The sequence below is a fragment of the Larimichthys crocea genome, chromosome VI (assembly GCF_000972845.2).
Source record: "Larimichthys crocea isolate SSNF chromosome VI, L_crocea_2.0, whole genome shotgun sequence".
In the NCBI taxonomy this organism is placed as follows: domain Eukaryota; kingdom Metazoa; phylum Chordata; class Actinopteri; family Sciaenidae; genus Larimichthys; species Larimichthys crocea.
Window position 1 is genome coordinate 3,740,802 of NC_040016.1, and position 124,899 is coordinate 3,865,700.

Below are 124,899 nucleotides of genomic sequence, written 5' to 3' on the forward strand. Positions count from 1 at the left end.
TCTCCAACAGAAACAGGAATAGGGGAATGTTTTTTTTCCCCCTCTTCACATGAATAAAATGCGGGAATCTTCCTGTCGTTCCAGCAGATCTGGGAGTCACAATTTACAGCGGACGCCGCAAACTGTTTCCGACATGCTCAGTGAGCTGTAGCATAGATCGGTGCGCGTGCACCCACACACACACATGCTCCTGCTGCCTGCACTCCCTCCTCGCCTCCTTGTTTCAACGTGCCCTCTTTCTGTTTCTCTCTCCTCTGGGCTGCCACCACCCACCCTCACTTAACCCTGGCTGGCCCTGTCCTGCAGCTCCCCTACCCCTCCGGCACTCCACAATGATGGATTAAAAACTTTCTGGCGAGCTAAGCCGTATTGTGTAAAAGCCGTAAAAGTTCTAGACTTGTGCAAGGAGAGGGAAGGAGCAAGGGAGATGAGGAGAACTTGTTGGGTGTGTTTTTGGGTGGGCAAACGGCTGGGTGGGTGTTGGAGGTGTCACCTTCGCTGACACAGCTGTCCGTGAGGAGAACCGGAGGGCGAGGATGGAGGAATGAAAGGAGGGAGGGAGAGAGGGGGAAGCTGAAGGAAGCTCAGCTGAGGAAGACTAAACAGGGTGTCTGTTGGAGGAGCAGGAAGTGAAGGAGACGATCCATCAGTCATCACACCTCTATTTTCTCTCTCTTTCTCTCTCTCTCTGTAGGCCGGCTCGACCACAGCAAGTGGCAACATCCCACTGGTCCTCTATGATGTGTGGAGAAGCCGAGGCATTTCAGGGTGAGTCTTCATTTCAAAGAGAAGCCATCATGATTAAAAACGCACAGCCTCTTCACACAAACCCTTTTCTTTATTATCCCAGCCCATTTAAATCTTAAATCTTATTTTACATGATTTGATTTAACTCTGCCTGATCCCTCACGTAATCAGGTTTGATGATAGAGTCGCTACTCCGGGGGGGCACGAATTTACAGCCGCAACTGAAAAATTAGATGCGTAAAAGCTTTTTCCCCGACGACTAGCAGCACCGTCCTATTGATTAAGGCGTTCCGGGGGCCAAGTGGAAGGGTTTATTTGAGTGTTTTGATGTGTTTATAATGCGTGTCGGACAATAGGCCAGGTCTAATGGGGTCGCAGAGGGCTGCCAGCACTAAAACAAACCCTGAGCCACAGTGAATAATAAGGCCTGCTTGTGTACAAGCCGACATCATTTAGTCAAGATGCACCTCGGCCTAATGCTCAGAGCAGATTTGGTTTGGGACTGGGCCAAACACCAGTGGGACATCTCTCCCCATCACACAAACACACACCATCGTGTTATTGTTTGTTTGTGTACGCCGCAGTGCTGGAATCTAATTAGAGAGAAATTACATTTCGGCTTTGTGTTTTTAATATGAGCCAAGGGTGATTCCCCCACAAACTGCTTTCAAACATCAGTAATAGGCCAGCCTTCAGTTTTAATACAGATCATGTTTGAGACTACTGATAGTTGATAGGTGATAGTTGGCGGTCCCCCATGGAAAAGCCTAAATCCCACTCTCCCAGCTGCAACAGTAACCAAGTGGTAATGTACAGGGGAGCGCTTTGATGCCAGCCCCCTACCTCTGCACCACACGGCAACCTTTGATGTCGCTCTCTCCTTCTCTATCTCCTTCAGCTATCCTCTGGGGCCAGCTGTAAAACTCACTCATATTGTGCGGCCCAGACAACACGCACCCTAAGCTCTCTAACATGATGAACTCATGAATAATCCTTTTCTCCCCTGATATTGATGTAACCAGAGAAGGTGGAGAATGAGAAGAAAGTGAGCAGCTAAATGAAATGCAAAGACAAAGGCGAGTGTGTAGAAAGTAAAAGGGGGGGGCCTGGTAGCTCTGCAGGGCCAAAGGCCTGGTGGTTGCGCTGGTGCATGCCTGATACAAATTGCAGGGGCTTTAAAGCTGTAATTATGGTAATAGGCCCAATTGCAGTGTAGTGAAGCTCTAAAGTGCTTCCATGTGTGTGCCATGCCCCAGAGACCCCGGGTTAGCAGAGAGCTGTGGAGCTCACACCGGGCCTCCCCCTGTAACCTGCAAACTGCACCAGGAAACATGTCAAAACAAAGACTAATAAGCAACACGTCCTCCAGGCTGTGTCTGCTTTGTGCCTTATGTAAACCAAAGTGGAAGAAAAGTCAATACAAGTGTGCACCACATACACACAACAAAGCAGAGACTTTTTGCGGTAAACCTTAATTGTACTTTTATGGCATCAGGAGTCTTTGTTCTTCACTGTAAAGGAATCAAGTCGAAAAGTCTGAGCAGTTTTCACCCACCCAATGCCAATGATATGAACTCAAATGCATTATAGTGTATATTAGTGCGGTTTTAGCTATAGTCATGTGGGGTAGTCGGCATCTATAAATGGCTCTGCACACTGACGACGGTGAAGAGCAACTTTCTCCTGCCAGACGAGACTTGGCAAGATTTCAAATGGAGTATTTTTGCTTTATAAAGCATTTCTGGGAAGATTTAATCCATTCATGTCCTGTCACCATACAAGGCAATGAAGCATATTCTCCTACACTTTGAATAAACAATGTATTAATGAACAATTGCATGTTAAGAAAACCGAGTTGGATGTTAAATTAAAGTGGCACGCTATAGTTTCCAAACCATTATCCGTTCTGTGTTAATCAGTTTCCAGCCTCATGACGTATAGTACAGATTTCATACTAAAGATAAACGTTTGCTCAATTTATCTATATTTTGTTATAATCAACAAATCCCATAGAGACCAAAACCAACAGTGAGTTCTTACTGAAGATAAAAGTCTTTAAAACTATATTCTGATTATTATTATTTTTATTTTTTAAAAAGCCTACATAATCTCTGAAAATAGCTGGGCACTGTAGTTTTTAGTGAATGTTACTTAAACATAAGTAAACAGTGCATTTGATGAGGACTATTTTTAGCATGGATTTGGTGTGCTAATGACTATTTACAGCAGCGGGTGTGGGAACGAATCAAAACAAACTACAGCGCCCATGTTCATCATAATAAAGGAACATGTCCGCCTGTGTGACTGTGTGCCTCACTGATACGTTGGAAGACTACCCAGACTTAGTTTGATCACTATATACGGACTTATAAAGGGATTCAGTAGCCCTGCCCCCACATACATTTAAAGATTTCCACCATTCTTTTCTTTAACGGCACAAACACTTGCTGCAGCCAAGACATTTTCTCTGACTTCTTCCGTCACGGCTTGAAACTATATTTAGTCCAATTCCTTTAGGAGAGATGATTGGCTGACAATAGAGGTATGACTGCTCTCAGTGGCTCGCCAGGCTGTGATGTCAGAGTGAGTCAGGGCACCTTGGGGATCCAGGGCGGGGGGGGGGTATCTAAGCTCTGGCTCTGTTCTGACATCTCTGAGCCCACAGGTGGGCCTGATCCCAGACAGGAAATGTAATGGTAGTCCAGAGCTGAGACAAAACAAGGGTGTTGAGTTTAAAATTAGTTAATTCCTCACACTGCTGGCAGTCAGGCCCATCACATGAGGAGATAGAGAGGAATATGTGTGTGTGTGTGTGTGTGTATATAAGGACCTGTTGTGTGCCGTTTGCCTTTTCATTAGCTGTCCAGCTGTTTTTGTCCTTTAGTTTAATTCCTGTCTGTCTTTGGATTTTGATTGAACTTTGGGACATGTGTAATATTGTTGTGTAAGTAATGCTAAGTACTTTCCTGGAGCAGGCATGTGGTTTATGTTTCAGCAGATGGTGATAGAAAGCTGTGTTGAGACGGAAAGAGCACACTGAAGGGCAGGGCAACGACCTCTGACGAATGTCTCCACGTTTATTTGGAGCATTTACACCAGTCCGTGCTTACACAAACACACTTGGGTTCTCTCTCTCCCTCTTACGCACACACATACACTCTCTTTGTGTTTCACACACTCACCAAGTCCATCCACGCACAGCTAACCCTTCACCGGCCATCTTTTAAAAAACACCCGATCCGGCCCGGGGCATTCTGAAGCGTGGAGCTGCGTGAATGGTTGGGATGGCTGGGAGATCGCTGACATGCTTGGCACCTTGTACAGCTTTGCAGTTGACAAAAGTGACGTACATGCAGTGAGTCTGCCTGTGACCCGAATCTTAAATTTCCAGAGCTGCACTTAAGTGTCCAGAAATAGTGGCTTAATGTAGGCCACTAAAAGGGCAATAAACTACAGCTCATTGATTACCGAAGAAGGAAAGAAAAGGCAATAAGCATTTTCTACTCAAGGGTTCACATACTTCACACATAACTTTGCTATTAGTCATCAGGATGGTCTGTTTTTCGGTGCACTTTCAAGACATCTCTTCCATGTTGGCTTAAGAGTTTGAAGGTGAAAGTTCTTGATTATGAAAATGGTTCACTCAAAGTCCACTTACTTTCTGGAGTTGGGAGAAAATCGAAGGATCATAAGCTGAGTTACAGTAGTACTCCAAAAAACCTGGGGATATTTCCCATGGTGCAGCTCAGCTGCATAAGACACTCCTCCACCTTCTTCGAACTCTACACACAACAGTAATGCAGCTGTTATGAATTTATAGTCCCCGAAGCGAAGCCAAGATATCCCCATGAAAGGAAGCCGAACGTGCTCACATGAAATTAGAATTGATAAGCAGCAAACTGGATCACACTCTGGTCCATTTGGCTCCACAAGTGGCTTTTATCTCATGACACAGCAAATAATAAGAAGCTGGTGGAGATCTGAAGTGTATAGAAAATATTTGTACGTCTTACCTTTCAGATCCTGCCGTTTCTTCTTTGTTGTAAGGCTTCTGTCAGGTTTTTGTGGCCAGTTTCCAATGAAAACTCTAAAAAAACAATACCAACCTGCCCACGAGTTACCAGGTCTTGAAAACAGTTTTTTTGTGACTGTTGTAGCTGTACAGGCTTTCTAATGGAAGACATTTTGATGCGTCACAGCAGGAAAAGCGTAAATAAAAAAACATTAATGATGGCTGAATTTAGCTGCTTCAGTTTCAGGGTCCTGGGATTGTTCATGCTGACTTCACTGTTATGACACTTGAATATCAGTGACACCTGTGCTCTTCCTACTATGACAAGTCAAAATGTCCGCTGTGAGTACAAGGCAGACTCAGGAAGCTTCTCTGCAGTATCTGCTGCAGCACAGCTGATGGAAACCAAACAGAGCTGTGTGATGTTTCCGAAAGTTTTTCTAAAAAATTAAAATGGACAGAAACATAAGTACTAACACACACTCCCACACAGATGATGAATGCAGACAGACATTTTGTGTGCGCAGACATTTTTACGCACTTTCTCCTCACACACACACACACAATACTCTTCATCCATTACATCTGGCTCGGATGAGGCCAGACCATGTGAGCGTGGGGGCGTATTGGAAGACCAAAGGTGTTGGTAGGCAAATACACAGAGAGAGAGAGAGACAGAGAGACAGAGAGAGAAGAGACAAATGGGGAAAATAAAAGGAGAGAGAGGCAAGAAAAGGGCAGATGAAGAGACGGGACGAAGTGAACACGTGTCTGAGAAGTGGATGACGCAGCAAGAAAAGGAGACGGAGGAGAAATCCCCGAACAACTGAGCCAGCTGAGGGGGCCGTCGCTGGACAGAGAGACAGAGAGAAATGGATGGATGGACAGCAGGGGGACATGTGTGGATGTCATCCGGCCATCAGTCACGCACAGAGAGAGAAAGAAGGGAGGGGGTGAGAGCTCCAGGGAGGCCTTAGGGTGGGGGCTTGAAGCTTAATCCCAAAAACAGCTGTGTGTAGCGGAGAGGGTTGGATAGTGGAGAGGTGGGGAGGTGGTTCTTGGGAGACGGGTGCTCTCTCATGGCTCATCACATCCTCTGACCCCCGCAACGTCAACAGCTTCTTGTTGGGCCTCAGTTGCTGTAAACTTGGACCCCTCTCATTCTCTGGAAAGTGGCTTCACCAACACGGCCTCATGTTTGACCCACTCTCATGGACCCTCTACACCTGAACACGATCCCTCCCGCTTCCATGAGCCGTAAATCACTCTGCTGTCAATCAGTGGAGCGACACATGATAGCCTGAGCTGAGCTGGCCTGTTCCTTCATGGAGATAATTAAAGCTGCAGCTTGCAACCTGTGGAGAAATTAGTATTAATGTCCAAGTACAAAAACATTTTTTTGCATGTTTATTCCAGCTCCAGAAATTCCTTCATCCCTTCTTTGTTTTTGTCTTTCACTGGCCTTTGTGTAGCAGTGACCCAGTCAAACAAACAAGTCATAAACAAGCTATAAGCCACAAGAGGTGATGCTATCTTTTTGAGTGAACCTGTTTATGAACAGTGTGTATGTAACAGGTAAATGATGAAAACAAACAGATAAATTTAAATGTTTGTGTCATTTGAATAAAACACACGTTTTGATGAACTTGTAATTTATCACCCACATTTGCACTATTCAGATGATATAATATTTAACACGTGCACTGACCGGGGTGTAGCACCTGAGCCAAATACAAATATACTACTATAACCCTGATTCCAAAAACCTTTGGACACTATAAAACATAAAACCAAAATGAAAAGATGAGCAAATCTTTGTCACCCATAGATATTTAATAAAAAAAAACAAATATTTATGGGGCGACGTTTAGCTCAGTCGGTAGAGCAGCGCCCCATGTACAAAGGCTCAGGTTGTGGAAGCCCAGCATTCGAATTCAACCTGTGGCTCTTTCCCGCATGTCATTCCCCATCTCTCTCTCCCCACATTCCTGACACTTCAGCTGTCTCTATCAAATAAAGCTTGAAAGGGTCAAAAAAATATCTTTAACAAAAACGTTATTTATACAAATTACTGAATTTCATGCCTGCAACACATTCCTAAAACAGTTTAACAGAGTATTACGTCACCTTTTCTTTTAGTAATCCTCAGTGTGAGAACTGTGGACCCTAACTGCTGTGAGTTTTGAAAGCGAAATTCTTGTTCGTATATATATTTACAAAAACAATAAAGTTTATCAGTTAAATATCATTAAATATCTCAGTACTGTACTCAGTGAATACTGTTTGAAAAAGATTTGCAAATCATTGTTTTCATTGTTTACGCAGAAACAAACTCTTGAATTTTGTAATATCTTACGTTATCATATATTTGCTAATAATGTGATAATGAGCATAAGCCTGCATGTCACATAGTCTGTGCTTTATTTATTCCTCATTTATTCTCTCTCTGCAGTCTGTTTGCGGGCAGCATACCAAGGGTGACCTTCATCAGTATGGGTGGTTTCATCTTCCTGGGAGCCTATGAGAAGGTCCGCCGGACTTTGCTATAGCAGCACGTCCTCTGTGACTGTCCTTTATGAATGTCCTGAGCCCGGACCTGCAGGGGAACCAGCAGGGACAAGCATCTCTGGAAGTAGCACCCTCGTCCCCTGGAGGCCCTCCTGCACCTCCATGCTGCTGGGCCCCACGAGAAGCAAGGAACACCTGGTGCTTGGGGGGGGAAGAGTCGTCCGTGGGCCCGATCACATTACCCAGGGTGCTGCATTCCTGCTCATCAGTGCCCTGCGTATTGAGTTTAACAGTCTGAGGTCACACTTTTGTAACAGCACCAACAGCTTGGTGAATTGGAAGCCACACAGTGTCACACGAGACTAGCAACGGAGCATCTTTACTGTTTAATGTGTGTGTGAGTGTGAATCAATAAGTTGTTGTATTAAAGTCTCTTTTTTTTAATGCTTTGAGTGAAGTTTGGTCATTCTTTTGGGTCCCTGTCAGCTTCATTGACGTGGTTTCATCATCATTTTAGTGTTTTATCCATATTTTTCTCTCTGCTAAGCCCGGCCACCTGTGTTAAAGAGCCGCTGGGGAGGGAAATAGTAATATCTCTCCATTGTTAAGTCCCACTGGAGCACAGCTGAGGTCATCCACCTGCAAGAGATTTTTTACTTAAGATGCTTTCAACAACAGAACACTTTATTAAATTAACAAGATTTGAGTTTTATTAGGAGCCTCAGGTCTCATGCACAAGCTTTTGTACTACATTTTGCTGTTTATCTCCCATGTGTTTATTCTGAAATATTTTTATTAGGTGACTGGAAAAGGTTATCTCGTAAGGTTTAATAAACCTGTGGTGTTGAATTGTTTCACAAAACCTTCATTCATTGTACGTACAGTTATCTTGACTGGATGGCTGATTGATTTGAGATTTGAGATTGACAACTTTTGTCTAAGAGTAATTATTTAATACTTTCATCTCCTGTGAGTTCAACTTCCCTTCACAGCCACGGAGTTTGGTTTTCAGTCTTTATGATAAGTTAAGATAACAGGCTGCTGGCTGTAGCTACATACTGCACAGATGTGAAAGTGCTATTGATTTTCTTATCTAATCTGGGCAAGAAGTGAATAAGCTTATTTAACAAAATATACAAATAGTCCTAAAGAAACTTACTGTTACTATAATGTAACATGGAAAAACATGTTGATTGATGTTTGTCAGATTATAATAAAATCAATACATTCCATTGTAGAATAAGTAGTATAACCTGCATGCACTTTATTCAGTTACTTGTAATGTAGTTAGGTCAGTTTGTTAAACTGGGTATATTCTGAAAGTTTTAGACAAATTACTTCAATCAGTTGACTTGGAAAGAAGTGTGCAGGAGGAGTGAGCAGCATATTTTCCCTCTTACTCCTAACAGTTTGTAGCCATGCAGGTGGTTTGGATTTTATTTGCCAAGTTTCTGACATATCAGCTGCTGAGGCCTAAAACTCAAATGATCTGCGTGACTAGATCAAGTCAGGGTAAGTGGAGGAAAATATGTTTTTGTTGTGAGTCGTCCAAACTGGCTATTTGAATATGACTACTTTTGACAACAACTACAGAACTACAGGTGCAACTGCAACTGGTCTTACACAGAGGATGCAGTGTGAACTGTCAAATGATGATTCTGTGAAAAGGAAAGCTGAATAATAACTGTATAACTCTATGTGATGCAGCAAAGATTGGAACTACATGTATTATTATGAACTGAACTTAGTGACTTTCTCAGGGTTTCGTTTCACAGTTGATGTCTTCTTGTATGAGTACTGATGTTTTTCACATTCCCTTTTTTCAAAATAAGAGCACACCAGATATATTATTACATACGATAACTTATTAAAGGACACAAAACTAACAACTAACTGCTCTATGTCAGATTGAGAGAAGATTATTTAAATAACATATGTGTGAGTACAGAGAGCCATCACCATCTGTGTTTTCCCTTCTTGTGCTCAGTGAATCAGCTCAGTGTTGTCCTTGCAGTCACTGCAGAGGTAAACGTGAAGACAGGGGCAGAGGGAGACGGATGGCCTCACAGGTGGGAGTGTTTGTCATGCTGCTTGTCACTAGGCTGTTGGACAACAATGGGCGGCGTGTGATTGGGGGAGGCCACGGCCGAGGGCATGTCAATCATCCAGTGACAAACATCCATCTGGTATGCACATTCTGGCCAGCCACTGACCCTCAGTCAGCTCCGACTCCATAGCAAATATTTTAAACAGCCCGCAGAAGGAAAAAAATATGCCTGCTGTCTTTGGAGCTTCAGGGAGCCAGGACACATTCCTGGTTGGAAGATTAGCTTTGTGTGTGTGTGTGTGTTTGAGGTCCAGGCACAAGCTACTTCAGTGCTTTTAAGATCAAGGTCTCTGGATTTCATGTCTTTGTACATGCTCCGTTTGAATTGATGGCTTCTCCATAACCACTGTGACATGTGAGCGGCTCTAAACGCTAACTCAGCTGTTTATCGTTCTGTTGTCACCAAAATCTCATTTCATTCAGTTTAAACAGGAGGGGGGGAAAAAAACGGGACGGAACTCATGCAATAATAGCAAAATGGGATTTTATTAGACACTTCAATGCCATGTTAGACACTTCACTGTTTCAGCTTTGACATTGGTACAACGGTTTCAGACAGTTTGTTTCAATAAATTACTCAGAACATGAACTGCATCCTCACTCCCTCTTGTCCCTTTTACCTGCTCCACTGGGATTGGTTTTCCCATCGGGGAGCTCTGATTGGTCTTGGTGGTAAAATCATCTCTGATAGGTGCTATCAGGTGTAACCAGAGGAGCGTGTCCTCCAGTTTACCTTGATAAGGCCACTGGTAACAGAACACAGTTCAGACAAGAGCATGGTGGCGAAACGCATGCATACATTTAACAATGTAACTACTGCTTTGCCTGATTTCTGAGCCAGTGTATCCGGTCCTGACTGCAATAAACTCTCCACGTTCGGTTAGAGCACATTTCACAAGCTTCCCAACAGTTCACAGCATGAGACCGCACCTTTAGTTACCTCGAAACATTCAGCTGTAGCGATGAACAGAAAGTTATTGTTACACTGTGGTGATGTGACGGAGGCAGATTACTGGCCATTTGCCTGCGAATGCACAACGGTGGATGTTGAGGCACATTACAGCAGTAACACGATGACATGACACGACATCATTCTCCCTGATTCTCCGTCTTAAATTCAGAGCATGAGAATGATATAATTCAGCCAAGTGCACTCAGCGATAGATTTCATCATGAATATGACCAAGAACAGTGTCCCAGCGTCCACACTGAGAAATCATTACTGGCTTTTACAGCTCACAAAAACAGCCGTCAGCCAACCACATTTGGTTGTGAACTGGTGCCAAAGTCACTTTCTCAGACAAATAAAGAAACCGATCAAAGTCCAGAGAAGAAGATTTTTCTCCCAGCTAAGTCAGAGCAGCTTTGCAGTAACTTGTAGCATTGTGAAACAGGTGGAAGAGCCTTAGTGGTACAGTATGTGTGTACTGTCGACTTAACCGTGTCGAAACAAGCGGAATGTCTCCCCACGCCGAGGAGGTTCCTGCATTCCTGCCTGCAGATATCATGTATGCAAATCTGCTCGTTTGTGAAGTGAATATCAAAAGTGCTTAAACCGACCGCCTGCCAACATACCAGCTTGAACCATCTGACGTACCAAAATAATTTACATCGAAGCTCTTCCTTCATACGATAACAATGAACGTGAACTGTGTTTCCGTAAGGCCATGGTTTGTCAAAAAAAAAAACATTCAAGTGCAATCAAGTGTTTTGTTTTTGTTTGCTATAAAGAGTGAACCAGTTATCTCTCACAAAAAGTCTCTGGATATATGCTATTACAAGTTGAGTTTTCTTTGATCATGCAATAAGGCACCGCAGCTGAATGTTGGTAAAAGCTGAAAAAGGCTGTTTTTTTCTGAAGAAAAATAAAAATACCATCACTCCTTTCTTTGTCATGCACATAAATTCAAATACTCTTTTGAAAAAGTTATATAATATATAATATAAGAAAACTCTTATGTACAGTCAAATGTCCAAAAGGTATATTTCTCTTTTTGCCCCTGCACATACATATACTGTACAAGATTCCCTACATTTACATGCTTTAAATGCAAGTCACATTTTTTGGAGCTAGAATTTATTTTATTGGTCACCTCCCAAACGAAGGTTTTTAACTATGTACAGCTGATACGCTCAGATGGGACGTCACCCACACAAGCTCCACCTTCACACTCTGGATGCCCCCTGCCTTCACCACCCGCCCTCCCCCCACCCACCCCTCCTGGTGCTCCCTTGCAGTCCAGATCCAGGAGGCTCAGGATCAATCGCCTCGATATGAGGTAGCAGTTTATTTCCCAGTGCAAAAAAAAAAGAGAAAAGGTTCACGCATTTTGGGCTGGATGGAGCGCCTGCTAGTCGCTGGCTCTCCTTAGGGGGGCGCTCTCATTCTGAGAGGCTCTGAGGGTGTGTCCGTTGGACAGCAGAGTCTGCCTGAGTTCAGGCTCACAGTCACTCTCGAGGTGGCCGTGGCTCGTCACGCCGGCCAGCTTCACCGGCTTGTGGAAGGAGTCTTCCTGTGATGGAGAGAACGCCGGCGTCTGTCCCGCCCTGCCCGCTGACGAACAAAGAAGGAAGAGGAGAAACAAAGTCAATAAGGGCACATGTACGTAGACAGATACGCATTCAGCTTTAGGATACAGAGGCAGTGGAATGTATGCACAGGGCTGCGTTGACATGTGGAGGTGAGAATTGGTATTTGGAGGCCAATTCCACTGGTATCATTCGCTAAAGAAGCTGAATCCCTGAACAGGCCTAGACGTGCAAGTGCAGGAGTTTGGCAGCGGTGTGAACGCAGTGCTTCTTTACACTGTTTTCAGAGAGATCTCCCGAGGGGCTCTGGGTGTGCAACTATGATACACTGTCAAATGCTGGTAGGAGCCAATCCATCAACAATCGCATTCAAAAGAATTCGCCTTGGTAAAGGGTTCCAAATTTTCTGATCAACTGATACAAATGATATTCCTAGAGAAACAGAGACAGTTTGAGGTGTTTGGTCTATGACTTAAGGTTGATTGCAGATCCTGAGGGCTCATATTTAAACTCTAATCTTACCTTTTCTATCGTGTTGGTTCGGTTGTAACGTATTGTGGTTTTTTGGAAATCCTTGAATGTCCTTTCGGATTCCGTTGGGTGTCCCGTTGCACAGCGGGGACGAGTGTGACCCCGCATCATGCTGTTCCCCTGGGTGAACGTGAGAGTAGGGCGGGGGAGCAGAGTGTTGTTGGTACTCCATGCCTCCACCAGGGCCGTACCCGTGCGTCAGATAGTCAGGATCTTTGGAGTAGCTGCTGCTGCTCTCCATGCAATCCGTACACACGACTGCACTGTCGAAACCTGCAGGCAGGGCAGAGGGAAAATAAATAATTTGGAGACAGAAAATCAACAGCTGTGTGTCAACACTGTGGTTAGGGTGTCTGCTGTAATTATTTCTGATGCTGAGCAGGACTTCACAGACAGCAGCGCCCCTTTTATCATTACGCAACGCACCACCTTCGCTCATGGGAAGTGGGAGAAGCTGCTGGGGAGTGCAAACATTTAGCAGGCCGAGCAGAGAGGGAGCTGTCAGGTACCTGTGGCATCTACGACGTGTCCGTTGGGCTGATGTCCACCGCCGGCCTCCACGCGGATGCACACGTCCTGCCGCTCAGACAGAGTGCCCTGGGAGGAGAGGTAGCTGGGCACGTCTGGAGGAACTATCGTCTCATCTGGAAGAGAGAAAAGGGTTGAACACAAGACATTAGAACCTGGGCTGTGGATACTGTGACACTGGAGTTCAAACAACCTGTAGATGAATCCAACTATTTTAAATTGATTCATTGTTTGTGTGTTTTTAGAAGCAGAAATCACTGCTTCTGCCTCGTGAAACATCTTCGATTTTTAGATGTTGTTTATTTTTTAAGATAAAATGCAAACAATCTTTGGTTTTAGCTTCTACAATATGAATATCTGGTATATGTCTAAATATTTGGACTGTTAATTGGACAAAACAAGCAATTTGCCAGCTTATGAAGTAAACAATTCATTAATAAATCAAGAACAAAAACAACATTAATTATTATTATTATTATTATTTTAATTTAAATAACAATTAGTTCCAGCCTTCTGATTATTGATTAATCCTTTCATTCATTGCATTTGCTGGTTCCAGCTTATCGAACATGAATCTTTTTGTGTCTTCTATTATCTTAGATTATTCTTTGTGTTGTTAGTTGGACAAAAAACACCTAAACATGTCACCACTGGCCCTCAAACTTGTTTTATTTTTCACTTGTTTTGGTCATTTCTGAACGATTAATCTAAAAATAGCCAGCAGATTAACTGATGACAAAAATAATGATTGCAGCTCACTATGTTTTTGGGAGACAGAGCTTCTGTAGATTGCCTACAACGATCCGTTTTCCTGTTTTTACGCATGATGACACAAACAAGAGATCCAATTTCACCTGTGTTAGTGACGCTGCACTCCTCGCTCTTCTTCCTCGTCTGGTAGATGATGCACACCCACACCAGCGACGTCACCACGATGCTTGTCACCACGGCGATGACTATGATCCCTATCGTGACGGTGCTCGGCCCCACCTGCGGTATGCAGGGGCTGCGGCGTCGGGTCACCACAAGCTGGCTGTGAGCGCGCTCTGTTCCCAGGGTGTTGGACATGAGGCAGGTGTAGCGTCCGGCATCCTCCAGCGAGGCCGAGCCGATGACCAGAAGCTGGTTCCCCGGGGTGAAGTGGTGTCTGTCGGAGGGTCGCAGCGGCTGGTCGTTGCGCAGCCAGGTGATGCGGGGCGGCGGGCTGCCGAGGGCCTTGCACTGCAGGGCAACGGTGTCCCCGACCACCACGCTGCGGTCTTCCAGGTCCTGGGCCAGGTGGGGTGTTTCTGTGGAGGAGAGGAGTAACTCATTAAAAGCTTGGAGACTCCAGGATTCCTGAGGTCAGCGTTTTCTATGATTCTATTGTTATTCTATGACATCAAAGTTTTGGGTTTCTGTTCTCGGGTTTCTGCTTGAGCTCGGTTTGTTCACAGTATTGATTACAGACTGAGTCAGCTGGAGAGACTGAGCACAAAGTGTGATGTTCCGAGTTAGATGAGACTGTGCCATCATGAGATAAGCTTTCAGTGGTTGGATATCTAACAATCATACATCTGAGGTCACATCTGTAAGCTGACAAATTCATACATTTTAATGGCGGCACACAAACAAAAAGATTTCTGTCGGGGCAGAGTCCTCTTCAGAACAATGTTTTCACTGTTTGCCCGGCAACTTCACATTCTGCTGAACGGAGCACACTGAAGAGTGTGTGTGTGTGTGTGTGTGTGTGTGTGTGTGTGTGTTAAGGTAGGCCTCTCCTCTCAGACTGAGCACTTCCCCTCACAGTGGGACATACACAGATTAAGAGATCTCACTTAACCCACTTCAGTCTCTCCTCTCTCTTCTATCAATACTTTCTCCCTCTCCATCAATCTCCTCATCTCCACCACCCCTCCCCCCCATCTCTTTCTTTTCTTCCACACACCCACACACACCGACTCCTCCATTCCAGTTCTTCTTTGGCTCCCATTTTTCTACCCCGCCACTCTTTTTTTCCAGACAGGGGCCCCTCGACTGCGGACACCCAGCCCCCCTCTCCCTCGCCTTCCCCTCCATCTCTCAAACCCAAACATCACAGATTCAGTCCAGAGGCACGGCCGCTTGCTTCAATATTTTACATTGTTGAGTGGATTAGCTCGCTCGTCTAACAAGTCTGTCACAAGTCGCACAACATGCAAACACCTCCTAAACCAGTCTATGTTAAATATAGAGGCTGCTGCTTCTGAGGTCTTCAGAGGAAGTTTAAGGCTTGTAAGTATTGTGTGTTAGCAAGGAACCCCCCCCTCAACTGTTTTTTTTTAAAGCTCTGTTCAACAAGGGACTGCTTTGCTCAGTTCAAAGACAAAGGACAAAGATGATCTATGTCCTGAAATGGTTATAGGAGAGCAGCTCCGTTTTGTTTGATTTCACAGTGTAAAACAGCCAATAAACTGGGAGCACTGAGGCCTGCAGTGAAGCAGCCATGACTGTCCCTCCCACCGAAACGAGTTGAAGGGGTGGGGGGTGGGGGGTGGGAATGCCTAACAAACACCCCTCTGTGAGACCCCCCTCGCTTCCCCACCATCCCCCCTTTAACCCCCAACTGTGACCTTTGGCCCTTGACCTGCAGCAAGGCCACAGCTGCAGAGAAAAGAAAAATATAAAGCCTCTCATTCTGCAGCCTGCGACTGACCAATTCCCGACTGAGCGCCGAGCTATTTACAAGTGCTCATTTTTGGGCATGTGGGAAAATGATCAACGCTGAGCATGGGTCAAAAATGGTCTCTTACCCAGCACTGTGAGGGTGGCGTTGGCGGAGACGGTGCCCGCTGTGTTTTTGGCAGTGCAGCTGTACACGCCCATGTCCTCCGGCTTGACGTCCATGATGAAGAACACGTCGTCATCGGGCATGACGTGCATACGACGCTCCCGTGCAGCGGGGAAATCCGTGCCGCCGTCCTTCTGCCAGGCGATCTGCGGCGCCGGGTGGCCCTCTGCGGCGCACTCAAGCCTCGCGGTGTGGCCTGTCCTGATGGTGCTGTCCCTGGGAGTCTTTACGAAGGATGGGAGAACTGTGGACAGAGGAGTTTACGTCAGTGCAATCTGTACGAAACAACTTCAGCTACTATGTATTCACAAGGCGACTGTTTCTCTTTATTCTTAAAGCAGTTCGCTACCTGCACTGTTACACATTTAATCCCTCTACCCACACACTCACAGCTGGTCCCACCATTCAAACCCTAGCCCACGACTTGGCGATGCAAATAATTCTGTTATTACACCACAAAGTAAAGAAGCGGCTCGAGGTCTGATGCAGATTTGGGCAGAGAACCAAAGTCTAGATAAATACTATCCATTTGCAGAAAAGCACAGAGATAGAGCGCACACAAGATGGTCCCTGTTAGCGCTGACATGCAGCTAAATCAATTTGTTACGAATACCATCCTCGGAGAGATGGAGGCCCGAGCTAGAGAGAGAAGACTTTATTTAAGTGAAAGAGAAGAAATCAGCATAACCACTAATCGCAATCGTTCGTCTGTCAAAACGGGACAACTGAAACTCAGATAAGTTGAACTTTAACAGCCGTTTTATTTGGGGGAAATGATGTAGTCTCGCACATACCAACAGAGATATTTTTCTCTGTCTGTCTTAACACCACAATCATCCATGCTATAATCCATTTTTACATGACTTTAACCTACCGTTGACGATGAGGCGGGCCTTGCTGGAGTAGGTAGAGCCAAAGTGGTTGGTGATGATGCACTGGTAGCGGCCCTCGTGGGCGAAGGTGACATGGCGCAGGTGCAGGATAGTGGTGTACTCCATCACCCCTCCTCCAGCCGTGGGAGCGTCGGATGTTGTGCCTTGGTGGTGAGCGCGGACGTGGGCGTAGTTCTCCGTCTCTGCGTGGCGGAGCAGCTCCTGGTCCTTACGCCACGCGAAGGTCATGGGGGAGGAGCTGCTGCTCGCGGCCGTACAGGTGAGATGCACGTCGCTGCCGAGGACCGTCACCGTAGTTTCTGGCTGCACGGTGATTTGGGGCTTTGGAAGGTCGTCTGGAGGTGGACAGCGACGGAAGTGGATGGGAGGAGACAGACGAGAAAGACAAAGTGTCAAACATCACAAACGTCTCAGTAGGCGTCGGCTAGCTGTGCGTAAATGGATGTTAAAGAGGCAAATAAAACACATAAGAAGCCATTAGCATGTCTGTGTGCCATTACAGAGCTAAACAAAAACACTACATAAACAAATATGTGCAACTATGTAAATAACAGAACTGAGCAGCTGTCAATGTGGCTCTTGCTCAACACGCCCGCCCACATAAACACAGATCAAGAACACACGTTAACTCACCACAAACAAAGCTGCTGGATGGAGCCTGGAAGATGCTAGTCCCCTTAAGGCTCTCTGGGTGGGCACAGGTGGCATTGACGGCGGCCTGCAAACCACGTGTCACCAGCCAGTCGGGCAGCCATTGCAGCTGGCAGTCACACAGGAAGCTGTCGCTCTGAATGAGCCTGTGGAGGAGAGCAGAGAGGTAAGTAACGTGTGTGTGTGTGTGTGTGTGTGTGTGTGTGTGTGTGTGTATATATATATATGTGTATATATGTGTATTATTGTATATATGTGTGTATCTATATATATATATATATATGTGTGTGTGTGTGTGTGTGTGTGTGTTGTGGTGTGTGTGTATATATATATATATATTATATGTGTGTATATATATATATATCTATATATATAGTGTGTATATATATATATATATAACACATCTGTTGCATCTGTAACTGAAGATGTGTGTTTCTTTGTGTGCGGACGCCAAAAGCACCGAGGGATTCGAGGCGTGTGCGGATGTGATTCCGCTGCTCAGCGTGTGTGGATCATCAGCGTGACTCACAGTGTTTTGAGGTTCTTCATTTTGCTGAAGGCATCGGGCTGGATGGAACGAATAGCGTTGTCTCCCAAGTTCCTGTTGGGACATTACACATTGTCTCATCGGCTGTACACACCATACGCACGCACACGCACACACACACAGGTTTTCATAAGGAAGTAACTGACTTTTAACCAAGGTGGAAATATACATGTCTGACTATGCGTGCCGTTTTTTCCGTCTCTCCCTGCGCTCATTTGACTAACGCCTGTGAAAGAGCTTATAGGAATTCCAGTTCTTCTGCAGAGCTTGCCATATGCTCAATAACTTTGTTCCTGCGCAGAGGCAGGAAAAAAAGGCCAAAGTTGAGATTGTGCTAGGCTAACGAGAGAGAAGCAGCTGGGCGCTCGCAAAAGCCTCTGTCTTCTCCTTTTACAAAGACGCTATTAAATTGCTAGCAGCCTGCTCTCTGCCAGCTACTTTTGGCAATACCCCCCACCCCCCATCCCTACCCAACCCTTTCTTCGTCACACACTCTCTCTCTCTCTCTCTCTCTCTGGCTGAGAGGAGGAGGGGCGGCCAAGCACTGTGGGATACTCACAGGTGTTCCAGGGTCTCCAGGCCAGAGAAGGCTTTCTTGGCCACCGACTTGATCTTGTTTCCAAACAGAGTCCTGCCGTTTCCAAACATGAAGGGTGTCGATAGATGAAGCGAGAGAGAGAGAGAGAGAGAGAGAGAGAGAGAGAGAGAGAGAGGGGAAGAGGGGGAAAAGGGGGTGAGGAAGGCGGGGTGAAAAGAGAGAGCAAGAGAGGGAGAGAAGCACAATTAGCAAGGCTGAATCTGATAAGAGTGAGGGGGATTGAGGTATTGGAAATCTGAACTGTGCGGAGATTAGCCCAAGGAAGGGTGAGGAGATTGGATGGGGTGTAGTGTGTGTGTGTGTGTGTGTGTGTGTGTGTTGTGTGTGGTAGTGGGGGGGGGGGGGCACCTGGGTTCTTCAAAGACCACTTTTATCTTTATTAGAATTTAATAGCAATGACCGGGTGGGGCTGTGTGTGTGTGTGTGTGTGTGTGTGTGTGTGTGTGTTGGCACTTTTCCCCTGCAGAGCTTGTAAGGACATACGTGCAACCATGTGAGTGTGTGTCTGTGCCTGTCAAGCCTGGTTTGAGCCAAGAAGTGAGTTGCTGTTCCCTCTGATTTGGGGTCCTAATCCCTCCTTCCACCCCTCTACCCGCTACCACCTCCCTCCATGCCTCCCTCGTTCCTCTCCTGTTGTAGCCTTCACAGGAAGAGGAGACACGGCTGGCTGCTTCACAATGAAGACCCCAGTGTTCCGACTCATCCACATGTACACAAAAACAAACGGCTGTCTTGTCACAAGGACGATGAGAGGGCTACTTTGTTATTTTTGCAACTTTTATTTTGAAGGAATTCAGAATAAAATCCAATCATGGTTGCCCTTGGCGTGGATCTATAAGATCCACTTCCCTCCCATGTGGAGGCATTCACAAGCTTCTTTAGAGAAACTCAGTGTGTGTGGTGGACACTTTGATGTCTCACCCCTTCTTTCTCTGTTCTGCATCTCTTTTTCCCATGATTCACTTTGCCAAGCGTTGGGATGCAAGCGGGCCGCTTCCGCCAACGCCGTGACAAAAGGGGCAGGGTCAGAGGGCGGGGCGTGCGAGGCGTTTGATGTTGATGACTGAATGCGGCCCTCAATTTCACCCTCTCTCAGTCCCAAACAACGAGGACTGGGAAAGAGGGGATGAGAAGGAGAAGGAGGCATGGAGGAGAAACAGAAATAAGCCTATTGGGGAGCGAACCCCTGCCAGCTCAAAGAAAAGCCCTTTTCTCTCTCTCCTTCTCCCGTTCTTTCTCTTTCAGCGGCGCTCACACTGGGAACCATCTTGGCTGGACATCATCTTTTCATCCTGCAGGTTGATGATTGCCACTCAGTGCCAGAAACTCCACATCCGCTGTAATTTCTCAACTCGCCAAACTTTTGACATTGAACTTTTTTTACTAGCTGCCTTTATGAAAACACTGATGAGGAATTATGAAAAACAAATTTAATACATTTTTTTTTTAATTATTCGCTGTATCTCCTATTCGAGCCATTAGCAGACAACACAGTTTGGCCATGAAGCTACAGTGAAACAATGAAATCATGAAGATGAAAGCCAGACTGAACTGGAGACAATCTGAGTTTCCACGGGTTGACAGGAGTAAAAGAAAAAAAAAAGGGAAGAGGGGACCTATTAGTCATTGCAACGACTTCCCTACCAAGTGAAGTGTGGGGTCCTGAGAGGACGGACATCTCAAACACTGCGGCCATTAATCGGCCTAGCTAAACTTAGCTGGCAATGAAGGGTGAATTGGGACTCGGAGGGAAACTTTTGGATGCAAGAAAGAAAAGCGGAATTCTGTTCAGTCTTGTTTTTGAAGAACAGCAAGAGTGGGATGAAAAGGAGGGGTGGAGGGAATTAAAAGAAAGAACGAGAGGAGACACTCACAGCTTGTTGAGGCTGTCCAATCCAGAGAAGGCCCCATTGGTGTCCTCTATTGTGCCCGAGATGTCGTTATGGTCCAGCTCCCTGTGGAGAATGAGAGAAAAGAGGGGGATAAGAGAGATGGAAGGAGGGGAGGCAAGGAGAACAGGGACAGGGTCTGCCAGCGCTGAAGCGTTTCACAGGCCTGGCAGAGGATGGTCTGGAAGTCACGGGTTACCCCCTTCGCCCACACTCCCTTTGCCCACACTCCCCCCTCCTTACATCGCCCCCCCCTCTGCACCTGGCCTTAAGAGCCCCTCGGCTGCTCTGCTCTGCCAACCAAGCGCATTCTTTCCTTAGAGGGGTGGAGAAGGAGCGTGCATGTGAGTATCTGTGCATGTGCCTCGGTGTGTCGACGCAGACCCAGCGCAGGGAAACACATGTATAATTCATGACAGCATGGAGGGATTGGCGGGAACACAATGCCTTGCGAGAAGCCAAACAGTTGGGTCTGTTCGTCCGATGGCGGCAGGTATGGAAGAGCCAAAACTAAAGCCATGAGTCTTAATGAGGTTAGGAGGCGCGCTTAGCCATGGCTGGGTAAAGACAAAATGGATTCAATGAAAAGAAAGAAAAGAGAAAGGGAAAAATGCTTCTTTTACAGCTTTCCGGGGGGTTCCAAACACTTGTTGAATGCACTTTATTTCCCTCCAGCAAGGTCTAAAGAACTACCTCTGAAGGTGAAGTCATAGCTGCAGCGGAACCACCACTCCACCCCTCCGCACGGTAATCGAAAAGAAAAACAAGTGAGTTGGAGGACTTCTCTGAACCATTAAAAGACTTTCTTTCAAACTTGAGAAAGGCCTTTGAGGTTGATGGTCAGCCACACCCTCCACCATCTCCACAATAGGACCCACCGCTCCTCCTCCTCCTCCTGCCTTTGCTTTCCAAGCATCTCATATCCCCTTCTGGTTCTTTTCTGTCTCTATTGGCCGCTGTCTTAGTCGGACTAGACAGGGACTGCCAATTTCCTACTCTTTCTGGCTGGCTGGATGTGAATGGCCGTCGCCTTGTTAAAGCAAGGCCAGTGGCGGGGGCTGTAGAGAAGGGAGACCGGGCACGGAGAAAAGGGAGGTAGGGGGAGGCCCGATGAGCCAACGACCCCCGTGGCCGAATTAGAGGGCAGGCTGGCTTGTTTGGAGCTTTCACACCCCGTTGCAGGCTCCAGCCCCATGCCAGCACGACCAGCAGCGCAGGCCCAATTAAAGCTCCCCCGGCTCCTTTTCAGAGCCCAGCCTATGCCTGTCCTCCCCTCCACTGATTAGATTAGGCCTGCCTCAAAGACACAGCGCCCAGGAGCGATACAAAAGAAGGAGAGGAAAGATCATGCAAAATCAAGACAGAGATAGTGCGTGTATTGGGGGATAACATAAGGAGATGACAGAACACACTTAGGATAACAGAGGGAAAGAAATGGACATTAAGTGTGCATTAAAACGGTAAAGCCAAAAGAAACAAAGTGAGCAATTAAAAGACTAGAAAGGAAAACATGAGAGAGTGGCTGAGATAGGGTGGTCAGCTCCCTATCCCTCTCTCCATTTCCCTCTGAAGGTAGTTATCTAGCACCCAGTGTGCCAGCAGAGAGAGGCCTTATGTGCCTTGGCTTGTCACCCAGCTGTGAGAGAGAGCTTGTCTAGTGCGCTCTGGCACAAATCTGCTCTCTGGCTCTCTCAGCGGGATGAAGGCACAGCCAAGAGGACCTTGGTTAGGAACCAAGACCCCCAAGTCTTTCTCCTGAATTTATCCCCCGACTTTCTCCCTTTCATCCTCTACTTTTCTTTCTTTGGGCCTGTTTGGACCTTTTTGTGCAAAAGGTGGATAAGCGAGGAAAGAAAAGCCCCGTCTTTATTCGTGGCGTCTAAAAGTGAGGAAGGGTCTCGAGTGAGGCAACGTTGAACACTTTCAGATCCAAGTTTGTTGGGAACCAAAACAAAAGAACCCAAAACAAAAAGGAGCAAAGTGAGAAAAGACACAAAAAATAAAGAGTTGCCACAGAAACCTCAGTGTAAGTGATGCATGAACACCTTGTAAAAGTAAAAAACAAACCTCATGAATAGATATGAATGCAAATCGAGATCAAACCTAAAAATAAACAGCTCCCGTTTTCTGGAGTCAAATGAAGGGAGCCGAAATATCAAATATCACAGAGGCAAAACCAATATTAAACATCTCAGCTTTCACTGCTCCCATGTGGCACATCTTAGCTTATTGCCAGCAGGGGCTAAACCATAATGAGGGGGTTGTTTGTGGGGGTCATTTGGGGATTGGTAATGGCAGTTGAGGGGGCTGTACTTACAGGACGCGTACGGCCTTGAGGCCTCTGAAGGCTCCCTCGGTGATGTGGCTGATGGAGTTGTGGCCCAGACGTAGAGTGTGGAGATCCCCCAGCACAGCCAGGCTGCCTTCATCCAGACGAGTCAAGTTGTTGTACGACAGATTCCTGGAGAGAGAGACAGAGCGCGAGGCAGACAGAAAAAAGGGGACGGAGAGAAAGAGGGGGAAAAAACAGGGGGAGGAGAGAGAAATGTTCTGTGTGAGGTCTGGAAGGAGATGACAGGTTGGCAGAATGCTGAGGCAGCTCGCGACATCATTATACTTAAATTTCATGGCTGATTCAATGTCTGTTTGCCACTCTGTGATGCATTTTTCCATTGTGCCTTTTTCCTTACCACAAGATGTTAACAGTATATGGGCTTAGCAGACATTAGAGCTCAACTGAGGTCCTAACCGTTTGACGGGGGAAAAAAAGACACTCTTGGTTGGAACTTTACATGTCTACAACCTCCATTTATAAGCCTACTTGAGCATGTGGTAAACCCCAGAGGGATATACTGTCACTCTTGTGTACTGCAGCCCTCAAAGTGCTCAAATTTTCACATCAAACCTTTTTTCTTACATGGCTAAAGGAAATCCAAATGGAATAAGAACAGGACATGGATTTCCAAATAATACACCGCTAATAACAAGATGACACCAGACCTGAGAAACGGGTTAAAAATAAGACTTGAAACCTGTAAGAATGTTTTTCATATTAAGCATGTAATACTTCCTGATAAATCCTGATTGTAAATCTAATAATGGTATCTTTCAAACAGTGGTCAAAGGCAGTATTGTGCGTTATAGTGCCCTCTCTGTGGCCCTCACTGTCTGTTTCTGTGGCCAGGCCTCAGGTTTGCTTGACCAGTCATGTGTGCAGAGATTCTCCCTGATGACCAGCTTAGCCGGGCCCATTGGGAATGCAATAACAGGCTCCTCATAAAGACGAGTCACTCTTTTCTATCAGTCACAGGGGTCATCATAACTTTAGATAATAAAAAAAAAAAAAAGAATCATATAACCGCTGGCTGAGGCAGCGCTGGGAGGATGATTCAGGGAACCCTGGGAGCAATCTGTCATTCACAGACGTGCACGCAGGAAACAACGCTGAGATACACAGAGCAAACGAACGTGAACACCATTTACCTCTTTATCCCTTACACATAAATAAACATAGGCGCCACAGATACCCTAGGCCACCTCGCAGTTAGCAACGCCTCAGCTGAGCAAAGCACTTTACAGAAGCAGTACGGCGGTCATGTCAACAGAACAGGAAAGACTCCAATAATAACTCCTCGTTGGGTAGACAAAGGCCGTGAAGGTGATCCTTTAGTGTCCTTTAGTGTAATTACCACAACACAACTGGTAGAGGATTACACGCCGGTTTGCCAAAACCCCCACGCTTCAGAACTGAGTACAAAAACTCTTGTCGAAGGGCTTGAGTGCTGTTGAGCACAGCTCTAATTATGGGATAAACAGGCTTATTCTGAGAATAGCGTGGCATATTGGGTGTTAAAGCACAATGTCATTTAACCCTTCGGAAGGTAGATGATGATATGGATGGGGGTGGGGAGTGTCGGATTGTGAGGATCCCCAGAGACAGAGCAAAGTTTCACTCTGCAGTCGTTGTTTTTTTTTTTTTACTTCGCCTACTGTCTACAGAAAGGACATCTGGCACAAGCGTTGTGTATTTAATGCTAGTACTCACAGTTCTCTCAGCTTTTGGCAGAACTTCCATCCATCAGCGTTGATGCGGGCTATAGAGTTGTTACTGAGAAATAAATGCTGAAGGGCAGTCAGGCCGTACAAGGAGCCACTGTTCACCTCTGTCAGGCTGTTGTAGTCCAGGTGACTGCAAGACACACAAACGGGCAAAATAAGCATAATCAGTACAGGACGTAGGAAATTGGGGATCTGGACACAATGGTTTGCAGGCAACAGAATGGCAGGGGCTTGGTGGTAATTTTTGGGCCCTGAAATAACTAAATGTGCAGCAGCGTTTCAGAAAGATTGCAGTACAATTTGTGACCATTAATATGTTATTTTGCATGTAATTGGTGTAATGTGTAAAAATTGCAGGCCAGTGGGAAAGGGTGTGATTGGTGAGAACTGGTGCAAGTAAGATTCTTATCATATAGGGCTAGTTTTAAGCTTCATGTGCTGCAACCAACCTCTATAAATCAGGTGAGAGGTTTGAGATATTAAGTTTTGTTCAGGATGCTTTACATACAGTTTAATAAAAAAATGTGTCTGTAAATTTATGTTCAGTCTTTTTACATACAGGACTTTCATCTTGGCCAGGTCCCAGAAGGCCCCGTCAGTCAGTTTGCTGATGCTGTTTCTTTGCAGCTTGAGGACCTCCAGGCTGGACAGACCCTGGAAGGTCAGACCCTCCACCTGACGAATACGGTTCCTATTCAGCTCACTACAAGGTGAACGGATAAAGAAAAAGAAATTAGCGACATGGGAGAAAATACAGCGAGGCACTTAAACATACTTTAAACTTAAAAGTCAAAATATTCCCTATGTTTTAAAGCAGGAAAAAAATTTTTTTCCCTCCTCTGACTGAAGAATCTTTTGCCCTCATTCTACATCAGCATCCATCACACTGAAGTCAAAAGCAAAGAATCCTGTAGCCTGCACACTTCAGTTACAGTTGGAGTATTTAGTAGTTAACAAACCCCCAGCTTAACAGGCATTCCTTAGTGGTATCCTTTCCACCTGTGGCATGTGGCCAGAGCTGTATACCCCCAGGCTTTAGCTTACAAACAAGGGTCAAATTATGACCCTATGAATTAACAGTGATGCTAAAAGAGAACATGGTAGAAGATTTTAAACACCACGGTCTTTACTTTGCACATGAGGCCTGAGACGTCTCTCCACACGTAACAGTGAATCTGTACATCTGGTATGTGCGTGTGTCGAGGCTGTAAAAGCCCTCAGGTTGGCAAAGATAAACATCCACACAGGTTCTTTTGTGTCTGATGTGCATCACCCCCTACAGTGTGCAGATACAGTGTCACCGGGACCACCTGTCCAACAAAAGCACCTGGGGAAACTACTGGAGCCACAATGGGGGAGACTCCCATTACGTGACAGTCCCTTCGCTTTCCAGAATGGAGGTGTTGAGCTACAAATAGGTCGACCTCGCTGTTACGCTGGAGGGAAGTTTGACAAAGATAATGGAGCCCGGCATGGGGAATGAACTAACCACTTTGGGGATATGGAAGGAGGCAATAAATATGGCTCCGGTGTTTACCTAGTCAGACCTTATCCACCCCTAGAGGTATAGCTCACATTAAGAGCGTTCCAAATGTTAAACACACACAGACCTCGATCAACAGACACTACAAACTCCTCCTCATTCAAACGCCTAGTTCTTTTCAATCCTGTAATGTCTCCAAAGGCTTCAACTGGGAAACTCAAGATTCTTGACATTTGTGTTTAGGCTGAAAATGGATATTGTTTTTGCAGGTTGACGTGTCCTGACAGATCAAAACACAACCTTGTCAGCATGTTAACTATGTTGTTTAAACTGATGAAATCCAGCGGCACTCACAGCTGGGTGAGCCTCGGGAGTTGGAAGGCTTTCACGGGGATCTGGCTGATGCGATTTCGGCTCAGTCTCAGGACCTGTAGAGTTGAGCCCAGATGGTCCAGAGCACCGAGTTCCAACGCGCTGATCTTGTTGTTGCTCAGGTACCTAAAGACAGAAACAGCACAACGTGTGAAAAGACGTGTTACAAACCTCAAACATGCGTTCATGAATCATGTACACTGTTTTTCATTTTATTTAACTACTAATATTGAGTGCTGCAAAATTCCCACCACAGGGATCACTGAAGTTTCATCATGTTTAATCTTATTTAAGCACCACATTGGTGTGTTGTGTCACTGTAATAATGTAAAATGACTGGCGATTGTACTTACAGGTCTTTGATTTGGAGGCCTGCAGGAAAGCAGTGCCCTCTGAGCTCAGTGATGTCATTATTGCTCAGGTCCAGGGTTTCCACAGAAACCAGCTCTCTGGTCCGCCTGCCGTCTATACTGCGGATCTTATTATGATGTCTGGAAAAAAGAAAAAAAAAAGAAATTACATAAAATGCCACATAAAAGGGCATTAGGTGTGGCTGAAGATCATACTCACAGACCTATAACTCTACCATACAAAGTGTCCACATCACTATTTCTAAAAATATGACCCTGCTTCACTTCAGTGTCCTTTTCCCATCACTAAAGGAAGACACTCCAAATCCCCCCGGCTTCTCTAAACCCACTCTCAGGCACAAAGAGAGCAGAGTACACAGAACAAAGTGGTCTTCATCCACCACAAAATGTGTACTTTAGGAGCTTCCACACAGAGGCTGGTCTTCTTTAAACAATTCCAAGGACACCTGTGCTTCTCAACAGAGCTTAAATGCAAAATCTATGAGACAGATGGGGCCTTGGTGATCAACTAGGGCCACTTAGAGAGGGATTTGTTTTTTTTCTACTTCAGTGTGTGTTGGAATGGAGAGATGGCTGTGTCAAGAAGCTCTGGACACTATCAAGGTCCTAATCCATCAAAGACAAAAGGAGTGAGGGCTACTGACTAGATAACACAGACAGGACATATTTTTTTGTTTTTATGTTGGCCCTGTTAGCGGCCCTCCTGTCCTCCTCAACATCAGTGTTGGGCAATTCCACATGGAGAAGAAAAGAAAGAAAAACGAGGAAGAAAAAGTCTTTAGCCTACTATGTGGTGAACAGGACTGTGGAAACACTGATAACCTGGGTGATAGACTGTGTCAGTAGAGCACAAAGACGGCCAAATGTACCTGTGTTTTACTGCAAATACACAGAAGGAAGCCTATATGATATGTGTGTGTGTGTGTGTCTGTGTCCTTACATGAGAGTGTGCTAGGAGATGGCCAGTGCTATCTGAGCATACATGAAAGACTTTGCTGGGTGACACATTTGACACATGCCTGGGTGCTAACTAGGGACAGGAATTTCATTTAGTATCACTTTCATTTACCCGACCGACCTAAAAAAAAAAAAGAAAAAAAAAAGAAAAGCGAAAGAGAGAGAGAGAGGAAAAAAAGGAGCGATACAATTAAGTATCTTTATTTGGTGCACAATAAACAAAAAAATAAAACACCAAGAAAGCAGGTACACACAGATGACATCAGACCAACTACCTCAGCTTCATTAGCTACATTAAAAGTTTGTTTCTGAGGTTTGTTTAAAGTATAATTTACCTAGAGCACCATTTATTTATTTTTTAACTCATGCATTTACTGTAATAACTAGGCAGTCACACATTGGTGATAGCAGCACATTTCTATACATCATAGCGGTCTGTTTTGCCACAGAACAGCGCAAAACACAGGGAAGAGACACATCAGGCATTTCATAACCCAGACACAGAACTTATCCAGCACTGACCTCTTGTTACAAATTTTAAAATGTCCTTATATCTTAAGATCAAGTCACTTGACCAATGGGCAGTTTGACAGCATTAGAAAAAAAATCTTTGTTTTTCCTTCTTAATTAAAACTTAGCATTGTTATTCTGAATTAACTTCCTATGATGGTGTGTTTGTTTGTTTGTTTGTGTTTGACAGAAAGAGCAAGAGAGAGAGCAGGTGTTCCAGTCAAACTCGTCAAAACAAGGTCAGTCCCTCCTTCCTTTCCAGCCTTCAGCCAGCAGATGGACACACACACACACACACACACACACATATATTTATTGGTGTCCGAGAAGAGGAGGGGTCACACCACAGTGGCCCACCTGAATAAACAGTGGCAGAAATGGTTAAGGATGAGCCATGCAAGCATGCCTGGGCAAACACACACATATACACACACACACACACACACACACACACACACACACACACACAACACAAATAACAAGCGCACACATGGGACGGAGCAACAGTGGCTACAGTGAGCCTGAGCAAAAAGGACGGGAGGGGAGGGAATGGGGGAGGGAGAATGAAGGGGTGAGGTGGGGTCAACAGCTGGTGACCTTTGCTGGGAAAAACAGATCAGTCTCAAACTGGTGGGAGAGGTTGACCTCTCTCACTCTTTCTCTCGCCCCGTTCTCCTTCCACCGCTCAAACCAAATTCCCTCTCTCTCTCTCTCTCTCTCTCCCCCTCTCTCTGTCTCTCTCTGTCTCTCTCTCTCCCTCCCACAGTCAGAGCCCAGCTGCGTGTGAAAGACAGATAAAGCCCCGGCGCTCAGTGCGTTTGAAGTCCACACACACAATAGTAGCGTTTATAAAAACTGATTATCATACGCTCAGGGACGTTTCTGATGAAGAGGAGCTGGGTTCACTCTTGTTCCCTTTGATGTGCATGGGTCTTTTTTTTTTTTTTCGCCTCGACTCCACTTAATTCCAAATCTCATTACCCTGCCCCATTGACCATCTGATTATCATGAGCCTGGCTCATTTTGGCACTTCTTTTGATGTACGGAAAGTGCATCAGCGCTTTACACTAGCATGCCCATTCTCCTGTTTCCAGTGTCATCTTCGGGGGACGATTGTTCAGCCCGTTTTCAAACTGTTTGAAGCTGGCGGTGGGGATAAAAGGAGAATTATTTCAAAATCAGATCATCCAGTGGGCCATATGATTTCTATCCTGAGCTGTTCTAAAGGCCCTCTTTTATGTTCATGGGGCAGACAATGAAAACAATAGGAAAGTTCTCTGCTGCCACTTTTTTTTTAGAAACTTTTTGTTTCTTGCCATCCTGCTGTGGCATTCTGGGAGTCTGCGTCGGTGTCCACAGGCTCACCAAGTGCATTGTGGGACTGTGGGAGTCTACTGTGTGGTCTTTGGTTAGTTCGTCGGGAAGTGACTTTAAATTTAAGACTGGAGACATATCTAAGAGCAATAAAGTTTAGCGCACAGTCGGGCTTATCTGTGCGTAATGAATACCACGAGAGCTGCCAAGAATTACACTGAACATTTACAAAGCCAGAAAATGTTCCTTCCAGGAAACTTGCTGTTTCCTTAAGCTATTTATTGTGTAATTCTACAAACATCATTCGATTGGTCATTTCCATTAGGCAGCACCGGCACCCCCATCAGCAACTCACAAACTGATACACTTGAAGAGGTAGTCAGACAGTAACAACCACATATGATGGGCCCTTTTGCAGAGCTCACTGCTTCAAAGCTTCTTTTTTTTCCCTCAGTCCATTTGCTTGTGTGTGTGTGTGAGGGTGTGTGTAACCCACTGTCTCACAAACTTGTAGTCCGACGACATTCCAGACTATCTCAACCAGTGGCACAGGCACACTGCCCTGCAGTCTATACTGCTGCCTCTGCCAGGGCACATACTACACAGAAATTCTCACAGTCTAGAGGGATTGGTGGTTGGCAGGGGAGATGCCGTGCATTGGAATTACTTTTGGGAATAACCCTGAGCGTGAGCTCACCTCCCGCTTCCCCTTTTTCCCCCTCTTCCGTTGCCTCTCCATATCCTGCTGCCTCCTACACTACTTCTCTGTAACCATTCCTCTTTCGACATATGGTGATGTCACCCTGATCTGACACTATTCACATCCCCCCATCCCGTCTGCCCTCCCTATTTTCTCATCCTTCCTCCCCTTCTCACTGTCACCCATTTTACTGTAAGCCATGTGATTGACAGCTGCAGCTGCAAGTGTTTCAGCGGGCCCTCACTTCAGCTGTGTGGCTTTGTAAAGATCCGACCCTCCCTACAGCCTCCACTCCCATCAGGCCTACAGGCCTTCCCCCCCTAGCAACAGGCTAGCAGTCAGGCCAAAAAAAGACACCCCGATCATTTGGAGGGGCTGCGACTCTACATAGTTTGTGCAAGTAAAGGTGAAGTTGCTCTGATCGGTTTTGTGTCAAAAACAAAAGAGAAAAGGAGTTTCTGCTAAAGCTCACAGACCCGGACTGAAAATACACACACACGATAACAGATCCAGCTTCTCGGAAACATGACCAATTTTAAAAGACAGATGTCAGATTTGCTTAATCTTCAGCAACTGCTAAACGTTACAGAAATGTCCTGACCACATGCATGCATCATGATGAATTTTGAGAAGCGGGCGGATGACACACAGGGAGAAGCAAAGGTGTGACTCCCACAAAGCTCACCACCGACGATGACACAACAATGACCGATATTACAGGAACCTGCAGCTGCATACTTCAGTCAGTCAGCTGGCATGCTAGCGAGGTGTGAAAAAATATATATACGGAGCGAAGCTAATGGTTAGCGCTAGGCTAGCTTGGGGGGGGGGTAATTTTCTTGTTTCAGGTTGACTGAGATGTAAGAATGTTTTCTGGTCACACAAGGGGAAAAAACTATGGCATGCTGGAAAACAACAGTCCACCCAACAGATGATATGGGTGGAACGCTGTCACGATTATTAACTGTGTGTGTGTGTGTGTGTGCGTGCGTAGAATTGAACACACCAAGAAGCACTGCCATTTATCTTATTAGTTAAGAACTGTAATAATCTTTCTTATCAGCTTAAGCATTTTGATTTTTATCTCGGGTTTATTTTGGTCCAACCTTAGAAAGACTTTGGTTACATTTGTTTTGTCCGCCTCACATTCCTTTAAGACATTCTTGAGAATTATGATAACACTGAAAATTATCGGTGCCGAGGTGAGCTGTATTACTACAATCATAATATGAATAACATGATACATTTCTGTACGTTTTCCAAACCGCAACTTGAATGAAGTCATCAAACTCCACATTCTTGTCTTAAAAAGTGTGAAAAATGAAACTGTTGATGGACTACCGAGCTCACGTTTGTGACACATACAAGCGCGCACACGCCCTTCCCAAATAGGGCAGTAAATCTCCAGTGAGATGCCAGTGCAGGCAGTCCCCACAGGCACGGTTTCACAACTGGGGAGCAACCGAGCAGCAACTATATAGGAGCTGACACTTCAAGCAGCCGGCACCGCTCACTGTAGACACGAGCACATGACCGGCTAATAAGACTAGTCAGTTACGTGACCACATACTAATCGCTCAAGACGGAGCTCCATATTTATGCCAAGTTCAAGTGCAGGGGTGATTAAAAAAAAAAAAAAAAAAAAAAAATGTAGTTTCATATAACGCAGTCACATTCAGCGCTAACTTCACATTAATGCAGTATTACTTCTCAGATGTTAAGGCATATGGATCCTGCACAGACGTCAAGAGACTATTTCAAGAGCATTTCAAAGAGGCCACTGACCTAAGAATACAGTAACAGAGAAGCAGATAATTCTGGTAACATGTTAAGCAGTAAATGGTGGAGCCGGAAGGGAGGGAGGGAGGGGGGATACTCACAGGTAGAGAGATACAATCTTGGAAGCAACCTGTCCTAAATCTGGTATGGAGGTCAGCTCATTGTGGTCCAGTCGCCTGAAAGTGATTAAACACACAGAGCAGTAGGGTTAGAGAACAAAACTGTGCCCTGAAGGGGGGAAAAAAAAAAAACAAAGAAACATACAAATCATATGTTGTTGTGAGGTTAGAGGACTCTCCTTAGAGGAGACACAAAAATTAAGCGCACAGGTTAGTAGCTAGTAGAAAGCTAAACCTCAAATCTGGGCACAAAAACAGCCTGTGTCAAAGCTACAGTGTTTGTGAAGCTGTACTTTGATTAAAAAAAATAAATTAATAATGTACACACTAGCTGGGATGCCACAGCGTTATTAAACATGCTCCATCACATGATGCTAAATCCAACATAAGTTTGCATAAATCAAAAGATTTCAAACGCGACTTGTCACGTCTGCCGCAGAGCAAGTAGCAAGTCATCCTTTTAAAAACCAAAAATAACATGGGAGTAAAACAGATGTCGAGGAGCGTATAACTGGTCGGACGGCCTGCCAGAGATGTCACCAGTGTGTGTATCATCAGCTAGCTCGTGTCTGTGTGTGTATGTGTCTTGTGTACTGGCGCTGAGTGACACAGAGCCAAGCCCTCTCCTCACCATATAAAATATTTACAAGGCCAGCGTTGGCCACAGTATCGGGTGGTGGAGGGAAGGCTTAATATAGAAAACCACCACTTTATTCTCAATTGGACTTAGTTCAAGGCAACACATACGAGGATGCCACTAGGAAGTGGAGTGGGATCCGTGGACGTTAGTCAGAATGAAGTCATTGATAAAAGTGTATCACAACTGACTGGATTAAATACAAAGACGAGCTACATTCAGAGATGAAAAGAGATCCAAACATGACGAGCGTTCACAAGTTTGCTGCGCATGCGTTAGCATCTGTTGGTGACTACTTACAGCTCTCTCAAGTTGGGAAGGTTGTCAAAAGCTTCAGCGTTGATGGCGGTCAGCTTGTTGTGGCCAAGATTCCTGGAAAAAAAAAAAAAAAAAAGCAAAAGAAGACGTAAATAAAATAAAAAAGTAGTTACAATCCATATGCGCCTAATAGCAGACTGGCGAGAACAATCAACAAATTATCAGCAGAGCAACGATATTTTTTTTTTATTCACTTTTATTGCATTTGTCATGGCCATTGTTCAGTAGTTCAAATAAGAATCCTGATCAATAACAACAATTATCTCTGCCATTTGACAAACTGCCTCATTGGTCCACATTAAGCCTGAAAACACTGCAGTACATCAGCCGGCCTTCAAGGAGGGCCCAATCAATACTATCGATAGAGTGCCTCTCTGTCCTGGCTCACTTTCCAAACATAACCCACAGGCTATTCATCTGCAGCAGTCAATTTGCACTTTAGGCTAACAGTGTATTTAATAGCTGGCACTTGACTTGTACGGAGGCTTATTAGAGTGATTTGTCCAGTGATATAGCGTTACCGCCGAACGAGGCCGAGTGAGAAGGAGGGGTTGTGTATGTGTATGTGTGTGTGTGTGTGTGCACCTAACACACATCTGCTTTTCTGATTGAGCTTCCCACGCCATATGAATCAAATTTATTTCAAACATAAACAAGTGCTATCTCTCTCTCTCTCACTCATGCACACACACACACATACACACACATACACACACATACCTCCTGCCTGGCTGGCATACAGCCTGCCTGTTGGCAGAGGGGAGGCTGCAGTGAGAGTGCTGTTTGTGTTTGTGTGGTGGGGTTAGGGCTAGGCGAGACAAAGGGAGCCCACAGCTCCGAGCCGCCTGCCTCCTGCCCCTCCATCCCTCTGTCCAGACGTGAGAGACGGCCCAGGAATGTTTCACAGGCCTGCCGAGAGATGCCCGCTTGTTCCCAGAGTCCGGGGACACTTTTTACCTGATGCAACACATTCCTCGGCCTCTTGCCCCACCGTGGCCTTAAAAGACCGGTTAGTGTGGAGGCTGGGGCTCAACTCTGAATGTAGGAATGGATATTAGGTAAGCTAATGTGAGGTGGCTGGGTCAATACCATAGCAAAAGACTATTATTTTCTAACAATCATACACACTCCGCTTCTTAAGGTACTATTTATTCACATCAATCTTAATCTCTGCCTAACTTGACAGATTTCCCTTTCTTGTCTTCTGTTCTTGATTGCAGATAATGACAGTCTCCCTCCCCAAAGCTTTCTCCCTGCGTGTGTGTGTGTGTGTGTGTGACGAGATAATAGCAGAGCATGTGTCTGCCCTCCAGGTGCAGGTCTGACAGGGAAGTGTGCGTGTGTGTGTGTGTGTCTGTGTGTCTATTTTACGATCATTTACTGGGGCACCTCCCATTGTGGCGCAGATCACTAAATTGTCGTCCCCTGCAACAGGAGGCAATTACCTCGTTATGGTGCTAAGCTAAGTGAAAAATCACACGGCTTTCCAATGGGCCGCCTCTGCCTGGAGGTACACACACGCACACGCACACACACACACACAGAGGATGAACTCAGGAGAGTGCTGTCATCTGGAAGAGCAATCGCTAGTTTTTAAATCAACCTGCTTCTGGCACAAAACAGGTCAAGGAATTTTACTAGTGAACCTTGCATTACAAGCAAATAAAAGATTTACCCAGGAACGCCACCTCCCCTCCACAAAGAGCTTTGGTGAAGAAAACTGGCTATGCATGACTTCATAGGCATGGAAGTAAACGCTTAAAAACGGGGCAAAACAGAACAAAGGGACGACTAACAAAAAAAGAAAAAAGAAAAGCAAGTCACATTTAAAAGCCAAACCTGCCATACTGGTGCTAAAGGCCACAGCAACAAACAAAACTGGTCCTTTGTGTCTGTACGCAAGCATGCATGTACCTCTTTCCCAGTCAGCTATGGTGTTTACACAACTGAGCCTTTTTCTCTTCATCTCATTCAGCCAGATTTATTTTCTTTCCTATCAGATCAGATAAGTTTCACAGCGTTTTAACACCTACTGTATGAGGCCACGGTGATAACGCCGGTTTCACTCCCTCTCTAGAAACCCCCCCCCCCCTCTCTCTCTCCTGTGGAGGGATGGGTTGGGTGTTGTTGAGGGAGGGAGTGAGGGAGGACTCCAGTGGTTAATGCTTTCCAGAAAGTGACCTTACAATCTTGCCTTTTCTGGCCGACTTTGCCTTGGGATCAGAGAAGCCTAGAAATCTTTAGAGTTTTTGACTTTGAGAGATGTAGACGTTGACACCATCGGAAACAAAAACACACCGAGACGAATGGGAACCATCCAAATAACCTGTCAAGCTTTACATTAGCTGCAGAGAACAAATCAACGATAGCACAATGGCTTCCATTAGTTTACATCGCATAACTCAACTAGCCGGGAAAGGATGTGTGTTCAAGATGGGAACAGCCGCTGTAATTAACCATGGCAAACACTACAAAGCAGTTTGCCTTAATGCTTCAAAGGCAGCATTCCATTGTATGGTACAACTAGTTTATACAAATGGGCTGGATTGTTTGACATTAGTCAGCGGGATCAAAATCAAAAGCACTCTCTGCCAGGTACTTAACGAAAGAAAGTGTGTGATAATTCAAGGCTCCATGTTGAGCCAAACACTAGCTTTCCCACTGAATTCAAGCTGCTGCTGACTCACGCACGGAAGCCAGGTGACCATATGAAACGTTATTAAATCATCCATGCTTTAAAAGGACAATTTGATTTGATAAAATTGATGATCATGTCATTACTCTTGCACTCACGGTTGTTTTACAAGTATCACTCTAATTTAATTCATCACTTTTTCAATTCATTAAACAATCATAGCCGCATGCCGAAACATGCTGGGAATATTCTGGTGACACACTGCAGCCTCCATTCAAAGTTTCTCTGAAGTCCTTGATTTCAAACTGACAAATTTCATATTATATATATACACATTTGCCATCTATTATAAACTGCACCTAGTCAAACTTTCGAAACTTTCGTGTCCCAAGAATCTGCACAAAAGGACAGCATAGCTTTTTTTTCAGTCGGCAAAAGTGTAGAGACACGAAACTGCAAAGCAGCTGGAAAGAGGGCTGGTCTGGGATAAAGAGGTGCCGCCTTTCTAACCCCACCCAGGCACCACAACCTGAATGCCCCCTGTTTGAATATCAGGAAGAAAAAAGGTTCTCTGTGTAACACGGCAGAAAGTTTAAACACAAGGATGCAACACAGTAATATATAGAAAAATGTACACGGTAATGTCAGAAACAAACAACCGTTGGTTGATCTGTAACAGTGTCACGATCAATCAGTTAATTAATTCATACAAAATGAATTAATGACTCATTTCCTAGAACTGCTAAATGAGGCTTTTCTCGAGTTCCACGTCACTTGCAGAAACTAGATTTTAACTTTCTATAGTCCAACAAAACTCAGCCAACTAGTGGAACGATGCGTGAGCAATCTGAAATATCAGCTTCAAACGGAGTCTGCCTGGAAAAGACGTCTTGAAAAGACAATGTGAATAACTCTTAAAAGGCCTGTCTGACTAAGCAAACTGTCTGGGGGTAGACCGTCATTGCTGGACCATGTAGCTGATCTGACATATAAAACTCATTAAAGGCCTTTAAAAAATAGTTGTGTTATGGGTGCTGTGGGAGTACAGGAAAGCTGGGAGTACAGGAGTGATGTCATAGCATATGACACTATGCTTGTAAGTCAGCACACGGTCTGTGTGTGGGAGAGGAGATATGGGGAGGGAGGAAGAGAGCGGGGACTCGCACATACAAAGATACATCATCATTATCTTTCCCATTTCTATCACAGATAAATACGGTGTGAACTTTGCTCGCTGAAAGTGTGAAGTGATGAGCCTTCTGTAGTCCAGCTGGGAGACAAAGGACCTTTAATGTGGTCGATTTCAGAGCATCATAAAACTAGTCAAATAATAACCTGAGTGTCTGAGGGCCAGGCACGAACACACACATACACACACACGACTCTTCCTGTCATTAAGGGCCAGTTTTATAGCCGGGCAACTGCAGTGAGAGTGTATACAAAGCTAACACCAGCTCCAGGCCACCATTTTACACACCAGTCAAACAGAGGAAGGAAACGGGCAGAACAAAGCCAATATCTTATCAACTTTGACAAGGTTAAAAGCACAACCCGCCGAACAAGATTTGCAATAATAAAGATAAATGTGAAGAGCTCAAATCTGAGTAGAACGCTAGTAAGATCTTGGGAGGCGTGAAGGAGAAACTTAGGTGCAAGATCAGAGAAACGTAGCTCTGATGGGATCAGCATATTTCACCATTTGCATTACAGATTCCCACCGCCCCCACATACACACACACAACTCAACAAAGCAGTTGCTCCAGCCTTTTGAAATCAGTTAGGCTAGGAGCGTGACTCAGTTTCTGAAGTTTTCCGAAGCAGGAAGGCAGGCCACATCTTGGGGCCATGTGCACTGCCATACTTCACACTGCTGGTTTAGGGCTGAAGCCGGGGATGCAGCAGGGCATTCCAAACAAACAGGGAGACGGCGCGGAAAAAAGGCCCTGAACTAGCCCGAGGCACTGCATGAACCCACGGCTGGACCCGATGACGCCAGCCTGGACTTCTCCAGATGAGAAGCACAATAACACTTATGCTGTCCACACTGCATACATGTATGTACACACACACACACACACACTTGCATTTTACACTGGATACTAGCGTAACAACAATGTAATTTCTTACAAATGGCGCCAGATTACTTCATTATGGAGTAAAAGGAAATGAGTGTCCCCAATTAATCTGAAAGAATAACATAAGTGCTGTATGTCTCTTTAGTGGGGCTATTGTTTTAGTACGGCGTAGACAGCTGACCTCTCAACTTCAAAGCAAAGAAAAAGACAGGATCGTTAGTCAATTTTGTCCTGCTTATTGTTTATTATACTGGGAGAGCACATTTGTGTAATAATTACACTGCAGCCCGTGTTGAAATAAGTATCTAAATAGCGTACTGTGATATCTTTACAATTTAGGTGCATGAGACTTTGCGGCTGTCTAGACAGCGAACCTCTCATACTCCTTTCCTTCCTCCAGTATCAGAAGGTACAGAGGCTAACACGGGGGACCTTCGAGGCTTCACTCACTTCTTGACGTACTGCCTGTTTTCTGGGGAGAAACTCCTTCACTTGCACAGCACCCCTCTCTCTGTCTGTCGAAGTCACGCTTTTTTTTTTTTTCTAACATCTTCTCCTGATTTTCAAACTCTTACCAGATGTAGAGAATTCACAGATGATTCATCGATCAAGCCCACTTTGTAGACACCGACTTCGGGGGAGAGGGAAAGGTGGAAAAAACTTGGCGCCTTAAAGTGTCTTCACAAAAAAAAAAAGAGGAAAAAAAAGTGCCATCTATTCTGCTGACTGGATTCCTGTAGAATGACTTGTGGCAGCAGCTGTTTGATTGTCATTAAAGCCGGTGCGAGGCCATGAGCTCATTCCATATCTTTATGTTAATGTCAGACTTTATCTCTTGCTATTAGGGCAAGGGCTCAACCTTAGCTGTTCCTTCCTAATTTGTTCAACTAATGTTTTGCTCTTAAATGGTTCAAAACAAGGATAATTTACAATAAAATATTGATTGCTGCTTTAAAATGTCCATATATGAAGTCCCTGTACTTTTACTATCTGACTTCACACCAAACAGCCTGATAAGGAAGGAAAAAGTGAAGAGCAGCTGATAAAAATCAGTGCCAATGATAATATCATCCTAAACCATTTCAAACACTCCGGTTTGACTTTAAAATACCCGCAAGACGACATGCGAGCCACAAGGCTAGGGAAACTATGACAATGAACAAACTTGGTATAATCACTCCCAACACCACAAGATTACAAGGCTGTGTAGCAAGAAACGCTGTAAAAACCACAAGGGGCTGAACCCTGCTGAGTGCTGCTGCTGCTGCTGCATCTCTGCCCCAACTGCTGAAATTAAATGTGAACCTGTTTAATCAAGAAAAGACGCATTTCTGCAGCTTGTTGTTCATATGTCAGCCACTTCTACTATAAAATTCAAGCTTACTAACAGTAGCAATGGCCAGGATAGAAACACTGTACCAAGACAGCACAGTAGCATTCTTATGGATTCATATGTAACATGGAGTAAAACACTACTAATGAAAATAAAGAAGTTGTGTCTGTACGTGACATACAAGCAGACAGTCCTGTAATGTTTCATTTCCTCTGGGTTTTCTCAGTGTGTTACAACATGTGTGACAGTGGTTGAGGTTTCTGACCGCTGACAGGACTTTCACCAACTAACCAACCAGCCTGAAGGCAACAGCGGCAGCAGACCGTGACATTGACAAAACAGTTCCATGCAGCGGGCGGAAAATGTCCCTCCACCACCTCCCCTCGTATTCCCACAGGGGCCAGGTGATCTGCAGCCCCACCCTCGGCCGGCCAGTCCACAACCACCCAGCTGAGCTCCCAGCCCCTGCCGGGAAACCACCAACACAAACCCATTTCCTGAGGGGAGAAGCCAAAACCAACTGTTGGGGGTAGTGTTTACCAATAAGGCTGCACTGTGAGGTTTAAGACTACGGCTTGGGGTTGCGTCGCAGCAGAACGTTTGGTGTACACCAAACATTATGGCCAGCACAGTGGGAAACTTAGGAAACCACTTTGGAAATGCTAGGTTACAAAGAGAACCATTCAAGATCAGACTTCTTTTCACCAGGAGTTTGCTGCCAGTTGGTGATTCAAAGACTCAACACTGACAAACTTCATCAAAAACTGTAGCTTTGTGTAACGTTAAAAAAAACAGGCTTTACAATCTCACATGAGGAAAGACGCTGAGAGACACTGGCAAACAGACACCATGGATCTGCTTTATCTCTGTCCAACTACAACAATCTCAGCCTAAATCACTAATGTTCATGCTTTTATTTACTTGCAAAACCCCATTACGCCTGTGGCACTGTGGACAAAAATGCTTTTTATACACATTACCGTGGCTGCAAATAAGATAAGGCACCAGTCCTGAGAGGGAATATGTGACTGTGTGAGAGTAAACTTGCTTTAAATGTTATTAGGCTATTCATCAATCAGAAACCATGGATAAACATCTGAGACTGGTGGTCAGTTTGTTAAATGTTAAGAACACTGATATAAAACAGCAAAGGACATACATACAACAAGAAAATTCATGACTGAAGAGCCTTTAAAAAGGAGACACATCAATGTACTGTGGATACGTTTCTTGCAATACATTATTTTTTGTTCCTCTTTAAGGCTGCGTTCCAATCACATACCTCCCTCCAACACAACCCCGGTTCCCCTCAATCCCTCACATCTGCCAGGATGTCATCAGGATGTGCCAACATGTTTGTTTCCTTGATTCCTCATCAAGATTGTTTTCTCACAGGGGACTATTAAAATCAGGACCCTGAATGGAGATTATTTGGACAAGTGGAAAGCATTAAGGGTTTTTACCCTCACTGCCACAGAACTGCAAGGTCTGCTACTGATGGATCAACTGCCAACACCTACCCTCTAGCCACCTATCTCCCCAGTGCACATGCATCAAGGTTTCTCAGTATTCATCCTACAAAATGCTCCGAGAGTGACTAAAAACAGTACCTCAGAGCAGGAGGTGAGAGTGTATGTAACTTCCCGCACCCACTTTATGCAACTTGTTTGAAATGAATCATCATGTCCTTTTAATTCAACAAATTTAAGCTTGCAGGCTGGCATTCAGGTGGGGAAAAACAATTCATAGGTTAGAAGCTACCCCCACACAGCTAAAGGCTATCAGTTTGATCTAGCTCTGTATATGATGGGTTAACCAGAACTACTGTTTTGGTGGCATTTAGGCAATAGTGGCGGGGAAATCAATCATTGTTGTTCCAGAGGTATTTTCTTGTTGACACAAAGAGTAAATTGCAAGAACTTGTTTCCTGTCACAGCAAAGCATCGAAATAGCTTAAAGAAGACAGGTTTGACATTTCATGTGTACCAGAAAGTGTCACTGCTGCCACTGCTCCTAAAAGCTCTGCAACGCTCCTACATGCTGGTGGAGACATGATGACCCTCCTTACCAAATATTTCCCTCTGTGAGCTGCTACATAAATGTAGGTACTACTGCTGCGTTCATTACTGTAATTTCAATTTAATAGCGTGCATGGAGATAATTGCAACAAATCAATGACAGCTCAATCGTTCTTCACCCACACAACAGGGTGGGAAAACTCCATTTATCTTAAGCTGGATTTGTCCTCTCTAAATGAACTACGTTCATGTCATAGACAGTAAAGCAGATAATAGAGGACTTTAAAGTAAAGTAGTTGTACAAAGCACATGTATATGTATGCTTCTTGTTGATTAACGACTGCAGTCACGCATGTTTTAGCGACTTGTTCAGCATGTAAATCCTACAGTGTTTCAGGTTATTGAGAGATTCCTCCGAGCGTTTAATCTGCATCATGTAGAAAGGACAAATGCTGGACTAGGTGACTTGTGTTCACACACACACACGCACACACACACACACACCAATACTGCCCTCCCTACTGACACTGCTCCTGCTGCTGCTACTTTCTCCCTAGGGTAAACATAACAGAGACAGTCGATCCCACACTGATTTCGCTTGGCTCAGACGCCTGAAGGTAGAGATGGACAAACGCACTTTGTTTACAACCGAGGCATCTCAGCCAGCTCTGTTGACAGGATAAAACTATTATTGTCACACTGCACTGTAACCACGTTCTTTTGCATCAATACTAGTTTTCCTTTCGCTGTGAGTAACAGAACATACACACACATACTCTTGGACAGCAATCTAAAACTAAAATAACGACTTTCAAACCAGAAAAAGTAATTTCATCTTCTCAAGTAGACTAGTAAGGGACCCTGTGACGGGATCACACTGGGCCACAAGTGAAATTGTCTCTACTTGTCTCTTTGAGCTTACAGTAATCATCAGCTAATCTGGTTCATTTCCAGACTTCAGAGGACAGCTAGTTCCCTTCGAGTTACCCGCCAACCCAATGTGACTATCTTGAGTGGTGTGGAAATATGCAACCTAGGTGTTTTAAAAGATAATTCAAAGCCATAAAGCCATTCCCTTTGAAAACAACAAGACTGTCCTTAAATCTTGACTGATAAGGTTCAGTCGAGATAATAAAGTAGACTTGGAATGAGACGCGGGTTCACACAGGACCCTATCTTTATGCAAACCAAAAGGTTTAGAGCAGCTGTGTCAGACGGGACATTTGTCCCACAGTAGTTGTCCATTGTCCACAAGGACAGGAGAAGCAGTGTGTCTCTGCGTACATGCATGATAAACAGCGTCTGCACTTCAACTTGGCTAAGTGGTGCTTCAGGGCAATGAGGCTACGCGGGCACAAGTGCTGTTATTCATGTTTTTAGAGGACTTTTTAAAAGTTGCATTCCTCACTTCCCAAGGGAAGATAACCCGACTAACACAGGAACCTGGGAGCCAGAGGACTCTTTGGGTCTTTGGTCTTTTAACCCCACATTCCCAGTAACACACACACAAGTAGATGCTGAAAATTCTGTAACAAGATGCCTGGTTGTCAGTGAGGAATCACATTTGCCACTGGACACAGGGGTTGCCGCAATGTTGATTGGGAGGACAGAGAGTTGTGTTGTCTGTAAATAAATTGTGTCATTCAGTTTGATAAGTGCTTAAGTTCCCCAAACACTGGAGGATGTTCCATGAAAAATGTCCTAAATTGGCTCATTTCCTAAATGAGCTGGCAGACAGGGTTTCAACTGTTGTCAGTCTTGTCCCGAGGATAATTCTTAATTTGCAAGAAATGTAATTTGTGTACTATGGCTTGCAACACAGAAACAGGAATTAGGGTAATACCTGTCATAAATCTGGGTGAATAAAGCGGGGGTTTATTAGTTATGACATGTTTGGTTCTATTTGTTTACTCACCCTGAGGGGACAGCTTGTTCATTCTAACACTGGAAACATGAACACATTTTTTAAATTACGGACAGAACAAGATGATAAGCCACGGCCTGTGATATTTAATTACAGTTCTGAGAGTTAATTCAATTTGAGGGTAAAACAACTTAAAATCAAGGCACATTATAGAATAAATGTGATCATGTTTAAAAGGGGCAATTCAATTGAAATTGTCCAGCTAACATTGTAAAAGTTTTTTGTTATGCACAATATCTCAATGTGCCCTTGAGCAAGGCATTTCACTCCTGTCCACTCCCAGAATACTCAGTGTTTATGTGTGTGCCTGTTATATTGCAGTAAAAACAAGTCACCCAGCCTGATTTTTAAAAAAGCAATGCCTCAACAAATAATGTTGAAACAGACAACAGACTCAAACTCAATTAAAGACACCCGTTTTGCCGACAACTTCATTCAGGAATTGCACAAACAATCCTAATCAAGTTACAACCTGATGTGCCAACTCTGTCTGAGCAAATGGAGCTGGTGGTTAGTGTTCAAAGTGAGGGTGCAGGGACTTTAATGAGGTAACAGGGGGTCCCCAGCAAAACTGAGGAACGCTTTCATTGTTACTTACTTCACTTTCTAATTTCACTCACTCTAAAGTTGCTGTTGTGAAGAAGGAATAGACAACTAATCTCCTCGTTAAGAGTTGATAGACAATTTGTGCAACTCAAAGCAGAACCGCAAAAATCTTCTCAGACGGGATTTCCTTGAAAGAAACCCGGATCAACAGGGGTCCACTGCCTTGTGGGAATTGTATTGTTAGTCTTAATAGAGAGAGGGAAAGTTAGTAAGTTTGTACACTTTTAGGCACTTTTATTTTCTTTACAAACCCCGTCACCCCGTTATGGGCTGGTCAATAAATAGGCTCGGATAACTTAAGCGCTTTACTTACAAGGAAACAGTCCGGACGGGAAGGTCCAGAGGCGTAGCTGTCAGCTCCAGGTTGCTACAGTCCACTGAATCTCCGTTGCAGGTACAGTTCAGGGCACAGGGTAAATCTGAACTCACTCCGTAAGTGATAAACAGTTCGAGCGACAACATTAAATAAAAAACACAACGAGAAACACATCCAAGCCGTCCCAGGGACGCCGCCATTTTGTATCCAGTTTTAATAGCGCGGCCGCTGAGCTCTCTCTCTCTCCTCGTACCCACAAAACCGGAATATTAACGCAGCTTCGCAGAGACCTGGAGCCTTTCACAGCACATGGAGTGTCTTCTTGTAACACAGAGGCTAGTACAAACGAGTGAGTCCCCGCGAAACGTTTTCCATCCCAGAAACAGTCATTTAGCACACACACAAGTTCCCCGGTCCCAACTTTCTCCTCGGTGTCCGACGCGGGCTAAAAAAAAAAAAAAAAAAAATCTGTGATTCACAGATTCAAAAGTAGCTAAAGCGAACTTGTACGTGGCCCTGGACGTAAGTTTAAAAGGTGCCAGAGAGTGTTTAGAAAATGCTAAAAACTAATTCCTCGATAGGAAAATAGCTTTTTGGTGGCATGTTTGAAAACATGCAACAGCAGAGTGTTAAAGGACACCAGCAGGATACTAGCTCTCAAAATAACTGTTGATCAACGGAGCAGCAGCAACAACAACAACAACAGAAAAATGGTTCAAAACTTGGCAAAACGGCTCCACGGTGACTTCTGACGGTGTTGTAAAATGTCCACTACAAAGTTGAAGGTGTAGTAAATAAGTTAAGACCCGCAGGAACTGTGCCGACAAACTCCAGCGTTGCTCTCTCTCAAGCCGAGCGCTTCATATCGTCCCAATCTCCCGAGAGCGCTTCACGGCTGCAGCCGAATAAATCCAACTTTGATACACACACACAGTCCGTTGCCGACAGTTTATCAGGTGCAGTCTGCGGTCACAAAATCTCGACGATCCGATTAATAGCAAAATAGAGTCCCCCCTCCTTCCGACCGTGTACCACCACCATGAGTTTTTTCCTTTCTTGAGTTACTTTTCCTTTTTTTCTGGGCGATCGCTCCGTAGTCCCACGTTGGATGCACACAACAGCGCTTCCAGAGTCCGCCCATGACTCGCCGCGATTGGCTATCGTGGTTTGATGGGCGGGTCAAACTCTGACCTCATTGGTCGTTACGGGCTCTCCGTGCACCGCGGACTTGGGGAGCCTTTGAGCGGCTGTCAGTCAGCGGTTGCTGCCCCCGCCTATGTTTCCCACCCCGGGGTGTGAAACCGCACCACCTCCTCTCACTCTCACTGCTTCTTAAAGAGACAATCACCGGGATCAAGCCCTGTAATCGCATTATAACAAGCCATAATAACATAATTGGTTTGAATGCCATAACAATGCCATTTAACGTGTTTGTTAGTAAGACTGACTGAAATACAGTTTTACTTGAAAAAGAGAAAAAAAGGGGGGCAGAGAGGAAGTTTCTCCAATCTTCACACACGGAATATGCAAATGCAACTCGTATAACCAATTACCTAATGTACCCAATTTTCTTAATACTATCATTACTAACTATTATATTAGTAGGCGTGAGTCCAAAAAAAAATATGATAATGATCACACGCGTCAGATCTGTAAATCACCATCTGTTGCATGTATTTGCACCGGTGGAAAGTACACTTACGCAAGTGCTACACTTTTGAGGTACTTGTACTTTATTTGAGTAATTCAATTTTGTGTTCATTTATACTGTATACCAGTCCACTACATTTCAGTGGGAAATAGTGTACTTTTTTTCTAAACTACAATTATTTTAGTATGAGTTTAGTTACTAGTTACTCTGAAGATTCAGATTATTAATGCCAAATATTATCAGTAAATAAAATATTCTACATGAATATAGATTAAGGAGTACATAAATCCATTAAAATTAGCCCCATCTTTACCAGCTGCAGCAATGAAACATACATTAATTTAAAAGTCAACACTGGTACTTGCATATAAGCATTAAATACACTTAAATTACCAAAAGAAAAAAGAAAAAACTCATCATGCAGAGTGGTCCATTTTAGAATAATATACTGGATGCATAGCATAGCTGGAAATGCTTTTTATAAGTCGTATTGGTAATTCCAGTCTTAATATGACAATGAAATAATACAATTAATTTAAGTGACCACAATGAATACTTATAGACTTAGGTGCATTCAGTTGATGCACAAGTTTTACTTGAGTATTTTTATTCTGTGGCAGTTCCTTAAAGTAAATAATCAAAATACGAGTTGCATCACTATCTATTGATGTTTTGCACAGGTGTGTCTGTGCATCGATGTGCATGATTGTGTACTAACTTGGTGTGCATTCTTATAGTATGTGAGCAGGCACACCCATTTGGTGTGTTTTGTCCATCCAGACTGATCTTTTCACCGTTTCAGTGTGCCCTATAATAGCCACATGATAGCACAAAATTCATTCCAAATGTTGAAGTCAGTGTGCGCCCGTTGTCTCAAAAATGCACATCTGTGATAAATCAGTGGTCCTGTCAGCCTCTTGGCCCCATGAACAGTTTTTTCTCATCACATTTTTTTCCTGGCACTGACAGACAGGATTGATTGACTTTGACAGAGCTATTGTGATCGCTTCGTGTTGGGAGAAGTCCCAGATTTCATTGCCATTAATCACAGTAGTGAGGACTCAGATATTCACACCTGCAGCACTGCAGGCAGTTTAGTGGCACAGTTCCTCGTTCCTTTTCCAGTGAATAGTCAAAGGTTTCACATTGCATCATGCATGTGTGAGTGAGCACAGTAGCCTACAGGTGAGGCCTCCAGCTCGTAGAAGCAAGGAAAATATCTGAGAAATGAGACCCTGTTAAAACATGACTTCATTGCTGATGGAAAACTGAGTAATGGAGGACAACCAATATTAATAGTCCTGAAATTCTATTACTTTGAGACTTGAAAATAGTTTAGGGCTGTAAAATGTACTTTCATAACAGTTCTATGATTTAAAAACATACCAGGAAAATATAACTTGGTCAAACTTCCGACAATCATTTACCTATGAATTATATATTCATTTGACAATAAACATACCACGCTTACAGGGGTCCGGGGATCTTATACATATGTGTGTGTGTGTGAGTGTCTCAACATTAAAGCCACACAGAAGTTGTCACACACTAGTGGGAAAGATTTATTTGAGATGCACCACTGTGTTAAGTTTTTCTAGTCATAAAGATGCAATAAACATTGAGTTTTAACTAGGCATATATTCAAATATCGAAAATTTAGAGGTGATAAGGGTTTAGTGCATTATAAAAGAAGCATATGATGGCCGTTCCAATGCTCAATTATGTCTTATAAGTTGTTACAATCATTTTTGGATTCATTCTATTTGTTACACAGACTCGGGCCATACTTTTATTTAAAAATTGATAATGGTCAGAAATCCCTCTAATAACATTAAGGCACTTAGACCTCGATGAAACATTGAACAAAAAGTCATGCTGTGAGAAGATCTGGCGATTGGATGGCAAGCACTTCTTGTTGAAATGTATAAATATATTATAATCAGTATACATAGGAAAGCCATGCATCGTCTGAATCCTCTACGTATCTAGTTTGTGGTTGTGAAGTTTCATGAGGTAATGGTTATCCTAGAAGTCACTATAGAACCAGTCATACCAATTTATGCAGTTCCAATACTGTTTAGTGACCCCAGTATGCAGAAATATACTTAAATGTGCATTTATACTGAATGCCAATATCGACATGGTTTTTGCATCATGGATTTGCATGAAGTGGGCATGTCTGTAAAGGAGAGACTTGTGGGTACCCATGGAGGCCATTTTCATTCAGATATGTGAGGTGAGAGGTCAAGGGACCTCTTTGAAAAGAGCCTTCCCAACAGCTTAGGGTCTTCAGCGTTGTTTTGTTTTTTGTTTTAAATGATAGCATCTTCACTTTAGCTTTAAAACTGAGCTTGCTACAACCTCCCAAAGACAGTAATACCGATGACAGACATCAGCAGAAAGCGAAAGAGGTTTTAAGAATACCAAAAGTACAAAGCATTGCAATGTAATAGAAATCTTACAATCCCAAAGTTTATGCATATTGCCTTAGGTCTTCTGTTCCAGACCATCTGTGTCCTGTATCTTAAGTCCACGTTACAAGTGACAGGAGGTCTTCAACTGCAGCTATCCCAAATATGTTCAACCCTGTATTTTGATGTTCCTTCAACAGATAGGGTATGTGGTCCAGGTACTTTGGGGATCTATTTTGAGAGAACTGTTGACACGTCTTTTAATGTGATTTATTTGGTGGATGACCTGCTATCTATGACTTGGCACACAAATAACTTTACTAAAGCAGCAGGCAAATACCAGGTTAAAATTCTGACCAATACACCAAGCTCAGTTTACAGCATCTTTCATGTTTGTGGTGGAAATTTGTAGTTTGTCATGTCATAAAACAGGCAAAATTCACTAAACTTGATAAACGTGTTTTGCGTGAAACAATAATCACACTTATCAAAATGCATATTTTTACATAGCAGGTTACTGAGCGTGCACATTTTTATTCTATCATTGTATTCAAGTTATATCTTATAATATCTGTCATAAATGTGTGACACTGAGCAGTATGAGTCTTTTCATACAGTGGTTTCTTTCATCGAGGATTTCACATGTCACCATCGGGAGGGATATTTCTCCCCTGGTATGGACTGATTTATAATCTGAGAAACTGAGAATCCTACAAAGAATTCACATTGTAAGGAAAGCATTAACAGCTTTTGTTACCATAACTGGTCCACTCTTCATCACCCAGCACCCATTCTCCTGTGAGCTGCTGTGTGAAGTTGTGACTGATGAGAAGAGTGGACGTGAGTCTGTCATGAGAGAGCATTGTAAAGAGGATAATGACTGCACCAGATGAGCCCACGTCTTTTTTTTTTTTTTTGTATAGATGTTTTTAACACCAACCATATTGGTGTTTACACAGCTGGAATGGGATGGAAGTGTCAATGTAGACATGTCTAAAGATTTTGGGTCTGGTATGAGAAAAGTGAAAGCAGAAGCTTCATAGGTGTACTTGATGAGTCAACTACATATTGTTCACATTTCACTTTTTTTTTCTGGGTGCTGGAGGGGTAATGTGATGGCGCTGTGGGGATGGTGAGAGGGCGGATAGATGTGTAAGGCCTGGAGCGATTCATCACGCTCATCTTACTGGAATCTTCAAAGATAAGAAACCATCTGCTGCGGCTATTCATCAACTATAAAATGGAGAGGCGTGAAACTCGGCCAACTCATCATACTGGGACTCGATGGCTAACGGGTGTTGCAGGAGCGTGGAGATGCTCTGCTAATAGGAAGCAGGAACGGTTTGGGCATTTCTGTCAATACCGGGCTGCCTGCTAAGTGGTGTGATGCGTGGCATTCTCGGAGAGAGAGTATGAGTGAAGAGGGCAGAAGCATGGCAAGACAGATGTGGAGAAAGAGAAAATATAAGAGGACAGCACACAGCATGATAGTGCTCATGGGCGAAAGGCCAAATTTCACATGTATACAAATCCTTCTGTCTCACACACTCTGCTTTGAAGGCTGTCTTTGCTTTGCCGTTTGGTTTTCATGGTGTATTCATGGTTTTCATGGGCCTCCTTTAGGGTTTAACCAAAAACAAAATGAGAAATGACACCGGCTCATGAGCAGTGTTGAGCAGTACCACATTACTTAATAACATGTTATAGTCATTGGAATTGTGTAACTTGCTGTCTTACAGTGAAGTTTGGCAGATGGTTGATATCATGTCAGCTGGTGTTTGGAGGAGTCATTAGCCTCCACCAAAAAAAGGAATCCTGCTGTCACAACACTGGTAGAACTAGTAAAAATGATTTGCTTTTATTAGTAATCAGATTTATTTGGTGTCTGTACCAGCTACTAACAGGCCGCACCACAACCTTAATCACTTTGGACCTGAACCCCAGAATCACTCTACACAGCATTGTTCACACTCCCTGCATGGTTAGGTCAGCACGCTCCGTTCCTCTTCTCATGTCACCAGCCGTGCACTGAGCTAATCAAGCCAATCAAATTCAAAGCCAATCATGACAAATCTGTGAGCAGGACACAGGTAACTCCAGAGTTTAAGGATGCAGTCACCAGGACTAACGTTGAACAAGCTGTTGATGGTGTGTAAATATTATTGCCGCCACAATATCTAATTTTTTACTTCTACCTCGTCTTCTGAATAAAGCAAATCTGTGAGGAGGATTTTTTCAAAGTCAGCTTTAAGTATCAGATAATGGAAATAATGTTGTTGTTGAGTATTGAGTAATTTCAGAAGATTTCTTTATGAGTAATTGATTCAGTTTAACTTTCCCAACACTGCTCACAAGTTTTCAGCGAGGTCATGAACTAAACTGTTAATGGAAGAGGTGAAAACAAAATGATGTCTCAATAAAAGAGGCTCAACTGTGGTGTGGCTGTTAGTGTTCAGCACATGATCTGCAGGTGTCCAAACATTGCAGCTCTGGCTTTTCTTCTCCCTGTATTATATATTTTTTTTATCTATATTGAAAAGTGTGTGCTAACATTTACATTTCTCATCAGTGTTTGTCTAATGAGAAGAGTGAATCAGGCTGTGCTGTGCCAAGATCCTGTCAGTGGGTGAGGCAAGCGATTAGAGACAAACCACGCCAGCTCCCTAACCTGTTCCATCACGAGGTAGGCGTGGTCAGAGGTGCTCGCCCTGTCTGTTATGCTCACACATCAAGCCACGCTGTCAGCTGCAGTGAAGGTATGCATTGTTGAAAAGTAGGGCCAAGATGGCAGTTGGTTTCCACATCCTTTCAACAGGTGTTTGCTTGTGTCCACACTGCTCACATCCTCACCCTGCAAAGACAAAGTTGAAGTTGACGTTGTTGGTTTACAACTTCTTTGACAGACAGGGTGGGGAAGAGTGACTCTCTTGTGTATTTGGCTATGGTTGTTTTAATAGGCCTTGTCAATAGAATATTTCATAAAAGAAGCGATGGCCTGGAACAGTTTTTGTTCTGCGCAAGGAGAGGAATGTGCTTGTTTCACTCTTTGAAAGGTGACTTCTGTGTTGCACAGCTCTGGCAGCCAAACAGCTTTTTATCTGCCAGCACTCTTTGTTTCTGTGTTTTTAGTGTGAATACATTTGTACCGAGAAGGCATCTCATTCTCTCTTTTGTCTTTGTCTTTCACCCGTTCTCTCTCTTCAGTGTCTTAAACGCGGCTTTTGTTGTTGTATAGAATATAATTATCGCTGTTAGAAATATTAAACCCAGTGCCCTTTTCCCTGCTCAACCATGCGTGCTTTAAGAGCTTATAGTTGAGAGGACATTTTCTATCCTATTATTTCACACTGAATTCTTAAAATGACTTTATTTAAACCAATGAAATGTAAAATCACTAGAACTACCTTTGACCTGTCACATTTCATGGTTCGCTAGACGTCTACTGAGTGGCTTAATTAGCTAGCTGAATCAGAAATGTCCGCCGGTCTAAATTCAATTAGGTGTTCAAACGCGCTCAATGGCACCACAGGCCAGAGGTGGAAAATTGAATTTATTTGAAGTAACTGGATACCCATTTACTGCACAGTGGACCATATGGCCTCTCCCTTGGTGTGTGTTGTATATGTTTACAAGCAATTCATTCAGCATTATTACATTATCTTAAGTGTGTTATTAACTGTGGAGAAACGGCAATTAGATGGTGCCTGGTGTGTGTGTGTGTGTGTGTTCGTGTGTGTGTGTGTGTGTTCGTGTGTGTGTGTGTGTGTGTGTGTCTTTACCAGCCACTGGGAAAAGAGGAGAGGTTCTGCTCGGACACAAAAGTTTTCGCTCTGAACCACACAAATTACTGTGATTCATTAAAACAGTTTGCTGCATCTCCACTTGTACATTTAATAAAACCTTTAATTGTGAGCTCTCTGTATAAATATTCTAAAGCACATTAGTACTTACAAAGCAAAGCCACCCAGTAGGCCAAGACTGACGTTCCATCAGTGAAGAGAATGAACCCATATTAATCAAACCTTTTCTTTCTCAAACCTGCTTCTCTCTCTGCTCACAACACTGCAGAGGCCAACTCATTAGTGGAGGCTTTGGGAACGCCTGTATAGCTATGTGGAGTACAAAGAGAGAAAAGGGTGATCCCTCCTTTTTCTCTGTGCTCCCTTGCTCCTGACAAAGTAGGGCCTTGGTGAATAGCTGAGGCAAAGGCAGAGCTGAATGGAGCCGGAGGAGTGGGGCTCGCTCATGCAGAGAGCTCCCAGCCCCTCTATACCTGCCCTGGAGAAAAGAGTGGCCAGCTGCTGCTGCTGAGCCTTTTTCCCTAGCTTCAATAGAGACCTTGTGAAAAGAAGCCTGGACAGGGTAGCTGAATACGGAGAGAGAAAGTGAGGAATGGAAGTTAGGGAGGGAAGGAAGGAAGAACAAGGCAAAAGGGGGGGCTGGTTGGAGGAGTAATTGGGAGGGGAGAGGGTACAGAGTTTGCATAAGCCCATCGTTATTCCCCCCACTGTGCGCAGAACTTGGGGTTGGTCAGAGACAGAGAAGAGGAGCAGCTTGGTTTAATCAATCATAATGGAAATTAGCATGTTATAATGAAGCGGTAGGAGAAGTCAATTATTTTGGCAGTTCAAAGGGGAGATTGACTTTGGAGCTGGGATCTGCGAATGCTGGCCAACTCCAGCTTGGCAGAGCTCTGCTACGGCTCAAACACAAAATAAGTATTTTAAGCTTTTTAAATGCATGCCTGCTACAGTGGTAATGATATTCACACAGCAGGTATCCCAGTGCTTTTCAGGTAAAGTTCTTTTGAGAATATCCTTGTTGTTGTGCTATTTTAGGGATCATTTTTAATGTGGAGTCACATCTATCTCTTTTATTACACACCTCCATCCCTTATTAGTCTGTCTTTGTCCTTTTAGTTTCCACACTGGTATTGTTGCACTGCTTTAGCCACAGCTGCTAAGCTTATGTCAACTCATTCTTTCATCTCTACCTCCTTCCTTTTACCCATACACTGCTGCTTCACCTCCTCCCATTGACCATACCTCCTATTTTTGATGCCAGTTTCTTCACTCCCCCCCCCCTCTCTTGTCTGCCCTCAGGCCTCTGCTGCTGCTAATAGGATAATGGCTGCCATGTTATGCACACTTAAGACCCACAGAGCAGCACAGAGGGCTGTGTACATGTGTGTGTGTGTGTGTGTGTGTGTGCCTGCTTTCATGATCAGGCTGTGGGGAGTGCAGGATGTGTTTAAAACTATGTGAAATTCGTTACAGGGATCGCACAGGGAGTGAATTTCTACATCACCTCCAAAGTCAAAATTAAGAAAATTACACGCACTTAGCTTTTTACATTCAGGATTCCACAGGGTGTTAAACATGTTAAAGACCACAGAGAGAAAGTTTTCACCATTTTCTATTCTCTCAGGCTTTATTAGATCCTCAGATAAAGGCTCTTAAGCCCTCATCTACAGACATAGCAGGAATCATCATTCACCATAGCCACTCAGCCCTGGGGCTGTGGGCTGTAACTCATACTGTGTAATTGGGTAGTTCCTAATCTCTTGACAACTGTATAAACTGACTGAACAGAGGGTTTTTTTTTTGTCGCTTTGTCAAATACAGAATGTGATTAACAGGATTTTATCAAAATGTATTCAGAATATTCTGGTTTAGAAATGTTTTTTTATCAGCAATTTAAAAAAACAAAACACCAACAACTTCTAGGAATATTTGAAAGTAGGGAGAAGTCGGATGAGAAATTGCTGACACTTTTACTGGATGGTGAATTAGGAGAGATAGAGAATGATTTATAAAGCATTGAAAATATACTCCATTTATCAGCATCTGTTTACTGGAAAAGGAGTGGACGATAACACAAGGCCCTTGTTTTGGCCAGATTTTAAAGGTGCTGTTTAAACTACCTAAGCAGATGTTCAATGCTTCTAATGCACGTCCAATTCCCTTACAGCGCAGCGGACCATTCTGGCCAACACAACTGCGATTCCTCCCCGAAAACACTGTCAAATTTCAACAGCATGTCGCAGGTATGACGAAAAAAGAGACTCAGGGAATTAGTGAAAGGGAAAGGTAAAGTGAGATATCCCTCTGCTAATGTTTTCTAGAGATAAAGTGGAGTGAAAGCAGAGCCAGAAACTGTCAGGGTTTTTGCATCCAGCTGGAAAAGTTCTGGATGGACACTCATAACATTTTAGCATGCACCTCCACTTTATTCTTTGGAGCTTGTCCTGGAAGAATGCTGGAGTTCAAGAAATCAAACACAGTGTACTGAACTCACATCAAGAGCTTCGCATGCAGAGCCAAAATACATAGACACATATGGCGCAAGAGCACGTGGATAGGTGAACCTCTCTCTTACACACAGATAAGCACTGTATGCATGTCATTGGACAGATAGGAAAACTCAATAGATTAAATTATGAAACTATCATTTAAAAAAAAAGAAATAAGAATCAGCCATGTGGTGTAAATTAACATTCCATAGCACCTTGACAAATTTGAAGTGCCATGCAAAACAAGTTTGCAAAATCTAATTCGTCATGCCATCAAATGTGATAATTTAACATCTAGCATTACACAAGACACTGACAATGTCTTCCACATGCCAAACTCCAAAACTGAATCCTCTACTGGCTGGTAGCATTTGGCGTGATGCAAAAACCTATGTATCTATGAACACACAGCAGATGTCTGGATCTGTGGAGGAGGAGAGGCATTAAAATGAAGTTAATAATGAGATATGGACATCTGAGACCCGTGTTATAAACATCACTTTATTTCACAGCTGAAGTCATTCAACAGGTTGCATTTATTCCTCATTAGCTCATTACAACTGCTGACAGCAATGTACTGTCATTCGCACTAGTCTGGATCTTTTCCATCTTGACTTAACTCTGCAGATCAATTTAACCTTTTGCTCTCCAGACATGACGAGGTGATTAGTTTTGCCGGTAAGGTGCTGCTACGTGTCAAACTCGCCTGATGTTCCCCATTCCTGTTCACACACACACACACATATACACACCCCCGCCTCCTCCTGTGCTGAATTTGTTGTGCTTATTTAACGTGGACACCTCAGGCTGTTGAAGCCAGGACCGTGACAAGGCAGATGCACCACAGTTCCGCATGTCTAACTCCAAGCAGACACTCATAATTTCTATCTGTCGCGCTCTCAGTCTCTTTAAACCCTGTTTTATTTCTTTAAGTAAAAATACTACAATGAAACAAATAATAAAATATGAAAATCACAGCAGAACAATGCTCAGCACACCTGGATTTTGTTCTTTGAAAACACCACTGCTGTACAATAACTAAACAATTTTGAACACGTCAGCATCTTTTAGATCGTGCATGGCCTCAGAATAATCCATTTCTTGACACCTTAAAGAAGCCTCCAAGTTAAACACACAGAGGTTGATTAAAACATGACCATAACAGGAAATTTGGAGTGGAAATCAAACTTAGGTCTGAAGTGAGATGCGGACCTCTGAAGTCTGGCAGTCATTGAGGGGAAAAGATTGATTGTCTTGGATTAAACACACTCATTTCAGATTTCATCTTGGACCTGTTTGGAGTAGGATCTCCCGTACTTGTAATGTCATATTAAACTTGATTGAGTTGAAATTAATTAAAATTGACATTTATTTGTGGCTTATATAATATTGTTTAAAAGTATGATTCCAAAGTGAGTGTATAATGTGTTTACTTTTGCTGTCTTTAAGGCTTCAGTGGACATGCATGCTTGCCATATTGTGTTTCTCCACATGCCCTGTCCGTTATGTGTGTGTATATATGTCAACTTGGATGAATGCATACATGCAGGCATGCGAAAGAACATTCGGTCTGTGGGTTACTGACCCATTTGCAGGTGTGAATGTGTGCGTGCGTGCCTGCAGACACGGACAGTCAACTGCAGTAATGACAGGAACTTCTCCTGTGAGTTTTCTCTGCCCTCACTCCATCGGTGGCTTTTCATCTTCCTCCTCTCTTGCCCTTTCTCTCTCTTTGACAGTAGTGCGGACAGGAAATATCTGCCTGATTGGAAAGATTAGTGAAGCCTCTGCCAGCTGTTGAAGAAACGTGTGAAGATGCAAGAAGGTAAGGAGATACAGCCCCCTGCTGTGTGTAGCCTTTTAGAGTTTTAAGGGCTCTGAGAAAAAAAATGCCTTGGTTATCCACTGCTGCCTGTCATTTCACCTAAATTACACATGATATCACAATGGCAATGTTTAGCAGGTATCATTTTTTACAATGTTGACATTCTTCAAGTTCATCATGGAAAAAAGTTAAGGACATAGCAATCCATTTAGTAATTGTTGACACTCTCATAAAGAGGAAAAGTTCTTCAAAGTTTAGTTTTTCACCAGTTTTCTGTCCAGAATTTTCTGGGTGGTCCTAAAGGGTGGCTCGATGGTCACCCTGACCATACCCCTGCACCGAGAGATTAATTCATCTTGCTCAGTGTTTCAGAGTTAGTCATGTAATTCTCTGAACTCTGACACATTTCACTCGCTTCATACAGCTGCTTGACTGCTCTCACGAGCGGGTGTGGCTTCAGTGCAGCACTGGAGCTTAGAATACTACTCATTTTTACCTGATTTGATTCTTCTTTCAGAGCAAATATAGCGTCCAGTTTCGTTTAATAATAGCATATTCAATAGAAGCAGTTCCACGTCAGTGGCAGCCATTTTGGTTAAAATTTTGGCTCAATGACCAATGAGGTGAGGCTCCAATGACGTGAACAGTATCATATCAAACCTGGAAATCTGTCAGGGACCAGACGCATCTGCCAAGGCAAATAAAACATGAGCTTGTAGATTGGTTTGGTTCTCATGCTACAGGTTTTGAAATATGCATCTTGGTTTTGTCACCTTTAAATGTTGAATTTAAATTAATGTGACAGGAAATTAGTCTACACCACAAAAACTTTGCTATGCTTTCCTATGATTTCTTTTGAAAAATATTGCCTTTTACTGTTCCTTGTTAAACTGTGAAACAGTTGTTCATCATAGTGCCAGTTTGTCACCATAAGCCCACAGGGTTTGCATCTGGTGACAGTTAAATGGGCTCATGTGGAAGACACTGTCAGATGGGAGTCTGTGTGTCTATGCCAAGGTTGCCTCTTCAATCTAATTCCTCTTTAGAAGATTATCAATCACACTGTAGTCTGCTTCTCCAAATGCAGGTCATGCTCAGCAGACAAAAAAGCCGTCCGTCATAACAGTTTAAGCACATATTTCACATAATTTCATCAAATTCCAATTGCATGCCTAGTTCAATACCAGATTTTGTTTTTTTATATCTGGCATATAATGGGATTCACTCATACTTAACTGACCTGAAAAGAAAATAAGTGTGTATTTTACAACCAGCTTAACCATGTCAAGAAATCTTTGAAGCCTTTGTATCACATGACATAAACAACAGATGTATCAAATGTTCAAATCTGCCTTTCAGTGCTAGACTTTTCAAACAATTAGAATGAAACATAAGGTTAATAATGTATTGGAATGTAGAAATGCAATGCAGTGTATGTCATAACAAAAACATTTGATCTGCACCTGGGATAAGTTGCTTACACAACCTTCACACCTGCATGCCCTGGACTTGTTTGGTGTGTGTGTGTGTGTGTGTGTCTGTGTGTGTCTGTGTGTGTGCATGAGAAGAAGAGAAAGAGGGAAGAAGAGACAAAGAGCCACAGAAAAAGAAAAATAGAAAGAGATTTAGAGGAAACAGACGGTTAAAAGAAAAAGATGAAACCAAGTCAAACAAAAACAGAATAATGCATGGACACAGGTGGTTGAAGGCTCCAGCCAGCCATTTTCTCCCACACTATTTCAGAGAGAAGCTGTAAAGTTTCTGTTAGAATGCATGCAGGATGTTTTTCAGGGCCTCCTTCGCTCAGCCCGGGACCTTCTTTTATTTTCCCTCTGCACAGTTGCTTTTTCAATCACCCAACAATCACTCTCCTGCATGTCAATGGCCTGGTTTCAATCAACCTGCAAAGCATTAAGTCCTGCTTAAACACTCTTCTCACTATCTGGTTTACAGGCCCATGAGTCAGAATCAGGAAGACTGTTGTGGTAACAAAAATCAACAAGTCCATCCTTCCTGTTTTTCATTCCTGTTTACTCCACTTTCTTTCTTCTTCTTTTTTTTTTTTACATGAAAATGTCATGCCTTGCTTTCAAGGTGAGATTTTCTATTCGCAGTTGGGGCGATCTTGTGCGTTCAAAGAGCCTTCTAAACTGCTTTATATTATACGCTTGTAATGAGGGAGATAAATAGAGTCTCTGAAGTAGTTCTATGCATTCAGAACACTGATGTTCATTCACAAGGCTCAGCTACAGAGCGATGCACAGACAGATGGGAAATAGGCCATCATTACTTACTATTGCTCATTTAATTTTAAACGGCTGCATTTAAGCATAATTATCTCTATTGCAGAGCCTATCAAGACGGGGCAACATAGGACATCTGTGTGTGTGTGTGTGTGTGTGTGTGTGTGTGTGTGTGTGTGTGTGTGTGTGCTTGTGTGTGTGTGTGTGTGTGTGTGTGAGTTCACTTGCATATGTGCTGTTGAGCCTGGGGACTCCTGGAAAATTGAGATGATGATGTTCCATGTATTTTTCTTGGTCTCAAATAGTTAGATTTTTCAGTCTCTCTCACTCAAACACAAACACAAAGACACACACACACACAGATGTTTTCATGTGTACCGCCTTGTTTTTACAGCTTTGAAATAGTCACGGCCCCTTCTGATAATTCATCTAATGCTCTGCCGTGTTCTGCTTTGGACCATAACTTCACGCTTGTTAGTTGACTGGTCTGCTGTCTGGAAGAACAGCCTATGTTGAGTTAACCATTGGACAGCCGATAGGGTGTATTTGCATGTACATGTCCAGCTGGAGGTCAGTGCTGAAGTTTTCAGATGTTTAATTTAGGTAATAGTAATTATTGTACAATGTAAAAAAAACTGCAGAAAAACTTCAGTTCATTCTTTAAAGCAACTCAAGGTCCTCAAGTCCTGGAGTCCTCAGTTGTTAAAGAATTATAGATGTTCAAACGTTTACTTCAATGTTGAAGACCATTTGATATAGCTGAAAGCTCCAGAAGAAACCAGGAAGTCAGAGACTATGCAGAGATGGCTTTGTCAAGTGTGGAGTACTTCTTCCAGCAAAATATATTTAAAGCAGTGTAAAAGATTTTCTTGGAGGCAGAAGAACAACACTATGTTTACATGCTGGTTGCTAACTGTATCTGTTTGGTGCTGCGCAGGTAGCGTCCAGTGGATTTATCAGTACTTTTTTCAGTTTTACTGAAAAAAAGCCCTGTGAAAAAAACATTTGGAAATTGTGTTGATGAGAGCTGTGAGACTGAACCAAAACAAAACAGTTGGAAGGCTCAAATGCAAAACAATGAACTGAACATTACTAAAATGCTTATAGAACTCAGGGAAACTGTAAAGTCAGGTTGGAATAATATGTGGGTTTGTCAGTATGGACAATCCCTTTCATATTATAGTCTTTTAATCTATTGTTTATTTGATTTGATCTTATGTAACATTTATGTTGAGTGCTTGTTAAAGCAACATTTCAGAGAAATTAGTATTTTTGCACTTTAGCGCCCCCAGTTTCATAGTGCATTACCACTGTGGTAAATGTGGACAGCTGTATACTGTGTACACTGTTTATTTGTTTTGATTATATTACATACATAGCAGCCAGCTAATATTAACCAGTGTCTGTTTTTCATCTTTTTATTTCACAAAGCTCTCGCCAAAGTCCCAGATTTACTCTTGTCTGGTGACCTCTTGCTTGGTCATACCTTTTCTCTTCTTTGCTTCCTCCGTCACTGTCCTCTTTCTTTTCTCAGTCTTTTTTTTTGCCTCTGCCATTATGTCCATAGAGACTGCTAAGCCTGGTTACATTATTGCCTGCTTGCCCAGCTCCGGTTCTGGCACAACACCAGTTCCACTCCCTATCTGCATTCCTCCACGTCCCAGGCCTGAGAACCTTCTCTTCCTGGTGGTCCAAAATGCCTGTGGTACAAACAGTAACACTCCCCTGTTGCTCTGAACTCAAATCTGACTGCCTGGCTAACAGACTGTACTAACCAGGGGACATCAGATGGAAGCCAGAAAACATTTTATTTATAAAATATGATTAGCAATACTAGTTTCAACAAAATAGTTTATGATGGTGTGTGAATTAGTGAAACGCTTGAATAGAAACAGACAGGAGCAGAGTGGGAATGACAGAGACGCTATTCACTGATTATAAGTCAGTGTGACATCAATATGATTCGAAATGTGTTATTTTATGGCAGAAAGGTTACACAGTGTCGTATTTTGCATTTTAAATTCATTAACTTGGACACTGCAATCATTCACACAAAATCATTTGCCCATAAATGTAGGACATAATTTAAAATTAGCTTTAAATGGCTTGCCAACAAGCAATCAGGCTTCTTTGTTAAGATATGGAAGTCACCCAAAAGCTGTATAAATGAGCTGTGCAGCTTCTATAGAAAATGCTTCACTGGCCACACAATACAATGGACTAAAAGGAGGAGGAATGTGTACAGCAACGTGTTCAATGTGATGATTAGGCTGGATCCTATACAAAACAACCCAGCCAGAGGGTAGCTACCAGTCCGGAGGCACTTGAAGCACAGGTGCAGCTCTGGTGTCTCCCTTAACTAAAGGAAGAAAGAAAAAAAAAAAAAGCTTGACCCTGTGACATTCAAACAAAAACAAGCACTGAGCTGTGCACCCATGGTGGTCATAGTTGTTCTTTCCATTTTTTTTTCTCCTTCTCTCTGCTTCAGCATTTTTTGGGGGGCAGCCTTCCCTCACAAAGCTACAAAGCAAACACAGTAGTGTGAACACGGGGTGGAATAAGGGTAAACACGGGTTGTTGTGACGTGTGTGGTGAGTGAGTGACCGTGTGTGGTGGACATTCCTGTTATTGAGCCTCTGGTGCTATTTTTTTTTCTTGTCGGGTGAGATGTTTTGAGAAGCCCGGTCCCCCACCCAGGGCTCACCTGTTGAGCCATGACAACCAAACAAATGGCTTCCATTGCTGCTCACAGTCACCTCTGACCCATGGGCTTTGAGTTGCCCTGCAGAGAGGGGCTGTTTGAGAAGCCTTTCCTGGTTCAATAACATCTTTTCCCTCAGAGCAGCTAAAGCGCTTAACTGTTTAACACCTGTGGCTCCATCCGTTAAAGCCCCAACACAACTGCTCATATCTTCCATATATCCTCACACAAAGAGCAGTCGTTTGTCAGGCTTGTTCTCTGGACACCTGAATGCAGACTGAATGCTTGTTTTGGAAACCTTGTAGGACTTTTTAAATTAAAAAAAAAGGACAAAAACAATAATTACAGACATTAAATATATTTATACAGGTATGTAAGCAGACTGCATTATGAATCCATCACATCTACAGTACTGTGCACTTTGAATGACATTTATGTAACTAAGAAAATATGTTTGTTTTCAAGTGTATTTATCAATCCAATTAATGCAACTGTGGCATCTCCAGCAGGGTCCCAAATAACAAATATGTCACCAGCTAAGTAATGATTGATATGGCCTGGATGTAAAATAACATCAACCAAACACTCTGACATATAGTGCTCTGCCTCGCAAAGTGTGAGCAGGACTGTGTTTGTTTATGTTAGTATGTGGGATGACAGTTCTTCAGAAGAGCTGTTCAAAGTTATTAAAGCTATACAGACTATGTCCCCAGTGGTTTATTGAGGTAGATTGTTTCTATGAGACTTCTGGACTAAGTATACTCCCTCCTCTCTTTTCCTCTCCAGTTCCTCCTTCCCCCAAACCCACTTCCACTCCCTGGCACTACACCAACTGTATCATTGTGAACACATCCACCTCCAATGTGCACACCTCTAGTCAAACATGCGCAACTCATCAGCCTCTAAGCGGGAGAAAATTACTCCACACTCACGCATGAGTAGACTCATTCTGAGGCAGATATTTACTCACCTACTGCATGATAAACAACCCCTGTCATAGCTCATGAATAAAATAATCAACTCTGTAATTTACAATGGAAACTTCTTACAGGCAGACTATAATTGTTAGAGAAGCGCACGCACAACCACGCGCTCTTACTCCAGTAACACAAACTTAGTGTATCGTACTGTCTCCGTGCCCTGACTCCCTCAGTTTGGTTTGTTAAAGTGTGAGATTCATAATCAGCAGCAGAGCCTCAAAATGTTGCTGTGTAGCTCATTCTCAGAAACCTTGAGGAAACACTATTTTCCTTCACCTAATCGATGGCGGTATAACCAAGGACCACACATGCTGTATGTGTGCTCACATGAGTCTGTAACAGAATGCAGATGCACGCACGCATACATACTGAATGCAGTTAAGATAACCATTCTGTCATGTGCATTTACTCTTTAAGAGTCATAAACGCCCATATACTTGCCATTCAGATTGAGAAACCTTGTACTGAAACAGTTAGGTCTGTGAGTTAGGTCTGCAGCATACCACTAGGAACACGTAATTGCTCGTATCAAGCTGATACAGATGCACGGGACTGCTGCAATCCAAGTCTGTGCTGCCAAACACTCCGACAAACAACAGCAGCACCTGCCTGAAATCTGGGAGTGAGTGGAGCGTAATGCCTTGGCTTCAGAGAGGGGATGTGTATTTCAGTGTGAGAGTTTGTGTGTGTGTGTGTGTGTGTGTGTGTGTTCCTTCAGGAGTGATCATGATGAAGCAGGACTAGCATTAGGTCATCAGTTCTGCTGGCGTCTCTACAGCTGCACAGCTTGACTGGTGGAGACATTTCCACATATGGAGGTTCTTGCTGCTCACAGAATATTTCATATGAGCAGCACTTTGCTCTGAATTGGTACCAGAAATGTGACTTTCTTGGTTGTAATGGGTCAGATGATTGGTTACAGCTTTTTTGGAGGCTTTCTATACTCTCCATAACAAATATTAAATTGACTAATGATGTGGTTGGTATATGGACTTTTGAGTGCTGACTGGTGGTCCGTGAAAAGTTTCTGGATTCATTCATTTAAATTACGATATAAAAAATAAAAAATAAAAAAAAGTTTCATAGTTCATCCAATAATTATTTTAATGGGAGATTCCAATATTTGTCAAAATATTCCTATAATTTTGCACAAAACTGCACAGTGTGTCATGTTGTCATTTTATTTTTGCAACTAAGAAAGTTGGAGACACTAATCACTTCATCTTATTTGCTTTCTCTTCTCTAGCATACACACAAGGACATTGACCAGGGAGTGGATGTGCTATACTAGACAATTTGCTACAACAGTTACAGGGATTCTCATGGGACTGAGATGATCTCTGTTGCACTCAAGTTTTTTTTCAAAATCTGGAAGAGGCAGCACACTCTTTTCCACGGGTGGTGCCATTTTTGCTGGACGAGTTGAGAAATGAATGGGTTTCTCCTTTCTTTATATGTCATTTGATTCATGGTATTGCTCTGTGATTGCAGAAAATGCTAAATTAACAGCATTGTGATGTTGAATTTTGGTGCATTCAGTGCTATTTTCCATCTGGCTATACAATTAAAAATGGATACCACACTGGTTCATCTGCAGTTACGTCTGTTGACTGACTCATAAGCCATATGCGCCTTCAGCATAAACACACAGGGCACAGATACACACTCTCTCATAGCCGCAGTCCTTTGCACCCTGCTTCCAAAACCAGCACCCTCAGGCACAGTCAAAGAGTATCAGTGCCATTGCTATTCCACTGAAGCAGCTGGGTGCGAATCTGTGCTGTGTTTAGCGAAGGAGATTGTGTATTTTGAGAGTGTATTGGGAGTACAGCAGGTCAATGAATATTTGATGACAGTGCCACCTCTCCTCAGTGCCCAAGCCCAAGCAGATGATCTCCTGACCTTCAGACACCCAGGGCCGGATGAATTATTAAGAGCAGAGCTGTCAGTCACGAGTGCCGGGCCAGCCCCAGGTGGAATAGAGAGGGAGAGCTATCTGTGATCACATCTCGCTCAGATGTCAATCGCCAGACCACCACCTGCTGATTGGACACTTCGACCCAGAGGACAAGGAGTTTCTGTAAGCTCAGCAGAATTAACTTTGTAATAAATGCACAATATAAATGCTAAAGCCGATCCAGTATGGACAGATTGGATGAAAGAGTGATGGATATATAGATAAAATAGAAAGTGTCCTTTTCATCTTTTGGCATCATGATGGATGCATATGACCTGACATTCAAGATTAATGTGACTCTTTCATCCTTGTAGCATTAGGAATGCATCGTATGGAAACCCTCATCTTTTGATATGCCAAATGTTTCAATTGTCTTCTAAGAGACTTCTGCTTCGTATTATCTTATTATTTCCTGCTTGAATATTCGCCCTCACATGAATATAATATCTGTTTTGATGATATTATAAAAGATTGTTTAGGATTTTGCACATGGTGCAGAGTTTCTGTGGTCCCAAGGCCCTGCGAGGGACAGCAGACTATTGAACTGATTGTGACCCGCTAAACTTTGTTTGGGTGGAGCCCTCCAATTTCACCACTCAGCTGTTAGAAGCTGCCGTGTTTGTGCTAGCTGTGTGGACTAATCAATGAGTGTGTGTGCTGGCAAATGGGACTTGCTGAGAATGTGATTCAGTGACTGCTTTCATCTTTGAATATTTGTGTGTGAATGTGAGAAGAGAGTGTTTGTCTCTGTGTATTTGTCCATGTGGACTTGTGTATGTGTATCCGTCAGCTTTTCCTTAGGCCCGTGGCACGGGAGGCTGCCTCAGCCCGGAGTAACCTTCTCGCATGAAGGTGTCGCATATGATACTTCCTCAGGCTTTGGCCAAACATTACCCGATCCCTCATCCAACACTCCAGCCTGATCCCTTCCATCCCCTGTATTCCCTTTCTGCACTCCCTCCACTGCCACCACCTTACAGCCGCCCCTTCCCTTCTCCCTGCACTGGACATTTCGTCGCCACCCCACCCTACTCTCTGCTCCGTGTCTCCCAGCCCCAGCAACAGCTGGGCTCAACTTGCAGCTGATCGGCACTTTTGCTTTGTTTGGCTGTGGCTGGATGCTGTAACTGGGTGACAGGGGACCGAGGCCAGCTCTTCTGACCAGAGAACATTCTGACACAAGCAAAGTGCTCATTTTCAAAGTCATGTTTTACTAGAAAGATTAAACTGTTATTATTGTGCAGTTTGTACAGGGAACGTCTCGTTTCACTCCGGGAAATTCAGGGTTGATTACACAGCACCGTTGAAACTGGGTTCATTTCAAAAACTTGCTTAGCAAAAACTTTAGCAGGACACACGTGTGCCGAGCTGAAGGACAGACTCCTCAGTCCACTAGGTTTGTTACTTTCACTAAAATTGGCAAACATATGAGAACAAGAATGATGATACTCAACAGTCATAATGGAGCAAATCCTTTTACCATCAAGTAAATTACTTTATTGATCTTACTGAGCACTTACTGCACAATTTTACAAAACCACATACATTTCAGAATTAATCCATTCATCCATGAAGCATTTCTATCAGACCACATCACTACCCGCGACTTCTTATCCATCTTGTGTTTCTGGCCAACTTCTGTGTGTTGTTGACAGCGGGTTTCAACCATGATAAGCAGGGACAACAGCGGGGCATTTCATTTTCTTAGTGGGTTAAATGCTGGCAGGCCCACCTAATCAGATCTCCTGGGGGCCTGATTGGTTTAATAGTGCTCATGAGTGACAGGTGACATTGTCGTTTCTCAAAGGCAGATGCCTGTGAGAAGAAGTGGCTTGGCATGGTTGATACGCAGCAGATTGTCCCCAGCTGTCACTGTGCAGTTGGAAATTAAAGGCTAAGCATGTTCCTTGGCTTGGATCTGACAAACAAGGTTAGAGTGAAGTGTGCTGATGCTTATGGATTGGACTTCAAAAGAAGCAGATTGGTATGACAATCAAAAAATGAACAGTGGAAATTAATGGTGGAGTTTTCCTTTTCTCGGTTTGGCATTCATGCTATGAAAAGGTTGAAGGAAGGGTATGGTTTTAATATGATGTGTCCTTGAATAAGGGAGCTCTTGTGCATCTTTGATTTGCCTGAAAACATCAAATATTTTTTACATACCCACACATATCACTTATACACACTTGTTTGCAGCATAAAGAACCAGCATGAGTCTTATTGTACCCAGTGGACACAGGTTCTGTGTTTATTTCAAACACCGTGGCCCTAGTGCCGTCTTTGCTATCTCAGCTATGGGCGTCAGGGGAGGCATTCTGCTCAGGGCTTGGATTCTTATGGGTTTCCTAAGTGAAAAGACAGGCCCTGCCAGGATTACTCCTCCACTTTACTGCAATGGCTTTTCCAGTGAATGGACACTTGTATACAGTAAAGCTCTTTCATAGTTGGGGGGGGACTGCTTCTCTTCTGTCAGCGCTTTTTTTGGACAATGCCTCCACAAAAGCTCAAACTCAACTGTCTGTCTGCTTTCTAGATCTAGAAAAAAAACCAAAATATATTTCATGTAACTTGCTATCAGCTGGCAACCACAGTATTTTCCAATGGCTGTGTGTCTGACGCCTCTAGCAGTGCGCTTTGCTTAATGTACAAGGTCAGCAAAAAATAATCAGCCTTATCATTTTACCTCTATCAACACCCAGTGAAATATTATCAAGTAAACACACAGGTGCTGAATGTGACTGATATTCATAATCCAGTGTGTGTCCAGTTTCATAACCTGTGAGGAAGACATGCGGGTGGTATCAAGTGTCTTTGGCAAATAATCACCCTTACACTATTTCTTGCTTGATTTTCAATTTCATATTTCTCACTCTCTTGGTGCCTCTTTAATACGTATCCCTATCCATCACTTTTTTTCCCTGTCAACTGTACCATTACTCATCTTCTCCAGTCTCTTTGCTTATCTCTTTTCCTCGCCCTTCCCCTTGCGTCTGTACCTCTGCATCCTTTTTCTGTTGAGTGTAGCGCGTCATCATGTCACGAGCAAACTGCGTGTGCGCTGGTGTGTGTCGCACCTGTGGGGTTTCAGATTTCTGCCTGTGCACGGAGAAGCACTTATTTCACAATTAAACCAAGCACAACCTATTAGCACAGAGCCCCATGGGCTCAGCTAAGGGGAGGCTGTGACAAATTGGTATTTGAATGGAATAGGCCCTATTATGAACACCTTTAATGTTTGTTTATTTGTGACTGTGGTCTGGGGAGAAGGAGGTACAACCTTCCACTCAAGTATATTACTGAAAGAATTCTCGACGCACTGGTTGAAATTATCCTTGAGATAAAAGATTGATTTTTCTTAACTTCATAAGGTGTGGATAATAAGAATTTCACCCCTCGAGCATTGATCTCCACTCTGCTCATTTCATCACCTGATCAACAATGTCTAACTCTTGATAAATCACAAATTTCTCTGTTCCAAAGGGCCTCTAAGGTCTACTTCCTATCAGAATAGTCATGAGAACACCAGAGAATTACAGTAGACGAATCCAAAGAACATACTTCATCTTGTATTTCCGTGGGAGGCTCTAAGAGAGAAACAGAGACTCAGAGAGAGAGAGAGACTGAAAGAGAGTTTGGCGGCTGTGATGGTGAACTTTTCCCCAGTTCCACCTGGCTGCGGTGAAGGGCTTTTCAGCCACGACGGGCCCCTGGGATCTGGTGCTCAGCGGAGCGGACCTTGCATATGGGCTGTGATCCTGAGTGTGTGTTTATATGTGTGTCCGGAGAGACAGCTGTCCAGCTCATCTTCCCCTCTTGCGGCCTGCAACATTTATAATTAACCCAGATGACCAGGTGGCTATGTCCCTCTGTCCCTGCCAAGGCATGCTTCATTCTGACCTCTGAACTTCTATCAGACATTCCTCGGATCATGTTTACCGCTCATGTACTGCTTGGTTGACTAGACATCCTGGTTTTTGGAACAGTATAATGAAAAATTATACAAGAGTAAAGGCATCAGTATGCTTCAACTCAAGTGCTTGTTGGATAGTTGAACAGTGCCTGAAAGCAGCTTTGAACACTTTTGCCCCAAGTGTGGTTGGTGGTACTTTGCTTTGGTAATTATACTGGGGACAGCCAGACTAGTATATAAGACATAGCAACAACAGAAAGAAGTTTTACTGTACTCTAAGATCCACGGTCAGGTCAAGGCACTGGGAAGTTACATTGCCACCTGCTACTCTCATTCCTGTTTCCCCCTGTGGTGACTGCCCTGGCAGCCAGCAGAGAACAGACTGTATTTGCACCATTGTGGTTAGGTTATTTCTTCCACCCATTTTTGGTTCAATGTCCAGCTTTGGACAGACATTCCCACTCTCAGAAGCCTGTATAAGCCCCTATATCTAATCAAAATCACAGGCTAACCTTTGGCTTCTCTAGTTTTCTTGTTCCTCTCCCAGACATCCCTACCCCCCTGTATGTCACAGCCATTGTAATATTAAGGACTTCTCCAGATGTCTCTAGGACCCTTGGCTAGCAATGTAAATTCTCCACAACCTACATTCAACCTTTCATCCACAAATATGTCCTTACAGGCAAATGGAGCTGCCCACCAGTGTTCAGTCCAGAATAGGTTGAAACTCACACATTCTCTGTGCCCTTCTTTCGTCGCCCTTATAATGGTGTGAGGGGGGCTGAGGGCAGGACAGGGACCCAAGGTTAGCGAACAAGGCATATCCAGTTTCTGTTGTGTAACAGCAATACCTCCAGGCTTCCTGTGCACATGTTCTGTGTAATGCTCATGTCCTGGTGATTGGGTGGGCCATTAGAGGACATGAGGCAAGTGAAACTCTACCTGATTCATACTTCCTCCCACTGCTGCTGTTGCTGCAAGTTGGAGCTGGACATCAAAGTTGCCTTACAAGTCCAAGTAGATGAAGAGTTGATTGCTGTTCAAACACTGCCTCTTTGTTTGACTGAGAAATTAAAGCTGACCTGGACATTTTTCATTTTCTGCCTTGCATTATTTCATACTTAACTCTAATCTGAGGTTATTCATTCGGCACCTTGCTTTAAAAACACACAGGCATGATGCAGCAGAATGTGACCCTGTGTCCTGACACCTCTCTTTTTCACTGCCCAAACCTCTCCCTCCCCTTCTCCTCTCTCTAAAGGGCAGGGCCATGGCACACTAATCTCCCCATACCCGCTTTACCCTTATGACTGCCCCACCCTGACCCCACCTCGCCTCCCCGTGTTTGCTTTGGCACTCCACAGGACATCCGTCATAGCACCTGCCACTGTGGCCCGCAGCCTGCCTTCACCCATACCCCTTGAAGCATGCTAAAGGGTGAGCCACATGTTCCCAAACCCTCTAAATGGGTGACAATACCACTGTCCTCGCCCGTCTGGATTAAGGACCGGTACAATCCACTCTCTATGCCCCAGTGGCTGCTCCAAAGGGAGTGTGTAAGGCTTTAAAAGAGGGGAAACAGGTGTGTGTTGTTTTTTCTTAGCCGTCCCTGAGGCCCGCCACACAAAAACAGTTCTCTCTCTCCCAGCAAAGAACACTAAGTAGTACTGTGAGGAGAACAAACTGCAAGATGGTTCTAATCAAAGCTGAAATAAATTTAAATGTTGTAACATTTTTGTGGCTATCACTCATGCTTTGCTATGGCTACAACGAATGCTGAATGTCACAGGATAATAGGATCTAAATTCAACCAATATATAAATTCCAACACATCATTAAGCTTTCATGTAGTGTGGTCTGCTTCTAAATGGTCTTTCCTTTGACTAGCCAAGGTAGAGGAAGCCCTCTGTTGCTTTGTTCCTTAGTAGAAAGTAACCTAAAACAAGCGTTGAACTCAGCACACAGACCAGTCAAGATGACGGGCACCTCTTGACACCTGTATCAAGGCCTCTTTGTCTGGGTACCCATATGTGGAGCACAGTGGCCCTGCATTGACCACAACTAGGCCAGACTGAAAGGGAGAGAAGCTGCTTTTGTCCTCGGGGGTCTGTAATGGACTGATAGCATCGTGCTGACCTCCCTCCTTCCCCACCTGCTTCTTTTCCTCTCTTTAGTCTGCTGGCTGTTAAAGGCCCCATTTAGGGGTGCTGATACTCTCAACCTTTGGCTATCAGCAAGTGAGGGCCATGGAGAGGTGCAGATTGTGTGCGGTGATAGATGAGGTAAGGTAATGGGCAGGATACACAGTAAACTCTTGTTCGTATTGAACACTGTCTTTAACCGGTCTTACACATTCTGTAACATTATATGGTGCATTCACCCCAACTGATACCAGCTCATAAATAAAGCTTTAAGGAGACACAATTGAAATGACACTCTGGAGGTGATGTCTGAAGGTTTTTCACGATGTGCACAATACATATCAGTGCTGATGGCTTTACAATCCTTGTGGACTTCAAAACGTCACCACCTTAGAAACCCCCACCTCTTCCCCCAACATGGAAGGGGACGACAGAGGCCAGGATCACCCCGATGTTAGACCTCCCGTGGGGGTGATTAGGTCCTCCCACCAGTCCGACAGCCAACATCATAACGTGATTCTTTCACTGTGTGAGAAGAGCTCTGTTGTAGCAACCCAGAATAAAAGAGACCATTTTTTGCCTCCCTCACTGGGCCATCTGACAATCCAATCTACCAGTAACATAATATCCCGCTTCTGATAGGGGCTCTCTCCCACTTTCTTTACCTCACTTGCTTTTCCCTCTGCCTCTTTTCTTCTCTCTCTCTCTTTCTCCTTGTTGTTGTGGCAGGGATCTGCAGAGAGGGGCGAAGGTTGGCAGGGCAGGTGTCTGATTTTCATTAGAATTGCAAATAGGAGTGAGTGGATGCCCGATCAGATAAGAAAGAGAGGCGAGAACAAGGGGGGTTGAGGAGAGGAGAGGAGAGAAGTGGAGGACAGTGTTTGGGTCTCACTGTGCTGCCTTTGATCCCTGTGGGTTACAGCCAAGGCTCATCTAACTCCCCACTACACCCAGGGGAACGGACCCCTTACCTCACTCGTCTTTCCGCCATCCCTCCATCCATGCAGTGGAGTCCCATTGGCTAGAACAAAGGTGGGAAAGATTAATAGGCATGGTCAGAAAAGACTGAATCAATCTTCATAATCTTACGGTAAGTACCCTGAATAACATGTTCTTATTATATTTGCCACAAGTACTCCTCCCTGGTAGAGGTGTTTAATGAATTTTATATCTCTATCTCACTAATAATTCATACCTCATCGCAGCTTCATTTCATTTCAAAGGCAAAATGATTTGGTGAACATACCTCATTACATCAGCTATTAACAATTTAGAAAAATGATAGTGAATGGACTTAGCAGATATGAGCCACTGGATAAGTAATGAACACTTGTACATCCATATCAGCCACACACACACACACACACACACACACACATATACACGAACACACACATATTAACAGACCGAGACCAGCTGTGCCCTAAAGCTGTCAAAGCCAACAGCTGGACTTTACAATTCTCCCCTCTTGGTGAAATATCACACCGCATTTCTGGCACCATAACCCAAATTAACAAAACGATTTGCTGAGCGTGTCCGAGTGGAACTTTCAATTGTGACGGCTGTGCAAAAATCACAAGTATTCTGTCTGACTGAAGAAAAATCAAACAATAACTTATTTATTTAACCCTAATTTTGTGTAGAGCAGTCTTCTCCTTGACACAGACACACCTTGCAGTCCCCAACGTCAGCAATCTTCACACTCCCTCAGGGTGAAGTGTTGAAAATCATCAATTCCACTGGGCTTGTTGCCGTGGTGAAGGCTTGCAGCGACAAGGTTGGTTGGCTGCAACACTCCCAACATGCACCTGGGTGTGTTTGTGAAAGGACAGGACAGGCCGGAACGAAGGAACAGCTATGTCAATAGCACCAAAATGGGAAAAACAAACATTTCTGGGTGAAGTGTCGTTTCAGTTATTTTTCCCCCTGAATAGTTTTCCCTCTGTAAATTTCCCCCCAGTATGCAGACTATGTAGCCAGACAAAACTATTTCCCTGCAAATATTTCAGTATTTTTGCTCTGTATGCTCCACCAAGAACTTTTAATTAAACATCTTTTTGCTTGCTTTGCATCAGCAGCAGTTGTGACAGACAGTGATATGAGGGAGTTGGAAGAAGATTGGTGAATAACCCGTCTCCTATCTGTGCATAGCCTCACGAGCCAATGTTCGCCTGCGTGGGCGAGCTGGCCCTGTGTTAAACTCTGCTCTCTCCTGGATCAAGTTTACAGTTCTGCTTGGTTTAATAAAGTGGATTCCCCCACAGATGAACATGGCTCTGCAGCACCTGGCCTTGCCCCGCTCCCAGTGGGCTCTGTGTTCTCACGACATTGTGCCGCTCTGAAGCACCTGTTGGTCAGACCTCGGGCAGCAGATGTTCCAGCTACATTCCATCGGAAAAAGCATGACTATTGATTTGGAGGAAATCCCTGCCAGAATCCATCATGCTGTTCGCTTTAAATTGTGAAAAAGTGCCCTGCTCCATTTTGTGTTGCTCTTATATGGCGGGAAGCAGGCATACTTTTTTGCAAAGCGGGAGACATAAATGCTTTAAGGAGACAGACAGGTTAAGACATGGACATGTGCATTTAAATAAACACTTCTACATTCTGCCCTGCTTCATAACCTGTCATCTATTTCATTCAAATCAACAATTCACTGCTATCTGATATCTGTCTTGTGACACAAATCATATTCTCTCGTCTCTAACAATCATAAAACTGGCATCTACCATGGAAAGGTGTTGTTTTTCCTGCCACGGTGCTGATACAAAATGAGCTCAGCGATACGGATCCCAGAACCTGTTTGCTGACGGATAGGAGTGTCCAAACAAAGCAGATCCAACAGCCTAGCAAGTGGCAATCTCGTCACATTGCGGATTGAGAGAGGGGAAGTGAGAGAAACACAAGGGGAGTGAATGACAGAATGAGTGAAAAGAGTAAAGAGGGTATGTGACAGAGCTGGTGACAAAGTCATGGATGAGGTGGGAATATGAGTGAGTGGCAGAAACAAACCGAGAAAATGACAGAGGAATGAAAATGCAGAGGGCAAAAAGAGAGAAAAGTTTCATACTTCCAAAAGACAGAAAAGTTGTGAGGCCCCTGTTACCACACACACAACCCACCCCCTGCCCCCAAAATCCCTCTCCTTACTTATTATCACCAATGACCAAAACAGGGCTCTGTTTGAGAAGAGCCCTGTGCAGCTGCAAGCTCTAAAGTGCTAACAGACAATTACAGGCTCTGGTTGCCTTGGTAATCTGTTGCTTTCTTCCAAGCCATGCTACTTTCCACAATGTTCAATAATGTGAACAAAGCCAAAGAAAGGCCAAACAATAGACCCTTGGCTATTGCCTTCCTCTCTCCCCCTTTTCCCAAAAATGATGCATTCTCCCTCAATGACTTCAAACGTCCCAGTTACAAAAACATTATTGAATGTTCAGCGTTTTTTTTAAAGCCCACGGATTCAGGGGTGTAAGGCCTCCTTGCAGGGGCAGAGGAGAGGGCTCCTCAAGCTCCTTCTCTGGTCATTGTGCTGCTATGTCTTTTTTTCTTATTAATGGGGCATGAGAAGGGTCTGGCATGGCAGTGTGACATGTCCCGTGCACTGACGCACTGTGTGTCCATGTGTGTATGTTTGTGGGCAGTGTGTGTGTGCGTGTCCTCTGCATACAGACCCCATCTGTTTGGTGGCCGGACACAGTCTGGGAAAGTGTGTGCAGGCGAAGAATTCACACACAGCACAAAGGTCCAATTATGAGCCCCCACTCAGAGAAGGAGAAGGGGTGGTGGTGGACGAGGGGATAATAGGGGCTTGTCCATCTCAGAAGGGGGTATGATGGTTTCCTTGCCTCACACCTCGCCCTCCGCTCTCCTCCCAGCCCCACCACAAACAAATATGTGTCAACAAGAAGTGAGCATGGAGGAAATTCCTTTGGAGGAAAACAGGCCTGCTATTTAAACATTTTATGCAGTGAATCACCAGATGTTAGAAAAAGAGGCACCTTTTGGAGTTAAAATCAAGGGCGTATGAGCAATAACACAAAGTTCATATGCAAAATAATCTCCTGTGAATAGTGTTAATCTCTCATGTGGATGCAGTGAAAGGTCCATGTTCACTCTCTATATTCCTTCCTATATAGACTGTCTCCAGTCTCGTCTGACATGAGTTTAATCTCTGGAGTGTTGGGCTTCTGGCGTCTATACAGTTTCACCTCCAGTCTGTCTTTATTGTAATACAACTGATTAGATTAGTCTGTATTGGAAGAAAGTGATAGTAGCCGTGTTAGCGTCACCTTTCCAGCCTCAACAGTGGCTCGACTGGTGCCAGCTCAACTTTGATTCCTTATCTCCAACTTCAGCCACACACTTTTGGCAAATTGCTGTCTGATTCATGATTGTGACGTGCCTGTTTTATCTCCACAAAATGTCAGCCAACTCCACGCTTTGCACTGACAACGCAATACCACAGCAGTTATGAGTCTAGACAGTCTTTGATCTTATATGTCCTGTTTGAAGCAGTCAGGACAATGTGTGAACTCCCTTAACGTGCTATCAGTGGAAAGCTGTGTGCACGGGTACAAACCTCAAGACTTGTGGCTTCTCGGCTGGGACAAAGTAAACAACCAGAGGAACATGACCAAGAATTAAGGCCCGATAATCAGGCAAAGCTGTGGATAATTCACAATGTCAAAGGCACTGTTAAAGTGTACCTACCTTCTGTTTACTGAGTCAGGGAATGAAATAATTTCACGCTGAGCCTCTTTATCATTTGCCAAACACTCCGAATAAGTCTACATGGTCAACAGTTAACAGGTTTATTCTCTTTGAGGGGATTAATCCACACAGCACATTAAACACCAAATGAAATTTCTTGAATAAAGGACAGAGAAGATCACTATAAAAAATGATACTACGAGGGTAGTTGGCACACAATCACGACTTTGTGCTAAAGAATAGTTTGCCATTCTAGAAAAAGTATTTCTGTGCATTCTCAGCACAAGACAAATGATACCATTTCATGTCTGTACGGTAAATATGAAACTACAACCACTTACCTTAGCTTAGCATGAAGAGTGGAAACAAATGGAAACAGCTTTACAGCACCTTTAGAAAAGTCAAGTGCTCCTGAAGGCGTGCAATCACTCTGAAGTTACCAGGCATCCAGTTAAACAAATAAAATATAATGTACTAATTAGAAAGCTTTAAGGGTGTTGGATTTTGTTACCTTATAAAATACATACAGGCTACCTATTTCCCCGTTTCCAGTCTTTATGCTAAGCCAAGCTAATTGGCTGAAAGTGAATTTCCAAAAATGTTGAACTATTCATTTAAAGGTGATGATATTTTCAGGATTTCATCGTTGTATTAAAGTATGTATGTTGAAGCAATACAATAATACAATTGTGCATTGGTATATCAGAGTATTGTGTGTATATATTTATGCAGCCTGCAGGACATTCGGGTTCATTGTGCCGCAGGAAGAGCGGCATTCAGTACCTCGCCGCAGCATGTGTTGTTCTTTGTTCTTGCGAACAAATATGTTCGTTACGTAGAAACACACATTTATGAACTGGAGCCCATGCGTGACACGGAGGAGCATATGTCAGTGCGAGGGCGTACGTATACATGCGCACATGTGTAAGGAATGGAATGAACAAATATACAGTTGTGTGCATGTGGTATGAATGTGTGTGTGTGTGTGTGTGTGTGTGTGTGTGTGTGTGTGTGTGTGTGTGCATCTGACACTCAAGCATCAGCAGCTGGTGAACTGCTCTCACACACCAGGTGCGACCTGTAGCTCTAGGCGCTGTGTCAGCACATAGCGTGGCAATATGACACTCCAAAGCACAAACACACAAACATTAACTGCATGTGCACACACAGTATCTGTGCACACATACAGTCGAAATGACACACGCAGACATGCATACAGAATGCAGCAGGTTTAAATATGAAAAGTGTAAATCACACATTGTATCGCAGCATTCATTTTGATCTGATAGAGAGAGAGAGCAAGAGAGAGAGAAAGGGGGAGAGAGAGCTTCATGTCACGTAGTCCCTGCAGCGTTCATGACTGATGTGATCGGGACACACAAGTGGTAAAGGCAGGCAATAAAAGGCATTTGGTCGCCATCTGTCTCTGTGGCCTCAGTGTCAAACAGTTGGCTGTCAGGCTCATGCCATAGACACACAACCAGGATAACCATTAGTCCATAAACAGGCGCCCTTCTATAGACAAATGGTTAGGGATTTCTATGGTCATGTCTGTGGTGAGATAATGGCCATGAAGCTATGACATACAGCTGTTCACGTGAAATACAGGCCCGAATGGAAGTGGAATCAAGAAGAAAATGCCTTTTTGACGAGGGTTTGTTTATGTGTCAAAGAATAACTGGGTGACTTATTGAGGATCATCTAGGATAATGTGGTGGAGCTTGTTCTTTTGACGTGAAGCCATGTGGAGAAATCACCCAAATGTTCTCACTGTATTCACTTTAGGGTTGCCTGTCAGATTATGACTTATTATAGTCAGTGATATGTGATATGATATATTTCCAATCTTACTTTATAGTTTAAAAGAACAATAAATTGTGTTAGAAGTGCTTCTTTTTCTTTATCTTTCTTTTCTTTTCCTCTAAAGGGAACTGGATGATCAACAAGTTTGATGTTTCACTCACTACACAGTCAGTAATACTTAAATTGGTGGTGTAATAATTTTCTTTTGTAAATTTTAGCTGCCTGTTATTTCATATTTCATATTTCATACATACCTTCAGAACAAGCCAAAATGCAACAAGAAATAGCATACCATAAATTGCATTTGTTTTATGGCCCTATACCAACATCCCTCTGCCTCTTTTCCCTCTTGATTTAAATTGTTATTGTGTTTACAGGTGTAGTAACGTACACTTTCAGTCTGATTAAAGGTGTATTGGTGTCTACTGTGCTCCGTACCTCTCTCTGACCGCCCATCGCGCACGTCTGCACCACGCATCAATTTCTCCCAACTACTGGTTAACAGTAAGTACTTTATTGAAGCTTGATAATCTGCAGAATTAATCTTTTTCTTATGAGGAAAACAGAGTGGGCGATAGGAGTAGCGCTGACAGACATGCCGAGGACACAGACCCGGCCGGCTCCCACATCTATCCTTCTCAACAGCAGACTTCCCAATCGTCTCCGGCTTCACATAAGCCAGCCGACGGGATTTAGAGGTTATTACTTTGTGTTTCCTTCTTTGTCTTAAGGGTCATCTTTCTGAGTTGAGGTGAGATTGAGGTGAACACGGGAGAAACGCAGTGTAACTGGGAAAGCAGCAATGATGTTAAACACACAATCCTGAATGCTCGACTGTGATAGAAATAATCTTTGATGACAAATGTGGGAGGGTGGGGTTACCTAATAATTGTCAGTGAGAGGGAAAACGATGAGAGGAGAATTGGTAAAGTAGCTTGTGAGGAGAGCAGACCCCCCCCTCCTCTATCGGAGCGCCCCTGATTGTGAGGCCTGTAGTGTTTGAGCACTGAAGGTCATGGGTGACACCTGTTTCCCGTCTCATCTCCCAACATCAAGTTGAGTCGCTGGGAGGGGTGGGGGGGTCTCAACCCCCACCACAGCATAGCACAAAACCTCCTGTGTTTGTTTCCTGCCTCAGGCAAGAAAAAAAAATCACTGCAAAGGGGATGAAACGGCCAAGTTTGTGTATCAGGGTGGGAAGTTAATTTCCGAGGTGAAAGGAAAGGCATGCATGCCTTTTGAAGCAAAAAAGAAGTTGCTTTGCTTTAAAACCTTGTTTGAACAACAGACTCAACTGCAGCCCAGACTCACATTTGAATACTTGGGCCAAACAATTATGCCACTTTTATCATATTTACAAGGCCGATCTGTTGTTTGAGAAACTGCAGCATTGTGTGTTCGTGGTATTCATGGACCTACATGCAAATATTGGAGAGAGTTTGCCCCCTTGTGGAGGAGCATGGCACTTTATTCTCTGTGATGAGTGATCCTAGCCAAAATGTCTGCAAAATCAGACAGAATAATAATCACTTGCACAATGTAAAATCAATTTAATATGACATGAATTTCCTCAGATAATCTCAAAACAGCCACAACACGCAATGTTTGCCAAAGGCTGTCTGGTTTTATTGGACCTCTCGGGCTGGAAGAGTAGTACCTGTTTGTGTTGTGCGGCTGGATGACAGAAAGCCATCTGTTTTCTGTTGTCATGGTCAAGATCAGGCCCTTGTCTTTTACCATATGGTGGTGCAAAAAAACTCATGAAAGCAGTTATACACAAGCACGCACATTTAGAGAATACACTCAGACGTACAGTATGCCTAGATTCCTGCAGTACATACAGATACAGTCCAAAACCCTTTAAACAGACTTGTGTGTGAGGGGAGGCTCAGAAAAAGCAGAAAATCATCTGCTCCCAGTCTCTTTATTAGCCCCATGTTTCCCAGTTGACTTCTCTGCAGCTGAGGCGTGAAACTGCTCCATGTTTAGGCCTGGTCTGGCCTAAGCCTCCATACACACCACTGCTCTTGCAGCTGTATCCTGACTCGAGGTACAACCCCAGCTGGTTCTCCTCTCCTAACCCTCCTCCTCTTCTACCATTTCTCTTCTCCCCCCTTCTTCTTTGCCCCTCCCTCCATCCACATGCCAAACCACTTACATTTCAGGAGTTTAACAGCCTCTCTCGCACTTGCCCTCTCTGCCGCCAAACGATTATACGGTTTTCAGAATGCATCCATATGTATGCCATGTGCCATACTTGCAAAGCGCTGCTTATTTCTAGTGGAAACAGGACTGCCATACTTGCAAAGCGCTGCTTATTTCTAGTGGAAACAGGACTTACGATGTGGCTGAAACTAATGAAAAGCAGTTTTGAGACATGAAAAGATCTTTCAGATAAAATTGCCTATACTGTGTATAGACAACACAACACTTTCATACTAATACATAGTTAATGAACAAGTGCAAGAATATCCAACAAACAGCAGATGGCATCAGTGTGCTTAGACCTCTAAGTGTGTTTCTAGCTCAGCTCTGACAAGTTGATGTTTTGCTCAGGTTGTTCAGAAGAGGATATTACAGTAGGTGTTGAATGTATAACTAATACCGACCTCTGTCTCTCCTCTGTTGGATTCATACCTAAACACTAACCATAATAATATGATAATTAGCATGAGACAAGTGAGTCAGAGCAGTGTCAGCGAATAAAGTAATAATATAATGTTTTGGGGCTGACAGTGCACTCTAAGCATTGTGGGACATGTATCCCAAAGTGCTTCTGCGTGCTGTCGTCAAGGGAAAGGAGTCACACACAGTTAATATTCTAACTCACACATCAACAACCCTAATCAAAAGTAATCACGACACAAGCACTGTAACCTGATTTCTTTTAATCTTGTGACGATGTCAGCTTCTTTGCTTTCCCGTCCAGTGTATCCAGGTGTTGTCATGGGAACATGCTGTAGATGGGGGCTGACAGCTGTTTGGATCTGGTGAAATTATTCAGCCAATCTGGCAACCCAACGTCGTGGACAGATGGAGAGGTTGGCAAGGTAGCGATCACATTTAGCAACGTCACACATCACTCTGGATTTGCTATCAGCCAAACTCATTCCATCATTCTTCCCCTCTGAAAAAAAAGTGACTGTGTTTTTTTTTTTGTTTCGTTTTGTTTTTCTAGAGAATGGGGAAGTTGAAAAATGAACACACAGAGGATGGGATTCTGTTAAAGGCCAATAAGGGCACACAGATGGACTAACTGACTCTCTTTGCTTCCCTTTGGTCCAAAAGTATCCATCATAGATGTAGTAACATTTCTGAAATTCATTTTAGAAATCTATATACAGTATTTGTTATAGCAGTCAATAGCCATGCTATGCTTAGAGACAGCGGTTCTTTAGGTCAAATGCTAATGCCAGAAAGCTACCATGTTCGTTAGCATAGTGGATATAATATTTACCAAATTCACCATTTTAGTTGTGTGTGATATTATAGCTGAGACCTATGGAAATGCCATGAGTTTTGAAGGGTTCTGTTAGACCAAATTATTACTCAAATGGAAATCTTAACCTTGGGGCCTTACAAATTAGAATATTGTATGGCAATCCATTTAATAGCAACCTCATGAAGAACTATGAATGTTTAAAGTTTTGAGCAAATTACTTTATTGGTATTTCTCTGGGTAAGTCAAAGTTTTGACCAGCTAGTGGTGGTCTTGGCTCCTTGGCAAACTTGGGCTAGATGAAACTCACCAAAATCACTTTGACCCATCCTCTGGGAACCATGAAAATATCTACTAAATTTCCAATCCATCTAATAGCTGCTGAGATATTTCAGTCTGGTCCAGAGTGGTGGACTAACCAACCGACTGACATTGCCATCCATACTGTACAAGGATGCTGCTAAAGTAGCTAAAAATCTACCAAGCCAGCAAAAGTTTATACCCTGGCGTGTTGATCCAGCTGTGTTTTACTGTTTTACTGTTTTACAAAACCAGCATGTTGGTTAAGGTTGCTAACCTGTAATGTGCCCTAATGTTTCTTTGAATAACTGTGGTGCATCTGCACAGTCGACACTGATCCATGTGAGTTTTCTCTCAGTTTCTCGATCCATATGTTATGTATACTTCAGTCAGAAAAAGGCTACACAGGAAGTTCTCTCGAAAACTCTTACACTGGGGTGTTAGTGGATTACTTCAAAGCAGAAGCAGCACTCTCTAAATTTGGCTCATCAGAGGAACTTATCGATTTGGCCGCCAAAGACCTCATTTGTCTCCCACTTGGTGAAGTCTCACATGACAGAGCGCTTGCATTTTACCCCCTGCGAGTGGCAGCCAACCTTAGACAGAGAGGCAGAGTATTAATTAGGCTTCGCTCACTCCTGCGCCACCCCTCTCTCACCCTCACCTCTCTGGATGCTCCAACAGAATGGGCAGCTGTGGCCAACACTGGAAATGAGCCTTGAAAGTGTAATTAATGAGTGCAATGGTGAGATAATTACAGAGAACAAAATTATTGATCAGGTCCAGCAAACTCCTGAGTCTTAAAAACGTCTGACCTGAAAAGTCTTACCTCATACTGCTGTCAGGAAATATGGTGAGTGAGGTAATGCAATACAGTAGTGCATATTTGGGTTTTTTCATCCCTCCTGAGATTATTGAGATGCATAATTGCACATCGCAAAGTGAGAAAGGTTTAAGAACTCTGACCAATTTGAATGATTTCTGATTTTCACTGAGGGAAAAGGTGCCATTATTACAACAAGAAAATTCCAAAGGTTATCTAAGAATGGTGTCAGTCTAGTAGCTCAATAATAAATCATAATAGGAGTGAATGCCTCATTGTACTAACGCAGTGGTTCTTAACCTGGGTTCGATCGAACCCTGGGGTTCGGTGAGTCGGTCTCAGGGGTTCGGTGGAGCCTCCGCCCTGGAATTTTTTATACCATTTGTTACAACATATCTTTGTGAGCAATCGTTTTCGAGGACGCTGGACATAAAAACTAAGAAAAGGAACAGACTTTGCTGTGAAAATGACATGAGACTGGCACTTGCCAAGGTGAAGCCACGCATATCTGAACTGGTCTCTCAAAGGCAACAGCAGAAGTCACACTGAGGTAAGTTGTTGTGAGTTCATGCACTGTGTTGGTTTTGTTATTCGAACAAGGTGATGTTAATGCACGGTTCATTTTGTGCACCAGTAAAAAAATCTTTATTTCTTAAATTTTATTTTTTACTAAAGAAGGGTTCGGTGAATGAGCATATTAAAACTGGTGGGGTTCGGTACCTCCAACAAGGTTAAGAACCACTGTACTAACGGTAAAGTAGCTACAAGATTAAATCATTAAGCAGTTTGTACAAAATATGTGCTTTGTGTAACTGATGAGCAAGAGTATCCTTAGGAAATGTGAACAGTTGATCTGTGAATATAAAGAATATTGCCCTCTGAGGGCCTTGGCTTACAAATAGCTAAAGTTGGTATGGAACAAGTGAGTGTATGCAGTTTGATTTGCATTGGAACTTTTGTGTTGGGCCAATTTGTTCTGGTATTGATTCTAAATTTACACTGATGAGAAAATCTTGGTGTAGTTTTTGTTAGCAGCAGGGCTCAGTGGGCAGTTTACACCCATATTGGCATTAATGCAAATCGCTTTTGTGATCCCTCAACCTTTGTACTTGGGCCACAATAAAGTCAAAATTGTAATTTGTCAAATACTTAAAGCTTATAAAAACTACAATAGTTGAACATTTTACCTACTTGGTCAGAATGTAAGCTTGGTCATATCCAAGCATGTTAGCATGCTGATGTTAGCATTTAGCTGCGGATCTAAAACTTCCTGGGTACTCTTCTTGCTGCTGCTAGACTGATAAGTAATATTAGGTGGCTGCTATGTATTGTGTATTGAACTTGCTTGATGTTTGGCTGTTAGCAAAGCCATATATATATTAGATTAGATTAGATTATACTTTATTTATCCCACAACAGGGAAATTCACTTGTTACAGCAGCAGAAAGTGTAATATACACTACAGAAGTAGAATAAGAACCCACAACGAACAGACAGAAGTATCAGTCAGCCTCTACAATAGAACAGGCAATCAACAGACAAGTGTACAGATGTTCAAAACAATTACTAAGGTACAAATTTTCAAAAGTAGAAGTGGAATGATATAAATAATATTGCACATGTAATCGTAAAGAAAATATAAATGTAATGTATTGTAATGTAAAGTGACCGTAGTGTAAGAAATATTGCAAAGGAAAGTGACCATGATATAAATAATATTACAAAAGTAAATGACCATGGTATAAATAATAACTGTAACACAGTTATAATACACACTTCAGCAATGTATCCAAAATCCAAAGTTAATAACCCGAACCATAACTGTAATAAATTAATCAAACAAACAGCTTTCTTCACTGTATTACAAAACCCTTTACAAAAACTGCACTTTGAAAATGGGACCAAAAATGTAACTGAAATATTGATTACAGGACAACAGAAAGATGATGATATTACCTGAAATGAGATCAAATGATTGTCTGACAGAGCTCTGCCGACCTGTTAAATAGCATGTATGAAAGAGAGTGAGAGACCGTATGTATGTGTAAATGTGTGTGTTCCTTCCCTTCCCCCTCCCTCCCCTCACCTGTGCTGTGCAGGTAATGAGGCTGCAAGCTGATGGCCAGATGAAATATGGACAATTGGAGTGACAGGTTTATTTTTGGTCTCATGAAACAGAGAAAAATGACGTGCCAGCTTGAATAATTAAACGGCTTCAGAGGCTCCGCTGATCCACCTGTCCACAGATCAATAGGCAAGATTCAGATGGAGCGTGCCATATGTTCTAAAGTGGCCCACACCACCGCAAACCTGAGAGAGGATGTCCATTTTTATTCCTGGCAAGGAGCGTCTTAATGAGTAATGAAATGCTTTACGGGTAGTTTAACAAATTGGGATGTCGAATGACCAGATTTTCCTTTCAGCAAGAGACCTGTTATAGTATCATCTTGTCTGACCAGCAGAGGTTATGGATGCCTTGCTCTAAACACAATGTCATATCTAATAATAATTCTATAATGCCCTTCCATCCTTGTTCACTCATGGGCTAATACCTAATGAATACCCTTACTGTCGTCGCTCTGTTCTCAGGGCTCAATTTTCTATTCTATTTCTGTGTATTGAACATCAAATGCTGTGCAGGGCCCTTGTGTGGGATTAGAGGGCTTGTTCCTTCCTAATAGGCCCTTGACCTTCGCAGCTTCCTGACAGGGCTCTGGCATTAGCCCTTTGCGGTAGCGTCCGCTGCCCGGGCTCCCATGATGCAAATTTCATGTCACAACATCAAACGGCGTGCTGATCAAAGGTCAGCCCTCCTTTGTGTAGGTATTTGATATCAAAATTTCTATTTCATCTCCAGCTGTCGAAGGCTGTTAGAGCCGAAGAGCAAGGTTGGAGGGAGGAGAGCAGGCGAGGTAGTCAAAGTTGATAAAAAAAAAAAAAAAGAAATGTGGTGGACTAAGCCTGGAAAAAAAGCCCACTGGTATTCCAGTATTTGTAATATTTACAAGCACCTGTTTTTATTATTAAGATATTTATTCTGCAGATTTATAACGCAACAGGAATGACAGTGAGTTGTGCACAATGGTGTAATCAAATGCTACATTTGAAATAGCCCCAGCCTGTACTCTTTTTCTGGAGAGTTTCTCTGCTGTGATTGTGTTTCTGTTTCCTCATGCATTCCTCATAAGCCCTTGAAAATTGTGTAGGAAAGGGAAGGAGGAAGTTGGAATCGATGCATCATTCCGATTAATTAGGGGCATGATTTGCTGAGGCATCTCAGAAATAAACCAATCTGAATGTGGAATTAGGATTCAGGGGAGCTCAGTCGGGCTGCGCAGGATCCAGATCTGTGGCATTATGCATGAAATTATGGTTAAGAAAGAAGCCATCTCTCTCAATCACGATGACACACTCCTGTGGCATTCACTGTGTGTGGATGGATGCACTTTATGTTTGCATGCGTGCTAATAAAAAAGAAAGGTCATGCATCACACACACCCTGATGTTACCGCTGCCGTCCCAGCAACTGAGCAAACCCACCAGCCACATGTTTAATCACCAGCATCACCCTCACTTGTAATCTCTCACACAGACGGACAGGCCACTCAATAAAATACACTCTCCACTAATTTAGCCATGAGAAATTAAATCACATCCACATAAGGCACCGGTGGGACTTTTGGAACAGGCAGCGATACAGGATTATCATTCGACAATGTGGCAGCATCACCGCATCCCATGCAAATAGACTACCTGATCGCAAGCCTGAGGAATAAATCTCAGGCTGTCGGTGGAGCGTTCCCATCCAAAGCCATGCTGGCAGCATTGTATGCATGAAGAATGTCAGTCAGTAGACCATCAGCATGTCAGTAAAGACAGAGTGTTAGGAGGGGGGGGATCATGTTTGGCATGCTTCAAATCAACTTTTTTGTCACTTCAAAAAAACAATTTTTTTTTAATCATCCATCATTTTTAGCTTTTCACTGCAATTTCCTCATGTACCCACTGATTAAATACTTGAATTGTCTTGCTTGTAGCATGAAAACAAGACACCACATGTATGATTTGCCCAGAAGCAACATTACAAGATTGTTTTTTGTCAAACAAATCATGATATGTTTCATGATTACCTTCATCTGTGTGCATGTAAAACACCTGATTTCAGGAACTCGCTGTCAGTTCATGTGTTTTATCTGCAGTTCTGTTTCTCAGTGATAGATGGCAATGTTGCTCTTTCACAGATAACAACCCAGCTACACTTGATAGTTTGGGTATTTTCAAATAGCTGCTTCATGCAAACATTTTTACTCAGTAATTGTTCAATTTAAGCCTATCAGAGCACACTTTTTCTCACAATATATTGTTATATGGAAACACAAATGAAGGAAACACTTCAAGTTATGAAGGTGGGGAGTGTGTATTATGAACATGTCGGACTTCCAGATGAGAAAAAAAAAAAAGAATCCAATAACTCACAGTTGGCACTATGACTCAAAATATTGGGTTAATTTTATCCTTGTCATATAAAACAAAAACAAAAATTAGTGTATAAAATATATTCAGTTGCTGTTTATTCATGACATAATGCTGTCATTCTTTGAAACTTTTTTTCAATTAAAATGCGTATTTTTTTCTTTGTTGTTTGGATTACAATTTGGAACTTTTTAGTCCTAAAAAGTCACTTTTTTTGTGTTTATTTCTTTTATCTATTATCTCCTGTCATGTTAAAATATGTTTTAGTGAAATAGGAAGTATTTAAATTACATTTAACCAAATGCATGAATCACTGCACATACGGTCCAGGTCTGGTTTAGCAGGGAAATTTGATACAAATTTGTGGTCATGGAATCGGATATTTTCTCTCTCCATATTTGTATGAAGTCAAGATAAAAATGCGGGATGCCTCCTTAAGCAGACTGCCACATAGAGAATGAATCAGTGGCTGCAGAGATAAATTAGTTGCATGGGGGGTAATTACTCTCTCCCTGATACAAATGAAGGGGGTTATCTCTTAGCTCATGAATAGGCTCTGTTTTATAATGGAGAGGCTCCTCATAGCCATGAAGAGCCACATTAATTGCCTGACAAGCCTAACCCTCACAGTGTTCATGCTAAGGCATGCGTGGCAGAAAAGGGGGATCATTCCCTTTCTTTTACTTCTTTCTGTTGTTTTTTTTTTCTTTCTTTCTTTCTCCTGGCCTCACCACCTGTGGAGAGACGGGGGGAGAGAGGGAGAGGGAAGGAGGTGGAACAGAATTTAAATGAAGTTGGAAAAGTTGGGAGAGTGAGAGACGATAGGCAGAGAAAACGGAAGATACGGGCTGACAGAAACATAATCAGCGGCAAAATGAAACAAAAAAACAAGACAGAGGAGGGCAGGTGAAGGGAGAGATGAGCGAAGACAGAGAAAAAGACACCGCTTCTTCAGGCTGTTCAAATCCTCCCTCTCCACTAACGCTTATCCCTGATGTGGAGGAGGGGTGTAGAGGCTTCTTTTGGGGTTGAACACCTAATTATACATCACTCACACACACTGGTGGAGTTGTGTCAGGGTGACAGGTAATATGTCCCTTGGAAACTATGGTATGCCTTTCAAGAGATGTAAAAAGTGACATGTCTCCAGTCAGAGAGATATAATGGAAAACATCTCACTCTTGCTGCAGTGATTGTAGTGTAACAAAATCTTTGTGCTCGTCTTCATCGTCCCAAAAAACTCCCCATAATAGGACAAATGAGGCATGAGTTTGCTATGAGTCCCGACCGACTGAGGGCAAGCCAGGCCAGAGGTAATAAACTCTGACATTTCCAGTCTTATTGTGGCAGACGGTGTCTGGCTGCACTCAGCCCCACCATTCCTTGGTCTGCGCTCTATCCCGACACCTCAGGTCAGTAACTTTGACTCGCTAACCACCCTCATTAGTATTCTAGAAAGCTCCGTGGCAGACATCCAGTTTCTGTGTGGGGAAAACAAAGGCTGATGGTGTAGTTGTACTATACTGCTTCTTCCAAATAGCTGTGATATGAGAGGGGAGGGCTTGAGGAGAACGGGGAATCATGTCTGCAACATGAGTTGTAGTCTCCAAAGGAAACTGTAGAAAAAAAATCTATCAGCGTTTGTGTTTGAATGAAAGGGTTATGGATTAAGCCTACAACTTATAAGGGTGTTCACACTAGTGCAGGGATACACACACTATAATGCAATTTTTAAGGGTTCATACTTTAATTAAGTATTTTCCTACATTTATTGTTATTTTGTAGATAAAGATTTGCAAAATACTGATTTTAATTTGAATGCTTTTATTTATTTATGCTATACAATATTTGTAGCTAATTTTATGTGTGTAAAATTTAGAGGCTTCTGCATGGCAGATATTGAATATAATATGCAGTAGTATGTTTTCATTGATGTTTAACCACCTGATAATAAGAGTACTTTGTTTTTGTTATCATATCTACATATGCTGAAGGTCTTCTTCCATGGAGTCCACCATGTTTCTATAGTAGCCTGGAACAAACAAACTCTCTATAGGGTGTTTTGCATCTTTTTGCTGTTTCTCCTTCACAGCAGGAAGGGCGAGGTGAGAGAGTTGCAGTCAACACTTATACTCCTAGATGCCATACTGGTCCTTTAAAGGTCCGGATTATAGGATTCAATTGTTGTCCACAAGCTATTAAAAAGTGATACACGCTGTTGCACTGACTGTCTGGAAAATGGGAACTGTAGTTGATTTTGAGTCAATCCCAGTTCCGCTGCTGTAAATACTCATTAGAGCATGAAATGTGTATTAATCTATGGCTGCAAATCATTCTCAACAAATGCACTGTTCACTGCTGTTTCGATAACATTTGCTAAAGACTACAGCTCCCAGGTGTTTTAGGAAATAACAGAGAGCCACAGAAAGTACTCAGAGATTGACTAACACTGGTTTGTTTTTGTCTTTGGATGTGATTTGTTGACAGTAAGACTTTAACCTTTAATTAAATATATGAATACTTCTGCTGGTTACTGGTTAAAACATAGTGACATGTAGGTAAATATAACCTGTGGAGAGGAAGAACGTTCAGAACAATGACAACTGTACAAATCTGGACTAAAGCCTGCACAGTATAGTACATGACACGTTTATGCAAACACAAAAGCGGTCAGAAAAATATCAGTTATTAGGCACATGTCATGACAGACTCCCCAAAAAGTCCTGCTTTCAGTTGAAAGTGTGAGTTTAGCTTTTTATAGACCTGAATAAAAGTATTCTAATAAAAACAAATCACAGAGAGAACGGCGACTTAACTTGAATTATTCACTAACATATTGCCATAAAATTTGTTTTGATGGCATAATTTAAAAATACAACCATCCACTCGCAAATGCTCTAATGCGCCGCTTTCATGTTGTTCATCAAATGCAGCCGCGAGGGGAAATAAATAAAAGTGCAGATGTTTAAAAAAGTGTTTCTACAAAATATACAGTGTACGGCCATAACTGCAATTTATCTTTCGCATAAATCCTACATGTGTTCCTTTTAAATATGCTTTATAAACACGGTCGGCTATCATCAACAAGCTTATTTATCAAACAAATAGCTTTTGGATGACTCTCCTGGTTAAACAACCTTGCCCCTGCAGTTTAAGCAGCACTGTTATGCCTTGCCCACTAATTCAGTGACTTGGCCTGCGGTCATGGGATTAAAAGAGATAAGCACTGGTGAATATTCCACTGCTTCTGGAATGGAGGTCTCCCATTTATCACCCAGTGAGACCAGTGAATAATACATGGGCTTGTCCAGTCCACACACAGTAAAGCAAGGGCACTTGCAGTAAAAAAGTATTGCCCTTGTCTAACCAGTTAGGCCTCCCCGAGGCTGATTCCGACAGGTCTATTTGGAACAGTCTTGTTTGACCTCTCCCTATGTCTTCCCTTGGAGCCATGCGTTGAGCCAATCAATCACTTGATAATACACACACCTCCTAGTTCATTTGTTTGCATGTACATACACACATATTACTTTTTTCTGTCTCTTGCTTTCCTTGGACAAACACACAAGGGTTGTATTGTATCTGTTTCCTATCAAATGTGAACTCTGCAGCCTTGAAACATGAAACAGTAATGTCTGGTATGCATGTAAGCTAATATCAATGAAGCCCCACATCACTCTGCTCTGGCATGCATGGCCCTCCTCAGTGGCGCGGCATTGATCACACTAGAATGACTCTGATTGCCGTGCACTCCTCAGTGAGGAGATGGGATTCATGAATCCAAATGTTTCAGCAGGTGTCGGCAGGTAACATCGCGTCCAACTGAGGTCTTTTTCCGCATGGGCTGAATTGACATATAAGCACAGGTCTGAGGCAGCGTATCTGCTGATCCTCAAATGGGAAGAAAGGAAATAGAGGAGTGAAGCCCCCCAACCATGGGAGATACACAACAGCATGCCCACCGTGAGGGATCTGGTTTCATATTGTGTGGAAAACCTTCCCATAGACTGGTGCGGCAGCTATGGGTGAGATGATTAAGTGCTAAAGTTGCATTTTCTCCTCCGAGCAGGCAGCCCTGAGGCCAGAGAGGCTGCATGATTGCCTCTGTGTGCTACATTACATTGACATGATGGAGAATTCTCTCCTGGGGCCTGAAATAATGTAAAAGGAAAGTGGGAGAGAGGGGAAAAAAGCCCATGCCAGCCTTTTCTACTGGGACCTCTGAATTCTCTGCGTGCAATCGGATTTGCTGATAGATCTCACCGCACCGCTGCCTCAATATTGATGACAGGCAAAGCATTTGCACACGGGTGCATGGCGGCACTCACCAGGGGAGTCCTCTAATCCGATTCTGCTATTAGAGCTCCAGACCTCCCTGCTGGGTGTCTTGAGCCTCCCGGCCACTCTGGCTGACCGTGACACAGAGAGAGCTCAGCCATGCTGTGGACGCACAGGTCTGTGAAGAAGACCACGGGAGGACAATTTAGAAGGAGAAAAAAAAAGAGGCTAGTCAAATTGGACAAAATGTGCGGAGTGCATTTTTTTCTCCCCTCCCTTAACTAATTAGCGGGAGGCTAAAAAAAGCCAAATTTTATAAAACCAAATCCATCAGCCGGACAAGTGGAACAAATGAGTCGACCTCACAGTGGGAGGCAGCACAGCCTTATTTGTTTGCTTTTACAACTTGAAGGGCAGACGATGCACGGTCACCCAGCAGCAGCTTTACTGAAACTGTCCCCAAAGTTACAGCCAATGTGAACCTCGGCCTCCTGCTAGTCATTGTGGTTTTTTGGCAGACAGATCAAAACACATGAGCTTTGATCCAGTGATATCAACACTGTTACATTTTCAACACAGTTTCAACATGAGAGGACATTTCCTTTTGGGGCTCATCTCTGCTAAACCAAAAGTTTGCCTTCCATCTGAAAACTATGAAAGCATGAATGGTTATTATCACCACACGACAGGACCACCCACAGATTGGATAATACTCATGCAGCTTCCAGCAAACTGATACTTGTACAGTCTTATCTTTCCTCAAATGAATTCAGTCTTGAGGAATTCTTGGCAGTGTCAAGGTTGGCTTATTAAATTGTAAATATAAATGTTTATCTCATACCTTTCAACCCCTTTACTGAAATAAAGCTTGCTGTGAGCTAAACAATATGTAGCCAAACTATTTAAAAAGGAATAATTCAATATTTTCCACAGAAAACCTCTGTCTTTAATAGGAAGCTGCTTTCTACAGTAAGCTTTGCCTACAGACTGAAAAAAACGACAAACAGTCCTAGCCTGGGTAAAAAAAACAAAAAAACATCACCAACTCTATGGCTCACTGACGTGTATTTATGAACATCATATGTTCACTCGCTTTCTAGCCAAGAGCTAGATGAATAACGTTAAATGATACCACTCATGTCTGCACAGTAAATATGTAGGTGGAGGCAGCTGTTTAGCTTAGCAACACATTGACTGGAAACAGTTGGACAGTTAGCCTGAGGTTTGTCCAAAGGAAATCGTGAAAAATCCACTCACTAGCACCTCTTAAGATCACTAACAAATATTTTATATTTTGTTTGCTTTGAAAACTGAAGTGTAAAACAGCTTTTACTGTGTTATTGAGGATTATACATGGGACTTTGGATAGTTCCTGATTATGGTCAAAGGATAGTCAGGACTTTTCCCATGTAAAATGGTGAATTGAAAAGATATAACATATTAATCAGTGAGTTTTAGAATTGATGGTTGGCAGAGACAAGCTAGCTGTTTTCCCTGTTTCCAGTCTTAGTGCTAAGCTAAGCTAACAAACTTAAAAAAAAATAAAAAATAAAAAAATAAAAAAACCTATTTCAGTCCACTTCCTGATGGATTGACAATAAAAGACCCTCAACAAAACAAGAAAAAAAATTCTAAATCTGGAGTTGTGCAGCTAACAGTTAAACAACAGCCATTAGTAAACAACTTTGTCAGCAGTTTGTGTTGCTAGCGTGGGATTGTGTGGAAATTAAGGTGCTTTTGGGGAGACTCAGACCATCTGCTCATCAGCTCCTCAGGTGGGGTTAGTGAGAAAGAAAGTAAGAGGAAAAAGAACGAGAAAAGGGACTTTTTAAACATGGAGAAGGGCCTTCACGTCTGCATTTACAGCAGCTACCCATAGTGCTCCTATTTTTCTCCTCCTGGGTGGTGGGGTAGGGGAGCCCATGGCTCTTCACAACATCTGCAGGCATTCTTCCACAGGCCCCCGGAAGCATATAATAACCCATTACCTCCATCTCTGACAAAAACACACATTTAAACTACAATTACACCCCCTGCCTCCTATTCTTCATGCATCCCATCTCGTCTTCTCTTCCTCTCCTGTTCTGCAATTCAATCCCACCTTCTCAAGAGACTACAAGAAACAGACTGACAACTAAGAAAGAAAACCATTTCCTTGTGTACATATAGAACATGAAGACACACAAACACAGGAACACAAAGACTCATAAATACAATTATTTGTTTAGATAAATCAAAAGATTTACTTCTATTAAAACTTAATAATAACACATATACTTGGACTAAAAACCATTTTTTCTGGATCTGAGCAGCAAAAGATGATCACACACATTCCTATTCTCTAGAGACACTGCTTCTAATTTGCAGCCATCCCTGAGGTTTTTCCGGTTGAACCAGTATCATATTGTGAATGCACACTATAATGATAATACATTTCTCTTTCACAGTGCTGTGACAATTCTGTGCGAGATGTGGATAAAAGAGAAAGTGCAGATATCAGGTGATCAGTTTCAATGTATCAAAAAGGTGGATGGGTAAACAGAAACCAGAGCTATCATCAAATAACAGCAACCACAGGAAGCCCTTTTTTTCTCATTCAACAGTAGCTAGGCCCAATTTCACAGGCCACACTGTGGCTGAATGGGAAGAAATTGGAAAAAAAAAAGAAGAAATCGATTGCTTAGATTGCAGTTGTACTTTTATTTGTCTCTCCTTCTGTCATTTTACAGTGTTATGCAGTGTTAGAGTGCATTTCCAGCCTGCACAGCACTGGTAATGGCACTGGCAGTAAAGGTACTACCTTTAGATAAAAAACACTCTGCATTCGGCAAACACTGCTAAAAATAATCCAGATGAGAATATGGGCCTAATATCAAATGCTAGTGTCGGGTCTGACTACATCCTTAAACACCTTGTGTCTGATTAATCATGCTTGAGTCAAAGTTAATCCTGATGTACAGTGCTTATGATAATAGTTACTTTGGTGCTGGTAGTTTTCTGTTGTACCACAGCTACAACTACTTGTAAGACCTCCGGTGCTGTCTATATAATAAATAGTTGCACAGTGATACATTTTCAAGTTCTGGCTGTGTACTCTGGCAGATGACTTTGAAAAGAAAAACTGAAGTGCTGACTGTCTGTCTTTGGTAATCGTGTACATTATGACACATAGCCAGGGGTTAAAGTGGGATTTGGCAAGTGGGAGAACACTAAAATCTGGTGTAACACTTTGGCTGGGGAATGTAAAAATTTGCTGCTTTTATCTATTAAATATATTCTTATATTCAATGTTTTAGGGGTTTTAGACTGTTGGTTAGACAAAACAAGTCATTAGAAGATGTTTCTGGAACACAGAAACTGACATATACTGCCAATACTGTTAGTTAAATATTTAAAATTAAAATGTTAAAATAAACTTGCTGCTGAGAATCTATAATTTCAGTCTAGAAGGAGAGTGAAGTGTCAGTTTATGTGTAAAAACTTAAGCATCAGGATGAGAGCAGTTGGAGTAAATTGTATATGAACAAGTGGGAGTTGTGGGAGAGTTGCAGAAGTGTTGAGGTATCAGTGTAATTAGTGAAAGCAGGTAAACTAAGCTAAATAATAAGAGTTGAAAACATTGGAACTCTGGGTTAACAAACAGGAAAATAAAATAAAAAATAAATCAGTCATATTTTTTAAGCTTTACAGCTGATGTTTCCCAACTGGTACCAAACAGTACACAATTAATTAAGAGACAACTGCTTAAACTGAATTGGAAATTAGCAACACAAATATTACATTATCAAGAAAAACATGTAAAAACATCAGCAGCAAGCAGGCTAATGTTTTTGATATTCAAAAGACATGCTAAACTTTAACATCATCAGACAGGCTGCTATAGTTATTTTTTACAAATCCATTAATAAATTAATTCTAAATGAAAAGCAGCAGACATTAAATGATGGCACGTTAATACATGGGAATTACATGGCAATCGTAGTGTTCAATAAACAGCAATTAGTCTGTTTCTCTTGATAGCACAAGGTTGCAGGTGCTGCCACATGTTGTGAACATCAAAAGACCCACCGCAGAGAAAACTCCTAACTGGCCTCTGATAGAGAGGTCAAATTACAATGAATTATCAACTGCCATGGTTACAAAGGGCACTGCTTCATTACTGGTGACAGTTTGTGTGAAGACCCTGAAGTATGCAATCAACATAATAACAGAGAATTCAAACTAAACATTCAAGTTTGACTTAATTGGTAGATTAAAAATGAATGTTTCCTGTAGCAATTATTAATATTCAATCTTACTATTTTCCCTTTGGACGGAGAGATTTAATAATGTTGCTTATTTGTTTCTGTTAACACATACGTATTTCTATATGTCTACTTAAGTGAGTAATGTTATGGTGTACTGTTGACCTGTTGACATTATGATTAAAATGTTGGCCTAAAATGTACTTGTGACGTACTGCTGCCAACTGTAACTAACAAAGCTGTGGCCTGAAACTAAATATTATTTGTCAGTACTCTTCCATTTTATGCCATTGTCAAGCCTCATTCATTATCTGTATGTAACCTGTGACACCTGCGTGACTGTCAGCTCTGACAAGGTCACAACAGACTGGATATGAAATGAATAATTAAGGAAAATTCCACAGTCCATATCCACTGACTTGATATGACCAGAGGGCATTTTCTGTCCACTGTCACAGCTACTCAAAATTTCTCTTTCTTCTCCAAGGTAAGGATACGAGGCTGAATGAACCTACCTAAACACTATTCAACTTTGGAAATATAAAATACAGTTACGTTTACTGATACTTTAAGGCCAACAATAATATGAAAACATGTGATCTAACAAAAGAATGTGAATATGAATATAGATGTCAGCGTGCATGGCAACGTTCATAACAAATTCTGTGGGTTTTCCACCATTCAGTATGAATTTTCTGCTATTGGATGAGAAACTCTCACTTTTCTTTAATCATTGAAATACACTAACTGGATTGATTTTAATATCACTGACTGTTTCATCAATTAAATATGTGCAGTTATCCAAACAGTTCCCTACCGAAAGTAAGAGAAAGATTTATAGTATAATGTTGTTGAATGTGCAGTGAAAGTTAAGACTGTAATTTTGCCTCACACTGGAATCACAATTAAAAGTCATGCCTGTCATGGTTTTGTTGGACCAGAAGACTTTTTTTTTTCATGTGGTTTTAAAAATCAAATCAACCCACCCCAACAACTGCCTGGCACTGAGGAGAACATGTGACATGTGTGTGATATGCATACAGAGCCTGTACTTTCCCATTTGAGGTTTGTGTTGACCTTTAAAGCAAGATCATGTGCATTCATAACCCATACAAATTGTGTTGAATGTGTTATTTATTTGCAATGTGTCTTTTATCTCCAATGGCAAATGCCTTTCAAAGGAAATGTAGGCCTATTGCTGCCATGATTAAAGTGCATGGCATATTTATGGTGCCACTATTCACTTCTTGATTATGGTCTTTATGTTTATTTCAGACTTGTTCAGGGTGTACCCTGCCTCTCGCCCAAAGTCAGCTGGGATACGCTCCAGGATAAGGATAAGCAGTTACAGATAATGGATGGTTTTCTTTTACTGCATCATGAGAAAAGTATCCTTTAACTTTGTATTTTATTTAGAATACTGAGCCCTCTTTGTTACATGCACAAAGTTATTGTTTATAGAATGTAAAGACAAAGTCTTTTTAATACACTGTCACAAGTGTTTTATTCTTGATTTTATATTTTTTTATATGTGAAAATGGACATTTCAGTCCTAAAAACTTACTTGCAAGATTGATTTTAATTTAATAAAACATTATAATAAAATGATTGGAAAGACAATGTTTAACTTTTTTTTTTGTTTTGACCCATACTTTAGTATGTTTATCTCCAGTACCACCTCCCCTAAATCACAGTATAGGGACGAATGCAAAGAAAATGGACTCCTCCCGGAGAGTAATGTCTGCCTACAATGCCCAAAGGTGCTCGGGTCTCTGCTTCGTGCGTCCTCTTTGCTTAGTATAACTCCGTATCCACCTGTTTCAATGGACTGCTTTGATTTATTTCGCTGATTATGTTGAATGTAATTCCGTCAGTGTGTGTAATTTGCCCATGCAAGCGATCAACTTTTTTTTTTTTTTTACTATTTCAGATTGAAATGAATGTGATTGGCTGTGAGATCCGGGCGCCTCCTGTGATTGGCTGGCTCCTTGTTTCCGGGGCTCCGTTGCGCACTCGCTGACGTTTCTCGGTCCCGAGATAGAGACCGGAGAGAATGGCTGCCAGTGGAGGTTAGCAAAAAAAAATCTTCATTGTTTCGCGTAGTAATCAGACTCAAATGAGGCCGTTTAAAGTTATAATATGTGTGTGTACGCGTGTGCGGGGTGTAGTCTTACAGACTGACGGACAGAGTCATGACATGTTGCGTTCAGGTCCGCCTCTGAGCGACTCCTCAAAGTGTTGCTTATCGTTAGCCTCGCTGTGCGGCTAACGTTAGCTGCCCGGCTAACTTTCGGCCGGTTAGCTCGCTGCCCACAGCTGATTGTGTAAACACTTGTTATGACAAGAGACAAAAGGTTTGACAAAGTGCTAATTACGCGTAACGTTACCAACAGTAAGACGTCAGACGTCGCTTGATATTGTTATGTTCCTCTTGAGTCGGGGACGTTAGCGCCGGTAGCATTTGAGTTTTATCGCCTTTTATATCTGAAATGTTGTGTCAGGGAAAGCTTGCTAACATTAGCTCCGTGCTAAAAGTTAAGCCTGCATGTCAACAAGCTAACGTTTACGCGAGCAGTGCTGTTTTGTGTTATTTCAACACTCCGACGAAACTATCACACAGAAATAGTTTGAAATGGTCTGCGTTGATCAGGTTGGCTTTCCGTCTTATTGCTGCAGTCATGATGAGAGGTGTTAGCAAGCTAGCTACCACCTGGCGAGACAGTAGTTTGCCATTCACTCATCGCGAGCCTTTGTCCTGTCAACGAGTCAGCGTCGCTCACCTTGTGTTTTGGCTGGGGAAAAAAAAGTTTGAGCTCTTGGGCGGCTGAGAATATATAAGACCGTGGTGAAACATTTCAGAAGGCATCAAGTTAGAGTGACACCTGGATAACTTGTGATGATAAGCCTGTTTACTTTGCAGACACAACACTCAGTCCACGAGTTCACAGGCCCATGTGTATAATCCGTGTTGAGTCGGTCTGTGAACAACTTTGACCCAAAGTTAGAATAAAGCACTTGTAGAAAGAAAAACAAAAAACGAGGAAAGTCGATGAGAAGGTTTTGTAGTTGCCACAGTCATAATTAGAAGTGGTAGTAGAAACTCCTTTTCCTGATATGAGCATTGATTTTTGAGATATATATTTTAAAACTAGACTATAAACCTATCCCATTTAAATATATACTGTCTCAAATAAATAAATATATACATACAGTCTGCAAGCATTCACTTACTGTAAACATTTTTTTGGTTTTATTTTGGTATTGTGTGTATACAGTGTGTGTATATATATTATATATGTGTGATCACTATTGTCAGCATTTTAAATAGTCACCTTCATGTCAACTCAAACTGTTTCATCTGCTGCTCATCTTGTGCTCTGTTAAAATGTCAGTCTATGTTGATTTTTCTTTTTTTTTCATTCGACTGCAGAATGAAATAAAGGTGAATTAAAACTGAATTAAAAATGACTCGATATTAAATCTTTTTTTCTTTTTTAGGAGTATGATTCAGTGTTTTGTGTTAAGTCCACCCTGTTTCTAAACTTTCTTATGGTGATCTAATCCCTTTTCTCCCTCTCCTTGTGCTGTGTTGTTCAGAGGTAGGGAAGCTGTTACAAGTACAAAATGGGACACCTCCGAGCACCAACTACAACGGGGTAGATGCTGTTCATGCCTGTAACATCCTTCAGCAGCTCAAAGCCTTGTATGATGAAGCACAGCTCACAGACATCGTTGTAGAAGTGGACCATGGCAAGACATTCTCATGTCATCGAAATGTCCTTGCAGCAATCAGCCCGTATTTTAGGTAGGATATGTTTGAAGTCAAAGATTGTGGCTAAATGTTAGAATATGCTGCTCAGTCCTCCTTGTTATGTTTGAGCATGATTGAATCATGTTGCATCTGTTGCATGAGCTGAACTAATTAATATAGCATTTGTGTTTTCTCCACCATCACCACCAGGTCCATGTTCACCAGTGGCCTTACAGAGAGCAGCCAGCGTGAGGTCAGAATTGTTGGGGTGGAATCTGAATCCATGCACCTCGTCTTAGACTATGCCTACACATCCAGGGTCACGCTCTCTGAGTCCAATGTCCAGGCCCTGTTCACTGCAGCCAGCATTTTCCAGATTCCTGCCTTGCAGGACCAGTGTGCCCAGTTCATGATCAGCAGACTTGACCCCCAGAACTGTATTGGGGTCTACATGTTTGCTGATGCCTATGGACACCAGGAACTGAGGGAGCGCTCTCAGGACTATATCCGCAAGAAGGTCAGTAACACGAGCACAGGTTAGATTTTTTAACAGTTAATTGCACTGAGATTTAATAATTGTGCCTGCTGCTACTTCATTCCACTTTTTCAAAAACCTTCATCCAGAGACATTGTTTTGTTCCGGTCTAGTAACAGTGATTTTTTTTTTTTTTTTTTTTGCTGTTTTTGTGGTAGTTCTTGTGTGTGTCATGGGAGCAAGAGTTCCTCCAGATGACCAAGGAGCAGCTTGTCAGCATTTTGAACAATGATGACCTCAACGTGGAGAAAGAAGAGCATGTCTATGAAAGCATTGTCCGCTGGCTGGAGCATGATCTGGCCGGTCGTGAGGCCCACCTAGCTGAGGTTTTTTCTCAATGCATCCGTCTGCCCTTGCTGGATGAGGCATTCCTCAGTCGGATACCTGCCCCCTTCGCTTGTGCCCTTTCCCTGTCTAAGGACCCTGTTGAGGCCAAAGCCCGCCTCACTGGCACCAATGGTTGCCCGCAACGCCTGGGTATGACTGCTTCTGAGATGGTCATCTGCTTTGACGCCGCTCACAAACACTCAGGGAAGAAGCAGACGGTGCCTTGCCTGGACACAGCGACAGGAAGGGTGTTCAAGCTCTGCAAACCACCCAATGATCTCCGAGAGGTCGGCATCTTGGTTTCCTCGGAGAATGACATCTACATTGCCGGTGGTTACAGACCGAGCAACAGTGAGGTGTCCATAGACCATCGGGCAGAGAGCGACTTCTGGCAGTACGAACACGCAGGCAATCGATGGCTTCCACGTGCACCTCTGCTGAGAGCGAGGATAGGCTGCAGGCTTGTGCACTGCTGTGGGAAGCTTTATGCACTAGGGGGCAGAGTATATGAAGGCGATGGGAGGAATGCATTAAAGTCAGTAGAGTGCTATGATGCCAGGGACAACTGTTGGACAGCAGTCAGTCCTATGCCAGTGGCCATGGAGTTTCACAGTGCTGTGGAGTACAGGGATCGCATCTATGTCCTCCAAGGTGAGTTCATGTAGCTTAAGTGTAACCATACAAACTATCAGAAAACATGTAGATATTTAGACAAATAAATTGTATATAAACAAGTATGTTAAAACCACAGCTCTAAATTCTATTTCTGTTTTCTGCAGGCGAGTATTTCTTCTGCTTCGATCCCCGTAAGGACTATTGGAGTCACCTAGCCCCGATGAGTGTCCCCCGTAGCCAGGGTCTGGCTGCCTTGTATAAAAACTGCATCTACTACATAGCTGGCATCTGCAGAAACCACCAGCGCACCTTCACTGTGGAGGTCTACGACATTGAGAAGAACACGTGGAGCCGCAAGAGAGATCTGCCCTTTGACCAAGCCACAAGCCCGTACATAAAGGCCATGCTGCTGCAGGGCAAGCTCCACCTGTTTGTACGAGCCACACAGGTCATGGTGGAGGAGCACGTGTTTCGTACCAGCCGCAAGAACTCCCTTTACCAGTACGACGACGATGCAGACATATGGACCAAAGTCTACGAGACACCTGACCGCCTCTGGGATTTAGGTCGCCATTTTGAATGTGTGGTGGCCAAACTTTACCCACAGTGTCTACAGAAAGTGCTTTGAGATAGCTGGTTTTGTGAACCCAATCTATGAGGCAGAGAGGAGTAGTGTGGTCCTGCCTGCCTTGTGCCTGGTGTTACCTTGGGTGTGCGCCATAAGGACCATCTTTGGTTAAGTCTTAAGTCGTTCAAGCTTTGGTTTAACATGATCAAAATGGGGGTGCTTTTAAAGATTGCAGTATTTTTTTTTTTTTTCCCAGACGGCACCAGCTACCCACACTGATGCTTGTTTAACAGAACCGTACAATGAATCATAAGTGCAATTATCCTATTTTTTGCTTGTTGTTGAGCCATGTTCTATTTTTGTTTTAGATACTTATTATAGGTAAGGATTTTTACAGATGATAAGCATGCGAATGAGGGTGTTGGCAAGATAGAAGTGCCCTCTTGAGATATGGATGTTACGTGTCAGCGTGGATATATATATATATATATATATATATATATATATATATAATATAATAGATATATATATTATAAATAACTATAGAAACTATATATTCATACGGGTAATATGAGTACCATAGCTCATTAGTAGGTTGCTGGCTCTGAGGTTTGTGTGTTTTTTTTTTTTTCATTCATTTTTTTTTTTCTGTGTTCTTTTTGGCTCATTTTATAGAGGAGTTCTAATTTGAAGTGTGCTTGTGATTTACATTACCTTAGTGTTTTTGAAGCTTGAAGCTTGTATGATATTTTTATGGCCCTCTCTTCCTTCACATGCGTCAGTGTGTCAAACAATACACTATGTGTGGCTTCCGAGCTATTTTTAAGTTTTGTTTGAGATTCCAGTTGCGTGGCTGGGGGGGGGCTCGTGCCTCTGACTCGTTTGAGTTGGCGTCCATTTTGTGTCACATGCGCAGACAACTTAAGTGAAATGTTTAAAAGAGTACTCACTCTCCACATTGGAGAAATAAGGACGGAGTCAAATTTGTGGCAACACTAAGTGGAAAGTTCAGACCAACTAACAGGCTTACCTCAGAAACTTCAGATATGTTTGATTAGGCGAAAAGGGACATTTCAGGCCATCGTGTTGATTAAGCAACTGTGTGAAAAGCTCAGCGTCGAGCTCTGTTGAGGTTGTTTTTCGATCGGATGATAATTATTTGAAAAAAGGTTGAAAGAGCCTTCCTCTTAAATGCCAAAAAAAAGAAAAGCATTTGAGGTCTTGTTAGAGTTGATCTGGACATTGAAAATAATTTTGTGGTAGCAATAAGTCATGGAACTGTGATTAGGCTATATTACGTTATATTACCTTAGTAAAAGTGCATTAATTGTTTCGTGTGCTTGTCTCTGCTAGTGAGAATCACGGTAGTTCCAATAATGATTGTGTGGCTGTTGCATTGGTGCAGGCTTGAAGTGATGCGTAATTTAGTGCAGATCATTTGGGATGCCAATGTGCCTGTGTCTTGAAAAGGGGCATCAGAATCAAAAACTGTTTCTCCTGATGAAGAATATCTGAAAAGTCTTACTCAGCGTTGCACTGAATCACTCTCCACTTCAGTGGTCCTTAGCTGCACACTTTACGAAGCACCCTCCTGAACAAGCAGACTATAAACAAGTGAGGGTGGCCCAGGCTGTGTGCTAATTCATCTAACAGCCATGAATCCGTCTTTTCACGCCATCACACAGAGGACACAAATTGTTGGTGCTGCTTTTTTTTTTTTTTTTCCTTTTTCTTTTTTTTTGACAATCTTGTATAGAAGAATTAATACCACCACTGAGTGGCGTTCCCTGTGAAAGTGTGACATTTTCAGTGCCGTCGATTTCCTCATGCAGGTTCCTGTGTCATCTTTGCACTACACATTTCCTTTTATCTCAACAAAGAGTGTCCCTCTACTATGAGAAGAAAAAAAGTTTTAGTAACCACACAGCAATCAATCATCAAAGAGATGTTCATGGAAAACTAATACCAGAAGAGTCCGATTCAGTAAGGACATGAGGATATAACTTCTCCAAGAGAAGATCCACTGTTGACTGATTTTTAACTAACCCAGCTTAAACAATGCCCTCAAAACAGCCCTCATCAAGTGTGAGGGAAGGTTTGAGCTTCATCCACATGTCTACAGACGGCCATTTGAGAACCAGGAACGGAGAACTCTCAGGATTTCTACTGATACACAGTACTGTATTTAAATGTTTTTGTTATGTGTAATATACTGTACTATAGGTTTGCTGTACTTGCACAGTTTTTTAAACTTCTCTTCAGTTTCTTTTATAACTTGAAAAAAAAATAGATGTGATTTTCTTTTTGTCTCCAGTGGCTGTTTTTCTTTTTGTTTTCTTTTTCTTTATGTAATTACCTATTTAGTTATGGTAGAGTAATCTCTGTGCTCTGTTGAGGAAAAAAAAAAAAGATTACCTGCACGAGTGATACATTTTGATTTTTTTTTCCCCCCCTTCCCTTCTGTTGTACAGTAATATTTCTTTTTAACATCTCACTGAAACTAAGCATTACAGATCAAGTAACTACATTGTTACGTCTCGTTTTCAAACACCAGTCATACAATACAACAAGCTAAAGAAAAAGAATTACTGCTCTCTATGTTAAAGCATTGGTGGCCGTTGTGCTGCAATACATAAGTCATCCGTTCATCTACATGCATCGCTTATGGGTGCTATTCCATTGTGTTCTACATGCATTTTCCTCTTTTTTTATTTCGCTGGTTTGTCTGTTTTGGGTTATAGTGGTGGTTGAGCTCAACTGTGAAATTCACATTGCACATCATTTGAAAATAAAACTATTAAAGGTGAAAATTGTTCATTTATTCTCCCTTTTTCCTCCCCTAATATGTATATTGTGAGTCACGTCTGTCTGTAGAGATAGAGATGTACTGAGTGAGTCAAATTATCTGTAAACTGTGGGAGGTAGTAACAGTCTCAGACTGTGAGCTGAACATGTTAATGATGCTCAAACTAACCGAGAGGAAACCCCCCTCAGGTCACCGGGGTGACACGTGACCAGACGTCAAATAAAGTAGCAGGCTGGTCACTAACTTAGTCGAGACAAACGAGCTGAGCAGCCACTCAATGAAAGGTAAGTTTCACTGAGACTTTCTAAAGTATGTGTATGAGCGTGTGTTTCGTTAATGCCCTTTAAAGCTACAGGTTTAACACCGCACTTTGACGTAGTATTATCTAGTTATCGATTTTTGTCCACGTGTAAACTATCTCCCCCCACCTCAGGGAGACTTCTTTCTTTTTGTCCCCCTTTCTCTCTCTCACTCTTCCTTTTTTGTGTTTTCTTTTCAAAAACATTGAACAGGGAATAGTTCAGTCAGAGCACCTCTCGCGCTGGACTTTATTTGTAGTTTTTCTCGTGAATGTAGTTAAATGTACGACACAACAGATGCGACCTCTCTGGCTCACTACCTAACAAGTACCACCCAAACTTCTCTTGTTTATACCGCATTAAGAAGACATATGTCCCACTTTTGTCAACGCTGTGAGCCTCATTAATTAGACACACCGTCACGTGTTACCTCTGTGTTCGGCTGAACAATAACGTTATTAAACTTCATTATTTACAGGCCTCGTGGGGAACTCGAGCTTGATAAAATGATGATAAATCCTCATGCTCTGTTTTTATCATGAAATTACTGCTCGTTTTGTCTTTACAGACCTCTGTTAACAAACCTTTCACAGCGTCGGAAAACAGTGAAACTTTGATTAAGTTGTCGTACTTTTATTTTGAAATTTGGCTATTGATTTGCTTACATTAAGTTCAGAGACAGTACATTTCAATTAAAACGCTTAGTTCTTTATACAAATTAAGCATTTCCAATAATCATTTCAGTTATGTTACGCCATATGTTTTATTGTTTTGATAATACAATGTTATATATGTTTTCCACTCTTTGAACAGGAACATGCCCATTGCTTCAAATGATGAGTTGGGCTACAAGCCCCTGGATGGTGGTTGGGGCTGGGTGGTGGTATTTGGGGCCCACATTGCCATTGGATTTGCTTACGCCATGCCCAAAGCCCTCTCCATTTTCTACAATGACATCCAAGAAGACTTGGAGTGCAGCTCCAGTGAAATAGCATTGATGTCTTCTATCATGCTAGCTGTCATGTATGCAGGCGGTGAGTTCATTCAGTCATTATTTGTCTACCCACATGGTGAAGTAATCAGTATTATCAGTAGCATCACTGTGAACAAGCAGATATCTCACAGTTTGTTTGTTTTATACTGTTGGCTTGTCTTTGTCATGTGTATTACATGTGCCCTGTGTCTTTCAGTCATCTGCTTGTTGAACTTGTTGTTAAAAGGCGATGCACTCTCAGTCTATTTTAGTATACACATTGCTTTGTGCATCTTTTCTATTAGTTAGTTCTATAATGCTCCCTCTCTTTCATGATGGTGTTTACATTCAATATTGGTAGGTAGTGTAAGTTAATTATTGACCTTTTGAAATAGTTATTTGACAAAACAAATCTGAATCTTGGGTCATGTGATATTCATGATTTACATTTAAAATGGAACCCTCTCCTTTGACCACTCTCTGTAAACCTGGTCCCTCCTGAATGTCTTGAATATAGATGCATTCTTTTTATGTAAGGCCCTATTTAGACCCAGTGTCTTGTATCCAGATAGGCAGATTGGATCAAGGTCATATTTGGATACACTGAAGTTCACTGTGAGGCTTTTGCATGTTCAAACAGAACCTAATGTTCTTAATGAACTTAAATGTCCCATAGAGTTTCAGACTTCTGCAAGCACTATGGAGCTGTTTGTCTATGAGCAGGTCCCTGTTGTGTTTTTTACATGCAGCAGTCTTTCCTGTATTATTGATCAACAGGTACACTGTCTCCCAAAAGTTCATGCACCCCAATGGGCGACATTTTTGTCTGTTTGTCTCCAAAATGGGTTGTACCTGGACAGCCAGGTTTTGTGAGGTTGTTTACTTAGTTCATCTGTTTGTGATAGGCCTATACATTTCTTGGTTGACCATGAAGCATGTCACTGAGAGAGCCTTTTTGGTAGTGTTGCCATGATGCCAAACAAAAATCTGGAAAAGCTGCACTTTCAAAGCCTCAAGTCCGTGCTGAAGCCAATGCCTATGATGGGTGAAGAAGTGGTGGCAGAGATACCAGCAGTGTGATTCCCTTAAAGACATGCCCCGTGTAGGTCGCCCCTCAGTTCTGAGTTTAAGGGCCAAGGACGTCATCCGCAAGGCCAAGGGAAAGAGACACCGATCCTGCCGCAGACTCAGTCGAAGACTGAAGAATCTTGGAATCTACCATCCATCGTTTTCTGACTGAGAAACTGGGTCTGAGAGCATACCGAAGACAGCGGATTCCTCGCCTTACCAAACTGCAAAAGAGGAAGCTGCTTGATTTTGCAAAGAAGTATGCTAAAATTACCAGAGAGACTGGGAAAACCGTGTTTTCTCTGAGTGCCCTCTCTACTTATTTCCAACTCCCAACAGCAGAAACGACCGCATTTACACTGACAATCGAATGTACCTCCTTCTGAACAGGTCAAGTTCAGCAACCATTGCATGATCTGGGTGGAGATGTCATCTTCAGGGCTGTCTGAGTTGCATGTTGTACCCCAGGGCACCACCATCAACGCTGAGTATTATGTTAAGAACATTCTCCAGCCAGTGCTACTTCCCATACTCACCAGAAAGAAGAAATCGGGCCCCGTCACAGCTAGGAAGATGTTCAACAGGCGTGCGAAAATGGTCTTCGTGCAAGATGGTGCCCCTGCACATACTGCTTGTACAATTCAGTAGTGGTGTTCTGAGCAACTTCCTGGCTTCCTGTACAAAGAGAAATGGCCACCCAACTCCCTGGACCTCAACCCGATTGAAAACTGCTGGGGTGTCCTGAACAGTCGGGTCTTCCATAGCCTACCCCCTACCACCTTGAAGCAGCTCAATGTGAGGGCTGTGCGGAAGTGGGGCAACATTGAGCCTTCCGTTCTAAAGAACTTAGTGCATTCTATGCCCGACAGGCTGAGGGCAGTAACTAAGATGCGGGGGGTATACACTGGCTTTTGAATAAATGCATTCTATTGAATATTCACAATCTGAGTTGACTTTTTCTGTGGTGCACGAACTTTTGGGACACAGTGTAGATCTGCTGCAGTCCATCTAGCAAACATGGATGTAAACAATGCTGGATTTAATATGTTTTTGCGTTGCAAGATTACACATTATTAGGAGGTTTTTTCGTGTCATTGTCACCAAGTGCTTGCTCCTGGTGGAATAGTTGGGTCTCTGTAGATAATATTATAAAGTGTATGGTCTAAACCTGCTCTGTACGGAAAGTGTCATGAGATAACGTTTGTTATGAATTGACGCTATATAAATAAAATTTAATTGAATTACATTTTGGTGAGGAACACTGAATGTTCACATAACTTTTGTTTTTTGCAAGAAAACTCCCCAGGGCCAAAAGAAAACGTATGTAATGATACCAGCTGCCTTAAATGTAACTTAACTACAATTCTTTGTTACTTATCAGCCCACATATATGCTAATTTTTTTTTTATCAGCAGATATATATCAATATACCACCTGGTTACCATAAATACAATAAATTTACAGCAGAGCAGTTTGTAATTCAGTGAACTGAGGTCACATGCCTTCAGGCTATCACCTCTAAATCAATACTCTTACATGACTATAGAATTATATTGGCCCGTATATAATAGCCCGCAGGTTAACCAAAGACTGAGCTGTTTTTTCCACTCTTGTTCTTGTTCTCTCCCCTAGGATTTTATTTTGTTACCGTAGGGCTCAGACTCACCAAGTTCACCTCCGAGAACTATCACTGATAATGGTCTCCTGATCAAATGCTCTCAAACGTTTTGTTAAAAGTTGTGCTTGAACACACCACAAAGACTATAGCTATCGACCAGCTGACTGCAGATGTACATTCCTCCTGAGAGGGAGTGAGTAGTCAGTGCTATGTATTTAATCATTAACTGACATCATGGCAAAAAGTAAATAACAGTTTCATAGCAAATGGGAAAAAAAGTTATTTGGGATCTGTCTTCTCTACAAAGAAAACTGTTGTGCTGTATTCTCATTTGGACTAGATAATTAATAAATTGACTTCACATGAGTTACTGTACCCTCTGAAATAGTGTTAGACTGCCTAATAAGAAGAATGACGTTGCACATTTATTACTCACCTGACTTGAATTTAGCTATTCAAACTGACACTGTTTATTCTGCACAATTCATATGTTTAACTTTTTCCACCTCACATTCAGGTTCAACACACAATTAATTTCATGTAAAAGCGGTTTTGCCAAGATAGAATTGTGGTTAGATGTCAGAAGAAGATACAGTAAAATCACTACTGGCTGCCTGTAATAGGACTGGCACTGTCACTCATAATGATCCTTACTCCCTGAAGTCAAACAGCTTTGACTGTTTTTACAAAACAAAACAAAATATTTGAGAAATAGAATTTTCTATAATTTTTATCCTGTTTCTGATCCTGTCAGTCTTGTGCCCAGATAAATCATGTGTTCAGAAAGATGATAACAACACTGCTTGAAGAAACACAGCCTCCTTATTCATTTGAATGGGGCTCCTCCATTGACACGGCATAGGGTGCCCCAACATAGCATCAAAATATTTGCTGGAACTCTATGCTATGTCATCTGGCAAGGTGCTACATTGTCCAGTTAAATATGGAAGTTCACATTTGTAGTATTTTACTTTGTGACGGGAATGGCATATTCCTACTGTTCACCTCCACATATTTTATAGTTGTCACAATTTCACAACTGTAGCTTTGTTAGTTTCTGTCAGTGTTTTGTCTTCTTTTGTGTTTCTCCTAAACCTGCACTAGATGCATCTATGACGGCTGGTTGACAGATATAAAATATGTGAAAGGGAAACAGTTGTTTAAACCACAACAGAGCATTGGTAAGTTAAAGAACTGGCCACAAATGAGGGATGGGTTTGTTTCCTAGTACAACTTAGAAAACTTTTTTTTATCTTCAAAACTGCAACTTCTGCCTTTAGATTAGATGGTTCAGCAGTTGAACTGCAACAATATTTCAACCCTAATTTTTTGCAGAATACAATTTTTGTGTGATGCATGGGTGAATGTCTGCAAAACAAATCCGCCTTGCACACAGAATACTTGTGGTAGATCACGACTTTTAGAAACACAATCTGAGAAATCAGAAGTGACTTTTTTTCCCCTCAATATGTGTTTGATCTGGTCTTATATTAGAGGTATTTGGTGTAGTTGGAGTACTACTGGAAAACTTGTTAAATAACTTAAAAATAAATAAGTAAAGAAAAAAGAAATAATATAAAATAATTCTATATCTCATTTATTTATTTATATTTATATTAAAAAAAACATCTAAGTATTGTGGAGGCCTACATGAATTTATCAGTAGCTGTTTTCAAGGTTATAGGACAACAGGGTATGTGACTCACCTGCACTCAACTCAGAGAGGCCTAACTGGTGAAATATTCCCCTCCACTGTAGCACAGGCACAGGGCTTTATCATATTGTCCTTGGCAAGGCTTCAGCAATGTCACCCAATGGAGGAGAGAGACAGGGGGAATATATCAGAGAAGGGTTCAGCACACCGGGGTCTGACACCAGGTCCCCATGGGAGAGACGTGACAGCCTTTTCAGAGAACCTCTGACTCAAGGAGTCCGAATGATAAAGTTATAATGGAAGTAGAAATGGTGGTGGTGCGGGAGATGCCCTATTGTGACACAGCTACAGAGAGAAAGATGATCTATCTCTGACCCCCGCAGGCACCTGGTTAACTGTATAAACATCGGGATGGATATTTTTATTTTATGTAGTGTAGTTACAATGGTATAGCAAATACAGTTGTTGAAGTCAGTTTCTATACAGCTCAGCATTAAAGCGAATAAAAAATATTATGACTGTGTTGTGATTCGTTTTTATGCATGTTTATATGTATAGGGACACTTTTAAAGGTGTACTTATAGTCAGAGAGAAAGTAACCTACAAAAAGATTGGGTGCAACTCTTTTCTCAAAACTCTAAAACTATACTTTTAAAGTGAAACAGTTGATTATTTGATTGGATGATCAACAGAAACCATAACAACAAGTTTATCATTTAAATAGTTTTTCAGGCAAAAATGCATTTCTGAACATTTTCTGGTTCTAGCCACTAAATATTAAAGATTTACTGTTGGTGTTTTTTTGTATTACAAAACAAGATGTTTTCTGAAGATGTCTAATTTTCCACTTTTTAAAATTTTATTTTTTAAAATACATTTTATAGTTGAGTTGCTAAGAAGATCATATGATTTATTTCATTTTGTAGCCCTGTAACTTGAATTAACAGTGTATTCGTTTGTGGAAGAGAACCATTTGGTTACTATGGACTGGAGTCTCATGACATCAAAATGAGCCTGTAGGCAGTGTGACATCCTAACAGACTCCATTGTATAGTAATACAGTAGCTTCAAGCTACTAGCTATAACAATTTTATGCAGCCATAATATGTCAAATTTGTGATGTTAGCTTGTTAAGTTCTGCCTCCTAAGCAGCCAAAAACATATAAGCCAACGTATAGTATGGGAAACCAAAATGTTTGACATCAGAACAATCCATATATGAAGGAAGTGAAAGCACTTACTTAAGAGAATAATATTAAGAATGCAGGCATTCAAATCATTCATGACTGGTCTTTACAATCATATAAATATATCCACTTTTGAAGGAATACAGAACATTGTTTTGTTTTTATTCAGTTTAAGACAACACACGTTTCATTTAAGTATTAATTTTTGTCCTTGTGTATTGAGAAATTAATCACCAGCCATGGTAAACATGCTCTTGAAGACAGTAAAGACAGCAGGTGTAATCCTCTTACTGCTCACTGAGCTGTTTTCAATTATCACCATCCACACAGAGGCCTTTCCCTCCGCTGTCTTAAAAAGCTGCAGCATGTTTCAATAATCATGGCAGCCCATATGTTAGTTTGATTGATGCCCTCTCCGTTTTTCTATATGAATTGAGTAAAATAAATATATATTCAAATGAGTGGTCTTTATAGCAAGGTGAAAAAACAAGTTTTCATTAGGGCGTGCTGCATTAGAACTGGTGGTGCAATGTCACTATTTCAGGCAAGGTTATGAATGAAGGGAAGAGTGACAGCATATAAAAGGCTGTTTAATTGTTGATTGATCACTGAGTGCAGTATTTGACATTATCAGGGGAGACTATAATGAGTCGCCGAAGTTTCTTTGCAGTGGATGCGATTGTGCGGAGGTGTTCCATCACCTGCTGTGTGGTCCCTTTGCCCTTGTTTCAGACCCAGAGTGAGAACTGGTCCTGTAGTGTGTAAATAAATTGCTAACTAACTGTTTATATTGAAATGTAACATATGATCATCCTGAATCACTCTTTCATTTTGTCTTCCTCCTCTTTTTTGCAGGACCACTGAGCAGTTGGTTGGTCCTTCGGTTTGGAAGCCGGCCAGTAGTCATACTGGGTGGACTGATGTGTGGGGTCTCTATGGTAACTGCGTCTTTTGGGAGCTCCATCATTTACCTCTACATTTGCGTTGGCATCATTGGAGGTACAGTACTTTATTTATATTTATATTTTTTAAAAGTCCTGTACTTTCTTGGCCCGGTTGATTTTAGTAATTGCATACCAGCCTAGGGAATTTGATTAGATAATTATTTGATCACAACCCAAAACTTACACAAAGTTCCTGATTTTTGTGAAATCAAGTGAATAGGTCAACCAGTTTTATAATGTGGATCCAAGACTTGTTTATGTCTTGCTTGTTTATGGTGATGCTTATGATTCCCATCAGCCATGGTTAAGCACCTCTGGGATAGGGAAAGTCTGCATCTTTTCACATCCCTTCAGAATCTCTGGGTTGCCAGATCTGCATCCCTTGACTGGGTTGTCATGCTGTTTGTCAGGGGCCCAGGGCATATGTCCCACCTCCTGGGGTGCAGTCAGAGCACCAAGGGGACCAGGACTAGAACGGTAATTAAGACAGTACCATCCCTGATCCCAGAGAGCATGGTCTTCCGTGGCCCTCTGTACTCTCCCGTAGGCTCCCATCATGGTCGTCACATGGGGGCTCCCTGCCACCCTGCGAGGCTCATTACCCTGCCAAGGACTGCTGTGAAGGATTAATAGGCCCAGCAAGTGGCTGGGCCATGTGTAGTGCCTAGGGGCATGTGTGTGCCCTGCTCTGCTCCCCTGTGCCCTGGCACACTGACACATAGGCACTGGGCAGTTCCACCCTACCGGATATATGCTTACACACATGCATACCCAAATACACACACATAGATGACCCTTTAGATTAGAACACCCCAGACTCAGTGAGTAGCTTTTAGTAAGTACATATTGCTCCCAGTCAAGATTTCAATTTGAACTGATCACCTTTCTTTGTTGTTCCTCTGCACCTTTTTATGAAAAAGGCATGAACAATCCAGGCCAGCTTTTTCAATATAAAAGATTATAGAAAAGCAGTTGTGGATCCACAGATTTTATAGATCTGAAAGGTTCACATTTATTATTATGTGGGACGAGGACGGATGCTCAAGTGATAAAAGTTGTAATAGTGAAAGTAAAAATTGAAATGTGTCAGCTATGCAGTGCTAACATGACAGTATGGTTTATCTGCGAGGCAGTGAAGTATTTTGTTTTATTTTTTTATCATGCAAACCCAGGGTTGAAATCCCAGCTGATGGTTCCTGTGGCTGTGACACATACGGAGAGGGGGTAGGATCCCATGCCTTGTCATGCCTTAAAAGGACAATAGGGCAGTTAGGAGTGATAAGGATTGTGAGAAAACAAACACAAAATAGAAAAAAGACAGCTGACAGCTGAATATATTGATTTAAAGTTAATCAGAACTGTGAGATGTGTAGTGCCATTTATCAGTATTTATCCGACTTAAATAGTTGCAACACACTTCACTCTGAGTTCTGTAAATGAGGCACCATGAATTGATCTCTATGAATGTGCCAGTTTAGGGCTGCTGTGGTTTGCTATGTTAGCATTGTTGAGGAACTTTAAACCATGTATTGATAATGAGCTAATGACCTAAAGATGTTGAGAAATCTGGACTCTTACAAATCTGAAAAGATGTCCAACACAGTATCATAAGTGGGAAAATCCATGTAAAGATCTATAAGTCTTGATATGGTAATGCTCTGTGTGGACCCACTTATATTCCCTGGCTTGACATATTCACCAAAAAATAAAAACCTAGAGCATTATCACAGAACCAGAGAGTTAGTTTGACATTGAAACAGCACTATATAGCATTCTCACTATCTACCTGTAGCTCGTCATCTTCATGGAAAATAAGGTGCTATTAAATTGATTTTTGGGGGGTAAAAAGGCAAGTGAATGAATGTATTACCCAGGCGTTCTAATTTATTTCTACTTAAATGGAGGAATTATTTCTGAAATAATTCCCCCATTCTATAATGAGATTTTATCAAGCAAAAGTGAAATGAGATGGAACTTTAATGAGCACCAAGCTTGAATCAGTCTTGATTTAATTTAGGCAGTACCCGCTGGAGTTTAGGTTCATCAAGGTTTTCTTACTGCAGATTTTTGAACTGTAACTTTTCTGTCTACACACAGGTTGCGGACTCGCCTTTAACCTCAATGCATCTCTCAACATCATCAGCAAGTATTTCCTGGTCAGGCGTCCTTTAGCCAACGGACTAGCCATGGCCGGGAGTCCAGTGTTTCTATGTATTCTGGCCCCTGTCAACCAATATTTACTGGACAGTTATGGCTGGAGAGGAAGTCTACTTGTCTTGGGGGCCATAATGCTCAATTGTTGTGTTGCTGGAGCCTTGATGAGACCTGTTGCACAGCCGCCCTCTTCTCCACCTGAACAGAAAGTAGAGGAACAGCCAAATAACACCAACAGTAACTTAAAAGAAAGCTGTTTGAAGAATATTAGCTTCTTTGATGTGTCCTTCTTTAAGGATAGAGGCTTTATAATTTACCTCTTTGGAAGCATAATGTTCATCTTTGGTGCCTACGCACCCTTTTTGTTTCTTTCAGCTTATGCAATTAGCCAAGGCATCGATGAGCACTCTGCAGCTTATCTGCTCTCTTTTATGGGCTTTGTGGACATGGTTGTCCGGCCTGGCACAGGCCTAACAGCTAACAGTAAGTGGATCAGGCCTAGGATCCAGTACTTCTTTAGCTTTGCTGTGACTTACAATGGGTTATGCCACTTACTGTGTCCACTGATACACAGCTACTCCTTCCTGTTATTCTATACATTTTGTTTTGCCATGAGTTTTGGCATGGTTTTCGCCCTGATATTTGAATGTCTTATGGACCTTATGGGACCACAACGCTTCCCCAGTGCTGTTGGAATGGTCACCATCATCGAGTGCTTCCCCATGCTACTGGGACCACCCATTGCAGGTAACTATGCACACTGACCACAAACTATCCATTTACACACATGATAGAGACAGTCAGAATAAAAAAACAAAAAAAACAAAAGCCCTCAGCAAAACCCTTTTCCACTTTAGATTGCCTAGGCTACCGCTGTCTTTTATTCAACTGAGAGGCCTGGGGAAAAGGGAAAAAAGTACTTGGACACACATGGAAAAAATCCCATTGTTACAGGAGAAATATATGGGCAGTTTGGAACAAGCTCTTTTGAAAACAATGCAGCAAAGATAAATTCTTTCTTTCTCGCTTTGTGTGTTCTCTTTACTAGTCATGTGCAGTGCATTATGTAGTAGAGCTCAGTTACCCACTGAGCTGTCATTACTGTAAGACTGAGCAGGATTATCACTGGTGGGCAGGGGTGTTTTGGGGCGCATGAGTGGACCACGAAAGAGTAGTAATTGGTCACAATTATTTACTGCTGTAAAGAAGCTGGCTGTGCTTATTGCTCTGGCTTGTATGACATGTCCTGTAGGATTTGGCCTCGATGCAAATGATTGAACATTTTGAGCTGACATTTGTGTGCATTCTTAACATTGACTATGTTAGTATGCTGTACACTACCAATAGAGCTATGAAAAGTACTATGGACTTTGGATCTAAATAAATAAAACTATATTCTGTCTGTATGATCCAATCAGAAGTCCAGACTGAGCTAAAATAGTTTGAAAGGAAAGACAAAGAGGCAGAGCTTTAGCTTCCTGCTTGAGAATATTAAAACATACAGTAAATAATTTTTTTTTTGACTGTGAACTATACACTATGTGGCCTTTACTGTATGGAAAAAAAGGAGAGAACGTTTTGAGTGAATAACAAAAATGTCAGTTTGGTGCTAAATAAGCAAAGATTGTCCACCTCTTCTGTAAATGGCTGTGGGAAACCTTGAATCCAGTTTGCCTTTTACTGTCAGCAGTTGGCTCTGTCTGCAGTTCTCATTTCAGGAACATTGCACAGGGGTCCAAGGTTTCCCACAGCGTTTTGTAGTGTAGTCGACCCACCTTGATTGAAAAAAAGTAGCTCCCAACATCAGAAGTGTCAGTGTAAAAGTAGACACCAGGCTGAAGTTGGTTTCTAGTGGACACACTTTTTACCCATCGAGGTGAAATAGTACAGTGTCCTGTCTGTGTGATGATTAAAGTGCATTTTCTCCAGGCGTACACCAGAATTAAATTAAAGTAGATTTTGTTACTCTAAACCACAGAATTTCAAAGTCTGACGCTGTGGGTCCACCTCAGACAAAATCAAGACAAATTGGCACCATTAAGTATGCCAAATTAGCTATTAGCAGGATGGACAGGCTACTGGATTACTGGTACTAAAGGAAAGTCCAGCTGAAACTAAATTGCATTTTATTTTGTCTGCCTACAACATACATACATATCTACTTGGTTAATAACCTGTACCGTGTTCTCCTTTAGGAGAAAGAATCAGACACCAAAGGGGACAAAAAGTATCATTTATATGTACTGTATAGCCTATATTGGTTTTATGATTAGGCTTGTATTAATTCAGTGGAATACCTTTTAGATATCTTTCTACATAGATACCTCATTTTGATACAGCCAATCAAATCTTCCGTAAAGCAGTAATATTGTAGAGTTCACAGGCAGAACAGATGGTCACAGTGGGCCAGACAGCAGCCTGCCATGCAACATGAACAACAACTGCCATCAGTTTTCCTGCTGAAGTCTCATCTAACTTAAAACATGAACATATTTCTTGTCCTGCACTTTGTTCAGGTACAAGCTACAAAAATAACAGAGGTGCTGCTGCTGATTAATAAATAGCTAAAATGGCGCTATTTCTCTCTTATTGCCTGCACATCCACAAGCGCATTGGATGCTTGTTTTAGATCATAAGTCATATGATCATAAGCAAACATAATAATCTAAGCTCTGCCATGCCAAAGTGCCTCAGGCTGGCCATCCAGGCTGGCTCCTTGCTTTTAAATTTTAATAAGAAAAAATATTAACAACACTACATAAAAAAAAAAAAAAAAAAAAAAAAAAAAAAAAAACACAACATCTGATATAGAAATATCAAATTTGATCTGGAATATCTGCAGCAATCAGGTGCTAAAAGTATTAATGTACTTTAATTGCCTCTGTGAATTGTGTCGCGTCACAGCTGCTCTTGCTCCAACTGCTAACACATTATTTTCACAATAGCAGCATTCTCCCATCCGTCACCTCACACAGTATATTTGCTTCACGTCTCTTGCTTACCAACCCAACAGATAAACAAACGAAAAAAAGCATCCTTTCATGTGATAACTAAGTGCATGTCTTCAGCATGCTTCTGTCTCTCATAGATTGAAGTGTTGGACAGCTACCTTCATGGTCTAAATGGCTGTGTAATCAAAAGGATATTGTTTACTTCCTTGCCAGATTAGTGCGCTTGTAAAACCCCCACTATAAAAAATATAAATAAATAAAAAAAACTTAAAAAACAGAAAAGAAGACTTAAACTTAAAACAGAAGAATGGAACTTGATGATGGTGACAGTCTCAATTGGCAAAAAATGTTTTTCAAGTGCCAATTTGTAATCAATAGAACAAAAGCACTTTGAGTTTAGGCCTTGCTGTTGGAATGTGACAGTGACCAAAATAGGCATACAAATAAATGTGACTACTGACACAGCTACTTTGTTGTGAAATAATGTTAGAGAAAAAATATCTCGCTGAATGCTGATTTTTTTTTTTTAATTATTATTATTTTTTTAACTTTCAAAGTTAAATGTAGTCACTGAGCAATGACACTTAGATTTGTTCATTTAGATGTGACCAATAAGTTGGGGTTATAATTTAGTTCAGACTGGTCAGGTTTAGAGCTAAAACGATGGGTCAATCAGCAACTATTGTGGTAATTAATCATGTTTTAATTGAATTTGTTCTAGCTTCTCAATTGTAATCATTTCTCTGGTTTATATCACTGTTAACTGAGTTTTGGACTCTTGGCCAGACGAAACAAGACATTTGAACATATCAGTTTGTTTTCTGGGAAAGTGGAAATTTCTGACAGTTTCAGACATTTTTTAGGCACAAATTGGTCTCAGAGGGCCTCTGTATAACACACTGTTAAACACTCAGTATATCTTTAGATCTTCTGTTTAGAACCAAAACTGCCAGCGTCACTAATTGCAATAACACTTGTCACTTAAGTCATACCATAGTCAGATATATCCTGCAGTCACACTAATTAAGAAACAGATTGTATTCCAACATGTTAGCTGTCTGATAATTGATCTGTTGCTGTGGCCTTTTATGTGATTTGAGTGTGCTAGACAGCACGATACAAAAGTAAAAAAAAACAAAAAAAAAAACGATTTAACTCTGCTTAACCCACATGATTGTATTAGCTATTACATTAACCACATGCACAGTGTCCACCGGTATGTGGAATTATTAACGCTGTGCATTTCCAATCCATTGAATAGCACACAGAGTAACCTTTAAGTGATGTGCTTAAAACCTGTCACAGAATAAACAAACTATGAAAATGGCCAAAGTTCTAATTTACGGCCCAGCTCATGTACCAATCAATATGCCAACTTTCAAGTTCACTCAGAGAGGCCTGTTTAGTGTCCTAGATAAATACACAGAGGACGTACAGTACTGTAGCTGCACATGATTTAATCAGCTGTGCATATCAGCCCAAACTTTTCCTTTGCCTCCAACCTGAGTTTTAATGAGGTGAAAATTTATAGGCCCCCCAGTTTGTCTGGTGCGACCCTGTTCTGAGGCGCTCATTTAATAGGGTAAATAAGTGCCTCCCTGCACGTCTAACGTTCTCCTCCAGAGGGCACAATCGTTATGTCTCCCCTAACTAGTCTGCTTGTTACTGCTCCCCCAAACCTCGGGGTCAATCCAATTAGGAGGAAGTGAGCTAAGTGGGTGTAATTAGCCTTTTGCTTTGGGTGTTTAATGACGCTCAGTTCAAACTCTCGTCATTGAAGTCCTGTACCTGGGCCATAATTAAGCTGTGAATACATTAAAAAAGGGGTGACTACGCCAGATGGACTTAATTACCGCTCAGCCAATCAAGGACTGTCTTAATGAGGGCGATGGTCATTGGCATACACGCACAAGATGAATGATATCAATCAGATGATACAGCCTGCACTGAGCCGGCTGAAACCGATCCAAATGCAAAGTGACCCCTCCTAGTGTACAAGTAGTACAGTACAGTATGTGCGCACACACAAACATCATTATCATCATCGTTTGTTGTAAAAACACTAATGGGTGTATTTAACGAGACCTACCAAGGAAACGGCCTTTTAGTTTAATAGACTTTATAATACTATAATGTGCTGTGCTATAAAGGTGCCTTAATGGAGCCAGCCATAGCCAAAGAGGTGGAGGAAAAAACAATGTAACCAGGTTGTCAGAGACTCTACAGAGTTAGATGATAGAAACAAATGGTTTACAAAGTTTATTTTTTTCATCATTGCCGTAAAGTATTATTGTTATTGTTGGTGAGAACAATAAGACGATGAAGAGAACACATTCCTCCTTAAAGTGATTCAGATACTGAATCACTCTGCCAGTGATTCAGTAAGGGGTTAAAATGGTATAAAGGGGGGATTGTAATACAGTGAGATGGACAGACAGACGGACAAACCGTCACACATGCTGAGACTAGGAGAGATAGGGACACTGGCCCATTGATCCATGTCTGGAGGCAGGGGGTGTCGGGGTGGCTAGCGGTTAAGACTCTGTAAACCTGGAGGCTTAAATCTGATCTAAACTACATTTGTCACTTTTCTGCAGAATTGGCCTTGATATTTATGGCTCTGAGAATGGGCCCCTCTTCTGATTCGTTTCGGTAGCAGCCGTCCAAATTGCCTTCCCAGAGATGCAGGGAGAGCCAGGAAGGGTGTAATGGCCCTCTGTCATTTCCGACATGGCTCTTCTCAAATTGGCCCATGGTCACTCTTAACTCTCTTGAACACGCACGCACATAAACCAAACCAGAGTTTGGTCTTGCACTTCACCTTCAAACTTGATTGTTGCTCGAATGAAGATACTATTCAGTGACATATTGTGTTTTGCTTGTGACTGTGTGCAAAATTTCCAAGTGTGTTTTTGATTATACAGACATAGTGTGGCATAAAATGGATAGAAGTGACACTTGCTTGGTTTCATAACATATTCTTTCTGCCCTTCTCCACACAGGGCTGCTGGTGGACATCACGGGTGACTACAAGTACCTTTTCATATTGTGTGGCTCAGTGATCTTCACTGGGGGGGTCTTCCTCTTCGTCATGAACATCTACAACGACCACATGCTGAAAAAAGAGAAGAATGCAAAGGACAGAGAACAAAACCAAAAAAACATGGAGGACCAGGACCATAAAGACATTAAACGGACCCCTAAGGCAATGATGGAACAAACTGAGTTTGAGGTTACAGAGGATAACGGAGCCCAGGGAGATCTAGAGATTGCTGAAACACCAAATTAAATGAGATTAGCCTGCATATCAGGGGCATATATGTAGGTATGTTTCTTGGTGTTCAAGGTCCAGTGTAAGATTTAGGGGAATCTTTTGGGAGAACATGGCATCACAATGTTTCTATAGTAGCCCAGAATGGACAAACAAATCACACACTGACTCTGAGTATTTTTTAAAGTTTTTTTAATTTATTTTTTTATTTTTTGGTTGCAGTCTAAATGCCAGACCATGCTAGCCAAGTTTCGATCCAGTTGTGCAGATTTTAACCAAATTTACAGGATAAGAGTGTCTTTCCATTCACTGCGGTTTGCAAATATTAGGAGTAGGTTTGTCGGGATAAATAGCTGGCGGTGCTAATTCTCTATTCAGTTTACATGAAATCATTGCATAAGAAGTGCTGCAGTAACTGTTGAGATCTTACACTTAAAACCACAAATGTCACATCGAGGATCACCAAAGTCAGGAAGATTCATCACTACACTAAATGTTGTACATTCATCCACCCACTTATCATGTAAAATATATTTATATTATATATTTAATTTTTATTAAGATATATAAATATAAATTATAATGATAAGTGAGTACTTAGACCTGCTAATGGCACTAGAGGAAAGTCAGCAGACCTCATCTTCTGGGGATCATGGGAAAATGCTGAAATGCACATAAGCCTAATACTTGAGAGTATGTTTGCAGTAAATATTCATGAACAGGTACATTTAACACATACACTTTTAATTGTAGCTGTTTTTATTGTAATGTGCATAACCTCAGGCATAGTTTGTACTTGCAGTGTTAACATTTTGAAACTGACAACTGGTTTTACAAATGAAATACTGTAGCTATCAGCATGGGTGAAGATGAAACAGGAAGTATTAAAACTGTAATGAGATCATTCATCTCCTTTTAAGTTACTGTTAAATCATTGTCAATAAGTACTAAAGGCTGTAATGCACATACAGTAGCAAAGTCTGTTGCTGAAGTGTGATCTTAACTTGTGATCATGTAATACTGTACTTAATACTTTGAACTGTGTGTGACTATTTATTTAATTTGAACTTTTATGCTGAAACACATCTTCTACGTAAACTACACATGGCCCAAAGTAAATTAATGTAATAATGTTGTATTAACATTTAACAATGTCATTTGTTACGTGGGTGAGAATGGATGTGCATGCACTGGTAATTGATTTGACGTCATATGTATTTGTACATGTGAGTGACTGAGCTGGAGTGAGTGACAAAAAGAGAACGAATAATCCAAAAAATAGTTAGTATAGGTTTTTGTTTTAAGGTGAAGGGAGCTTTTTGGGGATTCTATGTTCTAGAGAATTTAATGAAAGCTTTAATTTACCAAATTGATTATTTAACTGCATTTTAACATCTGACATGCGCACAAGTTTTGTGTTTTTTAATACAAATATATGAAACAGATTTTGTCATAAATGTGTCTTCTTGTTGCTAAAGAGGAGAATGATTAGCCCTGTCTCATTTCCTTCAACAAGTATTTCCAGGGCAGATACAAGCAAGTTTTAGCATTCCACATTCAACAAAGTAAATGATGCTCAAACACAAGACAAATGCCATCAAATGAAGATCTGCCATGCAGCTTCTCAGTGTTGGTGGCTGTGTCCAATTTTTCACGACAATTAGAAGACTAGGGGACAAGTTTGGAAATGTCAGCAGCTTAAGGGCGTGAGCACCTAATGAAGCAAGGCCCGGATGTTCCAGGCTAGTGCTCTGAGCTGCATGCAGCCTCACACACATCAGCAAATCAGTGGGCCAATAAATTAGAAATGAGCGTGCAAACACACATACACACATTTTTGCTGTCTCCTGTCCCTTTGCTGAATATTATGCAAGGTCTTTGGACATGACAAGGTGGAAAGATACCCCAGAGACAAGTCAATGGACGCTGCGGCTGGAGATCTGTTTATCATTATATTTCCTTTCACCCCCTGTTCCCCTCTGGCCTGCTGACCCTCCTCTACAGCCCGCCCTACCCTACAAGGTGTGTTCTCTCTGAGCTCCATCACCATTGTCCTCCATTCTTCTGGGTCTCCAGAGGGCCCCTGTCCCCCTAAGATTTATGAATAACATGCCTTCAGATAGATTGATACTTTTGCAATAAGCAAAGTTGCTGTGTTATGTGGCTATTCTGTCAATAAACACAAGCAACATATTTGTTTTCTCCTCTGAGACTAATATGAGCCACCCCAGAAGGAAAGTTCTCCTTCCCTTTGGTGTTCAGACCCTGTTTGTGTTTCTTTGACTTAAAGACACCTCGGCGGGACGGGTGCTTGGTTCAAAGGTGGTCTGCCGACTGCACAAAATTTGATTTAATTGCAAAATAGCTCAAAACACACTAAGTGGCATCCATGTTTTTAAATTAAAATTGAGTTCATAAACAGGGAACAGAAGCTGTGATTGAGTTTCTTGCTCCTCTCTTAATGAGGACTACAATTAGAATGAATCACCATGTACTAATTGTAATTGACAGCTCTCAGTTAAATGTCAGTCCTTGTTAAACCAGTAGCCAACTTGGGAGTGCGTGATTGTAATTGGGTATCACTCTTCATGAAAACATCCCGCCTGTGTGCACCAAACATTTGTGTTCATCAGCATTTATAAATTGAGAGGAGTGCGGACAAGATACTGGAGTCTGGATGTTGATTATCAGCCCTTCTCCTGACCTTTGGATCTGCGCGAAGCAGATCTCGGTTGTTTACAATAGGTGGCTGACCTGATGAATCTGGAGTGGTCTTACACAAGCGAAGAGTCGGAGACAAGTGGGAAGGAAAGAATATGCTCCCAGAGGGCTCAAAGAGCAGTGGCATCTATCAACAGAAGAAATTGAATGGGATGTTTCAGAGCAGCAGAGATTAGATAGGCCCAGAGTGTTGAGCAAGCACAGGATACAAATGTAATGCGTCCCTCGCCTGAGTGAGATCATACTTACAGAACACAGTGAAGCAAAGACACACACATATGAACACACACTGAGCATCCTACAGTGGCCTTTAGGTATGAAGTAGAGATGTGATGCTTTGTTATTTGCTCAGGGAGTACACTGAGGGATAACGCCAGATAACACTGTGTGCTATTTCAACATTACCCACGTCAGGTGTCATGTGATTCCCACTGGAGTGTTGATATTAACATCTGAGCAAAAGTTCATCAAAAAGGGCTTACATCATAGGTTTCGTCAAGCCCTGTTTAAAATGTCACAACATGTTTATATAAGGAAGGTGATATTTCTTTTCCACGACTAATATGTTTGATTTACAAGACAGACTTCAAAACACATGGAGCTATCTAAATATCTTTAGACTCAAGTTGATTATTATTCAAATATCATTCATTCACAATCATCCCATCTTCCCCCTAGAGACCCTCAGAAAACACCACAGTGATCACATACTGATGAGTGTACATCTGAACTGTGCACTATACCATGTCCTTGATTTTCTGATTTCCATTTGAATATAAGGCAATCCAACATTAATAAATATGCAAAGATAGGGCTGTAAAATCAAATAGTTTATGTTGCTCTGTACGCATTAACCCTGATCTTTTCTCCTGCTTCACCCTGCTGATGCAGGAATGATGGAGGTGCTCATGGTCTTGTTAAAGAACAATTCGACATAGAAGAAAAGAGTGATATCCCAAGCCCAATGTATCGAACTAGAATGGACGGACTCACTATCTGTCTGTACACTATGTTCCTTTGAGGTTTCTTCCACCTTTTTTTCCCGTTAAAGGATTTTTTGTGGGCAAGTTTTTCCTCACTTGAACCGAGGGTCTATGGACAGAGGGTGTCACTCCCTGTACAGATTGTAAAGCCCTCCGAGGGAAATAACTTTGTGACTTTGGGCTATACAAATAAAATCTAAATTGATTTGATTTGATTTGATGTCGTGGACAGTCAACTGATGTCATGTGACTGTAAAGTGTGACGTTCATCCGATAGACTTTGCGTGTGTGTTGCTGATGAGGAACTGTAGTGTCAAGTGCAAGCTCTGGTGAACAAGGACACACTTATTCATTGTGTTATTACTGCTAGTACACACTATAGTGATAGTGTATTGAGAAGGGAGTCCTATTGACTATTACACCACCGAATGGCATGCTAGGTATAATTCGCTCTCTGTTGCTCGCCACCGTGCATTCAACAACAGATGAAGAAAGAGCGACTGTGCACTGTAGCAAATTTTCAAGTTCAAGCTTCAGGTTTATTTGTCATGTGTAAGTTAACACAGGGTCAGCAATACAATGAAATTTGAGGGACTGGTCAGCTCAGCGTAAGAGCACTAAACAGTGTAACAGTACTACACATGAGAATAAAAATAAGCTAAGAATAAAATACAATGCTATAACATTTTAGGTAAAAAAGAACAATATACAAGAAATACAAAATAAAGATGCAATATAAAATAGACTAAGATAGAATATGAGAAAAATATATGTGCATATATGTGTACAGGTATTGAAGTGAGCTGTATGAATAGACATACTATAATATGCACATATATTGAATAGTCTTGTCAGTTTACTATTTTGTTTTGCTAAACTCAAATTTTTCAAGAATCAGCACAGGAACATTCCAAATGAACACTTTTGTTTTTAGAAAATAGCCTGCTTCCAAATATCTAAGTAACATGTTAGCAATGACAGTTAAAGTTGCACATTTGGATATTGTTTTACCTTTGGACAGAAGTTATTTCCCTCTAGGGAAAGGATTTAGGATTAATGCTCCTCAATTGGCGATAGCGTCACATTTACCAGACTATATATGTGAGTGGTGAGTCTTGCATGGGAAAGAAAGACAAATAGGAAAAGAGAACCACCAAATGTGGTGGAATTGGTGCGAAAATAAAGAATGAAAGGGCTGTAAAAGGGTTAGACAAAGTAAAAGAAGGGGCGTTTACTACTTGGGGAGGTAAAGCAAACCCCTTTCCATCCATCATTCCTGTCTCTGTCCCGTCCACTGAGCAGGAGAGGTAATGAAAGTAATTTAACGTACATCTATAATTAATATGCTCTCTTTGGGCAGTGTGGTTAGGCCGAACGGGTGATGGAGTGTGTTTATTATGTGTGTGTGAGGGAGCTGGCATGACGGGGCACTGGGCCACTGACATGGTAATTCACTAGCCATCACTCCAGCAGCGTTGAGGTCAGATTGGTGTAGCTATATGGGGCACCGCCGGCTTCACCGCTCCCATAGGTGCGGATGGAAAGTGGGTTTTTGTTTCTTTCTCGTCTCCTCTCCTTTTCTTTCCTGCTCTCTGAGTCTCCTGAAGAAAAGGGGAGAAAGGAGGCGCAGCACGTAGCAGCGCCCCGGGCCAATGTTCTCTCTCTATGTGTCCTGCTCTTTCTATCTTTCTTTCTCTCCTTGCCTTTCTTTCTCCCTTCTCTCTCTTATTCCTCTCTGCGCTCTCTGGTCGGTTAGTAAACTCCCTTTCTCCCTGTCTGGCTGGCTCCACCAATTTCTCTTTATTTCTCCTAATATTCTCTCCTCCTCCAAGAAAAGTGAATGCACTTCAGGAATTCCTTTTTTTCCTTCTTCTTTTTTTTTAAAGAAAAGACTGCTTTGCACAAACACAGTTCAAACCCGGCTGCCCTCAGTGCTGTCTCCTTTTGAAACTCCCTGCTCTTTGAATACCATGCGTTTGAAGAGAATGCCCTCTGCATTTCTTTTACACAGTCACTCAAGTGCGCTCACGCACTCTCTCGCATTTACACACACTCACAAACACACAGGCACATTAGGCTTATGTATAAATACAATCACGCCTGCACAAATACACACAATCACACAGAGGCTAGCATCAAGATACACACGTACGCACACACACCTACATCAATTTTCAGCAGTGTCATTGATATAGAGAGTGAATTTCTCTCCCACTTTGAACTCGTACTCCCTCATTTCATGTCTTTCTTATTCACTCTCAGGCTACAATTATATGCATGGCCTCACTCCAGCTGCTGGCCATTCTCCAGTAAAGGTCTAATTCAGGTTAAACTGCTTACATGCATCTTTTTATACCGTTTAACTGAGTGTTCATGTTGTTGCCTTGAATAAAGCAGTTGAAAGGTTCACTCAAA

General features: G+C 42.4%; 4 protein-coding genes and 1 long non-coding RNA gene across 5 annotated transcripts in view; 4 read left to right on the forward strand and 1 right to left on the reverse strand.

Annotated features, from left to right (window-relative positions):
* The window catches only part of slc25a26 (solute carrier family 25 member 26), a 57,920-nt gene extending 50,210 nt beyond the window's left edge, over nt 1–7,710 (forward strand). Inside the window, exons 9-10 of the mRNA XM_027279731.1 lie at nt 695–768; nt 7,212–7,710. Coding sequence (XP_027135532.1) covers nt 695–768; nt 7,212–7,308 — 171 coding nt within the window. The 3' untranslated portion in view covers nt 7,309–7,710. The remainder of the gene's footprint in view (nt 1–694; nt 769–7,211) is intronic.
* Nucleotides 7,711–9,841: 2,131 nt separating this feature from the next.
* On the reverse strand, nt 9,842–45,087 carry lrig1 (leucine-rich repeats and immunoglobulin-like domains 1). The gene is made up of 18 exons (XM_019255827.2): nt 43,873–45,087; nt 32,951–33,022; nt 31,996–32,070; nt 26,617–26,754; nt 26,246–26,389; nt 24,968–25,111; nt 24,395–24,538; nt 22,667–22,810; nt 20,335–20,415; nt 18,422–18,493; nt 17,845–17,916; nt 17,298–17,461; nt 16,646–16,999; nt 15,734–16,015; nt 13,817–14,251; nt 12,944–13,078; nt 12,426–12,707; nt 9,842–11,928 (listed from the first exon to the last, which is right to left on the reverse strand). The coding sequence occupies exons 1-18, from the start codon at nt 44,073–44,075 to the stop codon at nt 11,726–11,728; spliced, it is 3,144 nt and encodes a 1,047-aa protein (XP_019111372.1). The 5' UTR covers nt 44,076–45,087; the 3' UTR covers nt 9,842–11,725.
* An 8,827-nt stretch (nt 45,088–53,914) lies between these two features.
* LOC113745788 (uncharacterized) lies at nt 53,915–63,545 on the forward strand. The gene is made up of 3 exons (XR_003462402.1): nt 53,915–53,983; nt 55,969–56,054; nt 63,225–63,545. It is a non-coding gene; the product is annotated as an uncharacterized LOC113745788 (long non-coding RNA).
* Nucleotides 63,546–96,112: 32,567 nt separating this feature from the next.
* On the forward strand, nt 96,113–102,665 carry kbtbd8 (kelch repeat and BTB (POZ) domain containing 8). The gene is made up of 5 exons (XM_019255807.2): nt 96,113–96,128; nt 97,657–97,864; nt 98,021–98,327; nt 98,504–99,323; nt 99,452–102,665. Exons 1-5 carry the CDS (start codon nt 96,113–96,115, stop codon nt 99,913–99,915), a joined length of 1,815 nt encoding a protein of 604 aa, XP_019111352.1. The 3' UTR covers nt 99,916–102,665.
* A 167-nt stretch (nt 102,666–102,832) lies between these two features.
* On the forward strand, nt 102,833–120,219 carry LOC104924019 (monocarboxylate transporter 2). Its single transcript, XM_010737239.3, has 5 exons — nt 102,833–102,945; nt 103,774–103,994; nt 110,316–110,459; nt 112,502–113,305; nt 118,512–120,219. The coding sequence occupies exons 2-5, from the start codon at nt 103,778–103,780 to the stop codon at nt 118,796–118,798; spliced, it is 1,452 nt and encodes a 483-aa protein (XP_010735541.3). The 5' UTR covers nt 102,833–102,945; nt 103,774–103,777; the 3' UTR covers nt 118,799–120,219.
* The last annotated feature ends 4,680 nt before the right edge of the window (nt 120,220–124,899 follow it).

What these genes read in the sequence shown, in the direction of transcription:
- lrig1 (XM_019255827.2), bottom strand. Translation starts at nt 44,075, where the DNA reads ATGGCGGCGTCCCTGGGACGGCTTGGATGTGTTTCTCGTTGTGTTTTT. An exon ending in CTTCCCAACTTGAGAGAGCT is followed by an intron (nt 32,071 to 32,950) that starts GTAAGTAGTCAC and finishes AATCACTTTCAG; the next exon opens with GCGACTGGACCACAATGAGC. An exon ending in ACACGTCGTAGATGCCACAG is followed by an intron (nt 12,708 to 12,943) that starts GTACCTGACAGC and finishes CCCTGCCTGCAG; the next exon opens with GTTTCGACAGTGCAGTCGTG.
- kbtbd8 (XM_019255807.2), top strand. An exon ending in AGGACTATATCCGCAAGAAG is followed by an intron (nt 98,328 to 98,503) that starts GTCAGTAACACG and finishes TTTTTGTGGTAG; the next exon opens with TTCTTGTGTGTGTCATGGGA. An exon ending in TCGCATCTATGTCCTCCAAG is followed by an intron (nt 99,324 to 99,451) that starts GTGAGTTCATGT and finishes TGTTTTCTGCAG; the next exon opens with GCGAGTATTTCTTCTGCTTC.
- LOC104924019 (XM_010737239.3), top strand. Translation starts at nt 103,778, where the DNA reads ATGCCCATTGCTTCAAATGATGAGTTGGGCTACAAGCCCCTGGATGGT. An exon ending in TTGCGTTGGCATCATTGGAG is followed by an intron (nt 110,460 to 112,501) that starts GTACAGTACTTT and finishes GTCTACACACAG; the next exon opens with GTTGCGGACTCGCCTTTAAC. An exon ending in ACTGGGACCACCCATTGCAG is followed by an intron (nt 113,306 to 118,511) that starts GTAACTATGCAC and finishes TTCTCCACACAG; the next exon opens with GGCTGCTGGTGGACATCACG.